General features: G+C 49.5%; 1 protein-coding gene across 3 annotated transcripts; it reads left to right on the plus strand.

Annotated features, from left to right (window-relative positions):
* The first annotated feature begins 16,761 nt into the window (after positions 1-16,761).
* Positions 16,762-100,323, plus strand: TEDC1 (tubulin epsilon and delta complex 1). Of its 3 annotated transcripts, none has more exons than XM_075937085.2 (8): positions 16,762-16,929; positions 21,738-21,816; positions 28,987-29,189; positions 44,935-45,105; positions 48,179-48,277; positions 69,735-69,821; positions 73,812-74,024; positions 95,908-100,323. In XM_075937085.2, exons 1-8 carry the CDS (start codon positions 16,807-16,809, stop codon positions 96,052-96,054), a joined length of 1,122 nt encoding a protein of 373 aa, XP_075793200.2. In that variant the 5' UTR covers positions 16,762-16,806; the 3' UTR covers positions 96,055-100,323. The 3 variants fall into 3 exon arrangements, with proteins under 3 accessions (XP_075793200.2, XP_075793197.2, XP_075793198.2); XM_075937082.2 differs by lacking the exon at positions 95,908-100,323 and adding an exon at positions 90,513-91,458; XM_075937083.2 differs by lacking the exons at positions 69,735-69,821; positions 95,908-100,323 and adding an exon at positions 90,513-91,458.
* The last annotated feature ends 42,524 nt before the right edge of the window (positions 100,324-142,847 follow it).

Below are 142,847 nucleotides of genomic sequence, written 5' to 3' on the forward strand. Positions count from 1 at the left end.
GTACGTGCCTGCTTACTCCCCCGGCGGGTATTAGCCTAACCGCCTCTGCGCTGCTTGTGACTGCCCTGGCCAGCCCTTCTCGCCGCGGGTGACCTGGGTGTGTGGCGTCCAGCAATCCCGGCGTGGTGGCTATTGGCCAAGTTGCTCAGGGATTCGCCCCCCGCATGTTCCACAGGTCTCGGCCGGGGCACGCAGCTGGCAGCAGCTGGGAATGGCCGACAGGAGGGAGCACGCGCTAATTCCCTGGTCACGCCCTCGGGGGCACCGGGCCTTGGCCGCAGTCGGCAGACCTTTGGCCTGACCCCACCTGGCCGCTCTGCTACTAGCACCAGGAAGAGGGATGTACCAACCCCCAGTGGAAGGCCTGCTGAGCTCAGGGTGGGGCTGGAGACCTGGCTTACGGTCAGAAGCCTTTTCTTATTAACATCTGCGCAGGGTGGGGTGCCCGTGGCCTGGCCGGGCGGCCTGCCTTGCAAGACGGGGCTGGAGGCTGTTGCCCGGAGGGTCAGAGTCCCAGGCTGTGCCTGGCCAAGGTGTGGGGGGGGCGCTGGCTGGCGAGTGGCCTCGCCACGGGGCAGTTACCCTGGCATGAAGCAAGGCTGCTTTCTCTCCGCTCGGGGCATGTTCCCCGTGAGGAGAGGAGGGAGCGGGAGCGAAGGTGGGGGGGGGGGGGAGTCTGCTTGCCAGGGATCTGTCCAGTGGCTGGGTGCTGAAGTGCTGCTGGAACGGTGGCAAGGGGGTCTCTGAGAACACATCTCCGAAGGCCGGGAGGGGTCTTCCGCCCCTGTCGCTGCCAGGACTCCTCTGGCGAAAGAGCAGGGGGCTCCGTCCATGGGGGCAGCTCTGCTCTCCCTGGGGAGAGCTGTGGGTTGGAAACAGGAGTGGGAAGGAGTCACCACTTGGGCTAATTCTTGGGTATGCGCTTGGCCTAACTATCTTGTGGCAGTGGGTTCCACAGACTCTGTGTGCATGTGCGTTTTGGGGGTGGGGCAAGCTTTCCCCTTAACACATTGCCAATGGTTAACACAAAAAGGAGCCGCTGACGAATGCCCTTCATGTATATAGTTACGTCTCTCATGCTTCCTCTCAGCATGAACGCTCCTTCCCCTCGGGCTGTTTTCTGGACACTAGGGCCTGGTCCAAAGCCCACTGAAGTCAGCGGCGCCTTCACGGACTTTCATCTTCCGCACTCTTGCCCCAGCAAGTACGTGAGAAGAGCCACACTGAGCCGGTCCGCCGGCCCGTCTCGCCCAGCGCCTGGTCTGCCAGCAGCAGCTGGTGCCGCACACGGCGGAGGGAATGAGCAGAATGGGGCAGTTATCGGGGATCCGTTCCCTGCCAGCCCAGTGCCAGCAGCTGGCCGTCGGAAGCTCCGTCAGGGCGTCTGTCGCTGGCTCGGCCTGGGCAGGGATGGGTCGTGCGTGGCCGGGAGGCGGGGCAGCGTGCAAGGTGCCATGGTGATCCTAGCGGCATTGGCCTCGGTGCCAGTTAGAGGAACTCTTCTGGCTTGGGCACAGTGGGGTAGGAGGAGGAGACTGGAGCAGGCTCTGCCCCTTCCCCGCAAACTGCTGTCAGGAGGGAGCCCCGGCACCCCGCTTCCCCTATAGCAGCCGTGCAAGGGGGAGTCTGGCCCCAGCCCCATCTGCAGCACCCAGAGCCCTTCCTGCTGGTGCCCCGCTCAGGGGCGGGTCTCAGCTCTTTTCCCCAGTCCCTCGGGCAGAGCTGCTCCTCGCGGTCTGGCCCGGTGCGCTGGGCCCGTCGCTATGCCGGGAGAGGGGCCAGGCTCAAGGGGCTGCTGCGCCAGTCCCAGGGCAGCAGGAACCCCAGTGTCTGCCTGGGACCCTGTCCGCGTCGCTGTCCCCCTTGCCCCTGGGCGAGGACTGGCCTGGAGGTCGATGGAGCCCTCGGCAGAGCCTGCCTTGGCTGAGAGGACGCTGCTGGAGGCCCAGGCCAAGCCCCAGTTCGCAGCTGGAGAACTGAACCGTGCCACGCCGGCCAGCGCCTGGGCCACAGAGACCCACCAACGGGCGTGGCCGGGCGTCGGGGCTGAAGGGGTTTGTTAGACACTTGCTGGAGCCGGGGGTTTCTGCTGCTCAGCCCGGCCCAGCCAGGCCTGAGAAGGGGCAGGCGCGACGGGAGGCGCAGGCCTGGGGAAAGCAGGAGGCCCGTGGCTGCCCAGTGGAAGAGGGCTCGGTGTCTTTTCAGCCTGGCTCCTCCCCCGGCCCCATGCCCACCAGGGGATGCTGGCCGGTGCTGGCAGAGCATGCGCCTGCGGGCTGGGCTGTTGTGACCCTGTGGGCAGGGAGTCACAGGCGAGCTCTGCACAGGGCACGGAGAAGCAGCCGCAGCCCTGGCGGGGGCGGGGCAGGAGAAGGGGCGCCCGTGCGATGCCAGTGCCGAAAGCCCTCGCATGGCGCCAGGCGCTGGAGGATCCCACGCGGGGATGTTGCTGGGCCCAACTAAAAGACAAAGCTCAAAAGAGAAGGCTCCAGGCCAGGCGCATGGCGCAGCAGCAGCAGCTGGCAGGGGTGGAGGCGAGCGAGCCACTGGCTGGCCGAGGGGGTGCACCCCACACAGCGCGGGGGTGGCTCTTGCTGGGCTGTGTCCACGGCGGGATCGAGGTCGGCCCCCAGGGAGGCAGGTTCACGTTTCCGGTGCTAGCAGCGTTTCAGCCGCGAGGCAGGCGAGCACCCGCTGCCCTGGCGGTTGCCTTGGGCGGGGCCCGGAAGCCACTAGCTGGCAGCAGCAGAGCAGTGTTCTGCGAAGGACACAGAAGAGGAAGCAGAGAGGGGTTGGGAACCGAGGTGTCTGGAGAAAAGCCAAAACACGGCCGTGGCTCTCTGCGGGGGGCATGAAATCATGTCCCCCTCTCCGGCGGGAGCTGTCCAATCAGCCAGGCTGGCGGGGGGCACTTCCCGCACTCTGAGAGAGACCGATGACAGAAAAGATGACTGGGGCTTGGGCAGCCAGGCCTAGTGAGCGAAGTCAGGGCCTCCTTGCAGGGCTTAGGTCCGGGTCAGAGCTAGGACAGCCTACGAGCAGTGGCCTGAGTCTGGGCCTGGGGTTTGTGCCTTCCCGCCCCAGCGCCCCCTCGGGGTTGTGCCTCGTGGCCCCCAGCTTGCCTCCCCCGGGGGCCCAGAAGCTGCATGACTGCGACTGTCTTCCCTGGGCCATCAGAGGGGAGGCTGGGAGGGGTACTGGCACCTGGTCTTGCAGGGCATGGGACGGCCGCTGCCCTGGCCGCGCACCTGAGGGCCTGGGCAGTGCCAGGTGCTCACTGGCGGGTGTTTGTTCCTGTGACGGGGGGTTTCTGCTGCTTGAGCTGAGCCCCCACCCCTGCAGTGACTCGTGGCGTGGCGGGGAGTGAGGGATGCTTACGGGGCCATTCTGTGCGCGTCTGCTCCCATTCCTCCTCCTCGCTGGCAGGCAGTGACCGGACCGTGGCGGGGGGAGGCTCACAGGACAGCGGAGGGAGCTTTAACGGGCTGCCCGCATGTCATCTGGAGGGGGCACGCTCCCAGCAGGGCACGGAGCAGGAGGGCGGCAGTAGACAAACTCAGCCAGAGTTCTGTGCTATCCCAGCTGTCACGTTACTGAATTTGAGGGAAGCAGCCAGGTCACTGCTGCACCCTTAGGTGGGGGTGTTGGCAACAAAAATGGTATAAAAGGGGCCATGTGGGGTGTTGAATAGAAGCTTACAGTCTGCTAATCCTCTGTACGCTAGTCATGTGAGTGTAGAATGTCTGTGTGTGGTTAGGAATCTGCAATCTGTGTGGATACTGAGTATTTCCCTGCATGTGGTTGAGCAGTGGGCAGAGCCCGGCCTATGGACTTGCTAATCAGCGAGGCCCTGTGGGACAATGGCATTCAATGGGCCAAGGACACACCTAAAGCATGAGGGCTGACACCTGAGAGCTGCCAGCAGGGAACACAGGGATAGGCCGCTGGCCAGGTGACCGGCTGCAGCCAAGAAGAGGCCAGGAAGGATGTATAAAAAGGCCATGTGGTGGTCTCCATTTTGGTCTTCAGCTCAGCCCTTCATCCCAGAAGCAGCAGTGCAGGGATCGAAGAGCTGGAAAGACCTGTGGACCCATCCTGATCCTAGGATGTGCAACAAGGACTTTTAAACCAGCAGCTGTAACATCTCTGCTAGAGCCTGCATCGAGGACTGGGAGATTCGGTGCATGTAACGTACTATCCTTTAACAACCTTACTCTCATGCTTTTCTTTATTGTAGTAATAAACCTTTAGTTGTTAGATGCTAAAGGATTGGCCCAGCGTGATTTGTGGGTAAGGTCCAGAGGGTAAATTGACCAGGGTTCTGTGGCTGGTTTCTTGGAACCGGACAGAACTTGTTCGGGGTAGGTGGGATTGGGTGCTAGGACCCCCCACCTGTGTATGAGGCCCGGGGCCATCTGGGGCATGGGTATTGCTGGGGTGTCGGAGGGGTTTTGCTCGGGAGGCTTCAGGCAGGCAGCTGACGCTCTGTGAGACTGGTGTGTGGCCTGTTTGGAGAGGTCACCAGTCAGGGGCTGTAAGGAGCCCCGGATTTGAGCAATTCGCCCTGAGCGGACGCCCTCAGCTGTGCCCAGACCCGGCCCGGTCCGTCACAGGGGGCATCCAAGGAGCCGGGTGCCGAGAATTTCCCTGCCTCTGGGTGATCAGAGCCCCTGGTCTGTCAGAAGCTGACCCAACGAATCCTGCCTCTTGATGGGGGAGGCGCGAGATCACCCGCGTGGGCCCTTCTCAGCAGATGCCTCTCTAAGCAGGAAGTGGTTTGCATGCGCCGTCTCCGGGTGCACCGCTTGTAGCGAAGGCCTCTCCAGCTGCAGGGCCTGCTTTTGCAGCAGAATTGCTGCTCATCGTGATGCCACCAGCGAGCTCCTGAGGCGCTGGGGCCAGGAAGCTTTTTACTTCTCATCCCACACCACCAGCGCCCCCAGCTCCAGGGGCAGCCCTGCGGCTCCGGGTTATCTGGGCAAACATAAGAGATGTGGCGCAAAGAAGCACTTGCTGGAAACGGTCCCCTTCTCAGAATGAGCCTCCTTGCTGAACTCTGCCAAGCGAGGCCCTGGGGAAGTCCCTGCTGCACTAGTTGAACAAACCCTGTAGAAGCAGCATTTTAATTAGCTGCATGTTTTGAGTCCAGGCTCTGTCCTTCTTGCAGAGACCAATCCCCCCTCCCCCGAGACATAAGAGCAGAGGCTGAGGGAACTGGCCTTCTTTAGTCTGCACAAGAGCAGAGCGAGGGGGGATTTGAGAGCAGCCTGCAACTCCCTGAAGGGGGGTTCCAAAGAGGATGGAGAGAGGCTGTTCGCAGTGGTGACGGATGCAGAACAAGGAGCATTGGGCTCCAGTTACAGTGGGAGAGGTCTAGGCTGGATATTAGGAAAAACGATTTCCCTAGGAGGGTGGGAAGCGCTGGGATGGGCTCCCTAGGGAGGGGGTGGAGTCTCCATCCTTGGAGGTTTTTGAGGCTCAGTTCCACAAGCCCTGGCGTGGATGATTGAATTGGGGTTGGCTCTGCCTTGAGCAGGGGGTTGCACTCGATGGCTCCAGAGCGTCTCTGATGCTATGAAAACCCACAGCTGGGTTTCCCCACGGTGACAATTCATAGCTGTCTTGCTCAGACTCAGTACAAGCCTTAGTAGTTCTGTCTTTCCTTTATACTGCTTGGACCTTTGATCTTGGCCTCATGTAATGGATCAGCAGACAAAGCCTTTTCCTGCTATGCACATCTGGCTCTCCTGAGCCGGCTTCACTCCAGCAATCCTCAGCCAATTAGGCCTTTCCCATCTGCCCCTGGTGTGCAAGCTGGGCCGGAGCAGGCTGTGTGCTGACCAAGTGGCTTTCCCCACCTCTGCTCACAGAGAACCACGGGGACGGCCTGTCATGTCACTCTGGCCAGCGTGTCTGTTTCTTGTTACACAATATTTCTATCAAGCCGTCACCGTTCTTCTCTCTCTCATGGGATTTTCCACTTGTCCCTCCTGTGTACGCGCCCTGCTAGCTCCTGCAGGCCTGTGCAGGGGTGCTCTGCTGCCTGGCTCCCCCAGCAGGCCGCCCCCACCAGATCTGGCTCCCAGTCCCCCCCTCCGGCAGGCCCCCCCCCCCCCGCCGCCTCCAGGCTGCGTGGCTCCTGGCCTACCTGCATTTGCATTGCACAGCTCCCAGGCCCCCCGTCAGGCTGCCCCCACCAGCATCTGCAGGCGATCTGCCTGCCTCTGGGCCGCACCACATGGCTCCTCCCCAGCAGCAGCAGAAGACCAAGGGGGCAGCAGTCCCAGAGCTGGGATGTGTGTGTGTGTGGGGAGGAGGGGCATCAATTCCACTGTGTGTGTAGAGGGGCAAGACCAAAAAGGCAAAAAATACCCCTTTTTAAAAAGACAGTCTGTCTAGCAGCGCACCAGAAGAGTAAACATACATTTTTCAGCTACCAATTTAGGAGAAAGATTGGATGGCTAAGTATGATTCAAGGTAGTGGCTAACGGTTAGCCATCCAATCTTTCTCCTACATTGGTAGCTGAAAAGTTTATGTTTACTCTTCTGGTGCGCTGGTAAAAGATTGTCTTTTAACAAAGTTTGTTTAGATATTTTTTTCCTAGAGCTGATTTCAAGGCAAATTCCGGGAGGGAAACGGGGGAGGGGAGGAGGGGTAAAAAATGGACACAAAGGCATGTTTATCTATGCAGCAGCTACTTTTCTACAGGCCAGAGCAGCTTGCATGCCAGGGGCATTTCGCAAGGCCTGGAGATAAGCTGCCTGTTTCTTGTCTTGTCATCCAGTGTGCCCCATTCACTTGGAAGAAGCATCTCTGATTTGCAGGAGCCCAAACTACCCTCGGCATCTCCTTCGCTGAACATGCTAGCAACTCTGTGATCAGAGGGCTTGGATCTGAAGGACAGTGGGAACAGATCTTTATCAGCATCATCAGTGATGGCAAAATCATTGCTCAGTTGTGAAATAGCCTGCCTGGTTTATAGGCAGCATAAAATATTCCTGGTGGCTATTCGGGGGCAGGAATGTGCAAGAGAGCTCTTTATGGAAGTTCATCTGCTCCGTCCTGTAAATAATTCATGCCTAGCTTATGCACCAAGGACTGTGCTCATGTGTGACCCTGCATATGACTTGTCCATCATGAGTGTATTCAAGCCAAAATTGCACCTTTCAGAGGACTGGAAGAATATCAGCTCATTCAAAAGCATAGGAGATGAAACCACTGTGGGTTACAACTGTGAGGATGACTCAGAAAATCAGTCACTTCTTTTGTGTTGCTTCCGGAGGCTAGTACAGGAAGAAGCCCTCTTCAAAGAGCCTGTAAAACACAAGGGGTAAATTCCTGGCTGTGTTGAAGTAAATGGTAAAACTCCCGGATCCTTGGATTTTTTTGTCTCCCCTCCCCCGCCCCTTTTTTTTAAACGCCAAAAGGGACAATTTATATCCAATAACTTGACCTGCAGTATAATACATGCCAGAGAATTTCATCCAGTTACTCCTGTGTTGAGGCCAGTAACTTGGGTCTGACGAAAGCTTATCTTGTCTGGAGGAGTCCAGACTAGATTTTATGCTTGATTGGATCAGGACTCGGATGTGCTAGGTGCTGTACAGACACAGAGGGGAAAAAGATGGCCTTTGCCCCCAAAATCTTCCCATCCACGGACAGGCTAACTGATGGGTATAGGCAGGAGACAGATGGTGCCGTATAAAGAAACAAAGTTGAAGACTTCAGGAGATGCTGACTCTACCACTCTTCTTGATAGTTTGTTCCAGAGGGTCACTGCCCTTAGAAATCAGGCACAATGTTTTGCTTAATTGGAATTTGTCTGGAGTCAGATTCCAGCCAGGGGTTCTTGTGGAGAAGGAAGGCACAGCGAGATAGAAGAGCTCTTTAGTCCTGGTACTGTTCCCCAGAAAGGGACTTGCACCCTGGACTCATGTCATTACTTGATCTTCTCTTTATGAAGCTGACCAGGTTGGGCTCATTCAGACTCTCTGAGGTATCTTTTTTTCCAGCCCTCAAGGCATTTTTTTTCTAGCCATTGATTTCAATGGGGCCAGGATTTCAGCTAACATCATGGAGAACAGTCACGGCCCACTCCCTGTGTCTCCTCCTCTCTTAGCCCGACCTTCTGGAAAAGAGTTATTGTCACTGAGCCAGACTCCTTGTCATGCCATGAGCAGCTACAAACAAGATTACAGCAGCTACCGGATACGTTGGAAAAATGAATGAGGCCCTCTGGATTCCCAGGGTTGATGGATATTCCGGGCCTGTCCCATGGAGCGTAGGCTTTTAGCGTCTCCACGCTCTGAAGCCAGGAGATGAACATTTGTTTCACAGCCACGTTCCCTGGTGAAGACAGGGCCGAGTAACTGAGCGGAATGGTGGAGATTCGTTAGGTGCTCGTCTAGCAGCTGTGGTGCTTCTCCAAACCTCCTTGGGCTGGACTGGGCGAGAGTCAGAGAACCGGAATCTGATGAGATTCTGTGGCAGGCTGGGCTGTTTCCACGGGTGGCGGAAAACAGGAAGTGGGGGGGGGGGGTGTAAAAGAAAACAAAAGAGGAGTGAATGTCCTACAGCCTGTCCAGGCTTGTGAGCCTGCGCTGGCCATGTGCTGTTCGCCAAGAGCCACTCTGCACTGTTTCCGTCTGCAGCAGTGATGCAGCCGCTTACAAGAGGGGCTGGGGGTGCGGTGGAGCCCACAGACTCTCTTCTGGTGTTGGACGTTTTAAAACAGTTCCTGCCACCTCCAGGGTGGTGTGTGTGTTCCCAGATCCAAGGCCCAAGGGGACCAGTTTGATTATCTAGTGTAACTCAGGTCTCCCTAGTTTCTATTTGCACTAGAGCAGGTTTTTAAAAAGGAATAAAATCCTCTTTTGAGCCAAAAATTGCCGGGGCTGGGGAATGGAGCAGGCCCCTGGGTGAGCTGTGCAAGGTCTAGTTACACTCAGTGACTAAAATGTATGTGCATCGCCAGTCAGGGTTTGTCTGGCGTCTCCTTCCATCCATTGGCTCTTGGGAGCTGTTTGTCAGCTCGACTGAGCCCCCTCTCAACTGCCTGCCCCCAGTGATGGCTTTTGTAGACTGTGATCAAGTCCTTCCCTTTAACCGCATCTGTCAGACTCCACAGAGCTTGATCTGTTTAGCTGAGGTTCGCTAAATCTCCAGTCGGACTCTAGGCTCTTCTCTGAACCCTCTCGAATTTATCCACATCCAGCCTGGACTGTGGACGGGTTCCAGCCCAGGTCTTCTGTGGACGAGACGGGAGCAAAGGCCTGATCAGCCCTTCTGCGAAGGCTGGAGCCGCCGTGGAGCAAGCTAGAGGCCTTCACGGGAGCATGCATGTGTGGGTGGGGGGGACTTGTCCTTCCCTCTCCTGAGGGGGGTACCCCAAGAGGCCCCAGGCCTGTGGGCCCAGTGGGGAGGGGCGATGCTGCAGGAAGGAAGGGAGAGACCTAAGAGAGGAAGCGGAAAAGCCTGCCGCCTGAGGACTGGGTCTGTCTTTGCAGCTCCACCATGGCCTGGTAGACAATCAGATCTCCTCAGGAAGCGGCGTCCTGGGGGCAGGCTGCCTGGCACAGTGGTGCGAGTTCAGCTCTCGCTTGCAGAGCCAGACACTTGGAGTGGGCCTGTCTGCGCTGGGAAGGTGGAGAGGACAATTTAGGAAACCTTCATGGCTGGGCAGCAAGGTCGGCCCACGGGGGGGCCTGGGGCGGAGCATTACACCTGGGATGCTCTCCCCGAATGACTGACTAGTGCCATGGGGGGCTCAGCCGGGGCGATGTGACATCAGGGAGCCCGTTGCCGGTCATGGGGCAGTTACTATCACAGCCTGTCAGCTACATCCGTCACCCCTAGAAACAGGCAGCAAACAGTGCGGTGAGCGGGGTTAGGAATGTGGCCGGTTACCATGGCACCGGCATACACAAAGCAGGCCTTGCCCCATGAGTCACACTCAGAGGAAATGGTTGTTAGTTTCAAATCAAGACAAGAGCCGCGCCCCAACAACCGTGTTCTTTACAGTCCAGCCTGGTGCTGTTGGGGGGGGCTCGCTCTGCTCTCCCCTCCAGAGAGATGGGTTTGATGCCCTCCCCCACCCCCGCGGAGGAAATGCCTCTCTCGGCGACTGCTGGCTCTCGGGGTGTGCACACTCGCCCGGGAGGAGTGAGGGTTTCATGGCGTCATAGATTTCCAAGACCAGACTGGACCGTTATGGTCATCTAGACTGACCCCTTGCACGGCACAGGCCAGGGAACGTCCCCCGTTGCAATAACTTGTGGCTGCGCTAAGGAGCCATGCAATCTTGGTCCAAAGACTCCGTGACAGCAGATCCCCCAGGCCGGGACACAAGATCCACGAACAGTCTCACTAATGCTGTGTCCAGAAGCGTAAGGTATACAAGCGGAGGCTGAGGTAGGGCCAGCTCTGGGGACTCACAAAACCAGACATGTCCTTCCTCGTTACACCACCCCCACGCCGTGTCTCTGGGGTTCTCGCTTCCGTTGGTAAACCAGTCAGGAAAATGATCCACCGCCAACCAGCGAGGAGCCTGCAGAAACGTCCCCTCTGCAGCATGGGCCGTCACTCTCCTTGTCAAAGGTGCGGACCTGGCCTCATCGCTGTAGTCTCCAGCTCTTTGTGTTTATGGGGCAGGGCAGGGCAACGGGCCCTGTGGCCTGAGACCCGCGGGAGAAGAAGGGGAACTGAGTGAGCTCCTGAATGGATCTCCAGGGGAGCACGGGGTGTCGACTGCGCGAGGCAGGGCCTCGTTTACAAGGTAGCTGCAGGGGACACTGGGTGTAATCTTTCACACCCGGGACCCAGGTTATGGAGTTTACCCAGTTGGGAACCCGCCTGGCCAGTGACGGGGCACGGGGTCACCCCGATGACAACGGATGCTGGCCGAGGTACCGTAGGACCCTGGCTAGCTCTGGGAAACGGGGAGAGCGAGCAGGTGTGTTTTCAGTGCGCTGAGGTGAATACTTTTCTGCGTGTTAGGGACTCTGAGGTGCTCTCCGCGCTCCCATATCTCCCAAAGCTGAGTGGAGAACTAGAACGGTCCCATGTGAGCAGAGCTCCCGAGAGGCTCCCCTGGTCAGCTAGTGGCCAGCCGAGGTCAGAGCCCCTCGGTCAGCAGCTCCCAGCAGCAGCTGGATCGCCCCCCCACCCCCCAGCAGGAGTGCAGCAGCCGAAGCAGCTGAAGCTCCAGAGCGGGGCCAGACGGATTTACAGCCTTGTCCTAGTGCTGAAATCTGCACTGCAGGACAGGTGGTGGAGCCCAGAGCCGCTTAGCAAACAGGGACCCCCCTTGGGGTGGTGAGTGAGGGAGCTGGGCACTGCCGGACTGAGAGGGAGAGGAGGAGGCAGAACCAACTGCATCAGCCACGCAAGGGCCAATGGTTTGGGACTGTGACTTGTGCTGCAGGAGGTGCCTGGGGGTGACGGAGTTAAATTGTAAAGATGAGTCCCAGGGCAGGCTGGCCTTTCTTGTCTCTCCTCTCCCATCGCCACTTCAGTTTGCCAGTCCAACCCTCTGCGCTTGTGAGTGAGCGCAGATTGGCCTGGCAGAGGTGCCCGGAATGGTGCTAGGTTCCCAGCAGGGAGCTAGTGCGGTTTGCATTGTCAGCGCTGCAGCTGAGGCTCAGCTCTGCCCAGGAGATGTGGAGAGCCTATTCGAGTCTTGTCTCCTCGGGGCAGTGGTGATGGAACCTGGCCTGTCAGCTGGAAAGAGCTTCCTTCCTTCGTGACTTTGGAAGCGGGGCGCTGACTGTGAACAGCTCCCTGCCCCGGCGCCAAGCCCCCTGTTTTAACAGGCTGAGTTATGAGCATGAAAAGTAAAACTATCCCTCGCCTCGTCCCCGGCTGCAGCAAGCTGTCAAAAGCTAGAAAAAAAGGTGACGATTTGTAACCCCCACAGGGTGGGGAGGATGGAGTCAGCCCAGATCTTTAGGATTTCCTTCTTGAAGCGCAGGGAACATTAACAACTCACATTTTTGTGCTGACACTCGGGGGCCTGGGAAATGCGCTGGATTGTTAGTAACATGACACAAAGCTTTGGAGAATGCTGGGAAAGCGGGTTTGGAGGTTGAAAGTTTGGGGTCAGAGGCATTCAGGGGTGGACTAAATTAGAAACTGAGTTCCCAAGAAAATTACAGACAGTTTTACGATTCCAGAATAAAAACATACCATGAACTCAGTCCAGGCCAGGCACAATATACCCCAGAGCCAAGGAGTGAGAGAAATTCTAGCGCTCCCCTTGGATTCTTATTCCAAGCCACAACAAACACAGCCGAGTGGCCATCTGGAAGGGCGCCATGGTTCAGCCCAGTGCTAAATCTCCTTGGCTGGAGGTGGAGTCTTTGGCCCTCACCAGACAAACCTAGGGAGGGGCAGGTGCAGGCAGGCTAGTGATGAGGAGGGGGTGGAAAGGCCACAGCAGCAGCCCCGCCACTGCAGGGCCGGAGGGGGCCCTGTGGAATGGCCCCTACATGCAGCCAAGGGGGGTTCCATGTTTGTGCATTGAAGCTAGCAGGGGAGAGGTCCCACACAAGACAACTTCCCCCAGCTCCAAAATCAGAATTCAGAGGTGCATGTGTTTCCACCTCTCCGGACTTTCGTGCCCGTCTCGCCGGGAGGAGGCTTGGACTTAGGACGCATTCTCTCTCCTTGTCACTAGCTGTATTTTTGCATCTCACATTTATCAGAAACGACTACCCAGAACAGGGCCTGAAGGAGCTGGAGCTGCAGCTGCCACCTGCACTGCAAACCTGGCCCCCCTCCCGTAATGACAAGCCCCCAACGGTACGTACCCCCAGAGCTCCCCCTGTCCTCAACACACCCCTTACCGCTGCCACAAGTGTGCTCCCCACAGGCCCAGAGCTCTGCCTCCCAGCAGAGCCTTCCCCAGACTGCCCCCCGCATCCTCCATTAGCCCCCCCAAAGCACTAGCACTGGGCGGGCACTGCTGGGAGGGAATTCCGGTGCTAGGCGAATAATGGAGCAGCACGCCTTGTCCCCTCGACATTAGTACCCGCTGCGGGGAGCGGGACAGGGGTGTGGCACATACCAACTGCCGCACCGGCGAGCGCAGGGCAGCGGCTCTGGCAGGCCCGGAGCAGGAGGACTGGCCTGTTTGCCCTGCTTTGCTGCAGCTTGCACGGCTCCTCAGACCAGTGCGGGTGCTCGGGAGAGTTTTCTAGCAGGACTCCAGGACGGTGCCCATGCGGGCAGGCCGGAGGATGCGGCGCGAACAGGAATGGAACACAATTTCATTTATTTCTTAGGCATTTCTTCTGTACCATTCTTTGCATTCCATGTCATGCCCTGCACTGCTTGTCTTGCTGTATGTGCTTAAAGACATGGCCTCCTTCCCTTCCGTGTGTCCATCTAGGAGCTGGGGCAGTAGGGGTCTGGGCCAGGGTTCAGGAAAGGACATCTCTTCAGGCATGTTCCCTCTTTGCCCCCCCCAACTGCAACAGCTCTGCAGAGGGGTAGCAATGGGGTGAGCACCACAAAGAATGGGGTAAGGGCTGTGCTTGGGGCTGTGGGTTAAGGGCCCCTTTGCTGTGTTGTTCTACTTGCAGATCTTGGGAGGGACTAATGAATCCCAAAACAATTTCTTCAAATGCAGCCAGCCAATCCAGCTAATGGCTTTGTTCAGTCCCTGTGTGAAGGTGTCAAAATTGCTTATGAAGGCCAGTTCCACAGTTTCTCTCTCTAGGTGGCTCCTGAAATTACTTTGCAATAGAATGGCTATTTTTACATCCATTAATGAGCGTCCAGGTAGGTTAAAATGCTGCCCAACAGGTTTCTGTGTGTTACCATTGCAAATATCTGATTTGTGGTCATTTATCCTTCGTCACAGAGACTGTTCGGTTTGGCCAATGTACATGGCAGAGGGGCATTGCTGGCATAGATCACATTCGAGGTGTGCAGTTGTATGGGCCTCTGATGTGGTTACGTTCTGAGATGGTGTCACTTGTGTAGATGTGTGGACGGAGTTGGCAGCAGGGTTTGTTGCAGGGCTAGGTCCCTGGGTGAGTATAACTGAGGTGTGGTGTGTGGTTGCTGGAAAGGGTTTGCTTCGGGTTGGGGAGCTGTCTGTAGACCAGGCCTGGCCTGTTTCCCAAGGCCTATGAGAGTGAGGGACCATAAATCTGTGGTTATCACAGGGACTTCAGACGTAATTACAGCCATGCACAGTGATACGGACTTTTCACATCTTGATTAGAAAAAGCTTCATTCACTGATCTTCTAAACATTTTGTGACCCGTCACTTATACACGTATGAATAAATTGCCAGCTGCGCCCACTGCAATTAACGCCCGCCCTAAATCTCTTCCTCATTTTTGAAAATGTCAGCCTCTCTCTCTCTCTATACAGCCTGGGTAGGCCCATAACCTCATTGTTAAACCCAGACCCGAAGAAGAGCTTTGTAAAGCTTGTCTCTCTTGCCGACAGAAGCAGGTCCAATAAAAGGTACTCCTGCCCCCATACTGAACAGTGTTATTCTTCACATTGACAATCAGTGTCAATGACAAGGCATCATGCTTAACACTGAAGTTCTACAGGCAAGTGTATACAAATACCATGTCTTCAGTCCTAGCCTGCTAACTTCTGCAGGACATGACTGACGTAGTGGGGGTACCTTGCTGGTTGCTAGGCCTGGGCAGTGGGCGACCTCTGCTGTCTGTAGCACGAGCCAGCAGGGCAGGGGGTGAGTCATTATGCAAAGGGGGCTCCAAACCTGTCTGACCAGCTACCCCCCTAGGGAGAGAAACAAAGGAAGGTGGAATGCCGCCCCTGGCTGGGGGCAGGGCTGGAGGAGAGTTGGTTAGTTTTCTGTCGGGGGATCATGAAGGAAGCAGCCTAGGCAACAGGCTGGAATTTAGGGGCCCAGTCTCACCCATCTCAAGGGGGGCTGACGCATCCTAGGCCTGCCCAGTAACCAGATTCCATCTGTGCTGTGCTGTATCCTGGAGAGGCAATAAACTCCCTCCATTCTACTGGCTGGTGGAGTCTGTTCATGCCATTTTGGGGGTGCAGGAGATGGGAAAAACCCAACGTGCCGTCACAGTGACAAAGAACAGACGACAAAGAGAAGATGAGGATGGGAGCGATATGACAATCGACAGTTATGTGCTGACTTTCCAAACCTTAGCTTGGGCCTGACAATTTCTGCTAGCCCTGAGAGCGCATTCTTGATCTTCAATATCACATCACCACCTAGGGGGGCCCTTCTGCAGAGCAGCTGCCCGACTAAAGGGCTGATGCAAAAGGGAAGAAGACTGGAAACGGGTGTCACCAACAGGCCAAGAGACGTTTCCGCTGACAGAACGCCCGGCACCAGGTGGGCTCCCCCCATGTTAACGCCATGGAAGGCGGGTGGGACTCAGCTGTGCACCCAGGTGGGAACTGCGCTAGTTTCAGAAGGGAGTTCTTGTGTCTGAGGCAGTCCAGTTGCCATGCAGCTCACACGGAGCACAACATCTGTGGCAGTACTCCTCACCCTCTGGCTCTTGCAGCATGGGTACCTCTGATGGATGCTCACACCTCTCCGGCACCCCCACTGCCCTCGTCTGCTTTTGTGTCATGCTGACTCCAGCACAGCATGAGGGCATGGTGGTTAGTTGGGGATCACAGACTCCAGGGGTTTGTCTGGGCAGGGTCTTGCTGCTCTGAAGCTTGTTTTGCCTGGAACAATTGTGACCTCCAGTGGGCAGAGTTCTCCATTGCAGGCAGAAGTCCTGTGAGAGACGGTTCTCCAGAATAATATAGCCCACTGCTCCAGTCTGATTGAACCATAGTTAGACAGAAAGACACTCTTGCTACAGCATGTCCCACGCTCAGCCGTACAGAGCAGAGCCTTGTGCTGCTCCGATGCTCAGTGCCAGCCCTTTGGGCCTAGCTTCGGCTTATTTTAAAATCTGCCTTTTGCCAAGGCAGCCTTTGTCCTGTGCACATGACAGAAGGAAGCCCAATGATTCCACAGCTCTCTGCTAATCCGAGTGGCTTTCCGCTGCACAGTCTCAGTGTGACAGGTGATAACAGACAGGGCCGAGCATGTTAATGTGAGCTTTCTCGTTGCAGAATGATTCAAATCAGCGCAAACTCAAGTGTCTGCACTTTCATATCTGGTTTGTTTCGAAGTTGAGTTGCCAGCTTCCCACCCAAGTTTCTGGTGATGTCTGGGAGTCACAGTGCTGTCCACGCTGGAACTTCTGTCAGTGAAGCTGGTGTGGCTCAGAAGCTGTTTGTTCACACCTTGCGCAATGTAGGTTCCAAAGAGGCTGGAGAGAGGCTGTTCTCAGTGGGGGCAGGTGGCAGAACGAGGAGCAGTGGGGGAGGTCCAGGTTGGATATTGGGGAAAGCGATTTCCCGAGGCGGGTGGAATCTCGGTCCCTAGGGCTGTTTGAGGCCTGGCCGAGCCCTTGGGATGCTTAGCGGGGCTGGCCCTGCCTTGGGCAGGGGCGGACGCCAGGACTGCGGGGGGCTCTGGGGTGACCGGTCCCAAGGACCCTCGAGACCTTTCCCCTCTGCCTGCATGTGACCAAGCGGCTCCAGCCCAGGGTGCCCCGCCTCCAGCTCCCCCAGTCCCAGCACCTGGGGGCTGACGGAGCCGGGCTGGCCCTGGAGCCACGTGCTCCCCAGGAAGGGCAACCCGGCGGGGGAGGGCTGAGCGCGGCTTCACCTATCCATTGCGCACGCGCCTCGCGCCTGCGCCCTGGGTGGCGGGACCGCGTGCGCCTGCGCAGTAGCGGGGTAAGCGCTGTTTGAGTGCCGGCGCGCGGGCCGGAGCCAAGAGCGGGATGCGGCGGGGCCGCGCTGGGGCGCTGCCGGCGGCCATCGGGGCGCTGTGCCGGGCGCTGCCGCTGGAGAGCCGGCCCGCCCCGGAGACCTTCCGCCTCGCCAAGTTCGACCGGCCCGAGGCGGTGAGAGCTGGAGCGCCGGGACCGCCCCCTAGCAACGGCCCCGAACCCCCGCCCTTGGGACCGCCCCCTAGCAACGGCCCCGAACCCCCCCCCCGCCCTTGGGACCGCCCCCTAGCAACGGCCCCGAACCCCCGCCCTTGGGACCGCCCCCTAGCAACGGCCCCGACCCCCCCCCCCGCCCTTGGGACCGCCCCTAGCAACGGCCCCGAACCCCGCCCTTGGGACCGCCCCCTAGCAACGGCCCCGAACCCCCGCCCTTGGGACCGCCCCCTAGCAACGGCCCCGAACCCCCGCCCTTGGGACCGCCCCTAGCAACGGCCCCGAACCCCCCCCCCCGCCCTTGGGACCGCCCCCTAGCAACGGCCCCGAACCCCCGCCCTTGGGACCGCCCCTAGCAACGGCCCCGAACCCCCCCGCCCTTGGGACCGCCCCTAGCAACGGCCCCGAACCCCCCACCCTTGGGACCGCCCCTAGCAACGGCCCCGAACCCCCGCCCTTGGGACCGCCCCTAGCAACGGCCCCGAACCCCCCCCCGCCCTTGGGACCGCCCCTAGCAACGGCCCCGAACCCCCCCCCCGCCCTTGGGACCGCCCCTAGCAACGGCCCCGAACCCCCCCGCCCTTGGGACCGCCCCCTAGCAACGGCCCCGAACCCCCCCCACCCTTGGGACCGCCCCCTAGCAACGGCCCCGAACCCCCGCCCTTGGGACCGCCCCCTAGCAACGGCCCCGAACTCCCCCGCCCTTGGGACCGCCCCCTAGCAACGGCCCCGAACCCCCCCGCCCTTGGGACCGCCCCCTAGCAACGGCCCCGAACCCCCCCACCCTTGGGACCGCCCCCTAGCAACGGCCCCGAACCCCCGCCCTTGGGACCGCCCCCTAGCCCTTGGGACCGCCCCTAGCAACGGCCCCGAACCCCCGCCCTTGGGACCGCCCCCTAGCAACGGCCCCGAACCCCCCCGCCCTTGGGACCGCCCCTAGCAACGGCCCCCGAACCCCCCCACCCTTGGGACCGCCCCTAGCAACGGCCCCCGAACCCCCCCACCCCCCCTAGGGACCGCCCCCTAGCAACGGCCCCCGAACCTCCCCACCCTTTGGACCGCCCCCTAGCAACGGCCCCGCACCCTCGCCCCAGCAACGCCGCCAGCAGTCCACCCATACCCCTGTCCCTAGAAACGCCCCAAGCAACGGCCCCCGTATCCCACCCCTAGCAAAGGCCCCGTACCCCTGCCCCTAGCAACACCCCTAACAACGCCCCCGTACCCCCGCCCCTAGCAATGGCCCTTGTACCGCTCCCTGGCACCTAGCAACACCCCCTGTACCTCCGCTCCCTAGCAACACCCCCACCATCCCAACAATGGCCCCAACGCCCCCTAGCAACGCTCCCACCGCCGCCAAGCAACACCCCCTAGCAACGCCCTCACCACACCCTAGCAATGCCCCGTGCCCCTCTCTGGTCTCTAGCAACACCCCCCATACCTCCACCCCCTAGCAATGCCTCAACACCCCCAGCAGTGTCCCCAGTACCTCTCCCTGCCCCACAGCATTGTCCCTGTTGTCTTCTAACAATGGCCCCATTGCCCCCTGCCGTCTAGCATTGCCCTGCCCCTAGCAATGCCCCCATTACTCTTCCCTGCGTGCTAGCAATGCCTCCCATTGCCCCCCAGCAACGTCCCACTCTGCTCCATAGCAGTGCCCCCCATTGTTTCCTCACAGCCCATAGAAACTCCTTCATGTCACATGGCAACACCAACACCCCATGGCAATGTCTTCTCTCTGCACCTTAATCAATCTCGGTGCTCCCTGCCCCATAGGAACATCCTCCCTTACTGAGCCATAGTACCCTCTGCTTCAACTACACCACAGAACCCTCCTCCCATAACATTAATGTCCACTTCTCCCTTTAACCTTGTAATGCTATCTCTTCTCTAAGACCACCACCTCCTGTGCTCTGAGGTCTTCTTCATACTGGGTATTCCTGCTCTCAGCATAGCTGCCCCAAGTACAAGTCCATGGTGATATAAGCTAGCTGATATAAGCACAGTTTGCAACTCAGCTCTATGTATAACCAGGTCATGGTGCAAATTCTGTAGCTTTGGTTGTAGTAGTGTCTACAGCTGGCAGCTATACCAATGACTGGTGTTGAAACAAATCCCCAGGAATGACAAGGTCTGTGCTTCAGTTCTGCCTGCTGTAAAGGAGGGATAGTAACACTGGGTGAGAAGTATAAAACACTCAGGTGTGTGGGTGGGGCAATGCTGTATGAATATTCAATGGTACTCTCTAGTTCTCATTAATGCCTTCACATTGGTCATATTGTTGTACTTAAAAGAAGTACTCGGGATCTTTTTCAGGGGGATAAGGCAACATGCCACATTTATTGATCACACATAGAATAATCAACACTTATCATATGCATATGATATATATGTCACTCATGCGCGCACACACACACACACACACACACACACACACACACACACAAGCACACTCTGTCTTGCTGTTGTTACCAACGAGTTGCTCCCCTTAACTTCACTGGCCAGGCGAGTTAGATGGGGGAGGGGTGGAACCGGGCTTCTTCCGATCCGGATCGATGCTCCGATGGTGACAAGACGAAACCCGGGGTCCTCTGCAAGACACCTCACTTTTATAGCATCCCTCTCATATGCAAATATATCCCAGATTCAAAATCTGGGTCTGTGTCCGTTGGTCCCTTTGTGCTGCAGAGAGGGTGTTTTCCAAAGAAGGTGCCTGCTTCTAATCCCCAAGGCCATCAATATGTCTGCTCTTCTTTCTTGAGCCCACTTGACACCTTAGGTCTGACTTCCACCCCCCTTCAACTGTTGTAGCTGTCTGGAGGTGCTTGGCTCCCAAGTCTTACTCATTCACACCTCATTCATTCAACATGGCAAATGGTTACAGAGTGGGGGGAAGATCTTATTCTACTCCTAGCAAAAGACATTTTACCACTTTAACTGTATACAGTAAAACTCCAATAGTCCGGCACTCCTGATAGTCCGGCATCAAAATGGCAAGAGCCCAGTGAGTGAGCTTTGGCAAAAAATGAGTCACAAGGTAACAGCGGCAGCAGCTGAACTGAGCAAAAAGGGTAAAAAAGGCTTAAAAAAACTAAAACATTACAGTATACTGGATACAGTATGTACAATAAAAAGGGTTAAGAATACTTTATACACAGTATATAATGTATACAGTATATATATATAACCATCTTATAGTACCTCCTGATAGTCCGGCATATCTGATAATCCGGCACCACCTAGGTCCCATAGGTTCCGGATTATCAGAAGTCTACTGTACTCAGTTTTCTACAAGTTTTCTATATAGGGTTCTAATACAAAGTTACAAGGTTATATGGATTCAGGTTCTAATACTAAGTTACAAGGTTATATGGAGAGGCACAAGGTCAAGTCCATATGAAGTAATATATTTAATACATAGATTTATCTACATTGTAGCTAATCTGTACAACTCGGTGTATCTCCTTATCTGTGCCCCATAGTGCTTCATGGTGTTCTTCACCAGCTGGTAGCCTTGGCACTCCTCTGCTGTAATATCACCTCTTAAGAGTTTGTCTACATGTGGAGTTATCTAGAATAACTGTTGAATAGCTCGATGTGTGGACACCCTTATTCTGTATTCAGAATCTCACACATACGTTATTCTGGAATAGTTCTGGTGCTCTCAATTCTCATCCTACCAACCTTTTATTTAGCTTTCAAATGTAGGAGAGCATACACTTTCCCCTTGAAGCTTTGACTCTAATTTCACGTCCTCATCTCCCACCTCAAAGGCACTCATACCTCACCTGAGACCCTTTTGTCATGGTACATCAGCCATCCCTGTAATGTCACTAGCTTTCTTCCCCCATTTGCCCATAAAGCCCAGTCATCCAGATACGCATGATCAATTTCTGCTTACGTTAGAGGGAAATCATCTTCTGCATTAAAGAGTAAAATAGTCTCCCTTGTCTCCATGCTGCCCTTCCTTTCTTTTCAGTAGAACTGTTTATTTCCATGTCTTCTCTTGCTTAGCATCTTCTTCAGAAGCTCTGAAAAGTTCTTGTTCTTGGAGAATTTCCTGGAAATTCTATTTCCACTCCCCCCACCCAAATTGAAGCTTGATACTTCCCTCTGGCATGCAACACAATTCTCTTGTCACTCAGAGTTTATTGCCCTCTCTTTATCCTGAATGGTCATAGGCCCTCTCTGTGCTAGGGCTTTGGAAACTCCATTGGCGAGAAGGCCTTGATCTACCTCTGTTTATAAGATGTTTTGTATTTGCCTAGCCATTGTACAAATGTTGGTTGCAATTCCTAGTAGGAGGGCTTGCCTTAAATTGCCATAGTCTGCAACCATGCTGTCCTAGCTTCTAATTACGTTGGTTGAGCTAGTTCTCGTGATTCAGGTCCTCAGTGTTTAGAGATTACCCTGGAGCCTCTGCTCCTGCGGCATTATAGGACATGTGTTCCAGGCATCCCAGAATGAACTGGTACAAGAGTAAGTGTCAAGTGTGCTCTAGGTGTCTGGGCCTTTTCAGAAGCAAAGCTGTTGTGGGGGAGAGGTGACCACCTGGTCCAGGCAATCCACAACCCTGTAATGCTTTCCTATGCTGAATGCACAATTTCCATGCTATTGCTGTTCTTCTGGAAGCAAAGGGCTACACATGTACCTGTCTACTCTTTCTCCTCTTTTCTTGCTGTTGTTCCAGGCAGTGGCCAGTGCTGAATAATGAAAGACAGATACCTGGCAACTCTTCTGAATGCTGATGTTTCCTTTCTGTTCTTTCACAGAGCCTGCAGATGTGGAGGCTGCTTTATTCTCTTCTAAAGCAAAGCCATGACAGAGGAAGGACTGAGTCTGATACAATAGGTAAACAAGTATTTTTCCACCAAGTGCTTGTGAGGTTTGTCTCTGATTCTGGGAATGACATTGATCCCAATTGATCCCATTGATCCCAATCCTTGCATCACAGATGTGCAGAAGAAGTTGCGAGTCAGAACCTGATGATTCATTCTGAATTTGTTTTCATTGAATCATAGAACACTAGACCTGAAAGGGGCCTTGAGAAGTCAAGTCCAGTCCCCTGCCCTCGTGGCAGGACTCAGTAGCATCTAGACCATCCCTGATAGATGTCTATCTAACCTGCTCTTCAGTATCTCCAGAGCCACGGGCGAGTAGATAACCCTAATTGTCGAGCCTGCTAATGAGGTTTCAGTCAACCAAGCTGTGTATTCTCTCATCAGTGGTAGGCTCTTGCTTGTTTGGTGCGTTTTACCTGACATGTCACTGCAGTTGCATTTACACACTGCACTGCTTTTGCAAGTTCCCCAGAATGCTCAGAGATAATTGCAGAAAATCAGTTTACTTCCTCTCTAATCTCTTCTTTTCTCCTTGCAAACATGACACTTGACACTGGAGTTAACTGCCATTAAATCCTACCTTAGGGCTGCAGGTTATAATGGATGAGCTGTGCCTCAAAGCTGTACATACACCCCGTGTTGTGGCGCCAAGGAGTAAAGAAGGACTCCATGTGTTATGTCCTTGTAAAAGAGTGTAAAATACATCTATAATCGGGAACTGTGTCGCAGAGAGAGCCTGAGTACAGATTGACTTTTCTACCATCTTGTCAAGGGAGAGAGCTTAATCACTGCCGGCTATTTAAATATACATTACTCCAAACATAGTGCTAGTCTCAGGGCTATGCCTTCCACAGATACCCCCAGTGCCCTGCTGCTGTGTGGTCCATTCACTAGAGCAGGGACGGTGTGAATGTGGTATCCTCCCACAGCCTTAGAATGTTTCTGAGGTCCAAACCATCTGAAGTTGGCTCCTGAAATCTGCATGAGTGAAACTGTGCTTGTCAGGCTTCCGAAATCCAAAATAGCCTACGGTTGTGGAAACTGAAGCAAAGTGATTAAATGGCTTGGCCAAGATCTCTCAGGAAGTCCATGCCCAAGCCAAGAATTCAACGTTGGTTTCCCAGTCCACAGCCTTAACCATGGGATCATCTTTTTATTCCTGCTGGTTCAGTTGCTACGCAGAGACATTACGCTGAAGTTCCATCCCATGCAACTATGCGTTAAGGCAAGTCAGCTGTGTCTTTTGTAACTTCACCAGAATCAGCATGTGGAAAGCATTGCTAAGCATGTAGTTTGGCCTCAAATCTATACATGTATAGACTGATTGGACTTTTTAAATATTACATTGGGAAACCAGAAATGCCATCATGTGGAACTCTGATTGCCAACAACCAATGTGGGAGCAGTCTGTACTTGGCATCTTCACTTGCACATGATGGACTTCTAACCAGAAAATTGACACATACTTTGCTAAGGGAGTTGCACAGTTTTTGCTAGATAACAGTATAATTTTGTGGATTTAGAATTCCTGCATTCTATTTCTGGTTTGATTTCAGGCAGACTGGTTTAGTGGTTAAAGTAGTGGTACAGGCTGGATAGCCAAGCATACAGATAAGCACATTTATCGCATGGCTATGTTAATGAAAGTTGGGTCTGCCATATTCAAGATGACTGTTTTGTTGCCAGCATGTCAAGAGTGACTTTAGCACCTGACCTGACAGTGACATGTCTTAAGAACTTATGTAGCCTGCACTATTGCAGTGTCTCAGTGCCTCCTAATCTTGAATGTATTTTATTCTCAACATTCTGTATTACAGATGGCAGTCTGGCACACAGACTGTGTGACTTGCCCACTGTCACACAGGAAGTTTGTAGCAGAATTGAACTTGGGTCTCAGGAACCAAGATTAGTACCCTAACCACTGGTCATCCTTCCCTTCTTTGTGTAACTTCTTGGTTACCTTCTTTTCCCTCTCAATTTTACAGCTAATTTCCTGGCTCTAGCACAGGAGTATCAGGCCTTGGTCAGTATGAGGGATATAAGTGCACACGAATATTAAAATCAGTCTGTGTAGGACGAGATTTTATTTCTTTTAGGCTAAAAGTATTTTCTGGGAGATCACTCTCTCTCTAAGTTTTGAGCTGGTGTCTGTACACGTTACCAGAGATCTCAGCAGTCCTTGCCATTCATAGGACCTAAACAAACTCTAGTAACTTTCTGTTGTTGGTTTTGGAATTGGCTATCCTTCTAGATAAGGGGTAGGGAACCATTTTTCCTTTTTTGGGTTGGGGGCCGCTGACCCACAGGAAAATAAGTTGGGGGTCTCACAAAAATGTGAAGCAAAAAACAAACCAAAACCCTCACTGACATGGCCCTTGACTGAGAAGGAGAAAGACATTTCCTTCACACACCAGAGCCTAGGGAGGCTCAGCATAGTAGAGTTTGTGTGCTCCAGCTCTGTGGTGGGCTAGCAGGGGGCCTGGAGTGCCTGTGCGGGCTCCCCAGTACTGGGGGGGGGGACGACTCTGAGCCTTGGGGGCCAAAGCCAGGGACCGCATTCAGCCCCCGGGCCTTAGGTTCCCCAGCCCTGTTCTAGATGCTAGCTCTTACAAGGCATTCCAAGGATGTCAGTATCCTGCAGTTCTGTCCCTGCTTCTGTGTTCGGAATGTGTTCCAAAATAGTGATGGACTTTCCACATTTTAAAAACAGGTCACCTCGGAGAGAGACTAGTTTAGGAATCCTCTTGCTTTAATGACTCTCAAATTTATACTATAGCCCTTATGAGCTAGCATATGGTTTTCAAGCCACATTCCCAGTGTATGTGAATTTTGGGGAGGATTCAAACTGTCATAATTATGGAGTGGTCATTTTATAGTTCATATAGAAAAAAATGAGGTAATGGTTCTAATAAATAGAGTGTGCCACCCATAATGGTACATAATTTCAGCTTTGGGAAATAATTTAGAAGGTATTGCATATTACAGAAAGTGTGTTTAAGTGCATGAGCTGTTACACTTGTGCAAAAGATCCCAAACTAAAACGAAACCACAAACCAACAAAAACATCCAGTGCTTAGTGGCTGGAAAATCCTGCAGGTCCTCCTGTTAAGGAAGAAAATATTTTTCCCCTTTCTCCATATAGTTATTTCTTATCTTGAACTTCTGGGGGAAAAAATTCACACACAATAATTTAAAAAAAACAGAACAGTACTTCCTTCATCAAGTCAGAGAGTGAGTCAAAGTCAGCCTTTTATTGGAACTCTGGCATTAACTTTAATGAAGAAGTCACAGCCATTGCCTTCATACTGCTCTTTCCATTAGCTTTCCATCTGGATGAAGTCTTTAAAAAATAAATAAAAGGCAAATCAAATGCCAGTGGGATTTTCCTTTTGACATGTTAGTTATCTTTTGGTGTAGCAGATTTGATACCGCCAGAAAGAGCTCTGTAGTTATTGTCTCTCTTTCATTCTCTTTTGTCAAACAAGAACTGTTTTTCTGCAGCAGTAATTTTCCTTAATAACTCTGATTTGTGGAATCTCTACATGTGGTTTTTGCCTGAGTGCATGAAATAATGCATCCACTTTCATTCCTAGTCTTGACTCATGTTTCTTTCTTCCTAGCATGCATAAACTTTGAATAACGTGTTGAATACTGTACAAAGCTGTAATTCATTGGATATAAGTTCTGCAGGGATTGTAAATCAGAAGGGAACAGCATGAGTGCTGTATCACAGCTTGGCCTGTATTCACTAAATTTTCCTTTTCAAGAGAAATGTCCATACTAAGAGGGGTTTATTATAAAGATGCACACCCACTCTGTGTAAATTCCCTTAGCTTAAAGAAGTGCCTCTATAAAGCATTGGCCAAAATCCAGGTACGATACTGCAGTAATCAGCATTATCTGCTCTATAAGGAGCATTTTTCTCTCTATTCTGCACTGATTATCACTCTCTACTTTTGGCATGGGTCATGTATTTTAGGTACGTACGGCCATCACTACCATAGTATTTGAGCAGCTGACAATCTTTTAACTGTATTTAACTTTGCAAACATCCCTGTGAGGTTGGGGGAACTGCTATTAATCCCATTAGACCAATGGGGAAGTGTAAGGTGTGGAATTTAGGAATAGAGATGTAAATCCCATTTAGTAGGTTAACTGGTTAAATGGGAACAGGTGGGGGAGCGCTCCAGCATGGCTGGGCTGGAGTGGCCCCCAGAGCGTTCCCCCCCTGCCTGTAGTACCTCTGCCACGGGCGGGCACTGCTCCACACATTTGGAACAGCCCCTGCCTGTGACACGCCAGGGCCCACTGCAGATAGGGGCTGCTTTGACCAGGCTGGCTCCCCTGTCTGCAGCATGCCCTGCGGGGCTGAAGCAGCCCCCTGTCTGTGGCCTGGAGCCAGTAAGCATCATCTGGTAAGGAGCAAACTAGATGTTGCTTGGCTCAATGACTGTTAAGGGTACAGTGTGCACCTACAGCTATTTGAAGGGTTTTGACACCAAGAAGGAAGAGTAATTGTACCCCGTCTCCCATGTGCACAAGGGCATACAAGTAGGAGCATTAAGAATAAAATGAGCAAGGAAGTTTTAGGCTGAACATCAGGAGCTTTTTTCAGAAGTTTGGAGCGGTAAAAATTGGCTTTGTGTGGAAAGTGATTTGCCAGCCAACCTCTGGAGTCACTGTTATGGCTCATTGCTGCTGTAGAGATCAATCCTGTTCAGGGTGAGACAGGTGGCCTATAACAGATCAGTTCAATCTCTGGCCTGTATGCTTCACTGGAGCTCTTACATTCGAGAAGCTGACTTAGTCTAGCCTGATTGCTCCCACCATCAGCTTTACCACTTTGTGCCTGCTCCCCCCTTTCCCAGCTTATAAATGCTTAAGTGATCTCCAATCTCTGGAGAATGAGCATTACCCTGCTGCTTTATTTTAGGGAGATAGGAAGCTGCCAGGTGCTAGTCTTCCCCTAGCTTGGTGTCATTTTCACTATGGAAACCAAAATTTCAGCGTTGCGTACAATCTCCATTCCTGATGTGTTTTTAGCTCTGAGATTCTACTGTACTGCTCTTTGGTCTGGGGATGCAGCCACCACACTCCGCTTGTTTTCAAACAAGCCAAGTTTGGCCACTTGTATTGTCGGTGGGTAATTGAATTCTATGCCAGTCTCCAGTCTGTATGTGGTAATGCAGGGGTTTTCAACCTTTTTCTTTCTGAGGTCCCTTCAAAACATGCTGTAAAATGCGATGGCCCACCTGTGCCACAACAGCTCTTTTTCAGTAGATTCAAAGCTTTGGTTGGCATGAGGGGGTAAAAGTAGAGCAACTGGCCAGTGAGACTAATGCTGACTCTACTTTGAGGTTTCGGTGGCTACGCTAAAAAAACAGAGAGGGGGGTAGCTGTGTTAGTCTGTAACTTGAAAAAAAGCTGAAAAAACAAGTGGTCCTGTAGCATCTTTTTTCATTGCCCACCAAGGAGCACTAGCCCCCTGGTTGAGAACTGCTGTGGTAGTGCATGTAGCTCTGCCAGGCTTCCATGAGATGCCTTTTCTGTTACCTCTGCCTGGAGAGCGGCGGCAGATGAAATTCACCTATTACATCTCTGGCTGGCCAGTGCTCTCTTCTCAAAGACAGAAACAATGCGCTATGCTAACTCTGCCAGCTCAAAGGGGACTGCCATGCAACACCATGACTGATCTCTCAATGCTTCTGTGCAATGGCATCTCACACATGGTTGGCAAGGGCACCAGTGGCCCTTTATCATGCATAGCTGGCCAGGAAGCTGGAAATTACATTGCTGCTGGATAGAAGCATTGGTGGGCAATAGGGATGTTAAAATGCATTTATTTAGGTAAACATGTAACTGCTAAATTACTCAGCATTTACACTCCCCCCTGTGCTGCTGCCTCTGACACAGCACAAGGCGGGGTGGAGGCATCTATGTGGGAGCCAGTAAGTGTGGAGCTGACTGCTTAAAAGCCAGCTCCCTGCATGCACCTGCTCCCGCTGAGCGATGAGCCCAGGTTCATCGGTTAACTGTGTACACATTTACACTTGCACGTCTCCAGTGGGAAAGAGAGTCTAACATGCTAAGTAACTTCAGGAGCCTGTTGCAGCACCTAGGGATGGAAAGGGGTGACCGCTTACTTGGTGAGCATTGCATTACTGGGGTAACCGGTGTCTGGCCAGGCTGGAGCAGTCCCCTGCCTGTGGTGCGATGCGGCTGGCCATTTACCTGATTCACTTATAGTTTAAACAGTTAACATTTTAAATGGGATTTTACATCCCTTTGTAGCACCTGCCACCTTGTCCACTTGAGCTGCATATGAGAGGAAGAGAGAAAGTCCTGTACAAACACATGGTTCCAGTTCCTTGGCGAGTCTAAATTGTCTCCAGTGGAACTGTGCTGCCTTACACTAGCTACGGATCTGGCCTCTGCTTGCCTGTTCTGCATCCACTGTGATAAAAGGGGTTGTAAGCTCCCAAACGCGGCTGCCTAGCTGCTGGTCAGGAGGGAGATTACACAGAATGGGTGGGCATTCAGGAAGTTAAAGAAGTGAGAAGAATTCCCCTTTTCCCTGTCTTCACTTGGGGCATTCAGTACACAGCATGCAGTGAGTTTATTTGAAAAGCATGCATGGAAAGGCCCCTCAGAACGTGGGACAAGTCATTAAAGTTCATATTCACGCACACTGCCAAAAATGCAGAAACCTGTTAGTGTATCTAGTACAATCCAGAGAGAGAGAGAGAGATTCCAGGCGCTGCTGGGTCTAGTGTCCCTTTCTTGTGGCTATAGAACAGAAGTTAAATTAAAACAGATTATGGTTCATCTGAAAGGGGGGTGGTTTTGAGTTGAGTGGCTAGCAAGAAAGGCAGCCTCCACAAGCCAGTTGCAAATTCACCTTGTTGGTCTCTGAGAAGCCAAGGGATGAATGGGTCTGGAGTCTGAATTCCTGTTCCCTTCTACAGAGGCAGATTCTGCGGGTCTGGGAGGGGCAGTGGAGGGGAAGCTTGCCGCCTTGCCATCTGTACTGTATCTGTTCATGCCTAACCAGAAAACATAGTCTCCCTTACCGTCAGTGTGACACGAAACTTGGTTGATGATGCACGTCCAGGGAGCCGCTATTCCTGTAACACGATGAGCAGTGCAATGAGACACGTTTTTCTGTTTTTCTACTTTCCAGGCACCCAAATTAAGTTTGTAAAGTCAGTGTTATGGTACCATGGGTACGGCAGGCCAGCATTCTATCAGCTCCCTTCCGATGGCTCACAGGGGAGCAGGGAGCTGCTGCTGGCATTTTCCTGGCTTCTAAACAGAATCAGCTTGCTGGAGCAACTGCTGACTGCGAACAGAGTGAAAATCGGGGATGAGGCTTCTGTGTGCATGGTGAGCAGGTTTGTTTGTTTGTTTGTTTGTCCTCCTCATCTTATCAGTTGTTAATCTGCTACAATAGTAGCCTTTAAAATTGCAAGGGGTATGTATTCTGGGGTGCTGGACTTTCCCTTTCTAGACTGTACCTGTGGGTTTTCCTACCCTTTAGGCAGACAGGTGAGCAGCATGAGTTCACTCTCACTGTGTGGAATATGCCAGGAAGTGGCAAATAGCATTTTAAGAAATATTTGAGTGCCAAATAGTAGCTACGACTATTCACTGAGTAACTAATGATTATTCATCCTTCCTGAGGAAGTAATGGGATATGCTATTGTGCTTCCATCAATAAAAAGATGTCACTCTGCAGAAAGCCTGCTCTGGGAATCTGCTGCATCTAGTGAAACTGGGAATCCATACAAGTGACCAAACAAATTGCATAGACCAATAACATTTGATAACTTTCCATTTAAAATTCACTGCATCACATACAAAGCTCTTGATGCTTTCTCACCTCTTTGCCTGAGGGCTTATGAAATAAGTTGGGGAATGAAGAGAGAAGGTGATTTCTCCCTCCACGCTTACACATCAGATAAACTCCTTGCTCTTAGCACCAAAGGACAGGGAAGCTAACTTTAAAACCACCGGAGCTAAGTGTTATAACCTGGTCCAGTTCTCCTGTGTATGGTCACCAATGAGGTGTGAGTGCACCCAATTTCTGTGTTCCATGCATTTCCAAGTCAACTTGGTCTGGGTAGAGAATGGTCTGAAACTTGCTAAAGGACTCCAGGGCAGCCCTCAGCTCCTTGGCTATATTTACAACAGCCCTGAAGAGGAAGTACCATAAGCAGTCATACAAACCGGGCCTGTGCTCTTATGAACCACTTTTTAAAAAGATGATGCAAAGTTTACGACATCCTGTACCTTCCTTTTTATCAACATCACCCCACCTCACCACCTGCCCAAAAGTTACTTCTGATAAGGTGCTTGGGAATTGCCTACCACTGCTGATGCCACTTCCAACTGACCCCCAGACCTTTTTAGATGGTCACCTAGAACTGCCCCCCCCACCCCCACATCCAGAGGGCAATAACAAGAGACAAAGAGGTGTTGGCTATCATCCATTCTGGCTGTACCATCAAGCTTCTCTTTTTGCTTTCCACAAAACCCTCTTCCCTGGACCCTTTCAGGGACCGCTCTCACAAGGAGGACCTCCTTGCAGAGGTAGAATCTCTCCTCCAGTAGGAAGCAATAGAGTGAGTACCACTTCAGCAACAGGGAAGAGGGTTCTAGTCAATATATTTCCTAGTTCCAAAAAGAAGGGAGAATGGAGAACAATTTTTTAACTGGCAAAGATTCTACATTTTTATTTGCAAGCTAGAATTCTGTGTGGTTACACTGGACTCAGTAATACTGGCCTGACCCAGGTAGGAATGTTACCTGAGAGGCAGCAAGGGGAGGGGGAGGAAACAGGAGCTTAAAAGCCAGTCCCCCCAGCACCAGCTCCATGGTGCCATCTGCTCCCCCCCGCAGCATGGGGGAATAGAGGAGACTGCTGCAAAGCAACCTCTGCCCACAGCGGGTTGAGGCTCACCATGGGCAGAGAGCACTCTGGCAGCAGCCCCTGTCCACGGTGGCTGCTGCGAACCGGGGCTGCTGGACTCCGTGCGAGCCGGGACCGAGCAGTCCCAGCTCACGCTGGTCCGGGATGCTGTGCTGCACCTGGCAGCTCTTACTACATTTAAGTGCAGAGCTGCAGTGCGTCTCCTGGAGCTCCCCCTACTGCAGCTCTGCAGCGCGGTCCGATATAATTGTATCCATTACGTGGTTAGTCAGATAACCGCAGTTTAGCATCCCTAGATCCAGGGCACATGGTTCACAGCTCTGTATGTGAACGATGTATGTATGTGAACATTCATGCTTCCCAAAGAAGGTTTGTGATGGATCCCAACTGCTCTCAGTACACAGTGCTTCCATTTGGGCTAAAGACTTCACCAAGGTGGCTTTAGTAGCAGCTCAGAGAGTGACTTCAGTATCTTCTTGTATTCAGGTTTTTGAGGGGTGGCCAGGTTAGTCTGTTTCAGCAAAACCAACAAGGAGTCTGGTGGCACTTTAAAGACTAACACATTTGTTAGGGCAGAAGCTTTTGTGAAATGCTTAAGATTTGAAAACTAGAAGAAAATGTTATTAGAAACCAAATTGACAATAGCCCTTGGTAAGAATTTATAGGGATGAAGAAACAAAATACACTTGATGGAATTCCTGAATTACAAACCCCGACAATGCTGAGTAAATCAGCTAGTTGTCAAGCCTCCTTTATATACAAGTTCTTTTGATTGTCTTTATCATGGAAACATCAAGTCATGTCTTTCCAGTTGCTGCTTGATAACCGCTTGGCAGACTAGAAAATTGGGGAGATAAGCTTTCTGAGCTCTCAGATGTAGAGGGTAAGGCTATGTTTTAAGCCCATAGGGATATGCACCATCTCTTCATTCTGGGGGAGTACAGTGCCTGCCTTGAGTGGGATTGTGATCCAGGACTGGGGCTCCTAGACTGAGGAAATACAAATCATTAATGAAGGCTGAATCTTTCACAAGGTGAATGTGTTTAACAAAAACAAGCCATGGGCATTAAACAGACTCATGGAAAATTCCCTCCCCTCTCAGTTGTGGTGTTTCAGTCTCAAGTTGTGATGCCAGAGTCTCTGATTCTGCAAAAGTTCTCTGGCAAATGCTTCAAGTCTTTTTTTTTTTTTTTTTTTTTTTTTTAAACCCAAAGTCCTTAGAAAAGCCATGTAGCTTTCAGGGTAGAGAGCAAAGGCATCTAGAGGGAAACCCAGGAATTCTGGTATGACAGCTCGTTGGCAACCACTGGATAGCTAATCAGAAAATGCACACACTGTTATTCCTATTGTTTTTTGTCAGCTGGTGCTTTGGAGAACCTGGCTACAAGATGGTAAATTAAAAGTAATAACAGACACCTCAAATCCAGAACGTAAAGTAATAAACAGAAATAATCTGGCTCTTTTCCCCCCTGTCACTTACTGATTTTATTTTGTAGCAGTTAAACAATAGCTCTGTTGCTAGCCATCATGATCCTTTCTAGCCATCCCCTCAAATGTTAATGTATTTTATAAAAGATTATACATGTGATACACACAAGAACCAGATCTCACAATATCTTAATGGCTATAAACTTCACTGAGCCCCTTTCCACTGCTTAGTTTATTGTGTTAGAAATCATTTAGGCCCTGATCCTGAAAAGACTTAAACATTTTTAAAGTATAGCTTGTGCATGAATTTTTGCTAGATTAGGGCCTTAGATTGTAAAGTCCTTGCGGAGGTTTCTTGTTTGTCCGGAAAGTGTCCTGCACTAATGTGTCCGTGTGACTAAATAATTGGTGTGGAGGAGTCTGCATGGTCGTCTCTGGCTTGACGTGAGTTCTGACTAAGAAGCAAGGCCCTGTTAAGTCTGATGCTAGCAAGCTTGCAGGCGGGCCTTAGGCTGGAGCAAGTATGTGGAAATATAACCTTTTGCCCTCTGCCATGGAGTAAATGCTTGACTGTAAACTGCTTAAAGTGCTGAAACTGCTAAGTTCGTGCCCTTGGTCATTGGGCGAGGTCTACTAATAAGCTGCTTAAAATGCCGAAATCATTAAAGTGTATACCATTATAAACAAGTATAATCAACATTTCCAGAATTATTATGACGTGGCTTATAGAAATAGGGGGCGACACAACAAGCACACCCTGTGTTTTACGAAAGTGCTAACTGCAAAAGGGGTAAACAGCTTGGGATAATGATGTAAATTAAAGATTGAACAAATAATGTTAAGTAAAGTGAGTAGGGTGTTGGAATAAAAAAGTGCTTATGGCTGGAACACCACGTCGCAGCAAGGTGAGAAGCTACCGAGTCTTGCTTATATAAAGGATGCTTCTGCACGCACATGCTTTGGGAGGGAGGAACAGAGAGGACCCCCAAACTCTGTTCATGTAACCATAAGTTTTGGGGCCTGTTCATCCACATCATGCAGCCTAAGACGCCTCAGTGTGCGGGAAGGAATGAGACCATGACTTCCTCTCTGGGGATTGTTGGGGATCAAGGGTGAACTGTAAGTGAATTAGGTTTGAATATTGTAATATAGCTAGTTTTACACTAACTGCTTTGCATCATAGGTATTTTAGGCTAACCTTTTTAAAAATCTATAGTACATAAAACTATATTGCATAGTAATAAGTTAGCCTATAATGAATCATAGCTGAAGCTGTATTGTGATTTGTGTGCTGTGTTTATCTGTCTTGCACTGCTTATATGAATTGTATTGACCCTTTTATTTGCAAAGTTCTTTGGTTATTGTCATTACTTGAACTTTCAATAAAATAGAAAAGTGGTTAAGTTCAAATCTCTCTCACTGGTCTCTCCTGTGCCTCTGAATTTAGAAATATATTGAAAGAACCATCACACAACAATTGGTCTGGTGTTCTTCAGAGTCTGTGGAAATGTTTACTCATTTTCATCTCCTGCAAGTGAGAGCAAAATTGTGTTGCTAAGAAACCACAAAGAAGGAAGAGTCAGACAGCAATAGCCTGAGACCCAATGAATGGAATTAATATAATTGGCTCTTGATATGTACGGTGTTTGGCATATCATGAGCTATTTAAGGGGGTTCAGATCTCATTTGTGATTCAGACATAGCTTGTTCTGGTAGAGTAGTCAGAATGTAATTCTGAACTCTAGTAGACTTGTCGTTGTAGATTAATTGGGGATTAACTGCATTTTCCTCTTGACAGGGTAAGCTCTTCTGCCTCACTAGGTGGGCTTGTCACTATGTGAAAAATGTTTAAAATTACACGAGTTGTGTTTGAACAAGCAGTAGTGACTGTTGGTCTTGACTTTATGTCTTTAAGAGAACACAGTATGGCTGGATTCTTCTCTTGATTCCTGTGATGTGACTCCATTGACTTGATTGGGACTACATGCTTGCTTCTAGCTAAGCACATGCTAACGGGTGTAGCTAGGTTTGGCCAGATTGCTTTGCAGCTTGCTGATTTAAATGAAGAGGCAGAGTGCCGTTCTTGTAGTTTTTGCTGAGGAAGCACTTCGAATTCAAGATCCTATTTTCAGGTGTTTGTAAATGTCTAAAAAAAATTCCATTGGTCAGACTATTTTATGTTTGTTTTCTGGTCCCAGAAGTGAATTGTTTGGGAATTTTACTAGAGTGTTTTAGGAATCGAAGCATGAAAATGTTTTCCTCTTGCATAACTTTGTAGGAACTTTGTCTGCACTTTTACTTAATTTTTTTTGAGACTTCAGGATTTTTCTTTGAGAAATCAAATTTGCCATAAACTTAGATTTTTGACACATTTCAACACTTTTTAGAAATTGTTACAAACTTTCAGAAAGCTTTGTGCATGTTTCCACTGAGATTACTTCGTGCATGTTAATGTAACTGGAGAGCATCACATGTGAGTTCTAGGTTTTTAATGGTTTAAAACTTATTGCTAGCCTTAAGTTATGAGAGATCAGACATAAATCATAACATTTTGAGAACCATTTTTTCCTTATCCTCTCTCAGCTGGATTTCCACATGATTTTAGCGGTTACTGCCTGCCCTGGGAATATACACCACCTGAAGTCACACCCTGCAATAACTGTACAATAGTACTATCCCACTCTAATACAGAGCTTAAAGCAATTTAGTGTGTGATTTACAAGGAACTGATTTTTAAAGTCATATGAACCCCCCCCCCACATCATATCATTAGAGGGGGCTGAGTTTAGGGATGTAAAAATCGTGTTTAAAAGTTAATCAGTTAAATGTTAAATTTAACTGGGGGTCCCGTGGGCGCAGGACTGCTCCAATCCAGCTGAGTCTGCTGTGTCATGGGCTGTTCCAGGTAGGCTGAGCTAGGACCCAGAAATGGTGATGCTTACCAGGTAACTGGTTAACCCTTTACATCCCTAGTTGAGTTAGTTATTTTGATGCTTTAACTGAGCATTTGCAGACCTTAATTCATTTGGATTTTTTTTATCTTGACCTCTGAATTTCCTGGCTTTGTGATGCTTGTTTCTAGTATAGTTATAACAGTCTTGTAATTTTTTTTTGCTGCATTATATTCTGAGCTTTAACCCCATCCTGATGTAATTTTTTTATTAAACTATTAAACATTTCTTCCATGAACACTAAAAAAGCATCACCATTAATACTAAACTTTTATTTTAAAAAAGACCAGCTTTTAACAAGGTCTATAAAAGCTTTGGGGAAGGACCATTACCAAATTTTGGAGATTTTTGTAAGCCTTTCTGAGCATAATTCTGCACAGTGATACAAGAGAAATGGGTTTTTTTCTGGAGCAGTATAAAATACATATTATATATAAGTAGTGTGAGTTGCAGTGAGGAACATAACAATGAATTGCTTGATATGTTTATGTGTGAGAGAGATGATGCATTAACCTTCATCTAATATTTTAAACTGCAAAACAGAGACTTAATCATTTAAAGAAAACCGTGAACTTGGGCTTGAGCTACACTACAGAGTAAGGTTCACATAATGCAGCTTATGTCAACCTGACTAAGTCCCTATCTATACTACAGCCTTGTACACACTGGAGCAAGTGTCCTACTACACCATCATAATTCCAACCCCACAAGAGGCATCGAGTTTATGTTGGCGTAGTTAAGGCAAAGCTGCGTGCCTGTAGACACTGCTTTCCTCATGTTTGCTGTCAATTTCATAAGGCTGCTGTAGCTATGAAATTGACAAGAAAGCTGGCTCCAGGCTCTCCAGCCCAGCTGAGAACCCTCCCTGAATCTCAGCCCCCTCCACTGCCTCTCTTTAGTCAGTGGAAATGCTCCTGCGATGAATGGATGAGGTGGACTTAAGATTGCAGTGTGGACACACCATTAGTTTGGTCTTTTCCCTTCATTCATGTTGCTGATACGGTCTTGCTGTGCACTGTCCAACACCTGCTACATATTACTCAGGAGGTGTTAGTGATTCCTAGATATCCACCTTGGTTTGCAGTGTTGTACTCTATTGGTCCCAGAATAGGAGAAAGACTAGGTGAGTGAGGCAATATCTTTTATTGGACTAACTTCTACTGGTGGAATAGACAAGGTTTTGAGCTACACAAAACTCTTCTTCAGGGGTGGGAAAAGTGCTGAGTCACAGCTGATTACAAGGCAGGACAGACTTGTAAGGGGTTGAGCATAAGTGTAACTGTCCATTAAAATGAAGTGGGAAATTAGCACTTCTATAGTCATAGGATAAAGGAGAGTTAATAGGTTATAAATTGTAATGAGCCATAAAACCGGTATTGCTGTTGATCCCAATATTTTTTGTGTCTAAGGCCTTGTCTGCACTAAATTCCCCCCACCCCCATCAATCCTACCTACACAGCTTCAGCTATGCTGACGTTGATGTAGTTGAAGTTCATGTACTTACCATGGTGTCTTCCAGATAGTAAGGTTGGTGGGGCTACTCTCCTGTTGACTCCAGTTACTCTTCTCGTGCTCATAGAGTACTGGAGGTGACAGGAGACGACTTGGAGATTGATTTATCATGTCCAAGCAGATAGCTGCAGCAATTAGTCCACTACATAGTGAAGACAAGCCCTAGTAGAGCTATGGATTTAATTTCACAGGCTTATCTTTTGAAGGCATTGTGTAGGTTTCTTAAGGACTAAGAGATCTGTATGGAGTGATCGTTTTATGAAAAGTTTTCACTCCTAGGGGATAGGACGTTTTTGTTTTTTATCGTTTTTTTGGTGAGAGTTCATTTGAGAGCATAGTAATTGGTTTCACCCTCATAGTTGTTGGGGTGTTTGATATACTGGAGATGGTATGTCATGTTGCAGTGTGTGGGACCCAGAGATCTTAAAAGGTCTGTTGGCAAGGATATTGATTATCACAGTGAACCTATGTCTGCAGGTTTTGCACCTGTTCTGGAAATATCTGGAGCTGTTTTGTGTATGCCCTGGTCTGTAGGGAGTTTGCTTCCGATGATGAGGTTAGGTGGAGAGGGTTGCTTGAAGGCCAGAAGTGGGGCATTGGGAAGATTTCTTTCAGGATGTGGTGCCTATCGATTTTGGGTTGTAATTGTTTGGTATCCTACATGGTTTCCAGGGTGGAGTGAGAGATGACAAGTAGTGGTGTGTGGTTGCAGGGATTTTCCCCCTGTGTTGAAGCAGGTTCTCTTGGAATGTTTGGGTTGCCTATTCCAAGAGGGGATCTACATCTCTGGTGGAGTGTCCTTGTTTGATAAAGGTAGTAGTAAGTGCAGTACGGTGTGTATCCCTGACAGCTGCCTGCAGGGTTTGTTTATTCAAACTGATCATGAGATCCAAAAAGTCGATGCTGTTGTGGAGCGTTTAGTGATTATGTGGTGATTGGTGGAAGCTGGTGGTGGAGTGCAGGACAGTGTTCAGAGGATCAAAATGTCAGAGATGTATCTCAGATGCATCATTGGTTTCCTGATGCATTTTTTCCAGAAATTCACGCTTGAGGTAGCCTGCAAAGAGGTTGGCATGTGGGGAATTAGCCTAGTACTCATGGTTGTTCCCATAGTTTGTACAAAGCATTTCTGTAAATGTAAAGTTGTAATGGAGAGAATGAAATAGCTGGTTTTGATGATATGTTTGGAGTGGGTATCTGAGTGTTGCCTATTGTCTTGTAGATATTTGAGGCAGGCAACAATGCAATCATTATGAGGGATGTTTTGTGACAGATATTGCAATTTCCTGTAATGTCCTGGATACGCCTTGTTGAATAAAGCTTAAGTATGCTAGTTCATTGTATTAAAAATGCAAATATTTATGTATTGGAGGATTGTGTGTAACTTCTTGGGTGGAGGGGAGAGACATGACTGATGTAAACCCAGGAAAGTGTATTGAGCTTTGAATGACTAAAACAGTATGTCAGACAAGAATGAACTTTTACAGTTGAGTTTCCCATGCTAGGGGGAGGTGTCTGCAATATAACTTCCCTGGTTTTATAGAACTCAGCCTTTTGAAGCTTTGCTCCGAGGAGGGGACCTTGATCTGCTGATCTTCTGTTGCACGAGGACAAAACTAGAGGCCCACACTAGTTTTGTATGTAGATAGTAGACAAGGGTTTTGTGTTTTTGATCCTGTTCTATGTGAGAAAATTCTACTCAAATAAAAAAAAAGTTGGTTCAATCAAAGATGCTCCCCCCCCTTTTTCTCTAAGATCCTGAGACCAACACACATGCAATACCCGTGCATACAATTAAGACCTGGGATGACAGAAAAGATGCATGCGTGAGACAGGTCTGTTCAGAGTTCATCTTTCGGCTGGAAGTGCGTAAATGGTTTTTGCAGGAGGTAGCTAGTTGTTTGTGTATGTATAAGAATGAGGCAGCCTTCCTTGGATTCCTTAACCCCCCAACAGATGGCAGCTCACAGTCACTAAAGAGCATCCATTAGCCTTGTGTTTACAGCAATGCAGAGAGCAGAGGTCTTTGAATTTCCCGTTGCTTAGAGGACAGGGTTGTAGACTATGCCTTTTTATCAGCACAATAGGTGTATTGATGGAAAAGCTGTGGAAACACAAAGAAGTGGTATCTGTGAGTTAGAAATGTAAAGAAAAGTTCAGGGAAATGTGGTGCTGTCACACACTGGAGGGATTTCTGTGCGTGCTGCAGACCACAGAGTTATTGTAAGGCCGATTTCCTCGAGACCTTGGCATCTTGCTGAATTTGTTGTGTCTTGCAACAATTTCCCGTTTGAAAAGTAAAGGTAATGCAGAGTTGCATGCTGGGAGCATATGGGGCAAGGTGTAGATAACAGGGGCAGGACAATCCCAGAGTCCTACATGTCAGGGCCGGGGCACCAATCACTTAGCTGCCCAGCTTGAATATTTAGTGCTAAGAAAAACTTCCCATGTTACTGCCTGCCTGCCTGCAAAGATACCTGCCCCCGCTGAAAAGAACATTGCTCGGTGATGAACAGTTTCTGTCATTGAAGGCCTTGCTGTTTTTTTCCTCTTCTAGCCTTTTCTAGTAACACCACTGTTCTTTGATTTTTCCATAGAACAAAGGGGATTGCTTTATTTCTTCCCAGTCGGGGGGAAGGGGAGTTAACACAACAAAATTCATTTTTGAGCAGAGAGAGAGAGAATGGAGGAAAAAAGGTCTTCCATATATGTGTTTCTGTGAAACTTAAGTGGTGAACTTCAAACCGTTGGCTTGTTAATTGTTCTGATTGCAAAGAACTTCCATGGCACAATGTGAAACCAGTCCAGATGGATATCAGCCAGACCGATTAATAGTTAGTTGCTGAGCATGAGCACAGCAATGTCATGAAGTGCGAGTGGTCATTAGTGCTAAGTATGTGGATGAGCATCTATTAAGTGTTCATCTTTCAGCTCTTCGGTAGCCACCTTTTAAGGACTAAAGAGGGTGGAAATTATTTAATAAGGGACACTGACTTTGTTGCCAGTTTCAGTGCTTATGCTGCTGTAAGGTGGTTCAAAGTGTTAGAGCCTCTCAGCTTTGGAGGTGTTTAACTATAAAGAAAATGAAAGCCCTGATCCAGAGCCTGCCTACACTTCTGCCTGGGATGACATGCTGTTAGCTGTCTGTGGGTACTGACAGAGGGTTAATAATGTTTTGTGCAGGCACAAACTATATTTAGATCCAGCCAAGTCAGTAGTTTCTAAAAACTTTCTTTGCATTCAGAGGGCCCTGAAATGGGCATGGTTCCTTTCATCTGGGAAGTGTCTCTGGTTGTGGAAGTAACCCTGAGATGGCCTGCGTTGTTTGCCACTCTCAGGGCGTGTGGATGGAACAGCCCTTCCTTTAAGAGGCACTGAGCCACTTGTATCAGGGTGCATTGCAGATGGGGATTTTTTTTTATGCCGATTGTCATTTTTCCAGGGTTGGTGTCTGTTGTGTGAATCCGCCAGTGAATAGCTTGCGAGATCCTGTAACAGCACCTTCCAATTTTGGGACAGAAGACATTCCAGATGCACAATGTTATTTGATATTGTGTTGGACAGTTGCTCTCATTACAGGCAGCCCAGTTATTTCCAGATAGTCTAGTATACAAGAATTGGACAAAGGTCGTATTGCTCTTTCAGAGAAGACTTGAAAGCTATGTTTTCCATGTTACTGACAGAACACTGTGTCTATTTAGCATCTAGTACTGAATTTGTATGAATGCCTTTTGCTAGCTACAATTAGATAAATGCAGTGATATCAGAAGCAGAGGCTTTAGCTGGGGTCAGCATTGTAATTATTTCTCTCTGAGTGGGAAAACGGTAAATAATCTTAGCTTGTAAATATGGACCTGAAATTGAGGTCACATTCTAATATCCAAGGACTTTCTTCCTTTTCCTGTTACTTATGTCAGGCTAAGTATTCCATAGCAAGCCTAGATGCTTCACAGAATAAGGTGAGAAATAAATACTAGGAACAGAAAAATTATGTTGAAAAATCCAGTGACTTCCTTATTTTAATATTTAATAAAACAAGTTGCTACAGTAACATTTAACTTCATGTGGTGTTTCTGTCACTGGACTTGCAAGGCAATTAAATGTTAATAGCATTCTTTCTGAGATAAACCCCTTGGGAACACCGAGAGTGGAGTCCTGGACTCTCGAATACACGTCCTTTGTTAAGACTTGAACAGTAAATAGTAGGGAACGCAGGTCTGGTCTGAGTCTTTGTAACAGTGTGTTTGAGGATATAGCTCCTTGGTAGCACATCCATGTGTTGCATTAATATGTTAAATACAGCTGTGAATTTTCTCCAAGACAATGATTAACATCCAGTTGTTTGCATTGTTGAATTTATGAACTGCACTGAAGTTTTTACACAATTTCATGGTTCCATAGCTTCTGCTAATTTTGGTAAAAGCAGGTGAGCCAGCAGTTGCTGGTCTGTTTAGATGAGTTTGCCAAGAGTTGTTTAGTAAAGAGTCAGTGGCCTTGAATTTCTGGATAAGAGGGATCCAGGAAAGGTGACTGCATTTCCCACTTGGCAGAAGGAGGATCTTGTCTGTCTGGTTAGATAGTAAGCACGTACAGCTGAACCGCAGACCAAGGGAAAGACCCACAGTCCTAATATGTTACCAGGCAGTCAGAACAGCTCTCTTTTGTGTACAATGTTAAGGGCCCTCTTAGCAGTCCAGGCTGAGTTAAGCTTGCATTATTCACTTAATTAAGATTGTGTTGAAATTTACATTTAAGACAGGACTTAAATCTCTTTATTTTATTATTCAGTTTTAATTTAGGCCTGAAATTGAAAAAACAACAACAACCCACCCATCCTTCACGGCCAGTTGAATGTTTTAAATAAGATGCTATTTGCTAACGCCGAAGCCTATGATTAAGGAAAGCATAAGTGCTTAAATCCCAGTGGCATCAGTGGGATGTAAGCAGCTGCTTACATGCTTTCTCAGCAGAGGTGGCACTTTAAAAGGCCCCATTTAAAGAAAGGTAACTTGGGGTGACATCATTTGTGAGGGTAGGGAATCCTCTTGTTCGTTTGTATTTTGTATCTGACAAAGTGGGCTTTTGCTCAGGAAAGCTGATGCCCAAATGAATCTGTTAGTCTTTAAGGTGCCACAGGACTCCTCGTTGTTTCTTCTGGTACAAAGCCATAGTTTCTGAAGGCCCAGATGTTCTCACAGGTACACATTTTCATCACTGCTTTGAATAGTGTACATTTGAAAAATGTATTTTGTCATTAAGCAAATTTACTAATGAATGATTATTATATGTAATCATAATATTAGTTCAGGCCATCTCAAAAGATCTTTCTTAAGCACCATCATTGTGATATCAGAGATAATTATCATTCCTTCCTCATTAATTTGCATGTTGCACGCCATCGCAGTGATCAGAGGCACCCCTGCAGCAAGGAGCAAGTGGCAGAATTACTGTCCCACAATGGACTCCAGTGGCAGTAGAACTTTTGATCAAGGTGCGAAGGGAGCGACAAGAGAAAACAAGGGTAAAGAAACCCAGACACACACACCTAGGAGCCTGTGCAAAGGTGGGGCAGGGAGAGACAATCAATTCAACGGGTTCTGGAAAATGGCCTGTGGAGCTTTAATTTCACACATTCCAATCGATTGTAGTCAAGGTCACCTTGATTTCTCTTCCTGTTGGACCTTTCCAGGCGTAGGCTGCAGTAGAGATGTCTCACCATTTCCCCCTTCTCTTTTCCAGCCATTTTTAGGTTGTGGATTCTGTTCCTTTAAGAAAGGAATGTACATTTTTTTAATTGTATCCTTTGGTATATATGGGTGTGACAATTTTCTTCCACTGTTTGATCTGAGGAAGTGGGTCTGGCCCATGAAAGCTCATCACCTATTAAACCATCTTGTTAGTCTTTAAAGTGCTACATAGTCCTGTTTTTTGTTACAGTTGTTAGAGTCTTTCTGCTTGTAGCTAATGGATTTGTTATTAGTTCTGATCCTTGCTAATTTACAAAGCAAGGGTGAGGGAAATAAGTGAATGCAGCTAATCTTCCTTGCAGAAAGAAATAGTTGAAGTGAATCGTCCTAGATTCAAAATTTGACTCATCTCTCTAGGTGACTGAAGCATTCAGAATCCCATGTGTAGGGGACTCTGGACAACCTCATCTTGACCAGTATAATAATGTCAGCATTGTCTGGCCCTGCTTTGACTGGACTAACGATGGCTGTCTTGCCCAAAATGCGGCGTTCTAGCAAAGCAAACCCAGGCCTGACTCAGGTCTGGTGTACGTAAGCACACATTCCAGGACGAGGGTGGGGAGCTTTGAGAGTCAGGAGTGCTTTAAACAGTAGTGCAGAGAGAGCATGAAACAGTGAAACGATGCCAAAAACATGGAGAAACCTGATACTAGTACATAACGTTTCTGATAAGCAAAAATCACAGGTACAGCCATAGAACTGTCAATCAAGCATATAGTTTTTGGCAACAGCCTGAATAGCAGGATGTATCCCAAATATGGGCATCATAAGTATTTTATACAATAGGTAATCAATTGGTAGACATTACTAGAATGACCAAGTTGAGTATAAATATAGATGTAGAAAAGATAATCAGTGGGAGGGAGTAGGATTGACCCACAGGTCCTGCTTGTAACTAGAAGTAATGGACCTCTTCACACTGGCTGCAGCAGGGCTTCGTGTCCCGACGTTTGGGAATCAAAGGGACCACAACCTCCTGCCTGGTACTGTAGGTAGCATATGGGTGAAGTGTAAGTGAACTAGGCTTAATTATTGTATTATAATAATCTTCTATTAATTGCTTTTGCATTGCTTTGCTCTGTGTTAATTGCTTTAGAATTTATAGTATTTACGGTTTAAATTGTGTAGTAATTGTTTTTAAGGCTTGTAAAATTTAAACAACGATATTAACTGCTTGCAATAAATAAGTAAGTGCTTAAGTCTCTCTGGAGTGTCCTGGTTTCCCTTGGATCTAAAAATCGAACCACACAACACCATGGTAATCAGCAAATACTCTTCCTTAACAGCATCTGATGATCCTGGTAAAGCTCAGATTTCAACTACTTTTTCAGTGTAGGTATCGGTGGTATAGATCCAGAACCCAGAGGTTGATAGACTGAAATAATCTGTAAGCTGCTGCCTCCTTTCCTTTTGGCTAGGAGACAAAACAGAGTTTGTCTGTAGGGACTGAGAGGGGCATCTTTGTGAAGTCACTGACTCAGCTGCTCTCCCTGGTTGGGCTGACATCAGGATGCAGTTCTTAGTTTGGCCATTGACATAGTGAGGATAAGACAGAAGATAACTGTTTTAGGGGTTTTGGTTTTTTTTGGTTTTCCTGTTGTTCAAGATACTTAATAACTACACAGCATACAAAGATAGAGAAAGCTTGTGTACTGTCCTGGAGAACTGGGTATTTCTTTGCATGCAAATAAACAGGGCTTGACAAACGGCGGCAAAATCTACTTGCCAGCTCTGCATTGCGCATGCGCGCACCGCCTGTGAACGGAGCGACCGGCTGAAATCTACTTGCCACGGGCGAGTAGATTCAGTGATTTGTCGAGCCCTGCAAATAAATGTAATTTCTTTCTGTCTTGGGGCTAGGGAGGAAGGGACATTCAGTCCATTGGGTAGGAACCATATAAATATTTTGTTTTTGCCTATTTTTGGCTGAGAGAAGTGAGGCATTATAGATAACTCGATGGCATTTCTCTTTGGGTCTGTATGTAATGTGATAACTTTTGGAAACTACATTTGATCGGTTTCAAGACAATCCTGGGTATCAGTGGGCAAGAACCTTATTAATTTTGGTGAAAGTTGGAAAATGATAAAAACCTCGTTTCCAGTAAAATCCCCAGTTGGTCATTGAGGATATAACCTCTCAGAAGTCTGTCTCTCTGTAGTAGAGTCACTCGGGATAAAAGGATGAGGCAATGATGTAGGTTTGTGGGCTTCTTGTTCCACTTCGTCCAACCTCCCATCCCCTGGGTCACTCTGGCTGTAACTGAATAGAATCATGATGGGTTCTGTGGGCAGCCTATCTTTAGTTGTCTCCAATCGTCTTCTCGCTTTCCTCCAAAAGATGTGAGGGCATATCCTGTGGCTGCAGAAAGATCCTTTTCTCCTCAGCTTCTGCAACATTTATGATTCCTTTTCAAGCAGTTATTTGCTTTTCTGGTGCTGATTATCATTGTTTTTTGGCCGGTGTTTGTCTTGCTCACCCTACCTGTTATTTACTGCTTAATGCCTTGAAAATGTAGACAATGATTTAAACCATTTTGTTGCTATCTTCTGCTTTTTTTTAGTGTGAAGATAATCTCTGTAACAGCTGGCAGGGCAGGACTGAAACAGCATCCAACCCTTGTGTGAAAAGAGAAGTGGATGTCCGATATCTCCAGTGGTTAAATGGCAGGCTGTGGTTCCAATGGCGGACTTTGCATGTTGACCAGCAGGAGCAATGCAAACTCCTTCATAAGGTAAAAATTCTTGTGGCCCACAGTGGAATTGCGTATTGTTAATGCCCTTCCAGTGAATACCAGGTCTGTCATTAGCACTGGTTCACTAGCTTTGTATTTTTATATAGAGAAATGTAGACACCTGTAAATACAAATATATCCCTCTTTAGCCCTCTCTGCAAACTCCTAACAAACTGATGGCCACATGAGCTGTCTCTTGCAGCTTGGCATGTTCCCCACCCTGACTACCAAGGAAGGGTCACTCTGTATCTATCAAAACACGTCCAAGCTGTTCTTCATATTCTGTGTATTGGAAGCTGCTTGGCCAGGGCAGAAGTGCAGGTTCCAGACAACAGGCAGAAATGTAATGCAGGGTGTCCACCTCTCCATGCTCTATTCAATGCGACATGGAAAGTCACGACAATTGTAAAATTAGATGCGGACGCCCCCTTCTGAACATAGCAGTGAAGGACTGAATTAAGTCAGCAGTTCTAAAGCAATTCCAAGTTACAGAGAGGCAATAGCTTTTGCACAGTCACGGTTGCAGGTAATTTTGAATTTTAAGCTTGACTTTTTTTTGCATTTTCACCTGAAATTTGCAAGCAGCATTGAGCATCATTGCCTGTCTCATGGAAGGGAAGTCTCAGAGCTGCAGTTCCTTTCTGGAAGCTTTGATGGCCATGGAAGGAAAAGAAAGTGTATGCAATACTTTCACTAGCGAAAGACTTTTTCACACGCTTTTTAAATATGGCAAGTTACAGAGGGGTAGCCGTGTTAATCTATTTCAGCAAAAAGAATGAGGAGTCGTGTCATCTTCGACACTAACAGATTTATTTGGGCATAAGCTTTTGTGGGCTAGAACCCACTTCGTCAGATGCATAAAGTGGAAACTTCAGTTTGGCAGTCAAAGGTAGATTTTGCAAAGGTAGATTTTTCTAGATGTCAAGCATTCTCAGACCTGATAAAGGAAATGCTTTTTCACATTGGCTGAACAGTTAGCCTGTGGAAAGTCTTACATTGAGGTCAGAATCTTAGTAGGAGTCAAGAAATGTTTGGACATTTATACAGACCAGACCTTTCACATGATTATTTAGTTACTATAACTTTGAGAGAGTGAGTCTGTCTGTCCAAGAACTCCTCCTAAGTGGTAAGAGGAGGAATTCTTGGACAGACAGACTCATTTGCCTCATCAGATGTTTCGCTGCCTTCTGGGCTAACACCTTCTTGGGGAGGTAACAGACCAACACTACACAGGGCCAAAGAAGAGCTTGTATCGCATAAAATGGCACAATGACAGGCACTACATATAAAATACATTATGACCATGAGCCTCCTTTGTTCAGAGCACTAACTCCATGCTACTAAAGCCTGAAAGAGGGAATACATTGCAACACAAAGACACTGTTGTTGGAAGACTCAGAGTCCTATTTAAACTGCTAGCGGAAAAAACGTGGCTGGAGACCAGGGCGGGGAAGGGAAGTGAGGGCCACCAAATCTGGTAGGCAGCTTCCTTTTATCATAACTTAAAGCAAGATTAAGGTTTGGCCGTGCCAGAACACTGGGTTGTGACTGGAATGCGATTGCCCATCAGAAACCGGAAAGGAAGGGCTCTGCTAGCAGGGACAGTTCTACTGTAGAATGACTGCATAGAGGCAGCAATGGGTCAGAGATGGGGATCGAGGCAGCTCCAACTCCACTGGGGCAATGGTGGAGAAAAGGAGAGATCTCTACTGTATGTTGGAGTGTCTGTGTCTGGAGTGGGATTGCGTCTCATAAAACCATGCAGAAAGAGGCAGAATCATCAGGCCAGTGAAAGGGGCTAGTAGGGGGCAGTCCTCACTTCCCTTGGCTCCCCTTCCCCGCCCTGGTCTCCTGGTCAATCTGGCAAGAAGGAACTGAGGGAGTCGATGGTGCCCTTTCTACCACACCATGCTCCAGGGGGCACCAGAGCCTGTCCCCTATGGGTGCTGCTGAGGGAAAAACGTCTGGCATGGATGCACGTGGTGAGTGCGCACACCTAAACTGAATGGATGTGAGCCACACAGCTTGAAAAACACCAGTTACAAAATAAGAAACTCTCCTAGTTGGAGCCATAATACATCCGGATGGAGGAGAGTCCAGAACTGAAGGAAGGAAGGAAGGGAGGCAGCAGCAGCATGAGTTAGTGAGAAAAGTGTTTGGAGTTTCCTTTTTTTAAAACTTCTGCACAGACCCCTGTCTTGTGCCAGATGGTTTCCACCAGTAATGAGTTTCCAAAAAGGATTATCAGAATCTTAAGTTTCAAGGAGACCAGATAATTAATCATCAATTTAAAATATTTGTCAATCTCTAAGTGTATGAGAATAGTAATAATAGAACAAAGGAAGAAAAGCAACTAAAATTCTCAAGTCACATGGACAGAAATCTTAATGAAACGTGAAAGATTGTGTGATAAATGAGCACTAGTATCTTGTCAGACAGCTGCAGCTATTATAATAACAAAGGCATCAGCAGTGAATGCAGGGAATTGCTTTTTATTGTTCCCTGTACTAACTTGGGAGGATTCTTTTCCATGTAATTGATAACCTCATCAGAACAGCTGGGACTAGTTTCTGGAAGCATCAGTAAAGAGCTAGCTATGATTTAATACTGCTAAATGGTATATTTCTGCATTAAAGGAAGAGGTCAGAAGCTATAGATGGTGTAGAGCTCTAACAGGTATGTGTGTAATGTGTTAATAACTTGTTAGTCTTGACAAGTGAATTCTGTTATGGGGTTAAAGTATTAGACCCTGAGACACCTTGGGAAGCGAAGCTTTCTGTCTTTAGACCTGCCAGCAACAGTGGAAACTTCTGCGTGCCACCCAGCGAAACCAGTTTCTGAGTGAGAGGGTTGCTAACTCCGTATGGTCAGTCAGCCTTGGTTTCTAGGAGCCTATAACAAATGGCACCATTTCAGCAAGTGGCCATTGTGTGCGCATCTGTCTGCTGGGAGTTGGGCTGTGACCACCAATTAATGCCATATGGGCTGCCAAGTGGCCTTCAGGTTGCACCACTTTTCAGTCATCAACAGCCTGGTTGGTTTGTACTTACTTGTGTCTGTTTGTCTGTTTCAGATCCATTCTTACACTAGTGGCTCCCATATGGACCAGACCATTGGTCATTTCTCTGTCACTGAAACGGATCTCATTAGAGAACCAGATAGCTACAAACAGGTAATGCTGTGGGACTCAGCCATGTTTTGTCCTCTAATGCTCAGCAGTCCTTGTACACAGGCGGGTCGGTAGCCAACAGAAAATGAGGCTGTTGCTAACCTATTTACACTTTTCACTGCCATTAGGGTTGCCTGTTTTTAGACGCTGAGCTTCCAGCATTGGACAGATCTGGCAATTCCACTTGTTCTGGGTGGCAGGCATCCTGAGACTGTGGGATCTGAGCATGGAAGTCTTTCCCCACACAGTCGATCAGCTGCCTGTACCTGAACAAATGCAGACTGGACAGGACAGACATTATCATGAAAATCTCCATGTCACTTTATTAATAAGTATGGGACTAGATGACTACAGGTTTTTTTCCACCTCTAACTTCTGTGTTTCTGTGACATTGTGGGCCTGGAGGAGTCCCAGCTATAGTAAATGGCGGCTTTGGTTCTGTTACTCGCTGCTGTAACTGGTACAGAACTAAAATAATGATGTTCTCATGGTAATCCATATGAAACTTTTAACACCTTGAATGTCCCTTTCATTCACCTATCACACATTTGAATATGGGCTTTTAAAATATGTTATCACAAATTAAAGGAAATCCTGCTCTGTACTTCTGAGGGACCTAAAAGTTGTTCTTTCTCTGTTTGCAGAATCCGTGTAATTCCTTATCTGTTCTCCCTCTTCCAAACAAAGGGTTCAGTGTAACTGCAAATAGCTAGCTGTGTAGTTCTTTTGGGAAGCTCTGCACTAACTAACCAGTGTGCAGTTGCCAGGGCAGAACTATTTCAAACACCAAGTTTCCAATTGGCTGTTGTGAACAAAGTGCAAAATAATGGTCTTTGAAAATTAACAACAATTTATTTTGTTGCGTTGTCTGGAGTGGCTCACGACTGTGAGAGCTGACCTCAGGCAGACGTCCTAAACTGATAGCACGTTCTAGAGCAGCGGTTCCCAACCTTTTCCAGATGGGAACCCATTTTGACAATTCAGGAAGACTTGGTGACCCAAGGCAATTAAAAAACGGGGGGAGGAGGAAGGGCAGAGCCACCGGCGGAGACACTTGGTGACCCTTTTGAAATGTAATGGCGACCCATATTTGGGTCCCAACCCATAGGTTGGGAAACCCTGCTCTAGAATTAGATTTCACTAGGACAGTAACAAATACCATGGATCACAGACAGTTTCCTTTCACACTCCAGGCTATCTTGCTGCTGAGGCAAGATGGACTAAGTGATAAACTGTCATTTGCAGCAAAAACCCAAAATATGCAAACAAAACCCACCACATTCTAGGCTACACCCAGTCCCAAGGGATCAGTCGCTCACCCCGGTCGATTTGCATCCTAGGCCTCACACCAAAGACAATGCTTGTAGCCTATTGTATGCTAAACTAATTAAAGGCTTATTAGCTAGGAAAAAGAAATGAGAGCTTTTGAGAGGCTAAATCAGATAAATATATGTACGGGTGAGTGACAGTCTAGAACAGGGCTACTCAACATGTGGCCGGTGGTGTGGTTTGGGTTTACGCAGGGCTCAACATGCGGCCCACGGGTGGGATCCTTTGAACATGGCCTCCACTGGGAACACGCTCCACCATGGGGAGGCGTCTCCCAGGCGGGATGAGCGCTGAAAGACACAAGCGGACCGGCTGGCTGGAACAGACGGGTACAGGGTGTCGGCATTTCTAGCCCCCAGGGAGGAGGTGCCAGGAGCACCGGGGCATTGTGGGAAGTGCTTTGTATTCATGTCTGTCAGTGTGAAAGAAGCTATTTGCATATATTTGCATATATATTTGCATGTGTATGCAACCACACTTAAGTTGTGGCCTTTGGCATGTGCTGTGAGTATCATTGTGGCCCCCGGGGCTTCCAAGTTGAGTATCCCTGGTCTAGATTTCCAAATGGTGGTAGAAATGGGCTCTGAGGGCTACCCAGAATAACTCTCTTGATTGCTGCCTTGTTCAATTAATCTCCCGTTAGAATCCAAACAGTGCAGTGATGAACTTTTTTTTTGGTGTCCATGCTTTATAGCTTCTTCTCACAAAAAACAAACTTACAGTTCTGCTATCCACACGGGCTCTTTCTTTGATGACAGAGACAGCAGAATGTATTTGGAGTTTTTGATCTTCACTCATCACATACAATGACCGCTTGCTTTGAAGTGCACAGGAACTGGTATTTTCCTGTTAAAGTTCTACATTTGCATTACACAAGACTTTTCTCCTAGAAAAGATTATTAAGTTGCAGGAATATATATATAATGTAGATGTTTTCTATTGCATTCTAATGGGACACAGGTAAGTGTCAACAATGCATGAAGCATCCATTAGGTGTCGTGACTTTTAAACATCAAATATATTCTTAAGCTTCAGTGGGTAGCTGAGTTAGTCTGTACAGGATAAACTTACAAAACAACAAATGGTCTGGAAGCACTTTATAGATTAACAAAACATGTAGATATCATGAGCTTTTGTGGGCACAGCCCACTTCTTCAGATGACCGGAGTTTTGAGTTTAGGATGTGCAGACCAAAATAAATAGGGGAGAAGGGGGAAGGAAAAAAAAGGAGGGGGGCAGGAAACAAGGAGCAGAGGGTATGAAAATATCAAAGGGAAAACCAAGTAGGCAGAGCTGGCAATCTATAAGCATCTGAAGATTGGATAGTTAAAAGGAAGCAGATAAGGATCAAAGGATAGCAATTGATAGGGAGGGTACTAACGCAAGAATCTACACAAAGAGCTGTTGGCACCTTCATTTAATGTTAGGTTGATAATATATTATAATATTATTATATTATAATCTGTATAATATATTCTGATGCATTTAACAATCACGTTGATCAGTACTAATATACAGGTGAATTGGCATGAGGAATTAGCATGAGCTGGCACATCAACCATTTAATTTGCAATATTGTTGTTTTTTAAAAAAACTGTGACTTTAATTCTGCATCTTTAAAACATCAAAGTTTCAAGTACCAGTGCAGACAGCAAGCAGCACGTGTTAGCCTCAGCATTGTTAAATAGTTTTGGTAAGAATTTTGTGAAATTTATGTTTTTCTCTCTAAGTAATGTGACATTTCTATTAATGTCACCTTGAATAAAAACTAGCTTTATGGATCAATAAAAAGAGGTAGCATATCAGTTTGTCTTATTGTAATGTACCCAGTTGGTAGGTGATGTTATAAATAAATCCCTGTTTTGGGTATCATTCAACGGGCAGAAATGTAAAGTAGATCAAAGTGTCAAAAATTAGTTACCATAGAAAGAACGTTGGGCTGGTTTTTACTGATGCCAATAATTCATTTTCATCCAAGATTTCCTGTGAGAGAACTTGCTCTGACCTATAATAAAACAAGAGATTTCATTCTGTCAGACAAAATGTGATAGAATACAGATAGCTATGATGTTAAACTTTCATTTATTAAATGAAAAAGTCATGTAACCTCTTTCATGTTCACTTGTTTAAAATGTCCATTTCTTGGGTTTTTGGCTCTGTCTTTTTGTCATAGTTTTATATATGGACTTCACTGACCATTATTCTTATGTTGTCTTGAATTTCTGTGCGGGCTTCACAGGATGAGTGTTTTCCCATTTGTAATAGAATCTGTGCCACTTCCTCAGTAGTCAAGAATTAAGCTATAGTTGCATGCTGCTAATTGTGTTCGGTTTACGCCAGTGCCCCTTAAACTCTGGTATTTTTTTCTCTGCCCAACCACTGATGCTGCTTTGCCTTCCTGTGGTCTTGTTTGCTGTCTTGTCATGTTCCATGTCTTGTACTGTGGGCCATGATGTGTAGGAGTGCTGAAAGGGTCCTATAGCCAGCCTATCTAGCAGGAGGCAGAGGGTGAGAGGAGTGCCTCTGCTTTCTATTAGCAACACCCTCTCTGAAGGAGTGGTGGGTTCATTTCCTGCTGGCAAAGACTGTGGCTGTGATGCCAGATAAACAAGACAATCCTTCTCACCTGAAAAGACGCTGGCAGCCCATCCTTACAACATGTCTAAAGGAAATGTGTCTTAGTTCTACCTTCCACTGTCATGTCTCTGGATTTACCTTGTGCTAACAAAAGAGATGTTGTCCTTCAGACCCATTCAATTAACATTCTCTTCACAAGTGTGACCACAAGAGATCAATGAACTTTAAGGAAAAGCAGCCCATTTACTGCTACCCACCCACACCTTTTCTCTCTTGCTGTTTTATGTGTGGAACTCAATCTTGTTTTGTTCTGCTTTGAAAGATTAAAGGCAGCAAGCAGAACTGAGGTCACTGGTAAAATGCTGGTGGCACTAGAGAGATCAGTGTAATTGTTAAAGTAATAAGTAAAGCAGTCACCTTTAAATGCCAGTAAATCAATCTACTGTGTGCAAGATCAAATACAGCAAATAAATAATGGCAAGAAACTGCCAAGTGAACCTTAACTGAAACTCATTAACACTTAGATGTGAATAGCTTGTATTTGCTTTCAGAATTTTGTTATGAAAATATTTATACTCATCACTGTTGACCAAGACAGTTCTGTATTTTAAATGGATTTTCCATAAAGCTAAGTCAGCAGGTGAGCATCTCCCACCAACATAGCACAGTGTAGATACCACAGTAGCTCATGATATACATTTTTTTTCTGTGCGTGTTGCCACGTCTATGGCCTTGTCTATACTTGCCGTGCTGGAAATCGATCTGGTGTTGGATTTAGCTAGTCTAGTAAAGACCTGCTAAATCAAACGCTGAGGGCACCCCCGTCAGTGCTGGTACTCCTCAGAGTCGCAAGGAGAAAGGGAAGCCGATGCAAGCATTTGCTCCCATCAGCCTCCCACTTTCATTAGAATGGTTAAGATTTTTGGAATATCATTATCACGCCTCACCCTATTTTATGAAAATTAACTTATGAATATGAATATGCATAACTCAAAGATGTTTTATGCAAAACAGGTCATGTAAAATATTTTTAAAGTTACAGTCTGCTGAATCTGTATATCCTACTTTTGTGTGCATATCTTTCATGGATGTGAAGTTAGAAATAAGAAGTGTGAATCTGTTTTTAATTATAAATGTGCTAATTAGGCCATTAGTGATACTTGAGGAACTTAATGGCTCAGTACTTAAACCCACTAGGCGCGAATGGTTTTAGTTTTCCTGTAAGCCCATGTGACCAGGACACCTGGTACTAGAATCCATCTTGAATCTTGTACTTTTCCATGGGCTGAGGAGACTGAACAAAGTTTTACACAGGGTAAGATGGATTTATTTGAGGCTTTTGGGAGATTCTAGGGGTGAGATTCCTGGGCCCTGTCAACAGCCTTGTAGCTGAGCCCTCCCAGAGCTGAGCTGGTTCAGCATCAGTGTGTGGGGGAGGTAACCCCAACTCTGCCTTGGCTGGGGGAGACCAGAGCTTCGGGCCCAGCAGGAACAGGATGGTGGGGAGCCCCAGAGGTCAGGAAGGCAGGCATCAGTGGCTTGATCAGCTCCCTGGATGACAACCCCAAGGAGATTCCTGTGATCCATCCCATCCCAATCATGTCTTCGCAAATGTCTTGGCTTGTGACTCCAGTTTGTTTTGTCCCTTTGCTCTCAGTACGGATCAATTGTCCTTGAATGTTTTTTAAAAATTGTGTTGATAATTTTATTCTAGTTATTTGCTACCGTAACTTCTGTGAGAGTTAAGGTGCTGAGATCAGTGGGCACTTTGCCACTTGCCTTCATTGGGCAATAGGGATATAGTAGCGTAGTCGATTAACTGATTAATTGCCTGCCCACCCAGCTCCTAATACGTTTAAAATGCAGAGCTGCAATGGTGATAGCTCCCATGCCCGGCACGAGCCGGGACTGAGTGCTTAAACTACCTTCCCTTATTGACTAATCTTCTTGTCGATGACAATTCTATTGACTACATGATTAGCAAACTACCTGCTTCCCAACACCCCTATTAAGCAACGCATCAGACACGAGGAAGCGCAGCTCTTGATGGAGAGACTTGAGCAAATCAGCACCTCTGAGTGCTGTGGTGTTAAAGTTTGCTGCCAGAGTAGTGAGGGTTCAGAGCTGATGGGTGCTCCAGAGAGGGCTCTTTCTCTGACTTTTTACCAATCTTTTTGTACTTGCAGCTTTCCTGGCCTAGCATTTCTGAGAGCGCGTAACTGTTTTGCTTAAGTTTGTTTCCCACAGTAGATTATTGGCTGGTCCATCTTAAATACATTCCTTAAAGATTTAATCAGAAAAACCCTATCGTTATTGACCTTTCCTGAATTTCAGGGCTCACCAGCAAAGTATATATTGCACCCATGGACATGCAGTTTCAAAAGGTCAGCGTGACAGCTCTTTAGTATTTACATAATTCTGTTCAGCACAGCTTTTGGAACCAAAATTGCAAATGCTTGCCCTTTGGAAATGTTCTGCTTCTCTCTCTTGATTACTTTCCCCTTAACTAGCTTCTAGTAAATAGTCGCTTCATTAAGGTAGCTCTTCAGTGAAGTCCCTAGGGAAGTGATTCTGGGTGAATGAGGAGATTTTGGACTGGCATCTGCAGTGGGGTAACTGGCAGCCAGGTGGCAGGGAGTTGGGAAGACTGAGATCAGGTGCAGAGCTTGGCAGAGGTGGGTTGGGACTGGCTGGACAAGGAGACGGAGCCAGTCTGAGGGAGGCCCAGAGGGAGGGAAGACCTCTGACAGAAATGTGGTGTTTGAGAGGAGAACCTGGGCTAGCAGGGTAGACAGAGAGGCAAAGAGACAAGGATGTGGATGTGTGTGGGAGAGGTAGTGGGGGGAGGATGGAGACTGAGGTTGGAGGAGGAGCCAGGAGCGGGGACAGGGACTGTCTGAGCAAAGCGACTGTGTGTGGTTGGAGATTAGGCATTAGTGAGCCTGGATGGGGGGACAGGGACTGGGATAAGACGCCTGAGACTGGGTAATGGGGCTGGGTGCGGAGCCAGGAATGGGGAAGGTGCTGCACTGGGACAGGGAGAGGTTGGAACAGACGCTGAGGCAAAAGGAGTCAGGGTCAGCAGGAAAAGGGCAGAAGGCTCCCACCTGGAATAGAACCCAAGATTCCTTGGGCTGCTCCTCTGCTGGCAGCAAACGTCTGTGAACCCCGCTAGCCAAACATATCTCCTCTGCCTGCAGGGCTGGTCTGTGCAGAGAGCCGCAGCTCACTGCTGCAGGCAGACACTCCATTAGCTCACGTGCAGAGGTCTGTGGTAAGATGGGGATCGTACCTCACCGCACAAGGCTGTTGGGAAGGTGAGCCACCTTGTTTGTGAAGCACTCCGGAGCGCTATTGAGCACTTTAGAAAAGCTCCTGTGGAAATTAATGATCCTGTTTTCTGATGAGGGGTTGAACAGTGTGCAGTAAATAAGGCCTGCGGGCACGCAGTGATCAATGAAGAGAAAACAACATTTTGAATACCTGCTCAATAAGTGAGCCCCATGCAGCCCGTGCACTTAATGAGGCAGGGAGCCCATGTAAAAACAATATGTGATCATATAATTACTGACACTATTATAGTGCAAAAGCATGATCAACTTTAATTGTGGCATTTCCTGACTTTTGAGTGCATGATATGGCCACCTTCATAATATTCTTTTACCATATTTGTTTGTGTAATAAAAAAATCTTTTAACTTGTGCTAGTAGTAGATTGTGCTGGATCTGTGCAGTTATGGAGGACGGGAGCAGGGCATGCAGTAGATCTAAATGAAGTAATATATCACTCTTGCACATGAGTAGATTTTATAACTCGTCACACACTTAGGCACTGATAGTTGTCTCTCTCTGGAGTAGGTAAATTTATGAGAAGAGTAAAATATCCAGGTATATAAACATCAGCATGATTGTAGTAGATGTGAGAATAACACTGTTACAGTTTCAGGGTTACCTGCAATTTGATCCCCTCCCTGCCCCCCACTTTCTAAAGGACACACGCACTGAAGGGGTCAGACTCCCAAGCCATTGCTTCTCTCAGGCGAGAACTGTGTCTGGTTTACCACACAGGCTTGCCGTCCTGCTGCACCTCCCTGTGTTTTCCCAGTAGGTCTGACAGGATCAGCACCTGTGAGTAACCTTTCTCTGTAACAGCGTGTGCAAGTTTACAAACCAGCTATCACAAAGCAACTTTTCATAGGGCAAAACCAACGTAGAGAAAATACTGTGAGAACAATAAACAAACAGACATACCTCCCAGGGGTCACTGAGCCCTAAACTTGTAGGCGTCAGTCTTTCAAACCCCTCAGCTGAGTTTGGTTTCTTAGTTATGAGTTCATGTTGGGTTTCAGATTGAGAACCAGAAACTCCTTGGGACTGTCTAGCCGTTTCGTCCTACAGTTTGGGTTTTCATCCATGGCCTCTTGTGGTGGGTAATTCCTGGTCAACACCTGTCTTCTCAGGGCAAAGCTTCAACAGGCTGGGGCTTTGCATACCCAGTGTTGTGGAACTTGAATTAACCACCTTTGAAACCGAACTAATGTAAAAGTCCATGCCTGTCTAGGATGTTTCAGTATAAACATTTGAATACCACACACAGCTCAGGGCTCGCCTCTGTCAGAAACACCAGCAGTAAGTTAAGAAATGTGAAGGTTCATTTCAAAACTCACCATATAGAGTATCAGAACTACGTTTGATTTGATTTCCTGTGTTCTTATGTGTTATGCAAATCAATGGCCTTTTCTGTGCATGAGGTTGTATATCATGACAATAATGGTCTTTTCTGGCCTTAAAATCTATGAAGGATTCGATTAAAATGTAGGATGACAAATAAGGAAGATCAGAAAGAATCCGAGAAGTGCAAAGGATCACATGGAATCAACATAGTATGTTGCCATAAGCAAAGGAAAAAATGATGCCTGGATGTGATAGTTTAAACATTGTCACTATGAAGCCCAATGTGAAATATAAACGCATTGTACTAAGTTACCCAGGGTGTGTCTAGACTACACCTCTCTGTCGACAGAGAGATGTAGATTAGACATGTTGAAATTGCTAATGAAGCCAGGATTTAAATATCCTGTGCCTCAATAGCATAAACATGGCCGCCGCTTTTTTCTAAATGGAGTTTTTTTGAAAAAAGCCCAGCAGTCTAGATGTGGATCTGTTGAAAATAAAGCCTTTTTCGACAGATCCTGTAAACCTAATTTTTTGAGGAATACAGGGTCTGTTGAAAAAGGCTTTATTTTCGAAAGAGCCGTGTCTAGACTGCCGTTCTTTCAAAAAATCTCTGTTTAAAAAAAAAAAAAAAAGCGTCAGCCATGTAGCAAAACATGTAGATGTAGACCCGCTTCTTCAGATGATGGAGTATTAAAAGTCCAGATCCAAGAATAAATAAGAGAAGGAGGCTGGTGGGGGGGGGGAGAGAAAAAAAGGAGGTGAAAAAATATAGAGAGAGACAGTGAGTAGATGGTTCAAATAGTTACAAACAGGCTGATAAGAACAATTAGCACCTTCACAGCACCAACAAACAATGGAGGTGCTAATTGTTCTTGTTTTTTGGCAGGTTTGGGCCCTGAAGGAAGGGATCAGTGACCGAGAGGATGAAGTAAAATCGTCCCAGAGCTGCTAAGCAGTTGAAGGCCAGGCTCAAGGGGATGTCTGTCTTGGTGATGCTGGGTATGTTCAATGATTTGGGGAGGAAGGAGAGGGTGCAGGGTGCTGGGGAATGGCTCTGACCTGTCGTGGAGAAGGGCAAGGAAACAGAGGAGGTGATCAGTGCAGGGGAGCTAATAAAATGCATGTTCAAACCCGAAGGGTAAGGTGTGTGCTTGTCCTTAGGAATCAAGAGTGAAGCGTTTAAAACCACCACCAACTTGTTTCCACTTTCCTGTACCCACTGTCTGCCCTCTCCTCTGCTGCTACTCTCTCTCTCACTTCATCATTGGACGCCAGCCTACTTCTACTCCCCCCACACCACCCATCCACTTCCCACCACGAAAACTGCCCTGGTCTGGTGACAGCCCACTTCCAAGGCGATGCAAAACAGCTCAAAGAAGCCTAGATGTGCAAAAAGGTAACGCAGGAGGGCAGCAGGGCTGAAGGGGGTGTGGGCACGTTTGGATATCATTTGAGGGAGGATACCTGCTGCAGAGTGCGGCAGGGGCATTCGTAGTAACATCGTCGTCATGCTTGGGCTTCTCATAGTGAACTGGACACTCACTCACACTTCCCCTGGCCAGCCCATGGGCAGGGTGCTAGCAGTTTCCATGCTAAAATATTTCTTCAGATATTTGTTAAACAAGGTGGCCTCTGGCAGCAATTAGTGTCCCGTTGGAAGTACTGGCAGCGTTCTATAACAACACTAAAGCAAACCATTCTACCTGGTGGTTTTATATCTTGATTTGAAAATTTCCCCAGGCTGCAGTTTGTCACTGATATTGCCGTCAGCTAAACTTCCCCAGACTAGAAAAGAGTTAATAGAGCTGCAGTTCTCCACTCACCATCCTTTTTTAAGAGAAGCTTCTGCAATGAATTATTACTCAGCACATTTTATTGACCAAGTGTGAAGAGTTCTCGGTCCTTGAAAAATGATGTAGTGGTTCATCAAAGGCTCCATAAATTGTTGGCCTGTGTGGTGATAGTTTCTTAGTTTTATATCGCGTAAGAAATGAAAGGATCAGTGAAATGCAAGAGTCAGCTCTTGCATTTGAGCAGAATCTTGGTATCAAGCATCTGGACTGACGTGAACAGCTGATTATCCAAGCATGCTGTACTGGCATAACGGCTGAAAATATTTCCATTTATGCTGTCTGCAGAGATTGCATCGCCTGTTGGTGTCGTTATAGTCAAGGATTTGTCATTATTCCTTGTTATGAGCATGTTTCTCTCTGCCTTACAGTAATGTTCTGGCCTGAAACTTGGCATATGAATAAAAAGAAAATCTTTCACTGTTTGTGCTGATGATTAAACAATTGCCAAAGATGGACATGTGGTAGAGGTGTATTGAAATCCAATATGCTTCTTTGTCTTTATTCTTTTTATGTAACACCCAGCAAGATGGAATCTGGGCGTTGTCCGAAATTAATGCCAGTCTGCCATAAAAAGTCTCTCTCTGAGACAAATTAGTTAAAATCCGTAAAGGTGTAGGACACCTGCTGAGATGGTTACTCACATGCCAGTGACGACATACGTAAGATCGACAAACCTCGGAGCAGGTTCGATAGGTGGGGACCAGTGTTGGGTGACCGCATTCGAAGGACTCTGCTAGTCAAGTCCAGCAGCTCTTAACCGAAATGATCTCCTGGTAATGTGGGGTACAGCCTGTAGAGATGCTAATCACATCTTTAACTCCTATGGAAGCAAGCAGTCACCATGGCAGAGCATGCATGTAATTTGCTTATACTATAGTTAATGACGAGACCTAGGAGACGGACCTTTGCCATTAGCATCTGACTTCTACCTGTAGGAAATGATTGCCAAACATGTGATCTTTATATCTTGGGTAGCAGCAATGCGATTAGAGTACCGTCCTCTTCTCTAAATGATCACTGTGCTAGGACTCTGGAACCAAAGGGACAAACTTGGTAGTAGTTCTCTTATGGCTTTTTACCATTTACATTTTGCATGTAATTGGCTCATGACATTGACTTAGCTCTTTTGGCAGGTATCTTTGATCGTTTTTTAAGTAGCCAAGGAATCAAAGTTAGAAAGTCAGCCATTACTCATGTTCTGGATTTTTAAAAAAAGACATGTATAATTTAATTTGAGGGGACTGTGCTAAGAGCTCCATAATGGAGATGGCTTGACATAAAGGCGGCTATAGCAGATTTCAGATGATTAGTCTGTCAAGTCAATAATGTACGTTTAAAAAAGGTGTGAAAATAACGACATGCATGAGAGTTACTGTCATTTTTGAAGTTTGTGTAGATTGTCATTTTGAATCAGCATCTGGGGCTGTGCTGTCTATTATTGAGTCTCTGGAGGAAAATGCATGCCTTACTGTTCAGTTTTGGGTCACAGTTAGTGCAGGTTTATTTAACATTTGTTACAGACATACCCAAAAGTGTGAGCCCCTTGTGCTAGATGCTGTGCGACAGCCCTGTGATGCCCCGTCACATGGCTGTGTGCTCATCCTGCTGTGCCCAGGCGCAGCACTATATTAGTGAGCGGGACTCTGTCCCAGAGTGGCTGCCCTTTAAGGGAGCTGGCCCAGTTCCTCCTGGGACTGGTTAGCACCCACCTCCTTGATGATGCTGTGGGCCAGGGATCCAGTGATAGCTTAAAGATTACTTGGTCTGCTCCTCATTAAAAGCCAGCAAGAGCTGAGCTGCTGAGGATGGAAGCAGGGAATAGGAGGTCTGCAGGAGCCCGCGGTTTATGGATGGCTCTCTGGCAGATTGCCTGTGCAGGGAAATCTTTTAGGGTGTAGGTTAGCTCTTGCAGACCAAGGGAAATGACACGATCGATATGCTGGACTTGTTAGCTAGTTTTTATTTTGAAGACAGAAAAGAGAAGGTTGGAAGAATAGCAGCTGAAATCCTGTGGCTGGAGAGTATTTTCTAGGGTGGGGGCTGGTGAGTTAGCCCTTTGGCTTACAGGCTCTGTGTGGGGGCAGCAGTCAGCCATGTGTTGTACATTGCAGGATCGGGGCCTCAAAGACCAGACGCAAGGCTTGGATAAGGTCTTGGGTGAGTAGGAGGTAACTAATGAAAGGGGAATCCAATGAAATCCCCTTTGCTAAGCTTTGTGATTGCCCCCATGCCCCAAGGAAATAATATCCCTCTCCATAAATCAGGCCAGTGTACAAGCCAAGCTAGGGAACTTGTAGATGGAAATATTTTAAAAAGCACCTTTAATTTCAAATCTAGTCAAGTCCCTACAATGAGCTAGAAGTAGTTTCTGCCCTTGAGTGCCCTGCTAATTTCTAGAAACGTTTTTCTTGCCACTGCTATGTGGAAGACCCACAGGAGCAGGGGAAACTGACCACACAAGGAAAAGGATAAACCTGACTGTGGAGGAGGTGCAGTTAAATGGAGAAAAGCAGAGACCTTGTTTTTATCTGATCTTGGCTACCTAGGTGCAGACTAAGGATGTTAAATATCCAGTAATTTGCTAGCTCAGCTGTGTGGCGCTGCCACTTTGAAGTACACCCTCTTCCCCCCTTTGCTGCCCTATCTGATAGAGGCATGAAGCGGGGGCGAAGCGGGGAATCGACTAGGCAACTAGACTATCCAATAAGCAAATGCTTATTGGATAGTTGACTAGTTGTTAACATCCTTAGTACAGACTGTGCCCAGATTTCCAGACTGAGCTGGGTTTTAAGTAGGTGGTGAACTTTTAAATTATATGGCAAATACTTTCAAAAGTAAATCCTGATTTCAGGTGCCCAACTAGATGCATTTTTGAAAGGGTCTGATATGCTGAAGGAGGGTGCTTAGCACTGTCTGAAAATCATGCTGTCTGTGTCATAGATTCTCATGAGGCGGAGGGGATCTTGTGGCAATCTAATCTGACAGCGCACAGGCCATGCAACATCCCTGAATTAATTCCTGTTTGAGCAGACCCTTTAGAAAGCTTCGCATTTTAATTTAAACATTGCCAGTGACGGAGAGTCTATCATAGCCCCTTATAGAGCTTTCTGCTGAAATTGCAGTTTATTTCTAGTGTGAATTTGTCTCACTTCGACTTCCAGCCATAGGATCTTGTTATATCTTTGGCCACAGGATTAAGGACTTTTGTAGTGTTGTAGCCATTTCGGTCCCTGGATTTTAGTGAGACAAGGTGGGTGAGGTAATATCTTTTATTGGGCCAACTTTTGTAGGTGGAAGTTTCTCTCTCTCACCAACAGAAGTTAGAAGGTAGAGCTCGCATAGGAATTTTCTCCTAGGAGAATAAGTTTAGCTGTCAATCCAGAACATGTGGGTTGTTCCTCCTGCTGCTGTTTCTCAAAAGTAGTCTACCCTGGCAGTCTTGGAGTATAACCACTCCTCACCAGGGATCCATGTCCTGGGAGAGAGAGAGAATCACTATCACAGACTTCTTGAAAAGTGTGCTGATGGGTTGGTCATCACAGGTCCAAAAATGCCTTAGCCTGATTTTTCCAAATGTGTTGGTTGTGTAGGCCTAAGGACAGGTACCTCTTTAGCATAGTGTCTTTATTTCACATACCTGCAATTCAAGTTGAATAAAGCCAAATTTCTCATCAAACTAAAAATGCACAATAGATATCCTATCTGCTTACCAGTTTCCTGACACTTTAACCTGAACTTTTATATTGGCTTTTTGGGCCTTATCTTAACCAGAAAAGATCCAGAGCCAGAAAGTTCAAGAGTGGCTTGAATCTCAGTGTAAGGTTTGAGATAATTTGTAATCTCATTTGACTTGTCTTTGTGCAGTCGCAGGTCTGTTCTGCACAGTGTATTGGCATAACTATGAAAATTCCAGCCCAGCAATGTAGTTACATGGCCCTGACCTCCTGCAGAGACAGTGGTAGGTTGGCAGAAGAGCTTGTTGGGGTTCGGAGTAATTACAGCCATGGGAGAGCTCTCTCCCGTTACCATAGAGCATCTTTAAGCGCAGCTGCACCGATGCAGTATTTTAAGGCTGAGTTGCCCGTATTTAAATACGTGATGAATCAGTAGAACAGCCAGCCATGCTATTCGGATGAGCAGAGAAACACCACTTATTTCTATCTTGAAAACACAAAGGTGGTTTTAAAAAAATATTTAGGTTGACCAGTATCTGGGAAGGGATATAGCAGAAGAATAATTATGATCTGTCTGCAGCAGAAATTAAATACTTATTGCAACAGAGATCTCTGGAACTCAGCCTGCCACGAGGAGGCATTATTCTACAAGTTATTAACTATTGATTTATATAGCACCTTTTGCATTCATTAGAATGCTTTGCAGTATAACAATAAATTATCACAAAAAAGATTAATAGGCAACACAATGCAGAAACAAGTACAATTAGGCTTCAAATAACCAGACTAAAATAAAGTTTAGAGGCTGCATCATCTTTGATGCTACTTAAACCCACTTACATAAGAGCCTAGGAAACCGAGTGCTGTGCTTTGCTCTCTAATGGTGCTTATTCCTCGATGGCAGCTGATATACATGCTCTTTCCTTCAGGCTTGGAAAGCTGTGCATCCCTGTGCAATACTAATTCTTACCCACACACCACAGATTTGTGCCACGATGCTCCAAGATCTGAAACTTGTTGAGCAATTGATCCAGCCACCCTGTGCTTTTCCAGCCCCCATAAGCTGACCACTGCAGGGATGGCTTCATGGCGGGACGTGGCCCGGAGCTGGCACTTCTTCCAGGTACTCCGCTTTGTGCTCCCCCTCATTTGTGGAAGTGGGTGGAGAGGACTATGTAGCCCTAATTCTGGGTGTGATGTAGCATGACAGACTCTTTCCACCACACGTGCAAAACCTATCCTCTTTGGATGTTGTGAACGGCGGGAAGGCACAGCAGCAGCAGCAGCTCGTATTCTGGGCGGTGGTGTTGCCTAACCAAATTCTGCAGATGTACAGACACGGGGTCACGTGGGGACTAATCTAGTGAGCTTTGTCAGCAGGAATTGCAGGTGCTCTCCTTTCAGGATCAAGTCCCAAGAATGGTTGGATGATTGTAACTGAGGGACTTGGCTGTATAAGTGGAGGACTACTCAGTCCTATTAATATTGTCAGAAATTCTGACTCATTTGTGTGGTAGGTGGCATCATGAGTGGAGCAGCCAGGTTGTATTGAAATCTGGGAACTGCAGTGTTTGGAGACCACACCTGTATAGCAAAGGAAAAGAGGCTGCATGTCATTTGTTCTGTGTCATGTAAATCATATGGCTCTCGGGCTACTAGGAGGTGTGATGGCTTGGATCCCCGGGGATGGTGCCCGATGAGCTGAGATACTACTGAGCCTGCCTCTTCTGCCAGCCCTTATCTGGACAATAAGAGGCCTATGGGCCGGATAGGTTTCGCTAGAGTTAGCCCCTGGAGGGCCGCCAGATGCTTTATTTATTTGTGACCCACAGGTATGACGTCTCACAGTCCTGTTGGTGGCAGTTTGCCATTTCCAGCCACTGGGAAGTGGCGCAGGCCAGACCATACTTTCCGCAGCTCTCATTGGACAAGAACAGTGACTAGCTGCACCTGCAGACGCACAGGCAGATTAAGTGTCTGGCGGCCTGCCAGGACTAACCCTAGCAAACCAAGTCCAGTCTGCTTCTTGCCAACCCTGCTTTAACTCTGCCGTGCTGAGCCAGACTCGTAAGCTTCCTCCAGCATGCACACAGGCAGGATGACACCTAGCTGCAGAACAATATGGTCACTGACATTTGCTCTGGGAGGGCTTAGTTTGAGGGATTCCTTTCACCATCCAGATTCCACCCCCGCAGGAGTGACACTGTTGCAAAGAAGCAAACATCGTTCTGGACAGGATTAACAGCAAGACAAGAGAAGTCATACTCTGAACTGATTAGGCCTTAACTGGAGTATTGTGTCCAGTTCTGAGTACCACATTTCGGGAAAGATGTGGACAAATTGGAGAGGTCCAGAGAAGAGCAACAAAAATCATTAAAAATGTAGAAAATGTGACTGAAAGAATTGGATTTGTTTAGTTTGGAAAGGAGAAGACTAAGGCCGTGTCCAGACTCAGGGGTTTTTTCGGGAAAAGTAGCCTTTTCCCGAAAAAACTTCCCCTGCGTCCAGACTCAAGCCACGTTCTTTCGAAAATATTTCGAAAGAACGCGGCTTTTCTTTCGATGGCGGTAAACCTCAATTTACGAGGAAGAACGCCTTCTTTCGAAAGTTCCTCTTTCGAAAGAAGGCGTTCTTCAATGTAAAGAGGCCGTCTTCGAAAGAGAGCATCCAGACTCGCTGGGTGCTCTCTTTCGAAAAAGCGGATTTCTCTTTCGAAAGAAGCCTGCAGTCTAGACATAGCCTAAGAGGGGACATGATAGCAAGTTTCAAGCATCTAAAAAGGTGTTCCTAGGAGGAGAGAGAAAAATTGTTCTCCTTGGCCTCTGAGGATAGTACAAGAAGCAATGGGCTTAAATTGCAGCAAGGGGGGTTTAAGTTGGACACTATTTAGGAATACCTTCCTGCCTGTTAGGGTGGTGAAGCACTGGACTAAATTGCCTAAGGAGGTTGTGGTATCTTCATCACTGGAGATATTTAAGAGCAGGTTCGACACACATCTGTCAGGGATCATCTAGAGCAGGGCCACTCAATTTTGAAGCCCCAGAGGCCACAATGATGCATCACATGCAGAGGGCCGCAACTTAAGAGTGGTTGCATATATATGCAAATAGCTTCTTTCACACTGACAGGCATGAATACAAAGATTAAGGCAAGACTACACAACACACAGGTCCCATTTAAGTCAGTTTGGCCCAATATTTATCTGATTTCCACCCATCTGACAGCACTTTTAATGAGCAATGACAGTCCAGGAATTTAACTACTAAAATGAATACCAAGAGAATACCATTATATTGGCTACTTTTTTCTTTTGGCTCCCACTCGTGGGCCGCAAACAGGCCATGTGTTGAGTAGTCCCAATCTAGATGGTACTTGGTCCTGCTGTGAGGGCAGGAGACTGGACTTGATAACCTCTCAAGGTCCCTTCCAGTTGTAAGATTCTAGTATTCTATGAAACCCAAAATAGGATTATTTTCATCTCCTCCCTCAACGTGAAGGAAGCTCTGCACAGCTTCCTGCCACCCCCATTTAGAAATTACAAACGGGGCTATATTATAAATCAGAAATAAGTTTATTAACGATAAAAAGCTGTATTTTAAGTGGCCAAAGAAGTAGGAAACAGAACAAAGCGGATTACTAAGAAAATAATACAAAGGACACCATCTAAGCTAGATTCACTAAAATAACTGGTTACGAATAATATTCCTCACCCTAGATATCGTTTCAGGTAGATTCCTTTACGGCCTAGCTATCTTGTAGCCGGGGTCCAGCAGTTCTCCCCTTCCTCCTAGTTCAAGTCCTTTTGTTTCAAGGGTGTTTTCAAACAGAGGAGAAGCAAGCTGAAGGCAATCATTGTTTTCCTCCCTGGCCTTCTGTAGAATTTCCATAAGGCAGGAACCCTGTGTGTAGTTCACCCTCCCCCCTCAGCGGAAAGGCACCACCAAGGTGGTGGTGAGTACCAGGTGAGTACCAGGTGACAAGGTCACCTTACTCTGTAGCACCCCAGCATCCAGGATTCAGTAGTAGTGTGGAATGTGGACAGGAAGGCTAAGAGTTTTCACAGTCCATGTTCTTTGCTGATGGGCTTTTCCATTGTAGTCTCTGAAGTATCAGCAGTGGGAGTCACCCAAAGCAGCAAATGTGAAACACAGGTAGCACAGGTCAGCGTTCCTAACTTCAGATACAAGAATGATACCGACATGTATACCAGGTAGCTGCATTCAGTGGCTCATAACCTTTCCAATGATGTCTTACATGAATTATCTTGCATAAAGCACATCTCTGCTATGACATGTTCATGTCTTAAGCCTATTTCCATAAAGAATATGGAATATAATGTTACAGGCGGGTGCTGGGGCACTATTCAATTAAGCTTCGTTTAGGTTTCTTAAAAAGCAATTGCCTGTCAAGTCATTTGTACAAGCGATAGATTTTTTTTTTAAACAAAGGTTTAGAGAGAAAGTTATTGGTAAGTGTTTGCTTTCAACATCTATTATGGAATTATTTTGCAACAGATCTTGGTAACTGGAATTTATCATTAATTTGTCTTTCAGTGTAAGTAGTTTGAGGCAGTTACTTCCTGTAGAAAGCTGGAGAAAATGGCAATTCTCTTACAAGAGTCACATTATCCCAGTTTTGCACAAAGAGAAAAATGATGTTCACATATTATCCCTAAGCTTCACTCCAATTTCTATTCAAAGCAAAAATTGTTTTACTTAAAGTTTCCTTTTGATCATGAGAGACAGTGAATGCTCCTCCTTCTGGAGGTGTTGGAGCCTTTATGTTTTATTAGAAAGGACAAACACATTGGTCCTTAGATCAAATGCAGAACTTTGATCTGTCTTCTAGGGTTATTTCCAAAGGGATCACTTGCTTGGGGAGCAGATGAGTAGATTGCTCATCCCACATTAAAGCAGAACCTAATCTATATTGGGCCACTTAAAGGAAAATTCTATCGTCTTGAAAGATGCAAAGCAGCAGCATTTCCAGGCTTTTGTTTTGCCATCTGCAAAATGGGGATAAGAGACTCTTGAAAACCCTGGTCTCAAATGGCTGCAGTTCACATAAATTACTTAATGTTGGCAAATGGCTTTGAAGGTTAGTAGGTGGACTTAATTAAGATGCTTTTTTTTTTTTTTAGTGAACTCCTATTTAGTTCAAGTGACTAACATGTTGGAGAAAGAAAGCCTTTGGTAAAGGCTTAATGCTCTTAGCCTTTCAGCTAAGGTGTAAGAGCTAATAACTTACATCCTCTGAAATAGCCATAGTTCCTTTGGTCTAACTAGGGAAGATCATAGCTGATGTGTGATATTTCTAAGGTTTTTTTTATCAAAAAGAAAAATCCAAATGAACAAAGATTCTCTCCCCTTCCCCTCTCTTCAGCTTCTCCTTAGCTGTCATACAGCAGCTCAAAGGGTAGAATTCCAACTCTCCTTCCCCTTTGCAGGTCACCTTTAACATCTGTGCTAATGCGGTAACTGGCAGACACTGGCAGCAGTAAGATGTGCACACCAGCCTGTGCTGTTTGCATGAACAGTGTGCGATGTGTTTTGAATCTAGCATTTAGTAATTTGTAGCCATTATTTTATCATGCTACTGTTCTCCCCTCCTTCTATCAGCTTTAGATTAAAAGAGCAAAGCAGATAGCTCAGGGTTTTGAGTTCTCTGTTAGCCATTGCAATACAAAGTAAGTAAAAGCCACAAAGCTGGCTGAATATAGTTATGTCTGTGCTAAGTAGATTGAATTAGGGCTCCGGTCTTGATCTTCATCTTTGAAATCATGTCAGGAAAATGCTTTTGGAGTCCTTCAAAAACTTGCCTGCAGTGCCCTAGTGGCATGGAGTCATTCATTTCAAATAATGGCCTTTACCTAGATTCAATTCTGTATCCTAAAGCTGATGAGTTACTGTGGCACTCGCAGATAACTTACTTATCTCCTGTTTTCCCATCCATCTTGTTGTGGCCAGAAGAGTTTTTGAAATCTCTCTCTGGATCGTGCTGTTCCCTAGCTAGCCATTCTGGGGATCTTGGTCTCCAGTTTGTATATTCACCTTACTGTGCCAGAGGGACTGTTAATGTGTGTGCTGCCATAGCAGCCTGGTTTCTGGAGGGCAGATGCACAACAGTACCCACTGCTCTCCCAGCTGACTCAAGTTAGGTTGCCCTTTTGAAAAAGGAGGCTGTTCTATCCCTATCTGACTCTGAACTGGGAGGAGGGGCGAGATCTAGTGATAGCTATCTTCTCCCCTCTACGTCTCGGTAGCTTTCAAATCCCTTGTAAAACCCTCACTTCTTGCATTGCCCATAAAAGTATCTGTGGGAGAGGCACTCCAGTGAGGGAGACAATCTGGTTATGTTATATAGATGCTTCCATTTCAGAGAGAATTCCTCCTGATCAGCTCCTACTTGTGAGCAGTGCTGGAGAATTGAGTGTTTATAAATCATTTGAATAAGGAGCAGGGGATGAGCTTGGCAGCTTGGGACTCTGAGGAGAGGAGCGGTGCAGGACACGGCAGAGAGACGGGAGAAGGAGAAATAACTGGATATCAGGAGAGTGGCGTTGGAGGGGATGCATCCAGGTCCAAGATTGTGGCTGGAACACAGCCTTAGACAAGAAGGGATTTAAACTTGGTATGCTGGCCAGATTCAAAGAATAGTGGGGGAGCGAGGTTTGATCCAGATGGGAGAGTGACCCCGGTAGCAGCAGTGTTTGGAGTGTGGCTGAGCTGTGAGATTAATATTGGTATCAAAGAAGCACAGGAGGTTTCAGGATCTAAAGGGGCAAAGATCTTTTTATAGACGAGTTGTATTGTTTTGAACCCTTCTAAGTGACACTTGAAGCCACATATGTGTATGTGAGGGACTGCTGCTGTTTTATGGCTGGGGACTGGACGTGAGGAAAAGCTTTTATTCAGTTCCAATCAAATTTGCATCACTAGCATTTGCATTGCTTCCTGCTAAATAATGCATAGTGCAAGCCTCAGTCATAGCAGCATATAGTGAGAAGGAAGAAACTGCGGGAGTACTGGATCCATGGGACTGGTCCTCGCTCTGTATCCCACTGCCTTGTGTAAGAAGCATCCGTGTTTGCAGTTACACAGTAGGGAGGGATGTGGGCATCCACACAAGTTCATATGTGTTCTCAATCCTTACCGTTTTTGCAGATGAATGTTCTGCCTGTAAATGTCCGTCTGCGAGGTGCACTATGATGTGAAAGGAATGAGTACTACTGAAGCGATGTGATTGAAAGCCTTCGTTATTCAGACCAGAAAGGCTTTAAAAATTGCACTTTATACGTTGCGCAGATGACCAAATGGGACTTTTGATTTTCTTTTTTTCCCCCTCTTCTCAGTTGTTGCAGTTACTGGAGTCTGAAAACTCTCGATTAGAAGCCTTTCTGGAGTGGAAAGAACTGGAACCAGTCTATTGGCAGTGGATGGTAATGAACCAAACGAAATATTAAGGCTGCAATTTTTTGTTACTTCTGGTAAACGGTTGCTCCTCTAATGCCCTTCCTGCATATGTGGAAAAGTGAAAGTTATCAACTGGCTATACAACTTCCTTTTGAAGAGGAGGCCTTTTAAATGAAAGTCTGTATCCTTAGATCTCGCTCATCAGTCTAGCATCTGTTGGATGACTTACTCCAATAGGCTGCCAAACTGGAGGGAAGAGAAGCTGAATTTCAGGCATCTACAGTTACCACAAATGGAAATGCCTAATCTTTCATCTCTTTTATGTTTAAGAAAACATAGCAATCACACATTTTGTTATAAATTAAATGGCTTGTCAGAAGAGGAGTTTTAAGCTTTATTACAGACTCAGAGACAACTACATTTTCAAGCCGTTGAAATTTCAAACACCTTCATTTTTCCAGCCAGATAGTGTGTAGAAATTACAGAATTCCCCTTGCATGGTGTTGAATGATCATTAGAAAATCAATAAGCCTTCCTCTGTGCATCTTATGACTTCTGTGCATCTCACTTTAATATAAAACTTTCACCCATTTGCAGCTGCTGAAAATAATTCTTAAAAACAGAAATTTAACAATGTGAGTATATAGAATTTGGAGAAGGAGAGTCATTAATTGCATTGTTATATACTGAGAGCAAAATAAAGGAGTAAAAAATCATCTAAACTGCCTTGAAAAACACTTTAAAACCACACTAGTACAATTGTGGTATCAGGAAAGGTGGTTGTTTCCATAACAGCTGGTGCTTTATTTATCTCTGTAATTGTGCTGCTCTGAAAAGTGTCAGCGTTAAGATGGCCACAGATCCAGAATCATACAAACAAGCATTCAGCTAGGCAAATGGTAGCTGTGGAGTTTTGATCTGCTCACCAGGAGGCTGGTGCTGTGCGTGTCTGAGCAGGTTGTTGAGGGTACTGTGATCTCAGCACCTGTCTGGATCAAGTCCTAAATAAATACTGGCCAACAGTTGGATGGTATTAGAGAATTTAACTCACCATCATTTGTGATGGGAAATGTGCATGTTCTCTCAGTCAGTGGCATCAATTCTGTTTTCTTTTCTTTTGGTATTGTTCTTGAATATTGTAGAACATATTCAAGAACCCAGAGAAGATGTGTTTTGATTTCTGTTGGAACTCTACCTGGCAGAATTATCTTAAGAATGCTTTGCATTAGAAAAAGGTTATCTAGTGCAGAAAACAGGTGCTGCTTCTTGAAGGGATTACACGTGTGCAGTCCACATTAGGCGTGTGTGATCACCATGTGCACTGGTGCCATCCGTAGGGGAGTAGCTCTGGTGCCCTCTTGGTGTGATATAAGGGGCACTGCCCGCTGCCCCCACACCCAGTTCCTTCTTGCCACCAGTGTCAGCGCTAGACTATCACTACGGTCTTGTTCCATTTGTTTGTTCTTTTGGGCATTCAGTTTTGAACCCCGTTCTCTGGCTGCTGTGTACAGTTCAGTTGCTGCTTCTTGGGCATAGTCCTCTGTAGATGAAATTATGATATTATCTTCAAAGTAAAGGTGACTTTGTCCCGAGATCATGCAGCCTCTCTCAATGTTACTAAGGGAGTTGGGCAAGATATTTTCTAAATATAGAGCAACAAGTATTGGAGTATACATCCTCACGTCACTTCAGTTTTCAAACCACTCTGTGAGTTCACTATTGACTCTTACTGTGTGCAACACACATTCTGCAGTATTTGAATTAGCTTGTTACTAACACCACACCATGACCTCTGGAATAGTGGTAGAAGCAAGAACAGACACATGAATCTTTAACACACCTACATGTCTTTCAATGCTGGGTATAACAATGCCAGATGAGTGCCTGTTCTCACTTTCAGGGGGCATTGTAAACAAGACGTAGGCAGCATTATCTCCTGCAAATATAAACCAACTTGTTTGTCTGAGTGATTAGCTGAGTGGACTTTTTGGCTCTAAAGTTTTACATTGTTTTATTTTTGAATGCAGGTTTTTTTTTTACATAATTCTACCTTTGTTCAGCTTTCATAACAAAGAGATTGCAGTACAGTACTTGTAATGGGGGAATTGTAAATACTATTTTGTTTTTTACAGTGCAAATAGTGTAATACAAATATTAAGCATGGTACACTTTGTAATCTGTTTTGTTATGGAAATCAATATATTTAAAAATGTAGAAAACATTCAAAAATATTTCAATAAGTGGTATTCTATTGTTTAACAGCACACTTATTTGTGATTAATTTTTAATCACTTGATAGCCCTAGTGCTAATTACATCATACAGGGTTAGTTTATAATTTTATACATAAAGTTGCTATATACATTTCATCAGGATATAATTGACCAGTGAGGAGTTAGTTTTGAAAGATACCTCACAAGGCATGTGTTGTACAAAGATAGTTACAATACTGTGAAGGGTGTAAATACAGGGGTGCTTTTGTAGGATATGAAGGGTCTGAATACAGAGTTGCCTTCATATTATTAGACAAAGCTTACAGTTCCTTGAAAAGCTGTAGGTTCATGTCTACACATGTAATGAGCACTGAACTACCAGGGAAAGGTGGACCTGTAACTATAAAATACCCGCAACATATGCAGATGACAGTGCCATAAACCAATTTTACACTGAACTTCAAGCAGACATTTCACAAACCACATCTAGAGGTTGTTTCCTCATAACGGGGGCTTTAATGCAATATTGGGAGTAATAACACTGACTGGATGAACACCCTGGGAAAAGAAGGAATAGAATTAGGACATGAGCAAGGCGATGGATTGTTTCAGGTCTCTGCTATCACCAGTTTCTTTATAGCACACACAACATTTCAGCACAGGCAAGTCCATAAAGGAGCATGGATTTCTAAGAAAGATACTACAAAACCATGACAATCTTCAGAAAGATCATTTTCAGCAAGAAAATGCTGGAAAACAAGCGCAGTAGATGGCAGGATCTACAGAAGCCTAAATGGAAACTCAGGCAGCAATTGTTACAGTGTCAGGATCAGACTTGTTCCTGTCCGGTAGCCATTTTTAAATTCCACTAGTCCGAAGTAACTGCCCGCGGCTACACGCGGCAGTGAAACGGTAATTCCAACTAAGTCCTTAGTTCGAATGAACTGTTACACCTCGTTCCATGCTGGTTTGTTGCTGCTACTTACGAGCTGCAGGGCAAATTGGGCCAGATCTTCACTTAAAATTTAACTGGCTTAGTTATGGCACTCAAGGGTGTGAAAGTCCCTCTTCCCCTCAGTGCTGTAGCTATGCCAGTCCAGCTCCCAGTGTAGATTCAGCTGGGCCTACAGAAGAATGTTTCCATTGACCTCTGACTACCTGAGCTTGGGAAGGTGGGGTTCAGACAGCAACAGAAAACCCCCTTCCATTGCCAGTTATGCTGGCGTGGCTCTGATAGTGTAGGTATGTTATTACAGTCCTTGTAGCATAGCTGTGGCCTAAGAAAGACAATGTGCACCAAATGCAAGACTTGCCTGGGTAAGATTTAGGACCAAACTGATTAACTGTTTTAATCCAGAGTCTGAAGTAAGCACAATGCACATTGAATGCAGTAATTGTATCACCTACTAATCCTGACATTTGAACAGAGAGGTCATAAAGAGAGAACCCCTTCTTCAAATCTCTGGAGGCCATGTTCAGAGCTTCTGGAGCACTGAGCTATGATCTGCTTACATTCCCTGGATTTTGTTCGCTTTCAATAATGGCAACACAGTATAGCCTTTTCCTTGGGCATTTGCTAATTCAGAAATACACTAAAACGTGTATTTATTAGCAAGCTGAGCCAATTCTGTTCAGTAATCATATTTTCTTTAAAAAAAAAATGTAGCGAGTAGAGATGTCTGAGATCACCAGTCAATTTATACTTTGTTCTTAAAATTAAATATTGGGGAAGCACCTGGCAAGCAAAGATTTCTGGTTAGTGCTTTAAAGTTAATTAATTGTACCGTGTATTTTTTTTCTTTAGGAAACTGTATTAGATACCCTGGCTGAAGATGCAAATACATACAAGCCACAGGATGTTTGTAAAGAGAAAAACCCATTGCCAAATGCTAACTTGTGTTGCCACAGTGCTAGCAATATTATCGGAGAAATAGACACATTGACAAAAGATCTTGTGACTCTACATGATGAACTGCATGAACTGGTAACTTGCAAGAAGTCAGTATGGTATGAAAAGGTAAGGATTTGATTTATTTTTTGGCTTAAGGAAGATATCTCATTTTTCCATTCCATTGTCATGGACAAGATGCCTGCTGCTGTGCACGAACCATGCGCTGACTCTCACCACTGAACTCCTGTGGCTCTTCCTGTGATTCTTTATTGCACACTTCAGATAATGCCCATAGAGTGCCGAGGCCAGGCCGAGGTAGGTTAATCAGGGATGTGTGTGTTGTTAAGGATCGTGTGATGGTTCTAGAGAGGGAACTCGGGTTCTCAGCAATGGGGAAGGGAGCAGGTGTTTTGAAAACAAGGATTGGTAAGTGGCCCTTGTGACAAGTGGGGTTAATGATCCAGGGTTGAAGGGCAAAAGGAGGGAGTGAGAGTGAGGAACCAGGATGTGCCAGGCAGAAGCTGAAGTTGTGAAGGTGACTGTCCTGCTTAGAAAAGCTGGAGGGGGAAAGGCAATTGGGTCTGGGGAGAGTAGAGGCTAATGGGGCATTGCTCAAGGTAGTGAGCTGTGGCTGGTAGGTGGATGACGGGTACATGGACTGGTGAGAGGGGAGGTCTCCACAGGAGAGAGTGTTCTGAGGGACCAAGAAGCAGGGTAGACTGTTGTAATTTTGCATGGGCTGGACCTAGCTCTTTCCTGTGGTTTGACTCTTGTGTGCAGGCTGACCCATAGTTTCTAAAGCTGTGGTTGCATTGACCAGCCAATTGCATTCTTCTGTTGAATGGGAAAACCTACACTGAAGCAGTAGGAGAGCTGAGATTTTATCACAAGATACAATTCCTGTGTATGGTTCCCGGAGCAAAGTAAACGGCTTCCATGTATCTACTATATATTTGGGAGAGTTGGTGTGTCTGTCTGTCCATTCGTCTGTGAGTCTGTTTGTTCAAGAACTCCTCCTAAACCGTAAGAGCAAGGACCACCAAATTTGGTATGCAGCTTCCTCGTCTCACAAGTCAAAGCATTGTAATGGTTTGGTTGTGCCAGGACAATGGGATGTGCATGGAATCTGACTCCTTCTCGTCAAATGGAAAGGGAGGGCTCTGATACCAGTGGCAGTTATACTCCAGAATGACCACAGGGGGGCAGCCTCTGCCTCCCGACAATGCAGGAGAACTGTGGAGCCCCTACAGGCCTGGCTGGCCCAGAGAAGAGGCCCCAGCCACCCCAGGCAATCCCATGACTGTGTTTGAAATCTACATTTTAAGATTGCATAATTTATCTTTCTGAGTTTCATTTCCTTGCTTTTATAGAAGAAGGAAGGAAGGGAGCATTACTTGCACATTGAAATAAATGTCCTGAATTTGTGCATTTGATGTCCTGGTCATACATTGCAGACTATCTGTTATGGTATGAATGTGGTGGAAGGTGTAACCATTGGAACAAAGGCAGTGCGGTGGGATGTTATGTTAAAAGTGCCTCCCCTTCCACATCCTACCAAGAGCCATTCTGTAATAGCAGATGACAGCACCATCGGGGATGCAGATGTCAGATGATTCTTCATCAGTCTTTCTTATACCAATCCTTCTAGCTGTCAGTAGCACTCCTTATTGCAAAATACTGTCTCTCTGCGGTCTGTCTTATTCTTGCAGGCATGCTGAATGCTGAGCCTTCTCTAGCTTCCACTCAAACAGTCTCCTACCTCTTCCCCAGGAGGAAGGAGTGCTTGTGAAACAAGATTACATAAGGGAGAATTTGATGTCAGAAAAGACAGGCGAGGCGGTACGGTAGCTAGTAGAGTCCGTGGATACTGACTGGTCTGTCTTGGACAAGCTGTGCATTACTGAGATCAGGAAATCATCTTGCATCTCTTAAGAAGACTCCCAAGGGTGCCACATCTTTGTCACAGCCTTATGCCCATTTACTCACATGGTACAACACAAATATGGGTGCATCCACAAAGGATGCTGTTTGAACCACTGTATCTCAGCCATGTGGATACTGGTTTTCATCTGACCACAGACGGCAACTTTTATAGCATATTTCCTTTGTAAACGTCAAAACCCTGCCACTTCTCATTGACTCTTTAGGTCTTTTTTATTAATCAGTGCAAAAGTATGTTTCCCTACTCTCTTTCTTCTTGAAAATGGTTAGAGCATTTGTATGGAAACTTACCATATACAAACAGCAACTTGAGAAGAAACTTCCCAAACTTCACCCCCAAAGTAAAAAAAGTTTAGCAAAGGAATAAGAATCTGAAAAGGGACAAAAAATTCTAGGACAAAAAATTATTAGCAACCAAACTGTTGGCATTTCTCAGTGTATAGTAATATTATTGCTATGGGGTGATGCCTGCTTTTCATCAGAAAACCAGCTCTTTGTTGGCTAATTATGATTGTGACATAGGAAGTAATTCAGCTCTTGGATGGGAAGTTTTTGTTATCCTGCAGCTCTTTCTTTGAACATGTGGTTGGAATGACAATTTAATCAGTCAAAATTTTGAAGGAATTACTCTGTGCATAAATAGCAACTGGTAGACTTCTGTCACCTCAACTGATGTGACAGTTTTACTGATACTTTTGTGTGAGGGAGTAATGGGCTCAGAAACTCAGAGGAGGGAAGAGAGAAAACATACCTGTATATCCAGAAATGTGTTCTGAATTTTCAGCTTTATTCTGTTCTATCTAGAATCAGGCAAAAACTTTGTTCTTTGGAGACATTTTCAGGGATTGCAAATGATCAAAAACTTCTATGAAATGACTAAGCTTTAAAAATGATTCTCTGCTCAGAAATAAATTAAACTGTAAAAGAAGAAATGTCCTTCTAAAGGAGAAATTGCTGTTTCCTTTTTTCTTTTCTGAGCATTTCATTTATTATTTACTCCCCAGTTTGAGAGGGGATTTGGTTTCAAGCTGAGTTAAACATTCAGAAATGCACATTGAAACACTGATGATGTTTGGCTGTGGATGATAATTTTTTTAGTTTTATTCAGATAGATACTAACACCCCACTGAGGCTCTGCAAGACGTGTGATGCTGCAACTCGGGAGTTTTCTGTGTTCCTCAGCAATGCAAGTCTAGCCAGAATCCGTTGGGGTTATGGTTGTAATTTTGATGTACTGCTGCTAATGAGTCTCCTTCAAGGATAAGCCAGCATTGAGTAGATCTGCTCATGTGCCGTTGCGTACACCCCCCTCCACATGACCCATTGTGGTGGCTTGGTTGGTCCATGCCATAGCTTTTCAACTATGACTGTACAGAGCACCGGGACCTGCCACTTTCTTTGTCTGTGTTGTGGGGCATATTTCCGTTCTGTCAGGTGTCGTCTGTGGCTACTGGTAGTTGTGCTTTTATGTGTTTTCGTTTCTTCAGCTTGCTCACTTAGGGACAGGCACTGTTCAGCCTCTTCTGACTCAGGGTCCATCCACAGGTGGAGAGCTGCTCCTGGGTAATGGTTAATGGTGACCCGGTCACCTCCTACTTACAACAGTGTGCTGGAATGGCCTCCCCACCTGCCCCTGTTTTATCAGTTAACCAGTTAAACTTAACATTTAACCGGTTAACTAACTGAATGGCATTTTACATCCCTAATTGTAAGTCGCGGTGCCCGTTCTGGGACCTCTTCATTGCTTATTTTATCAGTCCCTTTTACCTTGAGTGTTCTACACAGACATGCAGCCATGATGGAGACCTAAGTCTTTCGTGGAGTGCAATAGTGGAGAAGGCCAGCCGCCATGCCAAGGTGACTCCCAGGGCTGGGGAACAAACAAGAGAGCACTGACATCATACAAACCCAGGAATAGCCAACCCTCCTTGCCATAGTGCTGAGGATGCCTAGCCCTGTCCTGGAATACACTTACATCGGCCCCTCCAGACTCACCTGCTTCTGCTGCCCCCGCGGCTGAAATGTGACACCACAGCATAGCTACATCATCTTCTCTGATGAGGTTTGGGGCCCTGGGAGCCGGTGAGTTTGGGAGAGCTCATGTAAGTGCATGCAAGGATTGGACAGGAACGCATGGCGAGCTCCGCCATCCTTGTGCTGAAACCAGTCATGTATGAAGTGACCTGGGATTGCACGAGGGGCTGGCTGGACAGATCTTTCCACCAGCATTTGGAAAGTTAGTCTTGGCTGTTTAGATGGCAAACTCTTTGGGGTAGGGCGGCTCTGGCTCTGTGTATGTATGGGGCTTAGCACAGTAGGGCTCCAGGCCTTTTCGGGGCCCCGCTTAAGGAGGCACTACTGTAACACAAACGGCAAGGCTGCTGCTCCAGGTGGCTCTGGGATGTCCATTCGGGCCTTGTCACCCTGCCCCAGGCTGGAGCAGTTGGAGAGGTGCTGTGTTTGTGACAGCATTGTGCTTATTTCTACCTTGCTCAGACTTTGATCTGCCTTAGAAGGAGGCCATGGCGTTGAGCCTTCACAGAGGACTCCAAAGTAGAATGTTTGTCCAGGGCTCTTTTCTGTTTTGGAGTAAATGTTTTTCTTGGATTTTGTGCTGTTTAGTACAGTTCACTGGGACTTTGCAGTGACACAGCTGTAAACTAGCAAAGTGAATAGTTAATGACCCAAGCCACTTGGGGTGCAGGAAGAAGGAACGGACGAACATGGGAGGGAGGTCTGTTGCTGCACTTCATTTGGGGGAAGAGCTAGTTAAAAACCTCAAACCTCTTCCCCCAATTTCCTACAGCCCCCGAGTGCCTGTATATTACACTTAGTGCTCCTGTTGGCGGTTTTTAATTGTAAGGCAGTTATTGGTTGATGATCTTGCAGTTATTGATCTTGCAGTTGTGGAAATGCCAGGCTGGAAGGGACCTCGGGAGGCCATGAAGGCTAGATCCCTGTGCTGAGGCAGGACCACGTACACCAGCACAATGGGACTCAAGAACTAAGGGGCCACCAAAGGCACTACTTGGCCGACTGGGCCTCACGCGAGTGCAGTGTGCTCTAGTTTCCCAGTGAAACAAAGCCACACAAGCCACAAAACGTGGTTTAGGACGTGTATGAAGAAGAAAACTCTCCGGGCTTGATGATAAAGATGATGGCTAAGGGAATGTTGATGTAGCTATTGCTTTCCAGCAAATATTAATGTACAGAAGTAGTAATAAATTTAGGCCTGGGAATTAATGGGGAATAAATTAAAGGGATGCTCCAAAGCTAATGTTGATGGGGGCATTATTTGCACTGTAAATTGCGAAGACATTTTAGGAGAGTTGTAAAGCTGAGCTACAGCCACCAATGGAACAGATAATTATACAAACAGCTGCCTCCCAAGTTTTGCCAGGACTGCCAACTAGCACAGAATGTATGCGTCTCTGGCTTACGCATTTGAAACGAGCCGCTCGCTAGGTGTCATTCCACGCCGCGTGGAAGGGCCGCGCCATGCCAAAGCCCCTCCGTACTCTAGCTAGAGCAGAGGGTCACCCTCTTAGCGGCGGGGCCAATGAGAAAGGGAGCCCCTCCTCTCAGAAGACCTCCAAGTAAGCTTGAAAGCCAACTCTTTCGGGCCTCCCTCCCCCCAGCCTTTTAGATTCAGTGACAGAACCAGAGCTAGGACTTTTCACGGCTCACACGCTGGAACCCTGCACAGCCTCTCTACTCTTATGCCCAGGTAGAGCGTGTTAACTGTGACCCCATGAGTGCACGCTGCACCCTCCCTAAGCAGCACTAGAGGAGTTACAGCCCTGCAAAGCGAGTCCCGCACGGGAATGGGTTTCTTGCTCTTTTCTTTTAAATAAAGCTCATCCCAGATTTACTGAAACATCATTTTTCAGCTGCATTCACAACATGTTTTACTGACTCGGCCAGTATCCAGCATCTTAGCAAACAATGCAGATAAATATTAATGTTGGTTATTGACTCCATTATAACTGCCCTTGCTCCGCCCCACCCCGTCCAGCCCCCCTTGCTGAAGCCTTGTCCCCCAAGCAATGCAAGCCGGAGGATTGCTGGGAGGGGGGCCTGGTGTGGGGCGGCAGCAGGGGTCACCCCTCCCCTTCACTCACCATGGTGGAGATAGTTCTGTCTCCTCACAAGCAGAAGGAGTTTTACCTGTGTAGGCCTTGCTAAAGCCTTAGGCATAACTAACAGTATGAACCAAAGACTCTGCACCAGAGTAGGTCTGACCTTGGCAAAAGCACACTAGGTATTACTTATTACCAAGTAAGCACGTTCCTGACCACAGAGGATGGTACAAAAACCCCATAGAACTCTCAAGTAACTTCATATGTTCCCAAGAGATGATGCAGGATCACCCGGATCCATGTGAGAAGAGGCTGATGGACAGGATAATGAATGAGGTTATTGACAATATCTGGAGTGTAATACATAACTTGTTTGTATCAATGTATAAAAGGAGAAGTCCTAGGAGAGCAACTTTGTGCTGGGTTAGGACAAGCTCTGGTGTCCTGATTGTACGGGTACCAATGTTGTGGGAACAGGTGTGCCGGTGTACTTGTAGCTCCTATGCCTTGTTGACAATACCCCTGGCTGAGCGCCTTTGTCACTGAACTGAGCCCGGTACCTATGAAGTATAAAACAAGCAGGGAAGTTCCCAGCATGAGGAGTCCTGCGACACCCTGGGATCGGACACTGCTCCAGTCAAAGGGGAGTACATGCAGGGAAATGCATCTGGAAGAACCACAGTTTCTGCACAAAGCAAATGATCAGTGCTGCCTGTAATTCTCCGGGAATCTTCCTGAACTTGGCCAAGTTTGGAAAACAAACTGCACCAACACACCAATTAAATAGTTCATGATTTAGTGATAGTTTTACATATTTGAATACATTCATAAATGTTAATCACAGAAATATGAAAGCAAGCATAACAAAATGTTTGGTTCATGGAAATCATAAGCAATGTCTGTTCCAAAATGTATTTAAAAAAGCAACTTGAAACGGTACCATGAATGCTTCATAAATATTAATGAGTGTGTGCAGAAGGTTAAATAAAAGCATGAATTTGGATAAAGTTGCACAAACACTCCCTAACTTAAATCTAAGCATATTCTGCTTTCAGATCATTTTCATTTAGCGCTCGGAGTTTGTGTTAGTAAGATCACTGGTTAAACAGTTATTTAAGAATTTGTGCAGTGCTGAAAATCTGCAGAGAGAAAGTGTTTGGTGGGGCTTTGAGTTGAGCCCTATGACGGGAACGGGAGGAAAATAGATCTTTTTATATTTTGTTTTTATTGCTTGAACAGACAGCATGGAGCTTTAATCAACCATTTTATCCCTTTGTTTAAATTAAAACCAGTTTCTCTCTTAACAAGCCAATTGTGGATGATGATATTCTGCCCTTGAGAAAATAATTACATCTCTCATCTGCCTTTGCTGGCAGCTCAGGTTTATCCTCGGCTGATGCTTTTATTTTGCTTTTCAAATAAATGTTGGAAATGGTCAGTGGTCAAATCTCGATCGCAGTCTAGTGAGATTTTTCCTCCATCAATGAGCATTTAGGTTAGGGAAATCCAGGACACGCTGTAGGCCTGAGGAAACAGTGCAGATTCTTTTGTGAAAGGGCGTAAGGCAGGTGGGTTGGACTGAGGGAGAGGAAATCTGCAGCTTTGTGAGCCTTTAGAATGCAAAACGCAAACGTTTCTAGGTGACCAAGACAGTCATTATCAGTGGTGACTCAAGGAGGGTGAGGGGGGAGAAGGTTTAGGACCAGGGTCTTTTGCTTTTATTAGCTTGGCATCACCTTTTTTTGGAGAAAATAGGTTGAGAGTTTTCCGAGGGAACTTCCCTGCTTGTTTTATACTTTTGTGCTTCATGAAATAAAACAATCAACCCTACAATTCTATGAGCGCCGATAACCTAGAATCGGGTGCATAAGCCTATAAGATCGTGTGCCTGTCTTACAGCTAATTAACATGAAGTTAAGACTTTTCACAAGTCCTGGGAATGACTGCAGTTTAACTATGAAGGGAGTGAGTCCTCTGCAAGAGCTCTCCAGCTTCCCTTACAAGTGACACTAGCTACAGTTTTACAGACCTTCCTTCAGTTGGCAGCCATCCACTTGCAGAATAGAACCGCTTCCGGCCACCCCATCCACGTCCTTCCCTGTGATGGGCATTCAGAGACCTGCCTTGCTGCTCCAGCTTTACTTCTTCCTTAGCTAGTGCAAGGTGCTACAGCCTGCAGTACTCGGATTCCCATGTGGAACACTACTGACTGAGCTCAGATGGTTCTGCAGCTGGAAGAGTCCCATTTGTGGCCCTTTATTATTGAAAGTGATTTAAATATTGTTGTAGGGTGGTGCCTGTCTGCACAAGCAGAGTGAATGGAGGGTTGCTGAAAAGGAACCATTTTCTGCATGAAGGTCATGTCAGCTCAGCCTCTTTCAGCACCCTCCAGGATCAGACCCTAAGTTTTAGGCACCTCGTTACCAGTGAGAAGCAGACAGATGAAGGAGTTCAGAAAAGCGCAACAAAACCTAATAAGGGGCTAGAAGAGCTGATTTCTGGGGAAGATTGAAAGAGCTAAATGTACAGCTTGTCTGAGCAAGTGCTAGGAAGAGAGACTGGAGACTTGGATTGTTTGTACTGAGAGCAGAAACGAGAAAATAATGAATGGTCTAGAGGCAATTGGGTGCTCCTAGTTACCATCTCTAATGCAGCAAGAACGAAGGGACATTCACCGAAAGGCAGCAAATTACAGAATGATAAAAGTATGGCACAGTCCATGATTTGGCTGCATCTCATTGCCATGGGCTGCCCTTGAGGAAAAGAGCTTATCAGGATTGTTTATAAAAGGTATTATTATGGCTAATGAGACCAGCCAAGGTTAGGTTAGAAAGTCACATTATTTTTAGAAGGTCTGTACGGCCCTGACCCTGCAAACAAGCACGTGCGCCACTTTACAGCATGAGTAGTCCTGTTTGTGGTAATAAAGGGAAGCACGTGCAGAAGTGTTGACAGGATCAAAGCCCCGAAACCTTCATGCTTCAGAGCCTGCCTGTCAGGGCGGGGAAGCACTGGATTAAGTTGCCCAGGGAGGTTGTGGAATCTCCATCCCTGGAGATACTTAAGGGCAGGCCGGACAGACACCTTCAGGGATGGTCTGGATGGTGCTTGGTCCTGCTGTGCGGGCAGGGGACTGGACTCAATGCCTCTCAAGCTCCCTCCCAGCTCTAGTGTTCTAGGGTTCTAAGCTAATCACTCTGCGGTGGGAGTAGGGAGAAGCATCCTTATTGGGAAAGCTACTCTCTGAATTGCCTGCTGCAGGGCTCCTTGCACATTGGGTGGAAGCATCTCTTCCCTGCCAGCCACGCTCAGAGAATTCCGCTCCAGAGAGTCTGATTAGGAACAGCGTTTGCCCCTGAGCTAACCGCCCATCAGAGCATAGAGTCCCAACCCCACCGGAGGGCAGGAATTACTGAGAGAGTGGTACAAGGGGTTAGAGAGGTGTCGTGGGCTACAGCTAAGAAGACAAGGTTTAGGCTGAACAATAGTAGCTCTTGGAAAAGTGTCCCAACGGACTTGGTTGAATTTTAGTATTAGTTTAATTAGCTTGGGGGTTTAAAAATCATTGAAACGAGACAGAGGAACGCAATACATGTTGATTCTTAAATCCCAAGGTTGTATGGGATGGTTGACATCATCTAGTCTGACCTTGTGTGTAGCACAAACCTGCCCCAAATAATTCCTAGAGCAGAGCTTTTAGAAAAACACCCTCTTCTGCTGTAAAAATGGTCAGAGACAGAGAGTCCGTTACGAGCCTCGATACCTTGTTCCAAAGGTTCGGGAGCCTTATTTCCTGTCTAACTTCAGCTCCCACACACTGCGATGTCAGGCCTTTCTTTGCCAGGATGAAGGGTCCATTATTAAATATTCCCTGTGTAGATACTTACAGGCTGTAATCAAGTCATCCCTTCACTTTCTCTTTGTTCAGCTAAGTAGATGGCGCTCCTGGAGGATATCACTGTAAGGCAGCTTTACTAATCCCGTAATCATTCTCACGGCTCTTCTCTGAATCTCTTCAGTGTATCAATATCCTTCATGAATTATGGATCCCACGCTGGGACACTGTTCCTCCTATTCCCTGTTGAATAGTACGGACCCAAGACAGATCCCTTGAGGAGCCCAGCAGATACGTCTGCCCACTCTGACAGCATATGGCTGATAAGTATTCTGAGTGGGTCCACACTTGTCTAGTTTGCTTATGTGAAAGTTGTGTGGGGCTGTGTGTAAATCAGTGTGTGTCACAGCCACTGTTTCTGCTTAGTCATTATGCTAGTAACGCTGTCAAAGAAGGAAATTAGGTTGATTTGCATGATTTGTTCCTGACAAATCCATATTGGCTATTCCTTACCACCCTATTATCATCTAGGTTCCTACAAATTGGTTGTTTAATAATTTGTTCCAATGTCTTTCCAGGTATCAAAGTTAGCCTGGCTGGCTGTTCTATAATTCCCAAGTCCTCTTTGTTCTTCTTTTTATAGATAGGCACCATGTTTGCCCTTCTCCGGTCCCATGCGACCTACTTGCCCGCCAAGAGTGCTCAAAGATAATCGCTAACAGTTCCAAGGTGGCTTCAGCTAGTTCCTTAAATACCCGAGGAGGAATTTCATCAACCCCTGCCGATTTGAATACCTCTCACGTATTTACATGCTTCATGACCCATTCTATCCCTTTTCCCCTACACTAACCTCGTACAGTGTTCACTGGAGTTGTTCAGTGCATGCTTTGCTCCATTCCAGAAGTGGTTGCATGTTGCTGTTGGCTGATGTATTCTGTCTGGTTCTTTAAAATGCTACACTCCTTTGGGGTGACGTGGGCTCTAGGAATGTAGAAACTCTGATTATCGCCTTATTCTGAGAGGATGCAAGCAGCTGTCGTACTGCGCTGCATAGCATGCTATGAATTCCAGTTGCAGCCGGTAGATCTAAACTGAAAGGCAGAGCTTTGGGATACAGAATTCTGGACAAGATGCGCCACTCATCTGGTTCTGATGACTTCTCTTTTCAAACACGTGTTTTAATATGAAGCAGTCTGCTGAGATTGTTCTCCGTTCAGGATTTGCTGACTAATGGGAGACACTCAGAGCCTGAGCAGCAGCAATTAACTAAGCATACAGGAGGAGGTGCTGAAATTGCCTTGAATGAGTAAGGTGCAAACAGCCAAACTACTTTGAGGTCAGTTAACTCACTTTAATGCCTGTTACCCAGTGAAATCTCTACTCAGTAACTAGTGCATTCTGCCACTCATTGGCTATAGACTTTGCTACCCTAGTCATTGTCAAAACCTTCAGTGTGGAAAGCCCAAACTCCAGTCCTAATCCCTCCCAGTGCTAAATGACATGGGCGGTGCTGTGCTGGTTGCATTGGCTTTTGTATTTCGTTCTTTGCACAGCTCCCTTTTTTAATTCACTGTCACTGCCCTGGAAAGTAGGGGTCTTGCTGTAGAGTTCAGGCCGCTTTACTAAGAAACATCCAGGACTTTTACCAAGGCAGAATGGACAGAACTCTTGTTGCAGCTTTGCTGTCCTGCCTGGTTGTAGGTAGACTAGTGGTGTTGTCTGGGTCGTCATAGTGAGCTCTGCATCATAGCTGCAAAATTAAACATTCCTCTGCTCATTTGAAATCGGGTGAGTGAGCAAGATAGTCCAAGAAGTCCTGTCACCCACACCAGTTGTTAACTGGTTAGTAAAGAGCAGGAAAAACCAGTGTTCTGTGTAGACCATGTATCTGCCAGACCAGCATTCCAAAATAGCCCGGTTTGCACTGCAGTTTATACAAGTAATAGGAGCATTTCCCCTCAGTGTTTGGTACTGTTAAGTTCCCTGTGTACAGACTTCACATACTGTTTATTCACATGCAGTTGGGGTGACCATATGGCACATTAGTTCTTTATTTTTTCAGTTCTGTTCCTAAATGTGTGTTAGAAAATTGATCTTCAGTCTTTTAGCACAGATATGTTCTGGGATTTATCCGTGTTTGGTGTTTTGGGCTGTGCGTGTGTGTGTGTGTGGTGAGGGATTTTTTGACTTTTTTTTGTTTTGGTACAAGACTAAGTCCCTCTTTACTGGAGCATTTTGTGTTCAAGCCCCTTAACAAGCATTGGGACCAACTTAGCCAAAGGCTCTGCATTGATAAAGCACTTTGTGAGGTCTAAGGAACTTTCCACTGCTCGTATCAGAACTGGGGCTAATAACACTCCCTTTGCAGGAGTGCGGAGAGCATAGATTGATTAGCCGCAGAGCACTTGAAAGCAATCAGTTGAAAGGCTTGCTATAAGTGCATTGGGTGCAGTCCTTGTTGAAATCAAATGGGACTTTTGCCATTGACTGCAAGGGGGCTAGAATTTCAGCCAGTCCCAGGGTGGGAGAGGGACTAGAGGATGTTAAATTTATCACGGGAGGGATACATTCAGTTTTCAAGGCTCCATTGCTGGGAATATTTAAAAGATTAGACAAAATGCTAGAAAATGTGCTTCCGGGAGTAATCCTGTAGTGGCCACAAAACACAGCTGAGTGGCCTGTCCGCTCTTTCATTTAAAATATTTATGTGTCTGTTGCCAACGCTACGTGAGGTGATAGTTAAGGTTGCTCAGTCTAGTTCAAAGGACATGTAGCACGATGCACATCACTTTTTATGAGAAATATGGGAATCCCTAGCTACGGTTAATGAAATGGTGCTGACACCAACACATCCTGATGGCTGTGGAGGGTTAACTCTTTCCTTGTAGTGATACCTTAATGCAGGGGTTCCCAAACTTTTTGACACAGGGACCAGTAAATCCATTCATGAGCTTTCGGAGGACCGGTAACATTCATTTGCATATTTGCATATTCATTAAACAAATTACGAATCTGCAGATACGTTGGTTTTGGTCCTTCCAAAGCCCGCACAGCCAGCTTTAGCAAAGCTTTTGATACGGCCACCCACAATATTCTGACCAGCAAGTTAAGGGAATATGGATTGGAAAAATGGACTGTAATCCAATAAAACCCTGCACCCCCACATCGTGTATTGAAAAGGGGTGCATTTATTTTCAGAAAGCCGACACCATCTTTGGAATTTTGTATCCATATTCTCATTCCGGATGGTGAGTGCACCAGGTTCTCTGCTTTCTGACACACTGTAGAGCCTGTAAACCTCACTGGCAGCCGTGGGGATATTTAAAAGGCACTGCTTTTACACTTGTATTCAGGATCTGCGTGCCCCTGAACTGTCCTGCTCACCACTGGCCGATTTTCCCCCCCCCCCGCCAGCCCGGCTGTCCCGGCCAGCCAATTCTCTCCTGGCAAGCCCTGCTGCCCCCACGAGCTGGTTTTCCCCCCTTCCCGCCCCGATCTCCCCATGCCAGACCTCCAGCCCCCGCCAGCCCTGCTTCCGCCAGCCAGTTCCCCAGCCAGCCCCGCGGTCTACCCCAGCCAGCCTCACTGCCCCTGTGAGCTGGTTTCCATCCCTGCAATCTCTCCTGGCCAGCCACACTGCTCCTCCCCCCCGCCCCCCCTCCAGCCCTGCCCCACGATCTCCCCCAGCCAGCTTCACTGCCCCCGCCAGCCAGTTCCCTCCCCCGCGATCTCCCCTGGCCAGCCCTGCTTCCGCTGGCCGGTTCCCTCCCTATCTCCCCCGAGCACCTCCACTGCCCCGACCCTGCTTCCCTGCGGCCCATATCCAAACCCTCCTCCCCCGCAGCCAGCAATAAGAGCTCACTTGGTAACCCTCACTATGCCTCTGCCGGGAGCCTGAAACATACGGCTGCATCCGCCCAGCCCGGCTGAGGGCTCGGGGAACCTGGCGCTCACGGACAGTCCGGGATCCCGGGACACCCTGGCAGCCACACTGAGGCCCGCTATTTTTTTCCCGCGGCCCGGTACCGGGCCATGGCCCATCGTTTGGGAAACGCTGCCTTAATGGGAAACCTGCCGGAAACTCTCACAGGTTTCTTGTTCCATCTATAATACACATGATGTAAGTGGGGGGACTTTCCACAAAGAAACCTAGAGCAATTGGATGGATGGATTAGCATGCATAAGAATTTGAGAGCCACAGGAATGGCCATACTGGGTCAGACCATGGTCCTGTGTCCGCTCTCCAACAGTGGCCCCAGGGAGAGTGTGCGGAACAGGGCAGTTTTGGAGAACTCTACCCCGTCCTCCCCTCCTAGCTTCTGTCATTCAGAGGTTTAGGGTTGCTCTTACCTTCCCTGCCATCTTGGCTAATAGCCATTGATGGACCTGTCCTCCCCCCACTCACCTCATTTTTTTTTTTTAAACCAGTTATAATTTTGGCCATCACAGCATCCCCCGGCAAGAGTGAATTCTACATTGTGTGAAAATGTGTTGCCTCTGGTTCCCATCAAATGGCCTTGTTTTCAAATATTTTGCATATGTGTGCATCTGCTTTGGCGGGGCCACTGCCTTTAGGGAGGGATCGGCTTTTAACGTTTGCTTGTGGCCTCTTCCAAAGGTCATTCTATTCTAATGGCCTATTGAGCTGAGATATGGGTGCTCTTGGGGGAAAACGGGACACTGACACTGCAGCAAGACAATTAGCAAATTGGTTAGCAGTTTGTCATGAGAGCTAATGAACCTATCGGTAGCTATTCACATCCACACGGTTTAGCAGCGCTGGGTACTCTGGGTCTGTCTAGCGTATGGATGTGTTTGCAAATTGAAGTAGCATTGTTAAATCGAAGGTAATGAAATAATCTACTGAAAGAATGTGGTGCTGTCTAGCCCACTGAACCGCAGTGTCACTCTTCTGGAAACCTGCCCCTAGTAGGTGTGATTGGTCTGTTAGGTTAACGCACATTAAGTTAGAATCTAACACAGGTGGGCTCTGAGGGATGCCAGACACAGTGAGCAGGGACTACAACTATCCGAGAGCGAGAGTCAAACTGGATTAGGCACTGATGGAGAAAAAAATCCTGGCTTTGAGGTGGGATGCTGTGTGCATCACATGAGTGCTGTGCTTTTCTTTGCCCTCCCGCTACCTGCCGGGGCCTCTCTTGTGACGGCACAGAATTCAGCAGCTGACCCAGATGCCTTACACTGAACGACTCGCTGATTTAGGCACCGGAAGAGAATCGAGTGCTTGGGTGAATGTTGCTCCAGCTTTGAACAGTTCTGTTATTTGCTGTTGCTAAGTCCTGGGTAGCAGCTGTAAGCATAAGAACGGCCGGACTGGGTCAGACCAAAGGTCCATCTAACCCAGTGCCCTGTCTGCCCACAGTGGCCAGCGCCAGGTGCCCCAGAGGGGGTGGACTGAAGACAATGATCGAGCAGTTTGTCTCCTGCCATCTCTCTCCAGCCTCTGACAAACAGAGGCCAAGGACACCATTTCTACCCCCTGGCTAATAGCCTTTAATGGTCCTAACCTCCATGAATTTATCTAGCTCTTTTTTAAACTCTGTTATAGTCCTAGCCTTCACAGCCTCCTCTGGCAAGGAGTTCCACAGGTTGACTCTGTGCTGTGTAAAGAAGAACTTTCTTTTATTAGTTCTAAACCTGCTACCCATTAATTTCATTTGGTGTCCTTTAGTTCTTCTATTATGGGAGTTAATTTCATTCCTCTAGACATGAGCATTAATATCTTCTCTTGAGCCTTGGGGAGCAGTGGGCTGTTGCCTGCTCTCTTCACCCATCACCAAACACACACTCTAGGAATCATGCCAAATGGAGCAAATGTGGCAACGCTAAACTGTGGTCATAAGAGATGGAGGTTCCATTTGCGCTGGGTGCCTGGAGGCACCGGGTGACGCTGTTGCATGTTTTTCTCTCGCGTGCGAGCAGGCTCTGAAGTGCTGTTAGTTTTGTGATGCATTGTCTATCTGGGGGAGCTGTTGCAAACAGCAGGTGCATTCGCGCTCTGCCTGCATCTCCCCAAAAGTCTTTCTTTACCCCAAGGTGCCAGGATGCCTGAAGCTGCAGTTGAAGGGTCCCTAGCTGCAAGCACCTGCTTGACACTAATGCACATAATGTTACTGACGCTGTTGATTTGAGTTACTCATTTGTGTATGATTAGAGGATTGGGCCCACTGTAGCATGTGTGTGTTTGGCCCCTGGCCAATCTGGATCATCGTCTCACCAGTCAGTTACGGCACAGGTAGTATCACACACGGCCCTCTCTCGTACGATGCTCTATTGGACCCAGAATCCTCCTTTGACTCAGCTCTTTGCAGACATGGTTCCTTACTACCCTGCCCCTTGTGCAATCACACTTGTGCAAAAGCGGCATCACCAACTGCCCTGTCACAATAGTAGTGTTTTACACATCCTTTGTGCAGGTGTGAACGGAGGAATGGGCCATGCATATTTTCACACACATCTCATTGGACCCCAGGCTCAAACCACCCACGCTTGGTAACTGCCGAGTGGGGTGGAGAGGAAATTGCCATCTGCCAGTCATCAGAGGAGCCAGGGCTTTGACGAGCTGCCAGTCTCTGAGTCTTAAAAGCACAGGCTGAGCTCAGTCACTGCTGCTGCTTGCTGCGTTTGATCGTGAGACCGAGACTTTCCAGCACAGCGCGCTCCAGGCCTTGACATTTTGCAGTGGAGTCTGGGGTGAGGTATTCTGCATATACGCCTGACTGTGTTTTCTCTCTCCAGATCGCAGCGAGAGAGAGCACGTTACCCGATGAAAGGGAGTTTTGTGCGGCTGTCAGGACAATCACAGAAGCTGTCGAGCTAAAACTATCAGCTCTTAAATACCATTGTGCTCGTAAAAAGAGTGGAATGCACGGTCCGTGCCGGCTGGTATTTAAAGACAAGCGTGCTAGGAAAACAAGTTGCCTCAGCTCAGTATCGAAGGAGCCCATTTCCAGTGCTGTTCATGCCAGCGAGGTGATCAGTGACCTGCGGATGAAGGAGGCCACGCTGGAGAGGGAGCTGAAGCGGCTGCAAGAGGAGTGCCGACACAAGCTGGATGAGATTGCGGAGGGGCTGGTTGGAGTGATTTGTATCCCACCTATGAAGAGATGAGACCTCCCCAAGAAAGGACAAGGGGCAGAGCTGTTTGATCAGCAGACACGTTACAAACCAGGGCCCGAGGGTGGGTGACATGAAGGTCTGAATGTAGTTCTAATTCTCAGCCTTGAGAACACAATTTGTCACTTCTTTGTAATATGCTTTGGGGCCAGAACACTGCATCCCCTTATTTCTTAGCTTACCGATTAAATTCTGCAGCAGATGCAGGAGGGGGTGGGGTGTTCTTAAATCTTTCATCTAGATTTCTGATGCTAAGGCCAGGCACGGAGCTTCACTTTCAGGGCTCTCAGTTTCTAGATGCACCTGTTTGCAGGTCTGCAGGATGAAACACGAACTACAATCAGCATTCACCACAAGGGAGAGTATTTATCTCTCTTAAAAGCCCTGCTGCTGAGCAGAGAGGAGTGCAGCCCTTCGTGCTGAAAGGCACGCAAGGCACCGAGAACGAAAGCTGTGTGAAATGTGTGGGAAAGGCTGCTAGTTAGTTCAGCTCATTAGAATATTGTGTGGCAAAGCCAAGAATACATACAATTATCACAAAACGCCAATAAAAGTGATATTTTCTATATTCACAGGCATGATGCTCTTCAAACGATCAGCTTGTCTAGAGAAACACCCGTTTTTATTCACCTGCGTACTCAGCTCTGAAGCACCATAATATAGTGTGTGTATTCATTAGAGAACGCGTCTGTGCAATGGAAATAAGCCCTTACAGTCCAGGCGTTAAGGAACCCCGTGGTCTACCTCTGCAGACTCCCCTCCCCATTTGGCATTTGCTTTTTGTTCCTATTTGCTGTCAGCAAGAAACATGCTTTTAGCCACATCATTTTCCTTCAGAAATACAGCCCCGCTTTGCTACCGTTTGTGAATTGCTCTGATCACAGGGATTTCTGCCCTTTGCCCCCAGCTCATCTGCGACTCGAGAGCCAAAAGTGCAGGTGCATTTCAGGTCATTGTGTTAGCGCCATGGAAGTCGTGAGAAGAAGGAAGGTTGGGGCAGAGGGGCCAGGACAGACTCTTCAACCCGCTGCCCTTCTGGGAGTGTAACATGCTGCCAGATCTGACTTCTCTCGCGGCCGCGCTTCCATTGTGTTTCTCGTGTTTTATGCAGACGACCCCAGGCCTGAGAGTGGGTGCCCAGCCTCGGCCCGGCGGAAAGCCCCGTCACCGACCTGCTTCTTGCTTGCGTGATGTGGCACCACGGCTTCAGTTTGGACAAAGCAGAGCGGGGTGCGGTGCCGCATGACGGCTTCATGAGCCAGTCTGGAGGCTCAGACCTGTGGGCTGCGTGAGCTCTCTGGGCTCCCAGGTAGTGGGGCACTGGCATGAGCAGTGGAGCCCCTGTGGCCAGGGCCACGCAGACTCTCCCATGTAGCTCTGGGGCTTGCTGGGTGTGGCCTCGAACTAGCTGTTGTGGAGAGAGTTGACTAGCGTGTGAGCCCCACTGAGGTAGAGAGAACAACTGTATTACAGATAGACCCCCCCAAGCCCTTCTCCCGCAAGGCCACAGCCTAGTGCCCTGCACAGAGCCGTTCCTGTACTCGGTCGCTGGAACTCAGCTCCGGCCTCTCGCTTACCAGGCTGGGCTATTGCTTCATGCCAAGCCTCTCCCCTGACGCTAGCTTTCATCTCTCGGCTGCTAATCCTGGGACACAAACTCATTGCCTAACTGAAGATATTTGTCAGTGGGGGTTTAATATTCCACTGGCAATCGCGCTCCAGTCTAGACGGGAACTGGCAGAAGATGGGTGCCCTGCTCGACCCTGATTATTTCCTCTCTGGAGAAATATGAAAATTGGGTTGCTGTGAAAACAGCAACAGTGTCTTGGGCAGCTGTATTTCCAAGCAAGTGGTGTCATTGAAGGGGCACTGTCTGAGCAGACACGTTAAATCCTCTATTACTGGCCTTGGCGCTGCCGCTTAGAGATTCTCAAACCAGTCCTTGTACCACTGGCGCCATTTGGTTACTGTTTGCACCTGAGACCAGCCAGTTTAACTGCTGGGCCAGACTTCCCTTGGCCTGGCATCGCATGTGCTCACTCACCCACACGGTGTCTAGAGTGGGTTTAAAATGCTGCCACCGCCATGAGCGGGGCGTTCTTTGAGTGCCTGCTCGTGTCCGTTCCATTGCAGTGTGTGTGTGTGTTTGCCCCAGGCACGGTGCCGGCGGTGTCCCCTCAGTGGTATCCGTGGGACTGCAGCTGGCACTCGCCGATGGTGGCAACCCAGAATCACCAGCTGCTTAAATCTCCAGGGCCAATTTCATTTTCCTAGCAAGATGTTTGGAAGGCAAATAATTTGGTCAGCAGGCACCAATGACAGCAGAGAAGCAGGTTAAGCATCAGGCCTGGGCAAACGCCCCCGTGGTAGCATATTCAGTGGAGACGCATGGAGTATCTGCACTGGAACGGCATAGCCTCCATGAGTAGCCGCCTCCTGGCACACACTTGGAAGGGGCCCTTCGCCCAGTACTGAGGTCTGCCAAAGGGCTTTCTGGGTTGCATTTCACAGTCAGAAATACTCTTCCAAAAATAGCCAGTCCCCTGCCATCGCTGCATCCCCTGAAACTGTGTCTGCTGGCAAAGGGCTCTGGGAAGTAGTTCCTTCCAGCCATGTACGTTGACGGTGTCCCCTCGTTTCCCTGGACGCTCTGCATCCCTGCGCTTTCTGGTTAGTTCTCTGAGTGCCCGGCTGAGAACATCTCCCCGACAGTGACCCACATGCCCCCAGAGCCTCGGCTGTGGGCAGGCTCACACCCAGCACTGGACGTCCCAGAGTCAAACGGCTGCCCGCTCCCCTACTCCCAGCTCTGCAGGAGGCTGCCCACGTATTGCACAGTGCCCTCCCACTCTCCCCGTGCTGGGAAACATCTCTTCTGTGCTCGGTCTCTGTTCCCTCCTTGTCTCTCAGCCCTCAGGCACTGGCTGTGCCGAAGCACTTTGCATAGGATCCCAGGGCGGGCAGAGACCTCGGGAAGTCAGAGTCCAGCCCCCTGTCCAAGGCAGGGCCAACCCCAACTCAATCGTCCCAGCCAGGGCTTGGTCAAGCCGGGATGGAGACTCCACCACCTCCCATTGCTCCTCGTTCTGCCATCTGCTACCACTGAGAACAGCCTGGCTCCGTCCTCTCAGGGAGCTAAAGGCTGCTACCAAATCCCCCCTCACTCTTCTGCAGACTAAACAGACCCAAATCCCTCAGCCTCTCCTCGTGCTTCCTGTGCTGCAGCCCCCGAATCATTTTTGTTGCCCTCTGCTGGACTTACTTCCGTTTATCCACATCCTTTCTAGAATTGGACGCAGCACTCCAGATGTGGCCTCCCCAGTGCTGAATCAAGGCAATTATTACGTCCCTAGATCTGCTGGCAGCGCTCCTGCTAATGCAGCCCAATATGCATGGCTACAGGGGCACCATGTTCACTCATATCCAGCTTCTCCTCCACTGTCATCCCCAGGTGCTTTTCTGCAGAACTGCTGCTTACAGTGGGTCCTCAGTACTTTTCCTGCTGACTCCAGCTGTCCTGCTAGCGGTGTCAGATCCCCTCGGCTCGCTTCCCCGGCAGTGCACTAGCTGTCCAGTAGCCCAGCTAGTCCCCTTCAGAGCTGTGTAGGGGCTCCCATTAGGTGCCGCAGGATTCCAAGCGAGCTGCAGCACGGGGTGAGGTTCAGGTTGCTGGAGGGAGGAGAGGTGGCACAGTGCCACTGCTCTGCTTGCTGCACCATGTGGGCACCGTCAAGGGAAGCGAGAAGGAGGTGAGTGGCTCAGGCGACTACACAAGCAAATGTAGGTCTTGGAAAGTTGCTGCCGGCTCAGGCAGGGATAGGCACCACAGTCCTGCCCTCCCACCGCCTCCCAGCTTGGCCTGCATAAGCACAGAGCATGTGACCTTCTAGCGCAAAAACGCCAAATGATGGGGAGTCCGCCCTGTCCATGGGAGCTGTTCCACGATCAGTTCCTCATGCTGTTAACGTCTGCACCTTACTTCTGGCCGGAATTACCTAGCGTCAACTTCAGCCACTGGGTTCTGGTCTGCTTTGTCCTGCTCGGTAAAAGAGCCCTTGGGATCAGAAATCTGCCTGGGCAGGCCTTGTGTGCTGGGATTGGTACCTCAACTTTCCCTTGGAGAAGCTAGCTAGAGCTGCAAGGCAGCTTCTCCAGCGTGGGAATCACTCCCCTCACTTTCCAGGTCCCCAGCAGCCCTTTGGAGGGTGTATCCCAGCCTTGGACACACTGTTCCAGCAGTGGCCTCTGCCATGTGCAGAGGGGTTAGCACCTCCCTTCTACTCGAAACTCCCCTGGTGATGCAGCTTTGCAGCATTCCACGGCTCGGCCCAAGCAGCCCCAGGATTCCCATTGGGAGAAAGTTCTGGGATTGAAAGAGACATGGTTATCAATGCTCCCAATCCAAATGTCCAGAGAAGCGCAGTGGAAGTCCTGGCATTGTGTGGCCTATCCTAGGGGACACGCTTATGGAAGAACATAGACAAGCCAGAAGTCACTAGAGTGCGTGAAGGGTAATGACTGTAGGAAATGGACTTGCTCTGTGTTTACACAGATGGATGTCACCAAAATACTCTGGATTTACACCAGAGTGAGAGGGCAGAAAGGCCATCGTCTCTTGTTTTCCCCAGGACAGTATAGCTTTGTGAATGTGCTGAATCGAATTCTTGCAATGCCATAACAAAACATCCCCACTGTCCTATCCCCGCCAAGTCTGAACAAGTCTATGGAAGGGACAAGTTGGAACACACTCCTGCTAAGCAAAGGCTAGGCCAAAGATGTGGCATAAATATTATCTCACCCAAATGCATTTGCTAGCACTACTAACTAACTAACAGACCTCTGGTTTGTACCATTCGGGTCTCTGTCCCCGCTGGATTAGCAAAGATTTAATGCGTTTGTACAAGTGGCAGCACTTCTACTGTGTCGGTTCTGTACCGTGTTGTATTTTACTTTGTTTTCTAAACCACAGGTAGAGTGGCTGGCCCAGAATGACACACGTTTACTGCTTGTTTCACAGGCCACACAGAGAGCAGCGATGTCTCCCGGGTTAATCTGTAAGGTCACAGAAAGGCCCCTGACTGGTTTTGGAAACACAGGAGATTTCTCCAACGAGAGGGCATCAGATCCACGATCTCTTATGTCATTTTCACAAGGTGACTCTTAAAGGAAGGAAGCGCCCGTAATTCATCGCAGGGCAGTTTGCTCTATGGACTTTATGGCTCTGGGATTTAATATTAATTCATTCAGGTCCCTTAAAGTAAATGAGTTTTCTAATTAGATTTTTAAATGCATTCTTCATGCTTACACTGATTAATTTTAAAACACTAATGTGTATTTTGTGATATTAACCTTCGTACGGAGATGCCGCTATTCTGCTTGACGAATGCCACTCGCATGGCAGTAATGTAATGTCCTTAAAACACCTGCTACAAATGACAACATGCTGTAAATGAATATGGCTGCTCTGCACATCGGAGCCTGGCTGACTTCCAGCCTGTGGATTCCGAAGGAGGGCAGAGCCCTCTGCGCTGGCGTTGGCTCGGCTGTGCCAAATAGGCCCCTGCCTTTAAACAGAGCTGCTGCCAAGGGGGCCCTTGAATGAGGGAGCCCTGCAAATCACTGCCGCCCCCACCACCCATCTCCCAGGGGCTGGCAAAGGACCTTTCTACCCACCCACCTCCACACTCGCTAGTGGAACGGCAGGGGCAGCACCAAAGAACACCTACTCCAAGGGGCTGGGCGTGTTCCTCCTCCAGCCTGCAGCTGCGGCCGCCAGCCACCAGCCCTCGGCAGTAACGTGGCCATGGCAGCGTTCGAGGAGTCGCTCCCTGCGCGGTCCAGAGGACTCAGAGCCCTCCCAGAAGAGGGGACGGTGGCAGCCTGAGCAGCCTCCGTGGCAGTGGGCTCAGCAGCACACGATGGCGGCAGCCGTATTGCTGCACTGGCGTCCTGGCTGCTCCTCTCCGGCTGGGCGGCTCAGTCTATGCAGGGTCCTCCGTTGGGCAGCCATGCTCTGCGAAGCAGATGGAGACACGGTTACACGGGTGCAAGGACTCCCGCGCTATCCTGAAAACCCCGGGGCTGCATGATCCAGCCCCAGCACTTTACTGGAGAAGGGAGCGGCAGTGCCAGGAGCCCCTGCTATGAGCATCAGCTGAGTCAGCCCTCGACTCAGCACCATCAGCCTCAGCCCGCCCACGCAAGGGCCAGACGCAGTTCTGAGGGTTGCCCAAGAGCAAGGCAGCGGACTTGCCCATGGACCCTGCCTTCCCCGTCCCCCGAGAGCCAGCCAGACCCTTCTGGGGACCAGCCCGGCTCTTCACTGCCACAGCGGAAAGGGAGAGGGCCCCCAGCGCCCTCCCTGAGGATTGCCAGCTGGGGCACCTCTTGCCCAGAGACCGGTTATGATCTGGCGGGGGCCCTGCTGCCACTAAGGGTGGGGCCCACTCGACTAGGCTGCATCCCCATCCGGGACGTGCAGGGCTGGGCCCTGGTCCTCCGTTCACACGGTCCTGGCACATTACGCCCCCGAGCCGCGCCGTGCTGCAGCCGCACGTCCACCTGCCGCCTCAGCTGCGGCTCAGAAGGCCCCGGCATGGACTGGCAGGAGCAAGCCCCCTATTCCCTGTCCCCATTAGTGGTGTTCTTCCAGACGTGCGGCTCCTGCCCATTCATTGGCTGCCCCCCGCTCCCCTGCCGCAGCTTCCAGCTGGAGGGAGCCGGCAGTGGCCTTACGTTGTGCCAGGTGGGCGCTGCTCAGCCACGTCCCCTGCCGACACTGCTGGGGAAACGAGGCAGCGGTGCATTCGGTGTGCTGGACACACGCCTCGCATCTCCCAGCATCGCTATCAGAAAGGGGCACCTTGGGGTGCCTCTTGGTCCTGTGCACCCTCACCCGGCGCAGCATCGATCCCTCTCTCCCAGGCACTTACCGTTCCGGGTTGCGTTCTTCCCGCTCCATTGTGCTTCTCTTGGGCCGCAAACAGCAGCAAAAAAGCATCATAACAATGAAACTCAATTGCGGGTTATTTATTCACCATCATCACGTCTGCCAGGCACCAGTATGAATTTGGCCTCTCAGCGAAGGAACCTCGCCTCTGATTAGCCAGCGGCGCCGCGTTTGCCCAGAAAGCATGCTTTTAAGAGGCGCTTTCTAGCGCGCTGCTGCTCATGCTGCTGACTAACCAACGGGCCTTTATGCTGGCATTTGAGGGGGGCAGATTTGCCCCTCAAGAATCCGAACTCGGAAGACAGCATCTTTCATTTCTCCACGGCAAGCAGAGAGGCAAGCGAGAGGCGGGCCATGCTGCTCCCGGGGCTGTAATTGTTCGGGGGAAAGAAGAGGTCAGCTGAGGAGCAGGAGGGAGGAGTGGCCGCAGAAAGGCAGCGCGTGCTAGTGCTGCCCGGGGGTGAAGGGAACTCAGAATGGCTTTTGCAGCAGTTGCTGCTCCCTAGAGGAGGGTGAAATGACGAGGCTCAAGTAGCCCCATGCTGGGGCACACTGATGTGAAAATAAGGGCCAGCGTGGCTCCTAGCGCCAGTTGTTCAGGGGCATGAGGCTGCTTGCCCCTGCAGCACCTCCGTAGGTTATCTGACCCCTTGTTTGACCCTGGCCCCTCCCTTTGCCTTTCCCAGGCGCCTTTGGGACTAGCTAATCCCCTGCAGAGCACCTCCTCCTCCTCCCCCTTCCCGGCTGCATGCCCCTGCTGGCACAAGCTCTGAACGTCCAGCCAGTCAGCTGTGGGAGCAGAGCTCGTCCCCAGATACGGGCCACCCAGCTCATGATGCACGAGTTTTGTAGCGGATCCAGGCAGATAGCTGAACCGGGGCTGTCTGTCTGTCCATCTGTCTGCCTACCTACCTACACAGCTCTGAGGGCAGCACCAGTACCCCCCCCCCTTTCTAGTCCCCTGGCTTGCTCAGGTGTGCGGAAAGGGCCCTGAAAGGAGCAAATGAAGTGGCTGGAGCATCTCTCGACCTTTCACCTCCTGTGGCCAGGAGAGAGCTCCGGGCGAGCCCCAGACCTGCCTGCTTTGCATTGCATCCAGCCTCTCTGCCGCACTCAGGTGCTCTTACAGGGCTTCTACGCGGTGCCCTCCGCCTCTTCCCAGGGCTGGCATGGGGAAGGCTGGGGATCCCTCTAGATGGCAGGTCAAGCCCAGCTCCCTGTTGGCGCCTGGGAGCTATTTCACATGCTCTGTGTTGGCCCTTGGGTCTGTTGCGGACAGTACTTGTAACCATGGGTCTCTGCTGGGCTGTGAGCCGTGCGATGCAGGAAGGGTGATGTATAACTACAGATGGATGGATGCAATTCTTAATGTAGTCCAGGAGCTGTGGGGGCAACTGGCGATAAGATCAGCCCACAAATCTATGAAACTTTCAAGGAAAAATTGAAGAACCCCCGTGAGGTTTGGCTAGTGTATATTTGGGACTCGGGAGAATGATTTTTTTCTGCAATAGGTTTCTTTTGCCTTCCGAGTCTGCTGCACTTTCTCCATTCTCCACAGCACAACAGGGCTAGGAAGTGAGTGATGGATGCTCCGACAACTCCACAGGCACTTTCTTCACACTGGGCTGCGTGTGCAGTTTTGTTGTGAGAGAATATTGCATGTTAAAAACACACTCCTTGTACATCTAACAGGAGAAGCAGGAACACGGGCCACTCCACCAGCACACTGTCAGTGTGTAACAAAGAAGTGACTGCAGATAATTAATCAGCAGTGCGGAGTGCCAGAGATAACGAGCTTGTAGGCACTTTCACTTCTGCTTTGCCTGACGTGTTAACATTCTAACTGTTCAGCTTCTAAGTTGCATCAATCCCAGCCCTCGGTCGCCAGTGTAAGACAGAGACTCGCAGGGCTGCATTTCCCAGCCCTGCGCTAGCTGATCAGTGCTGGCTCCCGATGTAGGCCAGCTCCTGAAGTTCCTGGTAGAATGAGACTCTGTCGTGTGCGGGACAAGAGGGCCCAGCATAGCCCTCCCGACTGAGGTGAGTGTCCCCACCCGAGCGAGCTGCTTGGCCCAGCTGTGATGTAGTGGGGGTACTTGCTGGGCTGTGGTGACCCCTGCTGTCTGGAGCAAGACCCAGCCGGGAAAACCTCACTAGGCAGAGGTAATGCCAAACTTGTTGAACCAATGGCCAGACACCCCCCATGGAGAGGAACAAAGGAAGGTGGAAGGCTGCCCTGGCTGGGGGGCAGGGCTGGAAGTGAGTTAGTTGGTGGCTGGCTGTCTGTGAGCATGGAGAAGACAGCCTAGGGAGAGGAGCTGGAGTTTAGGGGCCCAGTCTCCCCATCTCAAGGGGGCCTGAGGCATCCTAGCCCAGTTCCTGTAACCAGATTACATCTGTGCTGCGCTGTGCTGGAGGAGCAATAAACCACCCTCAATTCCACTGGCTGGTGCAGTCTGTTTGTGCCATTTCGGGGTGCAGGAGACGGGGGACCCCAACGCGCCGTCACACCTGCACTCAGAGATGGGAGTGAAGCCTGCAGAAACACACCTGATGCTAACAGCAGTGAGGAGGCTGCGGCAGCACAAGCTGCGGTTCAGGCTAGCCGCTGGCGTGCAGACCCAGGGGCCCGGCTCGGGATGTGCGGCCCATGTGGCTCTTTCAGAACTAGCGGCAGAGTGTCTACGGCTCTTGCCGGCACGCCCTGCGACCTCTGTGCTGCCCCAGCATGGTGGACGCCTGTTCTCCCCACTGTAGGCAGCCTGCATGGCTCCCCAGCATCGTCTGTTTCTGTCCCACGTTTTGGCTCTGCTCAGATGGCTTCCGACGAATCAGTTGCATCTTCCAATGCCTTTGGCTAAGGCGGGAGCTCTCAGGCAACCCTCCCTGAGAATTGCATCTTGGTACTCGGTAGGCTTGAGTGCGGAAGGCGGCCGAGCATGCCGATGCATCGTGACAGCAGCATGTAGGGGTTATGGGCACTGTGGTCTCTGCAGAATTCGTGCTGTTTTGAACTGACTTCACTGGGATTTTAATGTAGAGAAAAGTGGCTAAAAATAAATTCTTTCCTCTGACTCCTCAACTTCCCGTTGTCCCTTTCGGCATTTGGTGCTGCCTCTGCTCCAGCCTGGCTCCGTACCTGCCCAAAAGTTTGGGTTCAAGAGTTCATTTGGCTTCTGGAAGGCTCTGGCACCCTGCATGCCCATAAACCAGCCGCTCTGGGTGAAACTGGCAGTTGGGTGAACAGTGGAATAAATAAGCTTGTAAAATTGGTCTGCTGTAAATACTGCACAAGCCTTGGCTGCCAGAGAGGCTGTAACTTACACAGCCTCCTGTTCCAGACTGTTACTAATGACATTTCTCCTCGCTGAGCCGCACGGCACGGCTCTGCTCCCTCGCCCTGCTCCCCGGGCGTGATGCCTCGCCCCAGGCCCCTGCTTGGGGGACCTTGGGGGCAGTGGTGAGCCAGTGAATGGAGTGACGTGGGAGACCAAGCCCCTGTTTCCGCGTGCCCGTGGGCGTGTCATGGGGCTAGATTCGCAAAAGGGAGTCGGCACCTAACTACCACAGAAGGTGCCTAAATCCCAGAATCAGCCCATGGGGGCTCACAAAACCCCATCGGTGCTCAGCTTCTCTCTGCATGTCCCTGGGGGCAGCCAGCCCTCCCTAGCACCTCTGCAGCTCCCCTGGTTGTGCACTGAGCCCCGAGGCCATGCACAGAGCCAGGAGCGCTATACCTGTCGGATCTATGGGTCCCAATCCCATCGGCACTATGGGCCCCCATCCCCATGCTTTCCCCTGAAACCCCACCCTCCCACAGTGGAGTCCCGAGTCCTCTTCCCCATGGACAGAGCCCCGGGCCCACCTGCACCCTTCTGCCCAGAGGAGCCCCGACCTTCTTCCCACGGCCAGAGGAGCCCGGAGCCAGCCTGAACTGCCCCAGCTATGCCGTGCCTCCCTCCTGAGACTCCACGCCTGCAGCGTGTCTCTTCCCGACAGGCCCAAGCGTGGCTACGCCCAGGCAGGTCCCGGGGCAGCTGAGGTGGCAGCTTGTGCCACTCAGCTTCCTGGCTTCATCCCTAACAGCCGGGGAGAAAACAACTGCCACCAAAGCTTCCCTGGGCAAGCCACAAGCCCCACAGCCGGCTGGCCAGAGAGACAGCCCCCCAGCCTATTGTATCTGCCGCCATCCGGCTCTGGCCCGACGTGAAGCGGGGCCTCTCAGAACTGGGCTGGTGCACTAAAGTGGGGACGCCCCGAGGAAGTCCCCTTTCTGCCTGAGGCTTGTGAGCCAGGGCTCTGCCTCCCGCTGGGCGCTGGGATAGTCTGCGGGCGGGGCCTCCATCCTGTGGCCTGGCCCTGCGGATCAGCCATGCAAGGGGCCGCCCCTGCTCCAATGGCTGGCTTGAATTCTTTATCCACCGTGGAACAGGCGCGATTCTGGGAGCCCCCTCCAATAGCCCAGAGCCCCCCACACCTGCCCCAGCTGCTGGGCTAGAAGCGACAAGGAAGCTTCCTCCCCCTGCAAGGTTCCTGCGAAAGCAGCATGGGGCCTAGCTCCAGGGGACGGTCCCCAAACAGCGGCTGATGCTCCCGTCTCTGCCCACCCGTTGCCATGGTGCCTGCGCTTTCCTAGGCGCCAGAGCGCTAGGTGGGGCGGGGCTCTGCATCACCAGGCCTGAATTCCCCTTGGGATCCCTTCCCCATCTGTGCAGTGGGGTTAATAACCATGCCCTGCCTCTCGGGGGGTTGGGGGTGAGTACACGAGGGCGGGGCAAGGAGGAGTAACGTGCTTGCACCTGGCCTCTGTGCAGTTTGAGCCTCACAGCCAATAATGTCGCCAAGCTGAAGCCAATGGTCCGCCTGGCAGCAGCCTCTCTTTGCCAGTACACACGCCGTCTCAGCCCCGTGCCTGGCCCCCGCCAGCGTGCCCATGGGATGCAATCAGGGTCTTCCACAACGGGGAGAAAATTGGTTTCCGAGGCGAAACGGATTCGGCACAGGCGGGCACAGTCGTTTCCTGTCACAGCCATGCTGAGCCTTCCAGAAACGGGAAGAGACAGTCGGAGGCGGATGTGGAAAGGGCGGGGGGGCGGCTGTTGCCAGCGTGCGTGTGCCGATGCCGTTGCCTCCCGTCGCCCCCCCAGATTCCTCCGCGCGCTGTTGGACGCGGCTGGGCAAGTGACATCACCAGTCGGCTGTTAGGTGTCATGAGAGGGTCAGAGCAGGTTGTATCGCCCTGGTTCTTTGTGGGTGCAGCGCACGGGGGTCTGTATGCCCACCCCGTGCTGGAGCGGGCTGAGGCTTGGCTCTTCCAGTCTCAGGCCCCCAAGGACTTTTCATCCTAGCAGCGCCCCACGTGGCAGCCCCACCTGGGGGAGGATGGCTGAGGCCAGAGTGTGGCAAGTAGGGTCCCCTGCGTGGCTGCTGAGGTGCTAGCGTAAATGAGAGTGACAGGAGCTGCAGCTGTGATAGCTGAGGCCAATTTGGGGGCTCTGCTCTGAGTTAAATGAGCAGGCGACAGAGTGGCCGTTTCGATTTGTGATCCCTGTTTTCTAACTCCCGCCGAGGGGTGTTGTGGGGCTGGTCTCAGCTGGCTGCGTGGCATTAGGATGAGGAGAAAGATCTCTCAATCACTCGCTCTGCTGTCTGCACCCTGCGATGTGCAGCGATTTGTCTGCATTTTACAGTTGAGTGGGGAGGGGGATGTTCAAGCAGCTTAGCCCTTTGGGGCAAGGAGCCGAGCTTTGGAGAGCCGCACAGCTCTTGCAAGCATGAATGAGTTTCTTGCCGGCCGAGGCTTCCTCCTGCCATCTGTGCCTTGCTGGGCACAGTTGAAATAAGGTTCTCGCTGCATTTCTTTCAGGCATCTGATCTCGTGGTTCTTGAGGGTCCGACGCATGATCTCGACATTGCAGAGCTGACTGGCGGGAAGGGGGAGCCTCCTCGCAGCCCTGGCCACAGTGCCCCACGCAGCTCAGGCACCTACCCCCCCCACTGGAGGGTGCTGGGCTCAGGGGCAGCCAGGCCATGGGGGGCAGGCCCAGAGCCATCGGGGAGGGGCAGGGCAGGAAGGCTGCTGGGGGAGCAGGGCCAGAGGTGGAGCACGGAGCGGTGGTGCAGCGGGTTCCACGTCTCCTGGAAGGGGAAGAGCCGGCGAGCTGTGGCGGGCGCGGCTCCGGGGGGGGGAGGGCAGCTGAGGGACGGAGCCGGCACCGCATACACAGCGTGCAGATGATGTTCGAGGTAACGGCGTATGCCTAGGGGTGGCCCCGCTTGTGGTAGCGCAGGGAGCCCTGTGAGTGCGCCGGCCTTCTCCTCTGAACAGCCCCTCACTGACATCCATCGTACTGCCCAGAAGCGCCGGCCCCGGGGAGCGTCTGTCACACGACAGTGTAACTCTGGAGTCTTAATTAGGCTTGGGAAAACAGAACAACCCCCGGGAGCAGAACGGGTTTCACCGCCCCAGCACGGGCCGGGCTGTATTTCCTCGGTACATGCCTTAAAGAAGGGAAGGGAGCTTGCTGGCGGGCACTATAAACGTGATTGCTCTCCGATGAGCGGCAGTGCTGGACTGCTGACCGCAGCATGACTCCCGACCTCAGCCCCCGCCGTTAACACCAGCACAAGCTACCTTGCCCGAGGCAGCAGCTCGCGATCTTGGCTCCATCCGAATCCTGGCTTTGCGGCCAGGAAAACAGTCCGTGAATTGCCTTTTGTGACAGCGCGTTGGGGGTCCCCCGTCTCCTGCACCCCGAAATGGCACAAACAGACTCCACCAGCAGTAGAATTGAGGGTGGTTTATTGTTCCTCCAGGATACAGCATAGCACAGATGGAATCTGGTTACAGGAACTGGGGCTAAGAGGCCTCAGTGCCCCCTTTGAGATGGGGGGATCCCAGCCCCCTCCCCAGTTCCTTCTTCCCTGCTTTCCCGCCAGGAACTAACTCACTCTCCTCCAGCCCTGCCCTCCAGCCAGGGCAGCATCCACCTTCCTTTGTTCCTCTCCATGGGGGTCAGCTGGCCAAACCAGTTGGGATACCCTCTTTGCATAGTGACTCATCGCTTGTCTGCTCGGTGGTGCTACAGACAGCAGCCAGAGAGTTAGCAGGTTACCCCCCACTACGTCACACCTTTTAAAGCCCCTTTCCTCAGCTTGTTCTCCGCTGGGAGGAGACGTGGGGGCTCCGTGGCAAGAGGGGTGCTGCAGGGTTAGGGGGTTCAGGGAGGAGCGACAGTAATGACCAAGGTTCTGTGAAATCTCCTCTGAAAAGAGCTTGGCCGTGCTGGGCTTGTTCTCCTGAGGACGAGGAGCTGCGGTCCAAAGGCTCTGAAATGAGGAGCGGACGAGGCACGGCGGAAGGGGAGGACAGACGTTCCGGTCCCAAACACAGGACAAGGGGACAGTCGGTGATGCTAACGGGGCGGAGTCACGGCCGGTAAGAGGAGATGCTCTTTGCATAAGGAGCGGTGGAGCTCACTGCCCCGGGTTAGCACTGAGCACAGGGACTGGGCTTCGGCTGCTTACCAAGAAGATCCACAGTTGCCTGGTGTGACGGCGCGTCGGGATTTTCCCGTCTCCTGCAGCCCCGAAATGGCATGAACAGACTCCACCAGCCAGTAGAATGGAGGTTGTTTATTTCCCCTCCAGGATACAGCACAGATGTAATCTGGTTACAGGAACTGGGGCTAAGAGGCCTCAGTGCCCCCCTTGAGATAGGGGAGTCCCAGCCCCCTCCCCAGCTCCTTCTCCCCTGCTTTCCAGCCAGGAACTATCCTAACTCTCCTCCAGCCCTGCCCCCCAGCCAGGGCAGCATCCACCTTCCTTTGTTCCTCTCCATGGGGGGTGGCTGGTCAGACAGGTTGACACACCCTTTGCATAATGACTCATCCTATTTTGCTGGGCCGTGGTACCAACTGCAGCCAGTGGGGGTTACCCCAGAGCCAGCAGCCTAGAAACCAGCCAGGTACCCCCACTACGTCACACCTGGTGAACACTTGGGAAGGGGCACTGAACCTCTGCTTCCCGGCTCCAGTCAGTCTCCAACCCCCAGAGACCAACCCTGATTCCTGGGAACCACAGTCCCTTTGGAGCCTGCCAGACGGACGGGGGGCTGATGACCCACGTTCTCGTTCCACGCGGGGCATTAACCCCTCCATGCGGGCTCGGGCGGTCAGGACCCATGGCGGTGGGGTGTGGCGCTGTGCTGGAATTGCTCAGTATGACTTTGGGTTTCACACAGCAATGCTTGCAGCAAATGCTGAGGTTTTTCTTAATTCAGTGACGTCACAGGCTAATTGCTTGGAATGCGAGATAGACGGGGACAGAAACCTCACTGTTCATAAGAAATCTGATTAGCGCCCACAGAATTTAGTTATTTCCCCTGAATAATGCTGGACTCAAATGTCTGGGGCTTAAGCTGGTACAGTTAAAGGAGCTTGTTTTTCTCTTTATCGATTGTCTTTTTAAGGAGTCACTTGGGGAAAAGGACTAGCTGTGCTGGCTGGATTTCGGCTGCAGCCCCCGAGGGGCAAGAGAACAGAACTGAACACCCATTTGCATAGCTCGTTGGAGTGTGCTGCGGCTTTGTAATCGCGCTTATTTATCCTGTAAACAGACCCGGGAAGTCATCCTGGGAAGCATGATTCCCCTCCGCCCCAGCTGAATCAGCTGTATGACTAACTCCTTTCATTACCTCTTCCTACAAAATCTTCTCTCGTCATGGGGTACGGAGATCAGGGTGACTCCAGCATGGTGTTTCTGTCAGTGCTTTGCACAGGGGTGTGCGACAGTGTTCCCGTGGGTCTCTCCTGTGACTTGTCACACGCCGAGTACGGGGAAGTGAGGACTCCCCGCTCCCACCTGTGCGGGCTGGACCTTAGGTCCACGTGTGTAGGCGAGAGGAGTTGCTGTGCTCCTGCTTGCACCCCAGGCCTGTGACTTTTCCCAGATGGAGGCCAGCAGTCGACTGCCTTCCCTGTGTGGAACAAGGCAGGTGGGTCTAGGGACCACCCGGGGCTCGCTGGGGGGCAGGCGTGCATCACCCTGGCTCAGGGCTTTAGCCAGTCACAATCTCTCATCCCTGTGTCAAGTCCAGACCCTGCCAGGCTCTCTCACCCTGAATTGTGATTAACGTCTGAGCACCCCGTGACAGGTGTGGAATAAGGTACCACTCCTGGCAGCCCCGCCCCTTCTGGGAGCACGGAACTCCCCCGCGCACTTTGCCAAGAGGCCCGGAAAGTCGGTCACCCCCCCAACCCTGCCCCATTACCCTGACCACAGGCACGAGTGCCCTAGACTACACCTGCCTGTGCCTGTCCGGTTTGGCTTCTCACGTTCAGAGTCTCTATTGTCTGTGAGCAAAACCCAGCTGGTCCAAATGTATTTTCCCTTCCTTGCCCCTAAGATCCTAGCTAGTGTCCTTAAATCGTCATGCAGTGTAGGTCTTTCAGTAATTAATCCTTTTAATCTTTCCCAGCTTAGGCAGTCAGATCAAGCAGGCAGCCCGTAAACATTAGATTGGCGTCAGACGTGCCCAGATGAACTGAAGTTTACATGGTGCAGATAGCTATCCATCCATTCCTGCTGTTTTCCCCTTAGTTAGGTTTGTCTACAGCCAAATGGTGCCTATTAAACACAGAACTGTCCCCTTGCTCTTGAGATAATCTAGCTAAATATGATCTGACTGAGCAGCCATTAATCTTTCTGCTCCACAGATCCTGGGAGGACTTTTTAAAAGTTTAATAAAAAAAATGTTAAGCGAAGCCTGGGGCAGAGACGTAACGGTCTCGCTTTAGACGATCCCAGTGAGATTGGAAAAAACATATTTACATCTGGGCACACACAAGCTGGCAGGCACACTGGAAGGAGCGTAGCAAAGAGCAATAACAATAGTTAAAGGGCTGTAAAGAGCAGCGGGAGAGGGGAGATGAAAGGGACTAAAGTGTACGGCCTGCTCAAGAGGTGGCCAAAGGGGATGGTGAGTCCAAAGGGTGTAAACCCGCGTGCGCCAACGTTAGCCTTTCTGCACTGTGTGTGACTGCTCAGGGGAGAGTGACTTGAATGCACCCGGGACCTCTAACTCCTCCCGCTCTGTGGGCTGAGCCAAAGCTCGCTGGCGGTCCGGGAGACGTTTTCCGGCGTAGAGGGGAACAATCACGTCCCTTGACCTGCTGGCAGTGCTCCTCCTAAAGCAGCCCAATGTGCCATTAGCCCTGGTGACAAGGACACCCTGTGGACTCATCTCCAGCTTCTCCTCCACCGTCCTCCCTCCACCAACTCTTCTGCAGTAGTGCTTGGGGGTCTCCCCTCCCCAGGGCAGGACTCCGCACCCCGCGTCGCCGTGCTGTGCAGATGGGCACAGGGAGTGTTTTGTGGGATGGCAGGTTTGCAGGAAGGCTTTTCTGCCATTGTTTCAGTGTGAACATTCAGAAATCCCTGGGTGTTTCCATGGCTCTTCAGCGCTCACGCGTGTCTTCCCTGCAGAGAAGGGCTCACCATGACAACACGTGAAAAATTATCTCAGGGGCGCTCACCCCCTTCAGAAAATGTTCCCATGGGGGTTGAAATGACTTGAGAGCAGTCGCTTGCTGATTGCTTCCCACTCAGCTGCTTACTGGGGAAAAAATAAAAAGACTCCCCCAGTTCTCACCACCCTTCCTGAGCCTTAGAGTCAGCTGCGCATTTAAAATGAAAGCGAGCTAAGCACAGAGCACACCGTAAATGTTCCCAGTCACCCACCAGCTGAACAGAAAGGCCTGGTAATGCCCCTCCCAGGAGCTGCAGAACTTTCCAAAGCTTTGTGGGCCAGCGTAGCTATTCCAGGCTGTGACGGAAAGCAGAACAAAAGGGCCCAGGATGTGTGATCAATTCTGGATAATTCCGTGGACCGGGAAGATGATGTGGAGTCTAGAAACAGTTTTTCACTGCTGAGTTGAAAGCTCGTTCTGTGCTGAGTGGCTGGGCGTACACACCAGGGGGTAATTCTGCTGTTACTTTATTGTTTATGCTTCACTTTAAATCTTCCTCCTGCTGAAGGAGTTGGATTGAGAAGCGACTGGGGTGCTGCAGTGTAAACACAGTGTCCCCCAGTCTGACCCTTGGTCTGAGGTGCCCAGTGTGTAACCAGGGGGGAGAGGATAGAAGGCAGGTGTCCACTCAATTCCAGGGCATTGAGAAGTCAGCGGCCACACACCCCTGAGCCCATATCTCTTTACTAGTCCTCTCTGCCATTTGGACTCCTGTGGGCTTTTCGGGAGCCCTGCATGATGGAGAACTGAACTGAGTACCACACGACTGCATCAGAGACTCCTGTGGCATCTCACTGCTCCCTGGGAAAGTATAAACCCAAAGACAAGAAGCATGAAACGGGAACCGCGGGAAAAGGTTTATTTGGGGCTTCTCAGCCTTCTCCCCCACTGGAGTGTTCCCTTCCCCCGGGAAAGAGCTCTGGCAAAAAGCGAGCATTCCATTTCACACTTCACCCAGTTGTTAGGCTGGCGACTGGGGATGTTTCTCTGGGCATCGGGTCTCATTTCCCCACGCGGACAAAGAGAAACGCAAGGGAGGAACACTGCCTGTGGCTGCTGGCCCGCAGCGTAACTGTGCTCTGCTGTTGCTCGGCCTAGTCTCCAGCGCGGGGAGGGAGCGGAGATAATGAAACATTCCAATTCCAGAACTTGCCGGGATCGCCACGGGCTTATTTATTTGTGTTTGCAACGCTGGGCCAACCCCACAGAGTCTGGAACCCCTGCTATGGATTTTACAGCCAGAAGGACCACTGCCATCCTGAATAGCCCTGGCCCGAGGAAGGCAAGGACCGTCCGCTGCATCCGTTTCCATAACATCTGGTGGAGCTAGAGGATCATTGTCAGAAAGGTGTCAAATCTTGATTTCAAAGGTCAGATGATGGGGATTCCATCGCACCCCTGGGTAAATGTTTCCAGTGGTTAATTTCCTTGAAAAACGGGCACCATATTTCCTGTCTGGATTTAACTCCCGTTTGCTTCCTTTGGAGCGTATTCTGCCTTTGTCTGTTCCATTCAGGAGCCTGTTAGTGTCAGAAAGCATCTCCCCTGGCAGGCAGTCACAGCCTGCAATCAAGACACCTGGTAACATTCTTGGGACTAAGCTAAAGACCTTCAGTCTTCTTAGCCTCTTGCTCTGAGGCAGGATTTCCAGGCCGTGCTGTTCCAGCCAGAGTCTTTCCGAGGCTGCACACAGAGCTCAGGCCCCTCCCTGCTCCGACCCAGCGTCAGGGTCTGGATGCTGATCCAACGTGCAGGTGGATCCCTGCCTCGCAACAGCTGACCTGCGCCGCCAGGCCTGGATGCTCACACTGGATGTAAATATGAATTCTGATCTGTGAGCAAACATCCTTATTGCTGCAGCTGCTGGGCGCCCTGTGCTTATCCGCCCCAGCGTGACGGGAGCAGCACTGACTAGTCATCCTGCAGGGTGGGCAGGAAGGGTGTAAAATCCCATTTAATTAGTGAACCCGTTAACCATTCCCGTCCCTAATGGGCAGCTGCTAGAGAACATCCTTCCCAATGCAGGCTGTTTCCAAGGGCAGGGGGCAGATTCTAGGGGGCTGCGAGAGACAGGCTGAAAACACGAGCGACGTCCCAGTCTCCTCTGGGGCCCGAGCCAAAGCGCCGAGTAGCAGTTGCAGAACAAACGTTTGAACATTTTCAGACCCTCTTCAGCCAGCCCTGCCCTAGACTGAACATACCTAGATTTGATCCGTGGAACTAGGAGCCCTGTCCCGTAAATCCACCCTGAGAACAGCATGTTTGTTCTGAATTATTCACCCCGTCCCAGGTGAAAACCAGCCCTCCCTCTGGAAGCCTGATGTGTGGACGAGCTCTCAGGCTGGGCTTGCAGAAAGCTGATCTCCATGAACAAGGCTCAGCCCACGGAGAGAGACCATGGAGCCCCAGGGTGTGCTCTGGGCGTCACTGAGGGAGCGTGTTGTACCACAGCAAAGCGAATGTTTCCTCCAAGGGAACGGCACTACCGTGCTAAGCAAGTTAACGCGTCAGGCCCCTTTGAGAACACTGCTGCGGAGCCTGTGAGCGTCACTGACACAGGTGCAAAGGGAAGGATACAACGACCGACAACGCTGCTACAGGGTGCTTTCCCCAGGGGCCTGTATTCCAACGGAGGGCTCTAGTTCCTTTCCTGTTTAACCCACAGTTGTTTCGGGGTCTGAGCCTTCTCTGTTCTCGGAGTGGAATGGCAGCAGAGATAGCCACAGCCACTCATCTGGTTATGGAACGTCTTCTTTATGAGGAGCTATTAATAAGACCGGGACTGCTATGGAGAAAGTGAAGAATAGCGTTATTTACTCCTTCTCATAACACAAGAACTAGGGGTCACCAAATGAAATGAATAGGCATCAGGTTTAGAACAAACAAAAAAAGCATTTCTTCACACAAGGCACGGACAATCCGTGGAACTCCTTGCCAGAGGATGTTCTGAAGTCCAAGATGATAACAAGGTTCAAAAAGGAGTTAAATCCATGGAGGTTAGGACCATCAATGGCTATTAGGCAGGATGGGTAGGAATCTGGCCTTTGTGTGTCCGGAGCTGGGAATGGGCGACAGGGGAGGGGTCACTTGATGGTTCCCTGTTCTGTTCACTCCCTCTGGGGCACCTGACCTTGGCCACTGTCGGAAGACGGGACACTGGGCTGGGTGGACTTTTGTTCTGACCCAATATGGCCGCTCTTATGTTCTAACAAAGGCATGGGCAAAAACATCTCCATTGACGTCAATGTCAGGTGGTTGGCCCCAAACGTCTCTTCTAATCAATGTGAGACAAGTACCAAATGATCTGCAGCATAGACCATTCATAAATTTCTTTAATTAAAACATATTTTCTTCCGGTGTAGCAGGAACACACATTTCACCGGAAGATTTAAGAGCACGGGAAGTTTGAAGGGTAATTAACAAGCCATTTGTTAGAAGGAACCAAAGGAAAACTGGACAAAAGTCAACCTTTGACATCAAGGTGATGCTTAAATGCTCTGTGACTCACAAACTATTGGCGGACGTGTTCTCTTTAAGCTTTGCAGAACTGTTTTCCTTCACCTCGTGAGGAAGTCTGAACAGCTAGAGGCCAAACCAATTTTCCAATCCAAAGTTATAAAGGAAGGAGCAAAAGCAGGGCTTTCTACTGAGAGTTGTTTGCAACTGTAAAATGGAGACAATGTAGCATTTCTAATTTAAAAAAATAGCAAGGTGTAAAAAACTCATTATAGCGCTGGACTCTTTTGTCCTAATTGTTCTAAAATATTCCTCTCCACTAGGCCATCGTAAGTGTAGACATCATTAAAGAGAGCGAGAAATCGAAAGAAAAATCAATAAAAATAACGGAAGGAAAAAGCAGTCAGACAGCTGGCGGCATTTAGATTAATTACGGGGCTAGAGAGAATTCCACTTGTAGGGCTGTAGCAGGCACAGAAGGAGCATGTTATGGGACGTGTGTCATTACCCCTGCTCTGTGGCATCTCCTTTGCCTGGGACCGGATTGAAAAGACAAAATCAAAGGGGAGCTCATTGTTTCAGTCAGATGACAGAGGACGCTGTGACGTGACTGGTGTGTGGAGGTGGTTCCCCAGCGGGCCTACAGAACAGCCTTCAAGGGTTTTTCAAAGGCTGCTTTCCCCTCCTCTTTAGCGATTTCTTTCCTGATCCTTAGCTGAATCTAAACTTCAGAGCAGGGAAATTCACTAACAGGCATTTTATACCATTCCCATGAAGCTTCTTTCTAAAGCAGACACCAGAGGGAGGGCAAAGCGTTTGCTGCTCACTCACCAAATGAATCTAGTTCCCACAGAAGGGAAGGGAAGGGAAGTGTGGTTGGAGGTTGGCACAGGGAGGACAGGTGCAAGGCAGCCTCTTCATGTGTTAAATCAAAACTGGATGCTTCTCTGCAGCACCCACTCTGCTTCCAACAGGACTCATTTGTGGCCGGGGGGATATGGGAGGATAATCACTATTCTCCCGTTTGCTCTTTCATACCCTGAGCTGGAGCAAATCAGATCTGCCTTCTTTTGCTGTGTGTGTGTCAGGGGAACAGCTGAGTGCCTTTCGGAGGGTGGATCCTAGATCCGGGCACGGGGGGTGTCAGGGGGAAACTGCCTCTCTAGAGGATGATCTCCGAGTAGGATCATCGGGGGGCTGATGAGGCTGATCCCGGACCCACATGTTTGATTACACCGAGGAGGGATGTTTCCAGATACAGCAGGGGCTGTTGGCCACAACTAGAAGCCAGTCTCCCCTCCCCCCTGCCTCTTCTCCCCCTCAGCTTGTCGGCAGGCAAGTTCAAACTGTAGGGAGCCATCGCGTGGGACTTGTCTGCATTTTGAGCGATCCTGGGCGAGTGTCTCCCAAGTGTCAATGTCCATGTTGCACTTCAAGTGATCCGTCAGCAAGTCCTTATAACGCTGCCGTTGCCCTCCAGGTAACGGTGCCCTTCTTTCAGCTCCAAAACCGGACCTGTGCTGGGCAGCAAGGGTCTGGCCTCCGAATACGAAGTTGATACCGGTGGTCTTTGCCTCTCCCAGGACACTGATGTGTGTGCGCCTGTCTTCCCATTGGATCTTGCGGAGGCAGCGCTCGTGATGCCTCTCCAGGACTTTCAAGTGACCTCTGTAGATTGTCCAGGTTTCAGACCCATACGATAGTGTGGGGAGAACCTCTATAGAACAGCACAGTGGAAGGAGCTGAGCCATCCCTCATTCATTCATTTCAACAGAAGAGCTAGCGACCTCCCCAAGCCTCCTCTGGAACAGCCCGGCTCCGTTCAGCTCCAGCCCAACCCCATGCAGGAATTTTGGTTTTGCCAGGTCTGCATGCACCCCAGTGGGTAGGGACAATTCCCGGGCTCCGGAGACGTCCCATTGATCAGCAATAGAACTTCTGAGCAGCAGCGTCCATTTGGCCACCATCCGCAGAAACGGTTTTACCCGTCGGGGAATTCCTGCCTTCCCACAATGCCGCATTCTACGTTATTGACACAGCAGTCTCAATTGGCATGGCGGCCCGAGGCGGCGTGTGCACAGAGGAAAGGAAACCCCGCCAGTGGTATTGATCCAGCTCACATCCCTCAGCGTGGGCGCTCCGGTGCATTTTGAGTATCAAAGGGTTGCCTGTGGGGACCTGGCAGAAGTGCTGTGTCATTGGACAGGGCCCTTGGGCGTATCCACGGGGACAGGGAGTTGTCAGCAGCAGACTGCAGCGCTGGCTCTTTGCGGTGAACGTCCAAGACTCAGATTCAGAAATACTGAAGCACCTGTAAAGTGCTGTCCTGGATCGGGGCCTGGCCGTGTTCCAGCCCTGTGCTGGAGATAACAAAGCGGTAAAACCCAAGCGCTGTTTGTTGCTAATCTGGGAAGAGGGAGGAAATGGCTGAGTCTGGGGAGGAACTGTTCTGCTCCCAGTAGCTGACCCCGCTCTGCAGCTGAGCCTGCCAGCGAGGGAGATCGTCAGTGGCAGCTGCGAAGGGGCCTTTGTGATGTTTACGCTCATCACCACGCAGGCTCTGGGGGATGTCACGGCACACAACCTGTCACCAGTACAGACCTGCAAATACTTTGTGGCTCTCCTGGCTCACAACAGCCAAATCCGGTGCCTCTGCTGGGTGCTTCTGTGTGGAAGAGAAATGAGCAGCACGGAGTCCCAGGAAAGTCTTGGTGCAACTGGCGTATTGACAGCAGTGGACACACGGTCCTGTGTCCGGGGAGAACAGGACACACGTGCAGTAGCCCGGGTGCCTGAGTCAGATACCGCAGCCCTGGGCCCACAGCACGGTTCTCTCTCCCTCGCCCTCCTTCCAGGCTCGTGCTGCAGCCACGCACTCGCCAGCCCTGCTAGCGTTACACTCCCCTGCCTGTGGCCTGGGCTTTCCTCCTGACCCTTGCGTCCCCTTCGGTGTCCGGCTCCTTAGTGCCTCAGGCTCTGTCTGACCCGGAGAGCGACTGGCCTGGCTACTGTGGAATGAGCTGTTCAGAAACAGCTCGCCCTCTGATTCTGGAATAAGTGTGTGTGTGTCCACACAGAGTTATAGCGGAGTGCTTCCAATTCACACCTCCCGTAGTCTGGAATGACACTCTTGTGCAGGCAAATGGCTCAGTGCTTTTGGGCCCAACAGATCGCCCTAGCACCCCTGTTCTCCTGGGGTCCCGGTGTCTGGCAGCCAAGACCTGTGGTTACAGCTCCAGCAACTTTCAGCATAGCAAGGTGAGAGTCCAGCCGCTCACCCATCAATCCTCATGCAAATCCAGCTCTCTAGGCTGTTTGAAAATGGGATTTTTTCATGGTCTTTTAATAAATGACACCCCTGCCTCTCATCGAAATTCCAGAATTTGGTGGAAATCTCTAGTGAGAAATCAGCCTCTGGGAAAAGCTGATCAAAGCTGTTATCGTGTTTGCATTGTGGCACCTGACTAGTCCTCTCAAAGGCCCGTCGCAGGCCGAGACAGCCAGGGGACATCACACTGCACTCTTCTAGAATTGGCGCTTTGAATGCCACTGTCCATGGGGCCCTACCCCCCGATGTCTGTTTGACTGACTGCTGGCTCCTACATGTTGAGAGCTAGTTCCTGGTGGCTTCCAGGCTTCAGGCACCATCTATCTGCTCCCAGCCCTGTACTTAGGCATTCAGAGAGGGTTCCAACTGCAGGAGGTAATTCCATTTCCACGCCTCCCCGAAGGAAGGCGAGTTAAACAATGGAAGATTGATTTGCCAATGAATGCCAATTTGTTTTCTAAGTAGAAATATTAAATTACAGAAGGGAGCTCCATGCCGCACAGTGCGGAGGGACCCTTGTTTGATGTGGACAGGCAATTAATGCGCCGTTTCATTCCCGCTCTTGCGAGGGAGGGTGCATGGAATGAATACGGGTGCTTAATTTGGAGACGTGATGGGATTGGAATGTTCGGTACACCAGTGCCCTGCACTGAGCTTCGCCTCTGAATACCCTGGCAAGATTTAATTACTTCTTTGTTACCGAGGGAAATTGACAGGAAACTGACATGACGCAGGAAACTTCACCGAGTCGGGCTCTGTGCTCCCTGGCTCCCCGGCACCAGCGCAGTGCCTCTGGCAGAGTAGCTGGAAGGACCCACTCTGCATTCCTTAGGCTGCCCGGGCAGAGTGCAGAAGGTGCGCGTAGGTGGCGGATCCTTTCCTCGGTCATACCCGGCTTGGTTACAAGTCCTGCCTCAGTGCGTGTTCGGAGGGAGAGCAGAGCAAAGGGGCACCCAGCCCCCAGCCCTGATCCTTGACTCCGCCACCACGTGATTAAAACTTGTTAATTCCCCCTCTGGCAGGGGCAGGAGCTGCCTCTTCCCTGCCGTGCGCCAGTGCTGGGCCTGTTCACAACAACATCCTTGGGCTCCTGCCCACCTCCTAGCTCTGGTTTCTTTACACCACTCCAGCAGTTCCACGCGCCTGGGGAGCTGCAAAACCGTCCCTCTGGGAGCCACCCCGTGTGGAGAAATGCTGCAGCTGCTCCCACGCAATCCCCCTGGCTGGAACAGTCCTGGGAGACCGCCGTGCAGAGACCAGGCAACCGGATGCTGCTCTGCTGGATGTCAGGGACCCACCTGGCAGAGCTGCACCCTCTTACGGGGTCTGGCAGCAGCTGGGGCCCAGCACAAGGCCTCCTAAAGCTTCCCTGCACCCACAGCCTGGGTCAGACTCAGCCTGCCATGACACTGCACTGCCTCTTCCTCCCTTCCCAGAGGGAGCCCCGGAGCATCTGCCACAATGAGCCCCGTGGGACTGCGCCAGTCAGACACTCCTGCTGCACTGTCATTGCTGCCCAGAGGCTTCTACTGTCTGGGCCTTGGACTCCCACCCTGGCTGGGGCAGATGCAGACCTCAGAGGCTGAGCATTGGGAGGTGCCGCTCTTGGTTGCTCCAGCCTCTGGCCGGAGCCCAGATTTCCTTCTAGCTCCTGTTTGCTCTCAGAGGATCCGGTCATTTGCAGCACCAGCTGGAGTCTGGGCTTCTTAGAGGACAAATCTGACCTGGCTAAAAGAGAGCAGGCCCCATGCCGTGCGCAATCAGCGGCCTGAGTCACTCCTGCCTGCGAGCTGTGGCAGTGGGAGGAGCACAGCAGCGCATCTCCCTCAGCCTCACCCCCACAATCCGTCCCAGGGGGCTTGGGTGAGCGTGGCCTTGGAAACTGGCTGAGGAGGCGGAAAGAAAAGGCTGCACTGAGCAGTAGAGCTGGTCTCAGTAGGGAGGGATTCCATCCACCTGACAGAAGCTGCAGAGTGGGCCAGACAGCAGAGCGAATGGATTTGCAGGCTGCTTCTTCACGGCTTGCCAGACATAATTAATGCCCAAGGTCTGCGGCCGCTGGTGCACCAGGAATTCCCTGAAGGCTGACCCCTGTGATCCCCACTAGGGTTTCGGAGACCCAGCTCTCTCCAGCAACCTCATTAGGTCAGCTGAGAGCAAGGGCAGGTTTGCAAATGCACCAGCGGCAGGATAAGACAACGCCACTGGCAGCTCCAGATTAGCCACTGCCCCCACGGCCTCTCCACATCGCTGAACACACTCGTCTCTCGCCGGGCTCGTCTGCATTGAAAGTCCCGCCGAGGCTGCCGGTGCCGGAGGGGCAGCAGATTCCACCACCAGCTTCAGGGGGATGAAAGTCTCAGACAATCAGACCCAGAAACATCAGGCCTGGTCACGTGACAGGGCCCCTGGAATTAAGGACCCAGGAATTACATGGCTGGCATGGTCTTGTAGGCGTTTCCTTTCAGCCCTTCCCAGCCCTGCCCTGCGTCCAAGCACCAAATACCAGCTACACCATGAACCCTGGTGAAAATGGCCTTGTGTGCTCGTCGACTCCCATGGCTGCTGTCGAGCAGCAACTTCAGTGTTGCCTGAGGGGGATGGAGCCAAACGGCTCCCTCGGGAGCAGCAGGATGTGCTGCAGAGCCGCCCCATTCGTATTTATAAATCGGGCAGGGATTGTTCAGTGGGCTGTCGTGGGGAGCCGCACTCGCATGCCGGGGAGTCCTTGGGTTTCCGTTTGAGCCCCGGAGCCCCACCTCTACCATGGTGGTTGAGTTTCAAGTCCGAGCTCATGGAAGGGCAAACAGGGACCTTCTGCCGGAGATCTGGCACAAGGTGCTTCGTTTTTAAGTCTTATGTAGCCCAATCTGCTTTCCAAGCCGCCTTCTAATGGTAGCCTGATTGCATGAGGCTAAGCCAATGTTCCCGGCCAGGCTCCTGGACTTCAGACATTGCTGGGGGGAGGAGGGGTGGTTGCATTGTCAAGGTCTTGCTGAAAGGAAGACGTCTGTTTTCCTGAGTTGCCAGAGCTTCATGCCCCATTGCAGCAGTTCAGCGTATTGCGGGGCAGCGATGTCGGACGGGACAGGTAGTCATGGGGGGAGAGTTGAACTAAGGGATCTTGCAATGCACCATTTCACTGTACTCGGCTGGGAATCCACAAGTCATGTGTGGCTGCATCTGCTCCATTCCAGTGCCCAGTATCCAGCTCCCCGGTGCACAAGTGCGACTGCCGATGCACTCAACGCAGATCCTGATTCACCCCCATTTGGATTATGTTGGCAAATCTGGTATCCGCCTGTTGGAGGGTAGAAAATAAAGAGCCATTCCTACACTTGGGTTATTTCCCCTCTTGCAACCAAGAATTCTCACTGCCAAATCTTCACTTGTATCCAAGGGCCAGTTTTGTCTCTTTGCCCTACTTTGCAATCACTTTAAGACCACTGGGAGCACTCCTCCGTTTCTGATGCTACCAGGTGCATGGAATTCTTGCCCAAACCGCCCCCAGCCCCAGGCGTTCACTTATTTGCATTGTAAAAGAGCAGGCAAAGCATTCTTCTCTGCTCGTTGGGAGTCAGGCCTCTGGCAAGACAGCGAAATGTAGGGACTGTCACCAGCTCAAAATACGACTTGTTCCATTCCCAGCACCCTGCTTGTCAAACTCTGTTAGTGTCATTTGGGCCGCCTCCTCCCATTACTGCTCATCCACATTAACATTTACACCTTCAGCAATCCCCCTCCCTAATCCACAGCCTCTCTTTCCTCCATCTCCCTTGTTAGAGGGTTCATTGCTCTGCTAAGAGGACCAGGAAGCGTTATCCACCCACCTCCAATGCTGTTTGCAAACTTCCTACATCAGATTGGGTCAGGAGCCTCACCTGACCCCCCGCCCCCAGCATCCACACACTAACACGCACAGTGACATCATTTCACACAATCCATTCTTGTCTTAGGGTGACACTGATCGATTGATGACAGAGCTACTAAGTACCTTAATCTGTGAACGATTTAACAGCTGCTCTGACATGTCTTCAGAGAGCTCCCGTGTGGGATTCTTAGGGGACAGCCTCTATATGAGCAGCTGCAATCTACTCGTTATCTGGTCTTTATCGATCTGGCTTTCACTGACACGTACTGAGCTCTACAAATCCTCAAACATCTCACACTTTCATCAATAGCTTTTCACATCTACTCTGAGCCTCTGCCCAACATGGGCCAGGTAATTCCATCCAGAAGTTGTTCTGCATTAAGCCCCATGCTTTCTTGTTGACCTAGAGCACCTCTTCTAGAAATAGGCACTCAGTCTGGATTTGAAAGTGCCAGATGAAGAACTCACCGCAGCCCCTGGGGGGTGTCACCAGGGCTAATTATCCTCCCAGTGGAAAATGTGCATTTTATTTCCAGTTTGAACCTGGTTGACTTCAGCTTTTGGGTCCAGATCTCAGCCTGCCTTTTCCTGCTAGATTAAAGAGCCCTTTGGCCTCAGAAATCTTTTCCCTGCCTGTGATTAAATTGCCTTTTAACCGCCGCTTTGATCAGCACAGTATTTCTTTTGTTTAGTAGCTCCGATTGCTTTTGCTATCCCTACTTTGGGGACATATACATTGGTGGGCGCAATCAATTTCAAATTAAAGCCAGGCAAAGAAACAATATTCTGTCCCTTTAGAGCCTTATTCCCGTCTCTGACCAGTTAACACGGAGTGCATTCCAAAGTCTTATTCTGCTGTCCCTTACTCTGTACACCCCCTCACCCTGTATCAGCCCAAAGGACTCACGTCCAAACACAGAAAATGGAGCCCTCCGGATTATGCATTATCCTAGAATCCTTATTCTCTTTGATTAGCCCTTTGCCAACAGTTGTCTCCTGCACACCCAGAGGTTCTGTCTGGAAGACGTTTGTTTCTTGATGTTCCACTTGCCGCAACATTCGTTTCATGTCCTGCGTGTTGGGTAATAACAGGAGAGGACTCCATGCTTGTAAAATGAAACTGACTCTGTTCAGAGAGCTAATTACAGAGATGCAGCAGCTGTAGCTAGCATTCCAACCATGTGCACGCAGACTAACTTTCCCCTTCTGCAGCTTGTGCTCCTCCCTCCAAGAGTCATGCAAGATGCTGCCATGCTGATGGAGATCGGCTGCCCATCTGTTTCACGTCTCTCCTGGTGATGTTCCATCTTAGAGGGTAACCCCAGGCCCGAGGGTATGATCACAGCTGTCACACGAAGCCTGGCCAGTGTTTTCTCTTGGCCTGCCAGCACATCCGTGACTTTGCTGAGCTGCTTTTTCTTTCTGATGAGAGCAAAAGCAGAAGTGGAGAAATGGCCTCCTTTGGCCCCTGCCCTTCCAGTGGAGCTGGCGTGTGAGTCCAGCTGTTCTCGTTTTGTGACTGCGGCTGGATTTGGAACCTGCATGAACTGTGTGTCTGTATGCAGTGGAGTGTCTCTTTCGTGGAGTGGGATTGCCATGTGGCGCGTAGGGCTCCCCTCCTCAGGATCTGTTCAGTCTCACATCATGTCTTCCCTCCCTGTTCTCCCAGCCAAGTCTCATTCTTCCTCTGCCCTGCCGGCCTGCTCTTCTGGGCCTGCCTCTGTCTTCCCAGGTGTGCTGCGTGGGTGGAGTGGCGGGGCCAGGAGGTGCTGGAACTGGGCCTGGCTTCTCCCGACTCTGGTGGCTGCAAAGAAACTCTTTGTAGCAGAGAAGCTTTTCAGTGCCAGCAAGTGGGGCTTGGGGACCCCAGAAACAGCCTGGCTGGACAGTTGTTGGCTGCCAGGGCTCTAAGTCAAACACACTGATGTTTGGGGAGAGCACAGCGGTGGAGTTCTACTCACGATCAACTTGCCCATGTGGCATCACACACACGCCCTCCTCCACCCTTACTCGTAGCCCTGCTGTCGGGGTCTAGTGGGCTACACAAGGCAACAAGGCCTTGGACAGAGGAAAGAGAGAAAAAGCGGTGAGCGAGCTGGCTCTTTTGGGCTCCCAGCTGCTTTGCAGCTGGATTCTCTTTGGCAGCCTGGGGAGTGACAGCTGCGAGGCAGTATTGGGTGCATTCTGTCTCCACTCCAGAGCTGCAGAGTAAGCTCCTGAAGGAGGTCAGCACAAATTTCCCAGTGTCCTTTCTCCCTCGTTTGATCCATCTAGACGTTGCCTAGAGCCTTGGTTGTTCAGGTCAGTGTCTGAACCAGACAAACAATTGCTTTGGGTCAACTCCAAAAAACAATTTTGGTTTTTCTTGACCAAAAACATGGAGAAAAAGGGTTTGTTTAGTGTTTGGGTGGGTAACAAACAATTTTTGCTTTAGCACAATTTCTGGAACAAAAGGTATTTCCAAACAAGGAGTCAGAATGTTTTCTTTCTTAGGGGAATTTTGTTCTTCGTTTTTTTCTGGTGGAAACTATTAGCTGAATCCAACCCAAACTTATGGAGAGTTTTGATTGAACTGAAACTGCACTATTGGTGAAGAAATTATTTGACTGAGCTCTAGTATTAACTAAAACAAGCCCGTGCAACGGTGCAAGTCCCTACAGACTCCCGCTGGGCACCTTCCCCCAAGTGAGACCATCGTAGTTCATCGTTCCCCTTTGTTGATGGCATTTAGCTGCTGTTGAGTGTGCTACACAGTGCTGATTTGAACGGACTTTGCAAAGGTGTCATGACACACTGTATCAACGCTTCCGCCCTCATTCAGACACATTCCCCTGTGGCTTTCCCGTGATCCACTCTCCAGAATAGCCATTCCGCTTGTCCACCACAGTCTTTTCCATTGTTCGGGTGTCTGTAATTGTTCTCCAGATGCCCCTTCCCCTCTGTGGCTGTGCCGCGGTGTACGCTCTGTGTTATATTTCCCTGCGTACCATCCCCCGCGGGAGTCTGAGCCGCAGCCTTCACCAGCCAAAATCGCTGCGCACTTGCTCTGATGGGCTGCGTTTGCCAGGAGCCCTGCACGTGGCTTCCCTTTCCTTCAGACTCTCAGATAATTGAGGTGAGCAACTGCGCTCAGGCTCCGAGGTTTCTGTGGCGATTGGGCCACTGCGGGCACCCAGGGCACGCCTGACGGCAGAACGACATTTGTGAGTGGCCGAGAGACAGTGCAAAGACCCAGACCGCCTATGGCTGATTACAGACGTGGGCTCAGCCCCCTTTACTGGTGCCTGGAATAATGCACCCGAGGCCTGGCCAGCTTACAGAGCAGGGCTGCCCCAGGGAGACTTGCCTATAACAGGGTGGTGTGGTCAGTGGAGAGCACAGATCCCAGTCAGAGCCTCAAAACTGGGATCTTCCAGCTTTTCAGAACATTTGGGGCACAAGGGCAGGATTGGGGTGGTCTCAATTCACCCCGGTCTGGAGACAAGGCCCTAGAGTGAAGCACCAGTGCAGAACGTGCTCAGACATCAGGGGCGTGTGGAGCTGAGTTTCAGTGCAAGCCCATCTGAGCATCTTAGTCAGTTGCCGTGGGAATGATAAATGTGACTTCATGGCGCCGACACTTGGACTTGACCCGAGGTCAGTGAGAGAGAAAAGCTGGGCTGAGAAAACACTTGTCTCAACACGGCTCCAGAAGTCAGCAGACGCAGAAAGAGAAATAACGCCGAAGAAGGGCAAGGTGAATCGATTTACGTTTGGAGTTGGAAGCTCTCGGCTGGCAGGAAACCGCCTCTCCACAGCTGCTGTATCTAGAAGGCTTGGTTACGTGCCCTGGCAAGACAGATGTAAATGGATGCACTCAGACTCAATCAAGCTTGCTCTAAAATTACAAGCTTCACACGTACACGCAGCGGCCCTCAGCTGGTCAATGCGACATCATCGGAAGTGCAGATCCATAATCCCATAGGGTGACATTTACTGAGTCACATGAAAGCCGGCAGGTTGCTGCTCACACACGGCAGCTGGCTGAGAGCCCTTGGTGGGTTAATGATGAAGGAATGTGGAGCTCTGAGCTCAGCTGTCGCGTGCAATTTATAGTCCAAATCCAGCAGGCATGGAGGCTCTTCTCCTCCCTGCGGTGCCCAGCACAAAACAAGGCACGGCAGCCCATCATCTCCGGACCCTTCCCTCCCTCTCCCAGGGCTGGATTCACATTTTGTGGGCCTGGCACCATACATATTTGTGGGCTCCCAGGCCGTCATTATCGGCCCCTTCCGAGAGTGTGCCTGGAGCGGCAGTGCTAGCGAATCCTTGGCATTTCTCCTTTTGCTCACACACCTCTGCTGGATTGTACCTGCTGCCCCACATTGCTCCTTGGGTTTTCAATTAAATTAGTTGTTTTGTGACATGGATGTATTTTTCCATGGGCAATTTCAGCCTTGAATCAACACACTGAAAACGGATGTAGTTTGGAGTTGGGGGCATATTATTTTTTCCAAAAAGTTGAAAATGTCCACAGAAAATTTTAATGAAACCATAAAAAGAAATTAACTTCGGAAAAAATGTCCATACAACCTGCCTCCCAGCTACGTCAAATTTTGTAACTGCCTCTGTGAGGAAGCTCGTCTGTGCAATATTCTCAGCCCAGCTCTGCAGACTCAGGAGATAAAGATATGTGTGGATCAGCATCCAAATCTAAACCCTTGGTCTATCGCCACTGATTTCCATGGAGCTGCTCCAATTTATATTAACTAAGGCTCTGGCTTTTGCAATTCATCTGTCATAAATTAATAACTATCAACGGATCATGCTTCTTGGGCTTCACACTCATAACTGATGCTCTGTAATATTTGAAAGTGCTATAACAGTCTTATACGGACCGATAAAAACCACAGTAGGCAGAGAACCGTAAGCATTATGAAAAATCCTAACCCCTTTATTCTGGCTGATTTATTGCACACCAAGTCATTCTTTAGCAGATCCAATTCTGAGTCTATTACAGCTCTTTTTCAGACATAGCATGCTTTCCTGGACCAGGCTACCTTCAGCCAATTATCTTCCCTCCAACTCCCCCTCTAGGAGCGAATTTCAGGACTTTTTCTCAGGCCATTATTGTGTGCCTTCCGCAGCAGGTGTCCGATGAGTGTTTTGTAGGCACTTTTATTCTGTAATTTTTGCCTCCCATATGTGCATCAATAAACAGCCTGATGCTCCTTTCATTTTAGATGGAGATAATGATCTGTTACCCTGAGAAAAACATCGAGGTCTTTTTAGTGAAACGTCAGCATCCGACGGCCGCCTGTAAGAGAGAGACATCACTACCTCACCCAGCTCACAACTGCAGAGTGTTGACGCGTTACGAAAATTATCCGGAGACATCAAGATTCCATTCCAGATGGCACCCTTGATTTTCACGCTACAGCTGGATTAGTAATAACCACAAAGGTGATGCTAGATGGGCAAGGCGGTATGGCATTAATGGGTCATGCACAGAAACGCCCTGGTGCATGTTCCTTGCTCTGCTGCTGGACGACTTTGGCCAAGAAGATGGTTATTGTGCTGAAAACGCTGTCAGTGACGAGTGTTTTATGTTCAGTCCAATCCTCGTTTTCCTTCTGGTTGTTGAAATTTAGTCTTTGCCCGCGTAAGCCCGTTGGCGCTGGGGCTCTTTGCAGAGCTGGGTGCACAGTAAATGGAGTCATTCCTCGGGATGCGCCATCCTTCCGGTGTGCATGTAACGTCACAGCCCAGGAGTGCCGCAGAGCGCAGGGCTGATGTGGCAGAGGAGCAGACTGGTGCTGGAGGGGGGCAAAGTCAATGTGACTGCACATTGAGTCTTTATTTGGAGTTTGAAAGACGGAGCTGGGAGCTTGCTGCCTTGTGCACATGGCTGTGTTCAGCTCAGTGTCTTCACGAGACTCACTCATAAAGAAGAGCTAGTGATATAACCGGCTAACACAGGGGAAGTACATTAAAAACATCTTTAGTGGCAAATGGCTCCCGTAGAGTTTAGGGCCAGTGGAAATTGATGTGCCTGGCACTGGTGCTAGGCAGGAGTTCTGACCTTTTGCAAACTGCTGGCCAGAGCTACTTGCTCTTGCGTAAGGCAGGATGAACCGCTGCCCAGGAATCCCTAGAACTGCCAAGCGGTGGTTGTGAGGTGTGCCTGGTGAAGGAGGGCGACTGCACATCATTAACTCTCGCAAGGTCTCCTCTGGCCACGCAGGGAGGTCTAACGGCTCCAGCTGAGCCCCCGCTGTGGATTGACAAAGGCAACATGTTGTGGCTTTGTGAGGCAGTGCTCCAGGTGTGACGGGTCTCTGCCAGCCGGGAGCTTGTGTGTAGGCTGGAATGTTAGAAGGCATGAGGAACTCCAGATACGCTGAACCGCCCCGGGTGCCAGCAGCAGAATCAGTCACCTTTGAAATCTTGCGGGTGGTTCCTTGATCAGGCCAGTTTAGCTCATGGTTCAAGCAGTAAAGAGTTACATGTCCAGGGCTGGCGCTCCAATTCCACACGGCGCCCAAGAGGAGCGGCTGCAGTGCCATTCCCATCTGCACTGGGTGTCGGACTGAGGGCATGCTTGTCTAGGCAAAGCTGTATCCCCTGGAAAGGTAACAATGCTTCCCCTGCAGGAATTCTTCCCTCTGCTTGGAGTGGGGGGGTCCATGGAAAATTGGGCCCTTGGTGGAAAATTCAAACTGTCGTCCTTGAATAAAAGAGTGAATCATTGAAGCCACCTCTGCCTCCTGCTCCCGTCCCTGTTCTGGAGTGAGCCAGAGCAGAGTCTGTCCCCATGTCTCTGGCTATCTTGGAGAGATCCCATAATACTCTCCAGGGTCACCAGTGTCCTTTCTAGCCGAAGAAGTCTATGTCACTCTCGATGCACTGAAGAAATTGGATCCGATGCTGTTCCATTGTAAAGCCAAATCACGTACAGCGTACGTCCCGTTCGCTGTAGCTAAGGCAGTGAATGGATAACTCCTGTCCAGGCTTCTCCATAGCGTTATTATTCTTTCTGATGTGCAGAGTGAAAATATTCTTGCCACTCCACCTAAGCACATAGCGTCTGCCAACAAAACCATTGCAGAACGTGCAGGTACGAGGCTATTGATTGTTTAATGCAAAGGCTCCTTTGGCTCCATGTGGACAGACTATTCTTCCAAGAGGCTAAGGCATTTGACAGCCGCTACAGTCTACCAGCCCCGTCAACCATTTTTCTTCCAAGACTTTAAATGAATGTTAAATAACAGCTGCTTCTTCTTGTAGAGAATGGCATGTTCAAAATGGCTGACCCCTGTAGCCGCCAGGAGTGTGGGTGCGGCTGTAGCTAGGGGTGGAGTCCGTGTGTGGGGATGTGCACAGGGCGGGTTGTTCCGACTGAGCTGGGGAGCTCCAGAGACTGACTGTCTGAGCGTTCCCTCTGCCACGTGGGGTGTGTCTACACTGCAGTTAGATGCCCATGGCTGGCCTGGGCCCGCTGAGGCAGGCTCACAGGCACATGCTACGGGGCTGTTTAGTTGTGGTCTAGAAGTGTGTGAGACCTGGCGTTCCATGTGGCTCACGTAAGGCATCAATGGAAAGGGTGTGATTTACCGAACAGTAGTATCTCGCTTGTGAACACGCGTCATTTCTGTGGATGAAGTTAGAAATATTGTCCCGTGTGTCTGGTTTTCACAGTTGCTGCTTTGGTGGCTCCCACTGCTGACCCTTCAGGGACCAAAATGGAACAGCCAGACAGGGCTGATGGTTCATTAGCAAGGTCAATGGGCCATGAAAAGGCTTGGACCTCCTGCAGATGCACCATATTGTCACTGGCTCAGGGATGATGGAGTCAGGTGATCTGGTCACCTGATACTTGCCACTTGCTTGGTCTGATGAATGTTCCCTAGAGAGGGGAGTGGAATCAAACGGGATCCCTGCCTTATGGACATTCTGTAGAAGGCAGGGAGCGACACGGTGACGGGCTTTGGCTTGTTTCACACGTGTCTCCTCACCCCACAGAGATACTTGAAAACACCTGGAAGCAAAAGGATTGTAACTGATGGGTGGGAGGATAAAAAGCTCTCTGGCCTGTGGAACAATCTACCTGCACAATATCAAGGGCGAGAAATGATTAGTTGTAACCGGTTTCTTTAGTGACTCTAGCTTTGTATTATTTTTTTAGTAATCTGCTTTGTTCTGTTTGCCGCCTCTTATCCATTTGAATTGCACCTTGCCATAGGCAAGAAACTTATTTCTGGTTTACAATATAATCCAGCTGACATCATTTCTAATGCGAGGGTGGGGGAGGAGGGAGGCTGTGCAGACCTTCCTCCATATTGAGGGAGGAGGCAAATTTCACATAACTTTGGGTTTGTACCCCAAAGGGAGGGGTAGGCATCTGGGTGCTATAATAATCACATATTGATCATCTAGTAGTGAGTCCCCTGGGCTGAGTCCTCCCAGAGCTGATCTCAGTGTTTGTATTTGCTGCAGCAGGCGTGGTCGGCCTGGGTGTTCTGCTAGAGGGGGCCTTTGTGCCTGGCTCAGCAAGACAGAGTTTCAGGCAGCTGTCAATAACAAACACACGGGGCGAGGAGGGAAAGTAAATGGCTGTAAGCCAGCTGGGCCAGGTCTCAGGTGGTACATTCCACTGCTTGGCCACTTTACACCACAGCAGGGCCTGGCACATTGTCCCAGCCAGCACGGAGAAGGCTGGCACTCAGCAGGACTCGGCAGCCTCCCAGGGCGGGGATAAAAGTCCTGTATCGTCTCATGCGAGCAGTGCGATTGGCTGCCACGGTGCTCGGCGGGGGGCACATGCCGTGCTGTTTAAAGGGAAACACGGAACCTGACACTTCTGGTGGAGAAGATTGAAGGTGCTAAGTGGGTCTTACGGTTAAAACGGATATTTCTAACCTGCATTTGGGAAGGGCTGCACGTGAATGGCTGAATGAATGGAAGCGACTGCGGCAGCATTGGCGAGGAGTTTCTCATCAGCTGCCGCACTGCGAAATGTGGAATACGTGGAACAGAAGTGAGCATGAGCCACCAATTTGGCTATGGCAATAATCATCCTTGCCTCTTTTCTCTCAGATGCCAAAGCATTGTAGAAAGAGGCTAGTAGGACCACTCCTGTTTTATAGAAGTAGAAACTGAGGCACAGGGCAAGAAAATAATTTGCCCAACATCACCCAGCTGGTCAGTGGCAGAGCTGGGAGTTAAATCCAGGTCTCCTGAATCCAAGAGTAGGGCAGTATCCACCAGGCCACACTTCAGTTCAAGTGGATTTTGATACTCCCCGCTCTTGCCTGAAAGCTTTGAGATGCTCAGATTGGGGGTTTGGTTTGGGCCTGTGTGTAGATTTTATTACCGTCCGCCGCCATTGGCAGCAGCTGTGAAACGATCGTGCTGCCAGTGCTACAAAGCTGGGCCATCCGGAGCCAAAGCCATTTCTAATTTCTGCACCACCCCTTTGGGTTTGAGAGACGTGCCCATGTTCAGACCAGCCCTCCGTGCCCTGCATGGAGTGCAGGCTGAGTGGGGCAGCAGTGAGCCAGTTTTGGCAGGAAGGACTGACACAGGCTAGTGTATCTAACTGAGCTTTGTTAAGCTGGAGTTAGAGATCTCAGCATGTATCAATCATTTTTATGCTGCAGTTAAAATATAATGAAAATAGTTTAAAAAAAGCCTCATCAGCCTCTAATTGCCTGAGTTCAAAACTAAGGATTCACTTTAAATACCCAAAGCCAAACACTGGGAAGTATGGAAATGAAAAAATAAGGTACCCAAACAACCTTAAGTCTGCCCTCATTTACTGGCCACCATATATAACCTGCCTGTAAGACAGGCAAGAGTCTCTGACCAATCTCATAACATCCCAGCTACTGGATGTGACAAGTTAAACCATGGATGTTTCCTGTGCATCTCTTAGCCACTGTTCCCTCTAATCTTTTCCATCCAAATGCGGAATACATTTTGATGTGCACCACGCCATGTGCAAATGTGCACCTCTAATAGAAATAAAACCTAGCTTCGGGTGCTCTGTGAATCAACTAGCTGGAATTTGCACCTCTCCTGAGTGGCCTCACAAATGCACAGCTTGTGGAAAGGCTGGGTAATGCATGTTTGGGGAGCACTTTTTGATGGTTGGATTGTTAAGGTCACAAAGTGCAGTGCCATGCGTGGGGGAGTGACACGTTCTTACTTCCCATCTTCTGCTTAGGCTTCCACCTCGAGCATGTTGCCTTTCATACCCAGGGCTTACAACAGAGCCCTTTTGGGTGTAAGTCATGCCAGATTTGTGTGCACAAATCCCATTGATTTCACTGATATGGCCGCTTGTATTGACCACACATTTTGATGTGTACAGCAAATTCCTCAGTGGACAATCTCAGCAAGGTTAAATTCACAGTCCATGGACTGAATAATTTCTCCCACCAGCCAGCCTTCTAAAAATAGTCCAAAGCAGCCATTCTTTTGAGATAAGGGACAGGAAACACACATGGAATTTCTTCCTCAAACCACGTCTAAGATTGGGGGCTTGAGGAAAACATGTCCGTGTGTCCAGCCCCGTTGCTGATTGCACACACCTCCTTCGCTCACACCTCCTTCGCTTCACAGTAATTCTCTTCTGGCAGAGGAGCCTACCTGAGAAATAACGAGTTAGATTCCCCCCCTCCCCTGCAGAAGCAGAAAAATCCATTTGTTTCTCTGAATATGAAGGTTCCAAACCAGAAAACCAACCTTGTGGCGACAAAGCGTGGAAGTGAGAACGTGGGCGAGCTGTCTGCCGTGCGTGACGGGATTTGGGAGGAGTGGGGATGATGCTCTCCGAGACTGGGTCTCAGGTGCTGCTCTGGCACCGAAATGACAGAGAAAGTCACGTTGCACAGTTCTGCCCCTTCTCAGAAGAACACGCTTGGTTTTAAAGCTGACTCTGCGGGGCAGCCGCAGCCCCCGTCAGTGCTCGGGATGGGGACGATGCTGGCTGCTGCAGAGAGGGGATTAAGGTCCCATGCCACTTCTAAGACCAGCAGCCGTCGCTCAGCAGAACTGCCCCGAGGGACTCTCGTTAAATAGCAGGGCTTGTCCAGGAATGCAGGTTCTAAATGTTATATTTACAGCCAATAAATAATTGACAGTGGAATGGAGAGAGAAAAAGATGCCGAATGGAGAGGAAAAAAGATGTGTATTTTGCCCTCGCCCATCTGCAAGCAACACAAGGGGCAGCTTTCTTGAGCCGAGGGCAGGATTAGGTCCTTAGTGCTTCATATTGTGGACTGAATACAAATGTTTATGTGCCTGAAAATCCAGAGTAGAGTGTCCCTTAAATAGGGAAAAGAATCTCTGGGAGGAGACGTCTCCTCCCTGCAAAATCCAGGCTGTCCTCCCCAGTTATTCTCTCCTCCATTGTCCCCCTCGCCAGCATCACCGAAGGAGCGTGGGCTGTGCCCTGTGAACCCTGTACCGAAGTGTTCGGACTGCACGACGCACAGTGCCCAGCTCGCCTGATGAGTTTACAGCCTAAGTAGAGAAGAGGGAGAAAGGGAGGAATTTCTGGCCCACGTTTCCCGAATCCCAGTCCCGTATCATCATCACAGGACTGTCCTGCGGTGGCAGGGACCGTGCTTTCAGCCAGCCACAGCAGAATGCAAGCTCCTGACGTTTCTGACCATGAAACAGTCATTACGATAGTTTGTTTTGTGAGCCAGCGTTAGACAATCCCAGCCATAGTTGGTGCACACGAATTGTCTGTGCTTGTGCACTAGGACAAGAAGCCTTGAGGAGCCAGACACTCGTTGAAATTCTAGCTCGTTTTGGGCCACTGGAAATTCCCCTCCTCAGTGTCCCATCCCCTAGACGCTGTGACCCACGACCCACCAAACAGGCATCGTGCATATGTCAGGGTGGGCGACTGCTCTAGATCCTGACGGGCAGGTGGTCTGAACGCTGTCGCTGTCCCGTCAGACCCACAGCTGCTGGGGCCGATTCCTGCCCCAAGAACGGCATTGGGTCCTTGCTTCTTTGAGAGACCTTCTGTCCCAGCGGGTCTTAGGCTGTCCTGCCCAGTGGTCAGAACAGTGGCAATCGGAGGCAGGAACGGCCCCGGAAGTGAGAAGCAGCCTCAGGACCCGGAAGCCAAAGCTGGGGTGAGGAGTCCAGGTGGCAGACGAGGGGCAGCCCCTCACCAGTAGGCTCGGGGTTCACAGTCAGTCTGGGACTCCAGGGGAGATGCCAAGATAGGCTTCAGAGGCGGCACTTCTGTGGCGTTTCTCCACGGGGCCGGAGTGCTCTGCAGGCAGCTTCATCACACTGACCGGAGAGTGGCCTGGTGGTGCTGGCCAGCTCACAGATCCCTGCAGAGCCTCGGGCCTGGGGTCTCCTAGCAGGCCAAGCATGCCACTACCCCGGATAGCCCTCAGTGGAATAGCCGCGCATTACGCTCTCTAAGCACTACGCTAGAGAAAATATGGACGACCAAAGTCCAGAGAAAGTGCCCTCGGCCAGACAGTCCCTCTCCGATCTCCTATCAAGTCTCAGGAAACGTGTAGCAAGCACAAGAGTGAGGGAAGTACGTCGCATGCAGCCACACCTGCTGCAGCTTCTAAGTGCTTCCCATCGGTCTGGGCGCCTGCGTCCCACGCTTCCTCTGACGGCACCGGGCAGGCACCGCGGAGAGGTGGGAGCCCTGCCTTGCGTAACACTTATGGACTCATCGGGTTTGACAGCTGGGAGCTGACTCAATTGGAAGCGCAGGTGCCACGCCACAGGCAAAGTGGAAATGATGCTGGGGTCGCAGTGAGCAGGGAAAATGGGCTGAACAGCCATGCAGGCAGGAAAGCAAGAATTAGCTTTTAAACCGTTCAACCTCATCAGCACAGGGTGGGCGGAAAGGGGAGGCAGGTGGAGCTGACAAATTGGAAAACTGTCAGCTCTGGAATAGCTCAAGGAGAGGAAAAGATCAGGCACGGAAGCTTTCCGAGCAGCTGAGCTGCGGGCTCGTGAGGCACACAACGTGTCTGCCCTAGGAGCCCAGCAGGCTGGATGCTTGGAGCCAAGAAACGCTGTCCTTGCAGCCACCAGCGTGTGTTGGACCGGCAGGTACAGGGCAGCAGGGTGTGGTTTTCTCACGGCTCATGAAGGCAGGTGCCCTGCAGAAGCATAGGGGTCAGGAGAGCACTCAGCCCCTCAATAGCAGGGCCCAGGCTGGTTCTGGGGAAGCTTCACCTCCCTGCACCTTCTCGGCTCTGCTGCCCTGCCGCCAGCAGCCTCCGGGAGAGTGCAGGGCAGCGTGGCTGAACGCAGCGGGAGCCGGCTCATTCCAACGGGCCGTGTGACCCGGCGTTGGGCCAGGCCCCTGCGGAGAATGGTGGGACAGGCCAGTGGGGCCTGCTCTGGGACCGGCCCCACGAAGTGACAGGCCAAAACAGGAACATGGCACACCACTCCTGTCATCTCGCATGGGGGTCCCACCATCTTCCCAGCATGCTCCACAGCTCACTGTCTCCCCCTCTCACAGTCGCACCACAGTGACGTGGGAACCGTGGCCCAGACCCTGCGGTCAGGCCGACACGTGGCTCCCGTTACCACACAATCTTATTTTAAATGGACTTTCATAAAGACCGAGACACTGGCGGGCCCAGAGGGATTAATGATGTACAGCGGGCTGATGGGCCTGAGCACTGCTCACCAACACAACCCTGTGATGGTCCAGCCCCTCCTCAATTCCTAGCTCCCAAGACCAGAGGGACCACCGGGATCATGCCCTTGGCCCGCCGGTCTGAGACCAGGCATTCCAGGAGCAGAGCTTTTACACGAACTAGCCAAACTCCGCTTTAAAAGGGTCGGGGCTGCAGAATCCCCTCCCCTGGGAAGCTCTTCCATTGGTTAATTGCTCTCCTTGGTCAACATTTATGCTCATTTTCTAGTCCGAAGGGGCCTCGCTTCAGCTTTCAGCCACGGGGTGGCAGGAGAACTTTCCCTGCTAGAGGGAAGAGCCTGTTATCAAGTGTTTGTCCCCCATGCAGGCACGTAGGGTAGACCCTTCCGGACTGGTCAAGTCACCCCTTAACCTGCCCTTGGATAAGCAAGTCTGCCCGGCAGAGCAGGCCAGCGAAGGCGCTAATGGCTCCCTTCGCTTGTGCAGAAAGCAGCAAGAGCAGACAATGGGGGGCCAGACACTAGCACCTCCTAGATGTAACATGCTCGGGGGGGGGTTGCAATGAAGTGGAAGATCTGCGTGAGGAGGGAGGGAGATGTAACCGCACGCCTGCCGGATGGGCCGTCTAGTGGCTCTGAGACCCCTTACCAAGAGCAGGTCGAGCAGGGCCTGGAAGCGGGTGTGCTTGAGCCTCGGGCAAGGGCCTGGCCATTGGACTGTTCTGCATCTCAGAGCCCAAACACAAGTCTGCTCTGTGGCTTTGCAGTTGCTTGTCCTGCCTTTAGTGCTTTGTTCCTCTGATCTGCACCTCCCTGCGGGGAAGGAGGACGAGCAGGAGACAGGTCAACCTGTTGGCCCCACGGACCTTGTGCAGCCTACGGTTTGGGAAGCTCCGCCCTAGCCCACTTCCTCTCCCAGGTCTCTTGTGGGGGGCCAAGGGGGAGCGTCCGGACAAGGACTTTTCAAAGCTGTCAAGGTCCCTGATTGACTCGTGTCTCTGCAGGTGCTGAGGGGCGTCAGAGCACACACGAGCTGGGCACCAGAGTGAACAGCTCACTCCTGCCCTTTGCGGCTTCCGGCTCGTTGCTCGGGGAGCCCGGCTGGCAGTGGCGGGGTCAGTCAAGCGCCAGCACTCGTGCTGGGGGTGGTGCTGCTGCCTCTGTCGTGGCTGCCCGCCTTGGGAGAGAAGTAAATTGGAGTGAGTGAGGCCGCCTGTCCCCACTGCCCCGGGATAACGGGGTATTACAGTGTGACGCTTCTCCAGGCACAGCGAGCCCAGGGATGGATTTCAGGGTTTGACAGCAGCTAGTGAATTGTCAGTGTCCTGCACTGCCTGCAGCTCTGCCCTGCTGCCAACGACCTGCTCTTTCTGCCCCAGCTGCAGCGCCCAGCACTGACCCAGGGCATGGGGGAAGCCGAATGGAACAGCCATCACGGCGCAGACAGTTCTCAGCTGCTCCCAGGCTCCTGGTTGGCATGGGCTGGTTCCCAGCCTGAGGGGAAGTAGCTCAAAGGGGCACAACGCCTTGTCTCTCTGGCCGCCAGGAAGGCTCGCGGCTGCGTGAAGGGTGATCACAATGTGCAAGAACACATGAAGCTGGGCAGAACTGCCTGCCGGATTTTGTTTCAAGCAGGTTTGCATCTTTGCAGGATCGCCAAGCGCATCATTTTACCACAGAGAAATGCAGAGCACAGAACGTTTCCAAAGGGAAATACGTTTCACTGACTGGGAGCTGGGCTTAGACTGAACTTTTCATAAAAACGGGTTAATTCATAAAAGCACGGAAATGTCAGGCTGGAAGGGAGCTCGAAAGGCATCTCATTCTGCCCCCTGCACCGAGGCGGGCCCAGGAAATCCAGGCCTAGCCCAGCCCTTTCTCGGTTCTTACCGCCACCAATGACAGGAACTCCCTTTGGAGCCCTATTGCGGAGATAAACTCCCCTTCAGTCAGAATCTCCAAAGAAATTTTAAAATGCTGAAATGTGGAGGCATCTGAACATTCCCTTTCTGCCTCGATCACTAGAAATTACAAATGGCAAACGCTGCGTGTTGGCATGAACTCGAAGGCCCACAATGATGCAGGAGCAAGCCAAATGGTTATGCTGAATCTTAGTGTGATAGAAGACAATCAACAGCAATAGGAAAAGTCTCTTAAAATAGATATTGATTTTCTGTCCAGTAAAATATACCTCAGCCATTTCCCAGAACTAGATTAATGCAGGCATGGCTGGAATCTCACACTCGGGGGGCCAGATTTCTGGTCTCACGCTAGTGTCAGTCTGGCACCCTGGAGTTACTCCACTAGCTACCTTAAGAGTCCAGCCCGTTTTACACTGGTGTAAGTGACCTACCTCTGAGTTTGGCCCACAAGCATGAAGAATGGCTGCTGTCTCCCTGTAGTGCAGACACAAGAGCAATGGCTTTTGGAAATGTCACCAAAGCAGTTTCCCTCTTTGGAAGAAAGAGTGTTTGCGCAGCCACCTTTGCAATTTATTGCCCACGTCATAGTACCGTTTGGTGTGTAGCCACCATATGTTTGTGTGTCAGTCCGGGTGTTGTGTAGTGGAAAGTATCGTTCATCATGATGGATTTCATCTGCAAGCGCATGTAGGAATTCACACAATCCACACATGCAGCCTAAGAATGTTAAAGACTAGTCAACTAGCATTTGCTTATTGGATAGTCAGTCGACTAGTCTTCCCCCATCAGAGTCAGCAAAGGGGGGGGAAGTGGGGGTACTTCAAAGGGCAGTGCCACACAGCTGATCCCCGGCTCAGCTGTGTGGCGCTGCCCCTAATGCTGAGGTGGCATTTCAAAGCGGCATTGCTGCCTGGAGCCCAGGGTCAGCTGGGGACTATGTACAGTTGTGGTCACCTCATCTCAAAAAAGATCTATTGGCATTGGAAAAGGTTCAGAAAAGGGCAAAAAAATGATTAGGGGGTTTGGAACAGGTCCCATATGAAGAGAGATTAAAAAGATGTGGATTTTCAGCTTAGAAAAGAAGAGACTAAGGGAGGATATGATAGAGGTGTATAAAATCCTGACCAGTGTGGAAAAAGTGAATAAGGAAAAGTTATTTACTTATTCCCACAATATAAGAACGAGGGGGTCACCAAATTAAATAGTCAGCAAGTTTAAAACAAACCAAAAGAAGTTTTTCTTCATGCAACCCACAGTCAACCTGTGGAACTCCTTGCCAGGGGATGTTATGATGGTCAGGCCTTTTACAGGGTTCAAAAAAGAGCTAGATAAATTCATGGAGGACAGGTCCATCAGTGGCTGTTAGCCAGGATGGGCGGGGATGGTGTCCCTGGCCTCTGTCAGAAGCTGGGAATGAGCAACAGGGGAGGGATCACGTGAGGATTCCCTGTTCTGTTCACTCCCTCTGGGCACCTGGCAGTGGCCACTGTGGGCTGACAGGATGCTGGGCTGGATGGACCTTTGGTCTGACCCAGCCTGGCCGCTCTTAAGTTCTTATGTTCACTCTGCTCAGGTGACCCTACAGACAACTGCTTGGTTACACCGTCTACTGAGTTGTCACTGCCCAAAGCACGGCCCCCTGCAAGGACCTTCCGTTCCAGCCTCGGGAAGCTGTGGGGGGCTGCTGTTGGGTGCTCGTAAGCTGGGGGACCCCTCGTGCACAGAGATCCCAGAGGGTCAGATATCACCTGGCCAAGCTGCATTGCCAGTGCATTTGCATTTCTTTCAGTCCTACCTGGAGCGTGGTGCTTGCCCGATACCTTCCATGCCCCTCTCAGGCTGTGCGGAGACCAGATACTTGGGTCCTTACGGCTCTGGGGGACAGGACGGCTCTGTGCCGGGGAGGGGAGGGCAGGTTAGACGCCTTTCCCGGTTGCTAATTGCCTCAGCCGTTCCGTTCCCCACGCTTCCTGGGCAGCCGGAGGAGCGAATTAGAAGGCGGAGGCTGCATTTCACTCCCATTGCACCGCAGCTGCTCGGCCTTCCCTGAGCGGGAGTCAGAAACCATCGGCTGGTCAGATTTTTAGCCCATCTCTGATCCAACCCCCACTCCCCTTCAGGTCCCTCCTGTGCAGGTTCTTTGCCTGCAGGGTGTGGTGGAGCTGCGCCCCAGGCAAGGGAAGGGCTAGAGAGGCTGCACACAACCCCAGCCAATTAGGAAAGGACTTGCTGGGTGAGCCAATGGAGAGATGGTTTGTTGGAGCACCCTGTGTATAAAGGCTGCTCAGGAGAGCAGCACTCAGGTCTCTCTGCAGAGCGGGAGGGGGAAGGACTTGCTGCCAAGGGGCAGCTGAGATACTGCAGGGCAGGGCAGGGCAGGGCAGTGGGGGCTCCTGACTGGCGGGGGCCGGGAAGGTGCTAGGGCTGTGGAGGAGGAGGCCCAGGGAAACTAGCAGCAGGAATAGGAGGGGCAGTGAGTGGCCGGCAGCTATAGGCTGCCTGGGCCAGGACCCAGAGGGGCAGGCAGGCTGCCCCCTCCCACAGATGGCTGGGGTTTGGGGCAGCCTCTGTAGGGCTGCCCTAGCCCTTCCCCTGCCTGGGTGGGGGAAAAGGGGTTTAGAAATTCTGCTTTTGCTCACTGAGTCCTGACCAGCCAGTGATGGGCAGGCACCCCAGTTACGCTGTACTTCTCTGTACTTCACTGCCAAGGCTGCCAAGCAAAGTGTGTCCAATTGTCCCTCTGTAACGGGTGTAAATCTGTCCCTTGCCCACTATTCTTGTGTATGGCGTTATCTGCTCGGCCTATTGAAGGGAATTTATCACGGCAGCATATTTGGAAATCAGCTGATGGGCAGCGATCCCTTTGTTCAGCTGCAAAGAGCCTTTGTCCACAGGAATACCCTGGCAGGGTCAATAGCCGCCCTGCCTGTATTTCTGCAGCCTGCCTCCTGCCCGACGCGTGCCGCACAGTGCACTCAGCACCGCCAGGAAACGCTTGCCGCTAGCTGCTTTAGCTACCCGCTGGTGCTCCGTAAAGCCTGGTGCCATTTCCATCCGCTGTAAATACCTGTGGTGCTCAGAGTTAGAAGAAAAAAGCCTCCGACGTGCATTTTGTCTGAATGTCCAACAGCTACTGGCCTCCCTCGCGAAATCAAGTATCTGGGCAGAGCCCAGCTCTGCCTCTGGCAGTCACTGAACTGAATGGTGTTGGTGTGATCGTGTCTCGGGTCATTGCCGCCAGGGCTGCCTGAGTCTGAATGGCACCTGCTTGTGCTGGTTTCTAGGCAGCAGGGGTGAAAGATGGCAGCCGTCCGTGTTCCCTGCGGGCTGACTGTTCGGGCAGCCGCCCAGGAGAGATTGAAATGCTGCCCAGCTGATTTAGCAGAGCGCCCACAGCCGGCAGCGTGTGTTTCCACTGGTGGTGCACATTGACTCATGCCTTGGTGCAGACCATAAAATGTATTTCACACACGGATGGAAAAATTTGAGGGAACATTGGTGGCAGTAGGATGCATTTGTACAAATCCCAGGCGAGACATAGGGAGGGAGGAAGCAAACATGCCTAGCACAAGGGCAAAGCTCCAGGAAGGGTGGAGAATGCTGGAGGGATGAGCCTGGCAGCAGAGATTGGTAACGCTGTCGGAAAGTCTCCACATCTCAGCCACTGTGAGCCACGCTGTGCTGGCCAGGGTTCGAGCAAGCAGGCCGGCTCCGCGTTCCTGCCCTGCCCAGCCGTTGGGAAAAGGAACCGATTTGAAGCTGGGGGAACACGGCAGAGGGACAGACACTCCGGGTCAGAGAGTTTCATGCTCCAGTTTCCAGAAGGGCAGTTGCAGTTTTTTCCTTACTATTAAAAGAGAAGATATTTATGAGTGCAATTAACGAAAGCCAGGGAAGAGCTGTGCGGAGACTGTGCACCGAGGGGCTTAGACGCTTTCCCAGGGCTGGGTTAATGCAGGGGAATACTGAGACCAACTTGCCACGGCACCTGCTATTCCAGGCAGAGACCTATCGAAATCCATGGCAGAACCCTCATTGACTTAATTGATGCAAGTTTATATCCTGGAGTCTGGGAAATAAAACTTGGCTTGCGTTTGAATGACGTCCATGGAGCAGCAGTGATTCCTCATAACGTATTTTATAATGTTACATCCGTGTGTAATTGTCTGTACCTGGCACCTTCAGCACTGAGCTCTGGACCTTCCCCCTAAGTCTTGTGAGCCTTTGACAAATATCTGCTCCGAAACCTTCTAAATCTTTTATGTGAATCAGGCTGTAGCGGGAGGTAAAAGTTACACACATCATCAGATAAAAAATTGTATTAATATATTTTAAGACTCCTCTGGGACAGGTCTAAGTAAAGAGTACAATACAAATAATTACCGATCCTTAAAATGCCTTCCACAGCTTCGTGCAGTGGCCTGGGCAAATTTGTGGCTATCCTTCCATGCAACACCATTAACGCTTTTGCTGGATAAAAGAGGATGTGGTTTTACATCTCTTCTATTGGCGATCCTGTGAAGTGTGAGATATTGGGAAACATACACTAACTGTAAAATCATTTACTTTTTTGTAAATGCCATTGTTTCTTTATGAAAAATCTATAACATATTAATCACGAAAAGATGATCTGGTTAAACAGCTACTCTTTGAAAAGAGTGATACATAATTAGCCAGTGATACACAATTAATGTTACTAAATACAGCTACCATTTATTGGTCAGCCACTCAAAAAAAAAAAAAACACAGGAAATGATTGGTGGATTTACAGTGTGCTGAAAACTCAGATAAAGGATTAGTACTTTCAAGAGCTCTTTCAAAACTTTTTGCTCTTTATAATCTTTCTAATTTCACAAATGATGACTGAGGAAAATGAGCACAAAGAGGATTAAAATGCATAAGAAATATATTTGACAAAACTGAGCTGTAATCTTTTAAATCTTTTACCATCTTTTGGAAGAGCATTAGAAGTTAGAAATTCTGTTTGGAATTTTGTTCTTTCTTACAGTTATTAAAAATCTGAGGATACTTTACATTAAATAGCTTCTCCTACTGAAAACTATGAAAGGAAATTACAGGATAATCAAATTCCTGGTAAAAACAACAACAACAAACAGATACCTCCACTATAGGCACATTTTGCAACACAGCTTCAGGGTGATATTGACAATGCAAAGTTAGGCTGTGAAAATATAACGAAGCATCAAATCTCTCCCAAACAGTGGAAGGATACAGTGCTGGCAAATGCAAGCATGTGAGTCGCTCTTCACAGAAAGAAAATAAACACAGCAAAATGCTGGGAAGGATGCCTAGGACTAGACGCATTTTCACAGTGTGAGGCAGTATCCCAGAACGAAGAGCTGTATGGGAATGGGCGCCGGACTTACTGCAGGGGTACAGCTCCTGTTATTGGGGATCAGCAAGATACCTGGATGTGACCCCGATCAGACTTCTTGTGACTGGAGCCACTAACCGCGCCTCATCTCGACATGCCTGATTCTGTGACTTAGCGTGTGAGGGGCTAGATTGCGCCGGGTTTACTCGGCCACGTGCTGGGCATAAGGAAGCTCTCGCACTGTGTCCAAACAGAAATGCTGCTTTGCGTTTCCAGGGGCACAGAGTCCCTCCACCTCACCCAAAACTTACTTGGAAGGGAGCCAGGGAACTGGGCTGGGTCACGCTGGCAGGAGAACTTGTCACTGGCACGGGGTGCTTCAGATGGGTTTCCGCGCCCAGCCCAGCCCGCATACTGCCTCTCTGGGACTGGGGGCAGATGAGTGGCGAGTGCAGAGCTCAGTGCTGCTGTCTAGCCGACTGCCAGGCTCCTGGCAGAACGAGGAGCTCCCCAGGGCCAGTTCGGGAGGCAGACTTCACAGCAGTGGTTGCAAAGACACTCCAATGCCCAGGCCAGACACGTGGGGACCAGAATAGAGGAATCGGGAAGGCAAAGATGCCCCTGTCTGCGTTAGATTAACCCCAGAGCTGCCAGAGGAACAACGGGCCTGCTGGGTTGAGCTGAGCACACAATGTCATTGACATAACTTCCGTTGTTACCACGGGTCAGAGCCCCACAGGCGCTGAGGGGACGTGGCCACGGCACCCTGGGGCTGGCATTTGATCCGCAATAGCACCGGTGCCGGAGTGCTGGGTTTGCTGGGTTTGATTGCTGGCCACCAGGTCTGATTTGCAGTCATTCTCTGAGGGGTTCTGTCCGTTTGCTGATGCTGAATGCTGCTGGGCTCTGAAGCATGATCACACTCGACGGCTTAGGCTGGAAGTAGCTACCAATCGCTTGTTGCAGCTTTCAAAAGCTACTTTTTGTCTGCTGGTGACAGCTGATTCGGATGCAGGAGCTTCAGTCCTGCTCGGAGGCCCTAGGACAGAAGTGAATTTGTTGTTCTACCAGGCTGCCCTCCCAGCATTTAGCACTAGTAACACATTTCTGCAGAGGGGACATCTTTGTATTTTCACGGCAGGTGGCGTACTTCCTGCCTCGGTAAAAAACCAGCTGGGAAAGTTTACTCGGGTGCAAGTGATCAACAGAGTCGGAACCAGCAAAGTCTGCTCTGTAGTCAGCTTCCAGACACGTCTGTGCAGGCTGGGTTGCAAACCAGATTGTAGAGAAGCTGGAAGAGCAAACCACAGTCAAAGCGTTCTCTGCCAGTTAGCCCTTCCATGCCAGAGCGTGGGCATCCCTGCTGTGGGCTGAGGAAATGACACAGGCGGCAGCGTTGGGGACGCTGCGCTTTGGAGCAGCCTGAGCACTTTGCGAGCAGCTGCCAGCGCGTGTTCTGTCTCACTCGCCTGGAATGAGAAGCTGCAAGAGGAGTGTGTGAGTCCCAGTGGATACAGATGTCGGCTACGCTCAGTGTGCATGGGACGAGGCCTGGCACAGCCTGGCACAGGTGACTCTACTGGGCAGTACAGGATGGCCGCTGTGGGCACATCTGCACTGCAGGGCTAGCAGTGAATTAAGCTGCACATCTTCAGCCCAGGCAATTGCAGAGCTTACGTCGAAGTAGCGTAACTCAGCTTTTCGTGCTGTCTGCGCAGCAGGAAGTCCGAGAAAGCACTTTCTCTTCGACTGCCCTCACGCCCCGTGAAATGAGGGTTCCAGGACTCGGAGGAAGAAGTCCTCCAGGTCAACGTTATTTCAAAATAACGTGCTCTTTGTTATTCTGGAGTAACCCTGCTATGTAGACATACCCTGTGTGAGCATCTCGTAGCCATAGCAAAAGCCGCAGTGGTCTTCTCAGGTTCCCATGACTAGACAGGGCTGGCAGGCGGCACGTAGCTTTATTCCTCACACATGCAGGAGAAGAGCGACAGCTCAGTCTTGTGCAAAAGACTAAGTCAGACTAACGAGACAGGACACTGTCCTCTGTTTTCCCAGGGAAACCGGCAGATCCTGGGCCATGTGTCAAGTTCGCACCACCAAAGGATGTTCTAAAACCCACCACGGGCCCCTTAAGACAATACAAAGCACATGAATAACATGTGGAGCGACTGAATCGTTTATCGATGGGTCGTTAGCTTCAAATCAGTTCAGCTTGTTTATTTTTACTTTCATTTAATGTATTGTTTGGTTGTGTTTGGTTTTCATTATGGAATTTTAATTTTGGATAGATTTATTTGGGAATGTGATTAGTGTGGTTTGCAGTAGGTGTAATCTGAGCAAATGTTTGTACTGTGAAGGGTTTTTCAAAGGGAGGAGTGCTATGGCAAAGTGCTATGCCCAGCAAACGTGTACTGATAAAAACACTCTTTGTTGGGCTTATATACCAAGTTACTTTGAATGTTTCTCTTGTTCCGTCCACTGACGGGGTGCCGAAACCAGGGCAAACAAGTTTTTGTTCCAGTTAGCAAATAATTGTTGTTAGTAAAAGCCCCTGGCTTGCACTGCCTATGGAATTCTCATGCACCCTAGACCAGTGGCGCTCAAGCGTTCCAGGCAACGGTCTCATTTTTACCATATAATGCTGCATCGATTGTAGTATTCAGTGTATAGCACGCAGAGCGGTAGAAACAAGCCATTGTCCGCACAACGTTAGTGTGTACCGACGTCTGCTGTCTGTGCAGCCTGCTGGAAAGCTGGGCGAACATCTAGACGAGTTGACCCTGGGAGACCTCTGTGTCCCCCACAGGTACATGCAGCCCTGGGTTGCTCAGCAGCCTCTCCCCCTTGTCTCGGGTTGGGGGTCTTGCTGGTCAAGTGCTCTCTGTGGCATCCTGAGGGTTGGGAGAACCCCTGTGGACTTGCT

The sequence above is a fragment of the Pelodiscus sinensis genome, chromosome 9, assembly GCF_052426305.1.
Source record: "Pelodiscus sinensis isolate ZL-2025 chromosome 9, ASM5242630v1, whole genome shotgun sequence".
NCBI classification, from domain to species: Eukaryota; Metazoa; Chordata; order Testudines; family Trionychidae; genus Pelodiscus; species Pelodiscus sinensis.

Excerpts from the sequence above, each read along its gene's own strand:
- TEDC1 (XM_075937082.2), top strand. The coding sequence starts at position 16,807 with ATGCGGCGGGGCCGCGCTGGGGCGCTGCCGGCGGCCATCGGGGCGCTG. Across the intron at positions 45,106-48,178 it reads AATGCAAACTCCTTCATAAG|ATCCATTCTTACACTAGTGG; the intron begins GTAAAAATTCTT and ends TGTCTGTTTCAG. Across the intron at positions 48,278-69,734 it reads AACCAGATAGCTACAAACAG|TTGTTGCAGTTACTGGAGTC; the intron begins GTAATGCTGTGG and ends CCCTCTTCTCAG.